The sequence below is a fragment of the Lytechinus variegatus genome, chromosome 1 (genome assembly GCF_018143015.1).
Source record: "Lytechinus variegatus isolate NC3 chromosome 1, Lvar_3.0, whole genome shotgun sequence".
Classification (NCBI taxonomy): Eukaryota; Metazoa; Echinodermata; class Echinoidea; order Temnopleuroida; family Toxopneustidae; genus Lytechinus; species Lytechinus variegatus.
In genome coordinates, this window is record NC_054740.1 from 45,789,440 (window position 1) to 45,899,988 (window position 110,549).

General features: G+C 35.0%; 2 protein-coding genes and 1 long non-coding RNA gene across 3 annotated transcripts; 1 reads left to right on the forward strand and 2 right to left on the reverse strand.

Moving 5' to 3' along the window:
* Positions 1-5,194: 5,194 nt before the first annotated feature.
* Positions 5,195-52,251, reverse strand: LOC121415128. The gene is made up of 5 exons (XR_005969956.1): positions 52,177-52,251; positions 32,795-32,846; positions 32,070-32,258; positions 7,526-7,637; positions 5,195-5,236 (listed from the first exon to the last, which is right to left on the reverse strand). It is a non-coding gene; the product is annotated as an uncharacterized LOC121415128 (long non-coding RNA).
* A 5,418-nt stretch (positions 52,252-57,669) lies between these two features.
* LOC121406450 lies at positions 57,670-62,597 on the forward strand. The gene is made up of 5 exons (XM_041597468.1): positions 57,670-57,718; positions 59,671-59,790; positions 60,696-60,843; positions 61,537-61,649; positions 62,257-62,597. Exons 1-5 carry the CDS (start codon positions 57,701-57,703, stop codon positions 62,533-62,535), a joined length of 678 nt encoding a protein of 225 aa, XP_041453402.1. The 5' UTR covers positions 57,670-57,700; the 3' UTR covers positions 62,536-62,597.
* Positions 62,598-64,232: 1,635 nt separating this feature from the next.
* Positions 64,233-68,785, reverse strand: LOC121430728 (putative nuclease HARBI1). The gene is made up of 4 exons (XM_041628103.1): positions 68,705-68,785; positions 65,775-66,041; positions 65,264-65,400; positions 64,233-64,718 (listed from the first exon to the last, which is right to left on the reverse strand). Exons 1-4 carry the CDS (start codon positions 68,783-68,785, stop codon positions 64,436-64,438), a joined length of 768 nt encoding a protein of 255 aa, XP_041484037.1. The 3' UTR covers positions 64,233-64,435.
* Between the last annotated feature and the right edge of the window lie 41,764 nt (positions 68,786-110,549).

Below are 110,549 nucleotides of genomic sequence, written 5' to 3' on the forward strand. Positions count from 1 at the left end.
TATTATTTTTGTTTCTTTGCAATGGATACAAATACTTATTTTTCATATATATGGTATACAATTTGTTTTTGTTTGATGGAAGTGAAATAAATAAAATTGAATTGAATTGAATTGAATTGAATGTGCATTCTAGGTACTTAGTTTTATTTTATTTGATATTCTGGTAAGAATTTGGGCATTTTGACACCATTATCACCAACCTGCGCCTTTCCATCTCAGAGATACAATTATACAGTACATATGAAAAGGTCATTGACCTTTGACCTTGAAAAAAAAGCACTTACCCCAACCCGTATTCCTCCTAACTTTTTTTTGGTAAATGTTGACACCCATACCTACTCAAATCAGTCAAAAAAACATTTCCAATAATTTTATTCCAGATTGGCTACTTTGGGGTCTAATTTAGGGATACTATATATTGCGATGATTTACAACTAAAGGTAGGTGTCTGACGTCCATAGAGATTTCTAGGGATACGATATTATGAGAGTAGAAATAATAATACCGTTTATTACTGACCAAATCGACTCGATATTCGACTGTAGCGCTCACATTTCCCCGCTGTGCAATTGCAGTGCGCATGTGTAAATGTGCGGCTCGTACAATAAATGGGTAGCATGAAGAAACCGGAGTTCTAAATTACATATTTTGCTAACTGCAGCGAATTTACTGCGGGAACAAGCCATTTCCTAATCAATGTATTTTTCTTCGTTTTTTCAATATATAAAAAATACCTCAGGGTTAACTGAATCAAAAGTTAAAAACTAAAGCACTTTTGGCCGTTCGGCCCACGGCCTACAAAATCAATGTCATATGAAAGATAAATAAATTTTCTACAAGTTGATATCATTCATGGGTGTTGAAAAAGTAATCCGGCTGAGATTTTAATAAGAAAAGTGCAATTTTGAGATTTTTTCAAAAAAAATGAAAATTTGCGAAATACATGATTTACCATAAATCTAAAGAAAATAAAAGGATTGCCTCGAAAATTTCTAGAAAACTTTCCTAATTTACAATTATTAAGTGGACGAAGTTCCAAATTGATATCATATTTAGTCACAAACTTATAATTTCTCAAACTCGAAAAATCAATTTTCAGAAATTTAGCTTTTTTACTGCATATCGGAGACTTGGATATACTTATAATGTCTCAAACTTGAAAATTCAATTTTCAGAAATTTAGCTTTTTTACTGCATATCGGAGGTTTGGATATGTTGTCACATTTCAACCCAGAAAATGGAAATAGGCCTTAATTTTATGCGAAATTATCTATTATTTTGTTGGTAGAATTTACTACAATCCCTTTATTCTTCAACTTAAAAGTTGGTTGTTATAGTTTTGAACTAATGAAGACTTTTGGCCAAAATTTGTATGTTTTTTGTAAAAAAAAATGTACATGCACTGTTAATGATCAGATTTATTATGAATATCAGTAATAAATGCACAATCTCAACATTCGATATGAAAGAGGATGTATCAACAAGAATATTGGCAGGCTTCATACCACCATTAGTATCTTCATTTGTTTCAGATGGAAGGAAATTATGCTGAATGTATTAAGCGATTTTGCGCAGAAAAAAGCAACCTCAGTGTGGCAGTCACACCCATGAAAACGATTGCAAAGTGATCAATGGTATGTCATTCAAATAATACAATAGCTTTGATTAGCCCTCGCATCGATTGTGTTGGTATGACTAACACAACGTAATGTACAGTATAGAATGTGCATGGTAATACATATATAGAAATGTATCTGATTCAGAATGACGTAAAGGCAAAAAAGATGTTTTTGTTACATCATAAACAAATTAATTAAATGAAGTTTCTTGGAGACAGTTATAAGATACACTAGCAGTGCACGTAATAGATATGAAGTTCTGACACATCAATAAACAACTGAAAGGAACATGTCAAAGCTACCCCCACCTTATATGTATTTTGAATCTATGCCCTGTATTCCAAAATCAGGTTTATTTTCTAACACGGTGTAACTCTTTTCTATAAATTTATGAAGAACCAAAATTTCATAACTTTACTTTCATAATGAAGGGGAAAAACCTCAATTATCATTCTCAGACAACTATGAACAATTTGGGGGTCAATGTTGATGGAATTGGCTCTCCACAGTAACAGGTCATTGAGTGTGATTCTGTCGTCAATCAAAAAATTATCATAGTCGAAAACCATATCGTAGTTCAGATGACTGAATATCTGACATGGTATCTGATGATCATTTACCAAAACAAAAGAAATCACGATCAAAATCAAAAGTCGAAAGAAATAACCGATCAGCAAAATGGACACAGCACACGATACTATCACAGGTCATGATCATCATTAGTCTAAAGGTAGTCTATCCAACTTTGCATAATTCGACACAATCAGTGGCGCGTTGCCCTCCCCCAATCGGCTTGCCAAAAAAGGGGGGGGGGGAGGAGAAAAGGAGAAAAAGACGGAGAAAGGAAGAGAAACACGTAGCGGGAAAGAAGAATTTATTGTTCATTATAGTTTTAATAATGTTATGTTATATTACATAGAAACATATTTCATAACTTTATGAAACATAATTTGCTCAGGGCCTATGTCTTCATTGTTTCTGGTGCTCGCATTGTCTGTTTAACGAGATATATAATCCTCTTGTACTAAAACCTCCCGTTTTAAAGTCGAATATATTTTCTCGCACTTCGAATTATTGTTGTTATATGTAGTGTCATATGCTTCTTTTTCGTGATTGCCCCATTCAAGGTCTTAATGTAAAACATTTCATGTCCGTTCTAACGTTTGCATTATTGGATTGGTGATTATGTCTGCTCTTCATGAATTCCTAAAATCAGTCCTTAAAATGTCCCTTTTCTAATCTGATTATCGAAAATTTTCAGCTTGCGCTTCGCGCTCTCATCATTCGGTTAGTGAAATACGTATGGTCTTAGTGAATTCCTACAAACTAGCCTTAGAATGCCCCTCTTCAGGTCTGAAGTTACTAAATTTTCAGCTCGCGCTTTGCTCTCGCAATATTTGATTTGTGAGATGCGTATAATGTTCATAATTACAATGACTACAATAAGTGGTTCGTGTGTTTAGATGCAATTCTAACAAAATCAGCAACTGCTTGGCACTCGCATTAGATGACTATGTTGAGATATGTATACTCTTAATGGATTCCTTAAAAAAAATAGACCTTAAAAAGTCCCTGTTTGGGGTCAATATATATGAAAATTTCAGTTCGCATTGTTTAACGAGACAGGTACGTATTATGATTACAATTATTTGCTTATAATGTCCCTTTTTAGGTCTGAATATCTAAAATTTTCAGCTCGCGCTTCGCGCTTGCATTATTTGATCAGTGACATACTTAGTAACTCAAACTTTTTCTGGTGCCCCCCCAATGCCGTGACCCACGGTACGCCACTGGACACAATACACACCAAATTGCCCACACATACATGTAGTTGTAAATTCAGAAGGTACAGTAGCATTTGCTGACATTGACATATGTCCACAGAGTAGGTCAACATAAGCTCTAGCAAAGAGTTGACTCGAGTGCAAGGACTAACACTATCATAGTGCGTACGCCAAGGAAATATAACATTCAAAGTGGGAATCATTAGTGAAACAAACACCAGTAAAACTTGAAGCTTATGGTGAGATTCCAATTAAATGTAAAGGTACACTAGACATAAAATGAGTAATGAGTACATTATGGTGTGTTAGTCATACCAACACAACCGATGCGAGAGGCTGATTGAAGCTATTATATTATTTGAATGACATACCATTGATCAATTTGCAATCGTTTTCGTGGGTGTGACTGCCACACTGAGTTTGCTTTTTGGCCCACTTTAGCGCAAAATTGTTTAATACTTTCAGCTTATTTTTCTTCTATCTGAAGCAAATGAAGATACTAATATTCTCGTTGATACATCCTCTTTCATATCGAATGTTGAGATTGTGCAATTATTACTGATATTCATAATAAATCCGATCAATAAAAGTGCAGGTGCAATTTTTTTTACAAAAAACATACAAATTCTTGCCTAAAGTCTTAATTCTTTCAAAAACTATATCATCCAACTTTAAATTGAAGAATAAATGTATTGTAGTAAATTATACCAACAAAATAAAATCCATTTTCTGGGTTGAAAATGTGACAACATACATTAATATATCCAAGTCTCCGATATGCAGTAAAAAAAGCTAAATTTCTCAAAAAATTGAATTTTCAAGTTTGAGAAATTATAAGTTTGTGACTAAATATGATATCGATTTGGAATTTCGTCCACAAAATAATTGTATATTAGGAAAGTTTTCTAGAAATTTTCGAGGCAATCCTTTTTATTTTCTTTAGATTTATGGTAAATCATGTATTTTGCAAATTTTCAGTTTTTTGGAAAAAAATCTCAAAATTGCACTTTTCTCATTAAAATCTCAGCCGAATTACTTTTTCATCACCCATGAATGATATCAACTTGTAAAAAAATTATTTTTCAAATGACACTAATTTTGTGGCAAATAAATGTTTGTGTCGGAATCTACGAAAATCCATATCCCATGAATATGGCGGCCATTTTGGACGCCATCCTGAATTTGAACCCCATGGGACAATATTTCGTTTTTGGAACATCAAAATTCATCCAGTAGATATCTTAAGGATTAAAAAATGTAGGTTAAAAATATATCAATAGCGTGCATGGGAACCCTATCTCTACTGGACTAACCCCCTATTTGAAGACAATTTATACGATCTAGAAGCGTTTTACCCTTAGAGCGGAAAATTGTGCACTTTGTGTTTTGAAGATTCAACATGTACCAGCTTGTTACAACAAAACCATGCATAGAGCTTCTTAATTTCTTGATTTGCAACTAGTAAGAAATTTTCCACTGACTTATCAGCTAGCGTCAGACTGGTGTCATCAGCAGAAAGGGGGTATGAGAATAATGTTGATGAGTGTATTTTATCATTTACATAGATCAGAAACAACACGGGGATCCAGAACAAAAACCTGAAGTACACCATACTTAATCGTAGCATGTTTGGATCTATCACATCTATCACAAAAATGTGTCCTGTCACACAAATAGCCTTGTAACCATGACAACCATAACATGCAGGTCCCCCAAGTCCATCTACCATCCAAGCTTGGTTGAAAAGTGACTTACGGTTGTGGAGTTATGTGTCAAAAGGTTTGTGACGGACGATGGACGGACGACATTTGGATCCCTAAGTCTCGCCTTCACCTGTGTTGGGCAAGACAAAAAGAGAACGATGAAAATAGTGAAAATTCATTGTAAACAGATATTCATTCTTTATAAAAATGACGAAACAGTGTTACACAGTGCATTTATTTGTAAATGTCGTTATTGTCGCTGACCTAGCTTACAGATCATTGTAACCATTAAAACCTTTAAGCATCAAGTTATATCATTGTTCTCATTTTTATGTTATCATTTATGTTATCATCATCATTACTATTTTACAGTCTTTATTTGAGAATGGAGATGTGCAGCGGGATGTGTGTGGGTGAGTGCACATCATGTTTGATATAACGCGTTTGTTTTAATGTTTACAAATACTGCCTTAAAGGACAATAGTTGCTTTAAATAAAAAGAGAAAAGTCCAACGAGCATAACACGGACAAATCCATTAAAATCGGATGTAAAAGTAAAAAAAAGTTATGACAGTTTAAGCTTAAAATTAACAAAACAGTTGGTATGCAAGTGAGATGATTGATGATGTAACCCAATCCCCCCTTTTTTTTTGGGGGGGGGGGTATTAAATGAATTATGAAATATTTCAATTTTCTCCTCATTGGCCTGTCAAACAAAGTTTTATTCCTCCCTGAACATGTGGTATTAACATCTTTTTAACATTTTATGACTCAGTCAAGTTGGTCCTTATTGTTAAAATCTGTTTAAAACAATTGCAATATTGTGTAATTCAAAAAAAGATATGAGTGAAGGACATCATTGACTCTCATTTGCATGTCACCGAGTTGCACAAAACAGTTTGCTAAAATAATTGAAGTTTAAAATGTCATAACTTTCGTATTTCACATTCAATCTTGATTTCAGCGTTATACTTGTTCGATTTTTCTCCATTTATTCAAGTAAATTTCTTTTTTCTAGGGTAAACTTGACCATGAAGACAACCTTTCAATAAACTCTTTGGAAGAAAGATGGAATACAAATTGTTTGCATTTGGTAATATGGGGTAAGTCGTTGCAAATGTGGAGATTGTGCTGTTGGATTGATGTCATTCGATCTTCACGAAGCCGCTAAATGGCCCTGTCTTTTGCCCTCTGTGGAATCCAACACACGGATTCGCATGATGGCCGTATATAATGTAGAATAAAACTTGTATAGTCCGAAACCACATTAGACGCCACGAAAATTCGTACATTTTTCCATCGTACGAAGATCCCGCGAAGATCGTAGCATATGACACTACGTACACCAAATATTCCACTTTATTTTAATAACGGTAAATAATTACACTAACTTCATTCACTGTCTTTTATGGAAGCTTAAAAGTGCCACCGAGATGTTGAGATAATTATCTCGGGAAGTCGACATCTTGATAGCAAAGGATAAGATGACGAGATCCCAGATCTCATCATGTCGACATCTTTAAGAAGAGATGATGAGATGACAAGATCCTGGATCTCATCATGTCAACATCTTTTAGAAGAGATGTTGAGATGACAAGATCCCGGATCTCATCATGTTGACATCTTTTAGAAGAGATGATGAGATGACAAGATCCTGGATCTCATCATGTTGACATCTTTTGGAAGAGATGATGAGATGACAAGATCCCGGATCTCATCATGTTGACATCTTGTAGAAGAGATGATGAGATGACAAGATCCTGGATCTCATCATGTTGACATCTTGTAGAAGAGATGATGAGATGACAAGATCCTGGATCTCATCATGTCAACATCTTAAGAAGAGATGTTGAGATGACAAGATCATCTCATCATCTCATCATCTTTTCTACAAGATGTCAACATGATGAGATCCGGGATCTTGTCATCTCAACATCTCTTCTAAAAGATGTTGACATGATGAGATCCGGGATCTTGTCATCTCATCATCTGTTCTAAAAGATGTTGACATGATGAGATCCAGGATCTTGTCATCTCATCATCTCTTCTAAAAGATGTCGACATGATGAGATCCAGGATCTCGTCATCTCATCATCTCTTCTAAAAGATGTCAACATGATGAGATCCAGGATCTCGTCATCTTATATTTTGCTATCAAGATGTCGACTTCCCGAGATAATTATCTCAACATCTCGGTGGCACTTTTAAGCTTCCATAGTCTTTTGTACAGGTGTTCTTGACAATGCTAACTTTCACCACATTGGTGTAATGGCAAGAACACGAAGTCAAGGGAATTCATTTAAGTAATCACCACTGGTTGAATTTGTCAGGTCTGTCTAGCAATAATTCTAGAGAGGAGTTCAGTTCAAATCAGGGAGAGTTTTCATCTCTTCTTGAGCAAAGGATTATGTTGACTAACCTCTCTCTCTTGATGTCAGATTTTTTGAGATCGTTGATTAAACAACTTTACTTGAGACAGAGCCATACTCCTTACCAGTCATCTCTTCTGTGTTTTCGATGGGACTGAGATTCTGCTTTAGACCAAACCCACCATAAAAAAATAAGAAAAGGTAAGAAAAAAGTTAGCAGAAAAGGATAAACAAGGTAATAGAGAATAATTATCGTTCCTAACACAAAAAAGGAAAACTGACAGCGATATACTACAGTGCGTTCCCCAAAACACGGAATCGAGAATTATCGACAAATTCCCAATTATAAAAAAATTTGAAGAAAGAATACCATAAGCATAGGCGGATCCAGGGGAGGTGGGGGGGGGGCGAGGGGCCCGCTTGAAGTGCATATATTTAGGCCTCAATGTTATTAAACATATTTTACTCACTCATTAGGCTTATAACATTAATAAAAATGATAATAAAATCATTCCTAATCACTGAATTGTCCCTTTTTCAGAAAGGAATATCGACAAGTTTCATATCGCGCTCACAGGAAGAGAAATAGGAAGATAGTCATCATTTTCATACGATGATAAAATGTCCTTAGGCCTAGAATCTCAAGGTCCTAGGTCAAAATAATAATGAAAATATCAGCGCGCGCTTCGCACTCGCATCATTTATTAAGTGCTATCCACATCCACTTCACGATTTCCCTACACAGTGCTTTAATTCACCCTTTTCATACCGGAATATCAAATATTTTCCGCTCGCGCTTTGCGGTCGCATCAATTATTTGGTTTTATACCTATACCGTTAATGATTACAAAAGTGCCTTGAATGTCAATTTTTTTAGGTCGGAATGTCAAAAAAATTCAGCTCGCACTTCGCGCTTTCATTATCTAATAGTTGAAATATGTATCGTCTCAGTGGCTAAAAGCAAAACATCCTTGACAAGTTCCTTTTTGATCAAGCCAGAACCCATATTAAAATTTCTGCTGGCGCTTCGCGCTAGCAGTAATTATATAGTCACATAATTATTCAGGTTCACAAACATTGCCTAGAATATTCAATTTTCAGGATAAAATTGATTGATTGATTGAGTGAACTCATTTTTCTCTTCATTTCAAAAAAATTGACAAAGGAAGTAGGAACAAAACAGAACATGAATAACAGAAATGAAAAAAGGGGAAAAAAATTAAACTCCGAAATTTTCAGCTCGCGCTTCGTGCTGCAGTATTTAAATAGGGCTTATGAGATTATTGCACATTTTTACGATGTTTGATAAGAATAAGGCTTAGAAATGACTGTTAGGACATCGGCGTTTTGCCCCCCCTAATTTTTCACGACCAAAAAAAAAAGAGAAAGGGAATAAGGGTGAAATATAGGCCTGTTATTTTCCAAAAATTTTATGTCAAAATCTATCAAAAACTTTGATTTTTGTAATAGAAATGTCAAAATTTTTGCAACTTCTTATTGATTTTTTTACGCGATACGCCGTATTGAGCCCTTCAAAATGTTTGGCTCATTACGCCACTGAGGCAACCCCCTCAAAGAAACAAACAAAAATCAACTTCGAGCTTCCGATCGGCCGGGGAAATTATGGGAGAAATTTTTTTCGCCACCCCCTAATTGGCGGGAGCTGGATCCGCCCCTGCATAAGTTCACTTGTCGGGGCGACTAAAAGTAGAATTTCTGCTCTTTAACTTGAAGCCTCAATCACAGAAAGTGCTCAAGAAATGCTTGAATTTTATGAAATGAAGACGTTTTAGCACACGAAAAGCAGATCTATAGGGCCTGTAACACAAAGCTACCCAATGGTTGTAGAACAGTTTTCTACGTTTGATTCTATTGATTATAATGTACAATCAATCATAAAAATCGATCTTAAAAAATCAATCTTTAAAATCCCATTGTGTTACGGGACCCTAATGTTTGCGTCCTCGAGATTGCGAATGTTCGTTATTTCTGCCAGTTGACACATTATTTGTACTTTCGACTTAAAGGCCCCCTCACACCTAACCGAATTGCCGGAAATATGTCTTGCGATGGCTAGCTAAATGCAATTTTAAACATCGTTTACAATGGTAACTGATAGTCAATCATATTTACCCTTCGTGTTTTGGTTCTTACATCTTCTGATCTTACGGCTCCGATTATTCAAATTCGCGCGGGAATTTTGAACATCTTTAAAATTTCCCAACAAATTTAAAAGTCGTTGTTCATCTATTTGAATTCGCATCTCATATTTAGTCTGCGGTAATCGTTCGTTTATCGTTCGTGTGTGTTTGTCGCGGATAGTCCCTCTTTGCACTTTTGCCAAAGTGGACCGATCTCGAAAGAACCCGTAACGAAGCAACACGATGTCACAACGAACAAGATTGCCTCATCTATTCCCTCGTATTCGTTTCTAATCGCACGTCATATCAAACCATTGCTCACTGTTCATTCGTCTTATTGTGTTGTATCAACCCTTCGCTCGCTTTCGGCCGCTTTTTTTTTCTCAAAGAGGTGAATCAAATAATCAATATCCTTTGCGTGTCATATTTATTTTTCGCTTACCATTTGTTGATTAATTTGACAATAGTTATTGATCGCATGATTTGACGGAAATTTTATTTGAATTCGTTTAATTCGCGTGCATTTCGTTCATTATTGTCATTCGTCACCCTTCGTCCGCCTACATTCGGTCAAGTGTGAGGGGGCTTAATGCGTAATCTCCCGAATAATTTTGAACACTTGCGGAGAGTTGCGGAAAATTACTGACGGTCGGGTGCGTATAGTTACGGATAAGCGCACGTGACTCAATTTCTCCTGTACTGGTTAAGCTCTATTGGTTGCCCGTTTTCATGCTCTGTGACAAAGCCCAGAATTGCCTCTCCCCACAATATCAGATCTCATAGAACCATATAAACCAAGACGTAAAACGTCTTGTTTTATATGGTTATATGGTCTTCTCACTGTTCCCTCCACAAATACATATGGTCAAAGAGCCCTTTCTAATTTGCCCCTGAACTCTGGGAATCTCTACTGTTAAATATAAGAACTGCACCATCCTTTCCAAATTTAAATCAATACCCGAAACTCACTTATTAAAAAAAAATATTTATAAGGTTCAATATATCATGTTGTTGAATATTGTAAGCTTTTATTTCATTAATTTATAACGTTTATGTATTGATTTAATTTGTTATAATTTGCATTATAAGTATTTTTTAGGTTTAATGTTTAGGTTTATTGTATAGTTTAGTAATTTAATATATTTTGTAAAGCGCGTAGAGGGTCTTTTGACTATTATGCGCTATATAAATTTCAATACTATTATTATTATCGTTATTATTATCATCATCATTATATTATCATTATTAATATTATTATTATTATTATAATCATTATTGTTATTATTTCTATTTTCATTGTTATTATTATCATTATCATTATTAATATTATTATCATAATTATTATTACAATTATCATTATTATTATTATCATTATTATTATTGTTATTATTATCATTACTTTTTTATTTCTTTACTTAATTTTTTTTTTGTGGGGGGGGGGCAGTTCCTAGTTTTTATATCTAGTTTTCGCCATTTTTGCCCGATCAGCCGCTAAAGCACTCAAGTTTTGGGTAATTATCTATTCTAACAAGCAAGATAAAGTATCTCATAAACATAACTTATCTTGGCAAGTCCCTCCGTTCATTTCTACATTCTTTTCATAGATAAATAATTGCTACTCATTTTTGTTTCGTTAGTTTGTCTTCAATATTTGTTATGAAATGTAATTGATCTGTCTGCATTATATTGAATATAAGTTGTTACTTTGATATATCTGAAAATTTTGTTGAAAGGAAATAAATAAATCTAAATCTAAATCAATAATGCAAGTGAATTTTCACGTGACATAAGTCACCCAACTTTTAAAGGGATGCTCCGGGCTGAGAATATCTATATCTACACTGTAAAAAAAATATTGGGTAAAATTTTAACCAGCACGAGGGTAATTATGTGTCCAACCAATTTTGGGCAGTAATTCACCCAGTGTGGGAAGCATATTGTCCAACTAAGTTAAAAAATAAGCAGCAATTACTTTAGAATTGGCAAAATTTTCATCACACTGGATAAATTAAAATGCCGAATATTGGTTGGACACATAATTATCATCACGGAGCATATTTAGAGTGCAAATAATTAGAGTAATATTCACAGAGCAAAATGCTGAAAATTTCATTAAAATCGGCTAACAAATAAAGAGGTTATTGAATTTTCAAGTTAAGCAATATTTTGTGAAAACAGATTTTTGAACGTCGTTATGAATATTCATTTGATGAGCTGATGCTGTCAAATCCCTACTTTCCTTTTCCTTATGCCATTACATGAAATCATAATTGTTAATTTGTTCATACATGTGCACATGATGTGTCTCCATTTCGATTAAATAAGTTGAAACAATAAAGAACTAATGCACTTAATCAGTTGTCAATCCCATTGTTTAGTTCTAACATTTTTTTAACCCTTACTTCATAGGATAAAATACAAAAGAACAAGTGGTGATATGACATCATCAGCCCACCTAATGGATGTTCATGAAGACATGCCTAGAACTGTTTCACCGGAAAATTAATGCATTTTAAAAAAAAATCAATAACTTTGTCATTTGTTATTAGATTCTTATGAAATTTAAATAATAATAATAAAAATTTTATATACCGCAAAATCGCAAAATTGCCTCTAAGCGGTTAAGAGAAAGGAAAATGAAGTTTAAAGGAAATTGAAATACTTTGCACAACAAAATGTATCAAAACTAATATTACAATTTACAACTTTCTCACCAGATCAAGAATACAGAAATATCATCAAATTGGCCAATAAACATATGATATGATCAATTTAAGATTTAAAAAGATGAGTTTTAAGCATAACTTTAAATGTATTAACACTGTTAGCATTGCAAATTTGTAGGAGGATATTATTCCAAAGAAATGAAGCTGCATTAGAGAAAGAACGCTGACCGTATTGTTTGTAAGAAGTATGAGATCGAAAAAGAAGAGATTGAGAAGCAGAACGTAGAACTCGAACTGACTGATATCGAGGAAGGAGTTCAGAAAGGTATGAAGGAGCTAGACCATGATATGACTTGAAAGCAAGAAGAATTTTGTAGGTGATACGAGAAGTAATAGGAAGCCAGTGGAGTTTGCGAAGCACAGGAGTAATGGGGAAAGAACGAGGGACACAGGAAACAAGACGAGCCGCGGTGTTTTGGATGCGCTGGAGCTTTGAGGTTATTTTTGTGGAAAGGCCAAAGAGAAGGGAATTACAATTATCTAAGCGTGATGTGACAAAAGCATGAATACGGCGATGGGATGTATTCTGATCAATAAAACCTATGGATTTTTTTACTTATTTTTTTTAAAGCTACAAAGGCAGTCTTACATATAACACAAACATTTTGAGACCTGGAAAGGGATGAATCCATGACAGCACCAAGATTCCGCACTAAATTTGAAGGCTTGATTAAAGACTGCCCGATCCTTACACTAATTTGCGGAACATCAGAACAATACTTAGAATGAAAGTGAACAAGTTCAGTCTTAGAATCATTTAAAGAAAGCTTATTCTGAAATGACTAAGTTCTAACATCCTTCAAACAATCTTCCATTTTTGGAAAGCACAAGACCGATCCCTAGCACTAAAAGTGGTGTATAATTGAACATCGTCAGCGTACATCATACATGAAATACCGTGTGCCCTTATAATATCCTGAAGATGGGGATATAAACATTGTAAAAGTCAACGGACCAGACAGAGAGCCCTGTGGAACTCCAGACCACAGGTTACGTCTGTCAGAACTCACAGATTTAACAGATACAGTCTGGAAACGATTAGATAAATAAGATACATACCACTTCAAAGCAGTACCACCAAAGCCAAACTGTGAGGATAACCTTTGCTTCAATAAACAAATATCGATTGTTTCAAAAGCGGACGAAAAGTCTCAAAGTACTGTCACGAAATGGGTTTTATTTCGTGTTAGGAAATTATCTTTGGTTGATTTATAATGTTTTTGTCGTAGCTGGCGATATTACATGCATGTTTCTACACTAAAAATGACGTAGATAGAACATGAAAGTTATGCATGTTTTGAACAGTTTTTGTGGAATAACAATTTCCTGGAGATGTTTGACTGATTATTATGGTTATCACTAGCTTGATCTAAATAAATGCTTCAATTTGATATGTCATTCATGCATATCCGGTTTTGGAGAGCAAGGTTATAGCTGTTCTAAGTTTGTAACAGAGGTTAACTATAACAGATATTGTATAATTAATGGATAAGTACAGTAAGTTGATGTACTCGTCAGGCTTTGCCTATAATCTGTAAAAATACGGCGCCCACGGGGTGCATTGCACGTACAGTATGCAGATCGATTTGGATTCGCTATCCAATAAATAAAGTTGGTGGATGCCATCGAAATGATTTGAATGATTGTTCGCATGTCTTTCCACGGGGAAACCTAGAATCCTAGGCGACGACTGTGGGGGTATTTTGCACGCCAGCAAGAGACTATACCAGGGCTTGCTCTTTTGGTAGTCTGGTTGGTCTGGAGGCGGACGGTCGGAGGTCCGGAGCAGACAACGGGGAAAACTACAAGTAGAGCAGAGCCAATGGGTATGGTCGTGGGAGCCTGACTGCAGAAGGACCCATACATATGGTCGAAGACGTAGTTTCCGGTACTGAACAGATGTCCGCGGACTTGAAAGTTAGTGGTAATGATTATGGTGATGCTGGTATTCATGAACATTATAGATCCGTTATGTGAGATAATTTACGCGATTTTGCACGCTAATCGCTACTCGATGATGGTGAAAGAAATCTTTTAAATAGCACAAAAGAAATCGGGACGGTAGTTACTGCATACACTATACCATTACAAAAGATTCCCCATTGGGCGGGCCAACGGTCTTTTGAAGTAGGTTCATCTATTGAAATTACGACAATAATCACGACAGCGGATATGGGGAATTAAAGTCTGTTAAAAAAAAAAAAAAAGGTTATCACAAAAAATTCAGGGGGGGGGGGGACCGTCCCCCACCTCAAATTTAGGGGGGGGGGGGGACACGTCCCCCCCGTCCCCCCGCTTCCGCCGCCTATGTCCCCGGTTGCAGTACGGTAACAGCACTAACGTGCAGTCGCCGCTGGCTAACGTCAGCTTAATGGACGACGCCATATTGCCAGATTCTGGCCAGATTTGGCCCGCGCCCTCACCGGCTAACGTGAGCACTATTCATCTATACACTAATTCCTATTGATTACCATTGATAAGAACCTCGTTCAAATCTTTTCCGGAATTCTTATGAATTAGCGATGGATGTTTTTCCGTTAATCAAATATCCGTTATTACACCCGTATTTTTGTGATATTTATAACATTTTTATTTTAATCACAATTTCAGTCCAAACGCGGGTCAGTTTTTGAGAACCCACGTTGTTTGTGCATGCCCACGTATGGCCTTACGCGTATTGAAAGGAATGATGTTGGGTCGAACAACAGATCTTTGTTGTGATTGTTTGTTCCGTGTTTGTTGGGGATGAAGCTATGATGGCGACCAATCACGTTTGACTGTACCGCTAAATCGTTAAGATTAATTAATTAAGGTCACGGTGAGATAAGAGAAATGAACAAGGCGCTTTATGGGGGGGGGGGGGAGGGGGGAGTTAAGAGAACCCAGTGGGGATACAGTTTCATCATGCAGTACAGGGCGTCGATGAACACCTTAATTTTTTTTCTTCAAAATATGGAAAGTTTGAAAATTTGAAATTTCAACACTTAGTAAGCACAACCTTTACCCTTTTTGTGCCAGCTGGATCTGAGGACATAACTGAATCTGAACAAAAGTTTATATCAGACATCTCCAGCATTTTTCACTAAGTTTTTATCATTTAAAGTTGGTATACATTTCATTTTCATTTAATACTTGTTTCTCCACACTTTTTCCAAGCATGGCAATGATTAACAAAATGAAAATCAAGCCTAAGCAATTTCATGTAAATCACAGCTCAGTGTAAAGCAAATATCGCCACGATGGACTCGATGTGTGGGGGAGTGGGATGGGGCGCAATGCTCTCTTCGAAGTGTTTTGGGCAAGGAAACAAGTTTAAAAAGGTAAAAGATATCTTCATATCAATTTTACTTGCTAATTTCCACGTGTTCTTCATGATTAAGGTCTACTTTTATTCGCATAACTATTTCAAAGTTCTGCGCAAATCAATTTTCACCAACTTTTCAAAACTAAGTGGTGCTCACTCAAGCAGAAATATTTTTCGACAGGTATATCGTCATTTGCTTAAATGGATCTGTACCAATGCTAAAATGTGGAAAAATCGTTAGGATATTACAAATATATAATTTTACAGGATTTTTTCTAAGTGTAAACTTTTTTTTGATACGCACTGTATCAAAGTCTTCATTCCAGACCCAGTTGTTTAAAAAATAATCATATGAGCCTAAAGTCTTTATACCAGACCCGATTGTTTCAAAAATAATAATGCAAGTCCAAAGTCTTTTTCCAGACCCTGTTGTTTCAAAAATCATGATATGAATCCAAAGTCTTTTTTCCAGACCTGGTTATTTCAAAAATTATAATTTTAGTCCCAAATGAGATACATTAATGATATTCCAAAGGAATAAAAATGAGAATCGAGCTTGGTCTTTTCTCCAGACGCTAATGGTAAATTGAAAATCAAGCATAATCTTTGCTCCAGACCCGGTAACTAAAAGCTGAAACTTTATAGTAATGTGTTTATATGGCACAAAAATGCGAAATCTTTTTTCCAGACCCGGTTAATTAAAAAATTATAATAATTATAAAAAAAACAAAGACCCACAATCCTATTTATGTTGAATAACATGGAAATGTAGCGTAGTCTTTCTGTCAGACCCAATTATAAAAGTCATTAAAAACACAACAACAACAAAATAAAGACCCTGCAACCATTAAAGGTCAAGTCCTCTTCAGAAAAATGTTGATTTGAATCAATAGAGAAATATCAGACAAGCACAATGCTGAAAATTTCATCAAAATCGGATGTAAAATAAGAAAGTTATGACATTTCAAAGTTTTATTTTTAACAAAATAGTTATATGAACGAGCCAGCTACATCCAAATGAGAGAGCCGATGATGTCACTCACTCACTCTTTCTTTTGGTTTTCATTGTTTGAATTATACATTATTTCAATTTTTACGAATTTGACGATTAGGACCTCCTTGCCTAAAGCACAAAATGTTAAAATAATAAATTTCCACGTGTTGCAGGGAGGAATGAAACTTCATTTCACATGACAATGACGAGAAAATAAAAATATTTCATATTTCATTTAAGAAAATACAAAAGAAATAGTGAGTGAGTGATGTCATAAGTCCCTCATTTGCATACCGACCGAGATGTGCATATAACTGTTTTGTGAAATGAAGCGAAACATTAAAATGCCATAACTTTCTTATTTTACATCCGATTTTGACGACATTTTCAGTGTTATGCTCGTTGAATTTTTCTCTTTTTATTCATAACAAGTTTTTGTTGGGGTGGACTTGTCCTTTAAAAAAATAATTTCTTGTATATTCCTTCCTTTTTTCTTTAAAAAACCTAAATAACAAAACATTAAAATACATATGAAAAAAACTGAGAAATAAGATATCAGTAAACAATAGGGGGATTACTTCCCGAAAACGATAAAGTTGTTGATTGACGATCTATGATATATTATATAAAAGAAAAACATTCTAACAAGAGGGGATAACCATTCCATTCCATGTTATTATTTGGCAATAAGTCATGATTGACTATTTTTGCCACCCACTGTATGAGAAGTAGGGTTCAATTTTATTTATTATTATTTTTATTACTTCTTTTTGTCTCACCTGCATAGCAGAGTGAGACTATAGGCGCTGCTTTTCCGACGGCGACGGCGGCGTCAACATCAAATCTTAACCTAAGGTTAAGTTTTTGAAATGACATCATAACTTAAAAAGTAAAGTATATAGATCTAGTTCATGAAACTTGGCCATAAGGTTAATCAAGTATTACTTAACATCCTATTAGAGTTTCACGTCACATGATCAACGTCAAAGGTCATTTAGGGTCAATGAACTTAGACCATGTTGGGGGAATCAACATCAAAATCTTAACCTGAGGTTAAGATTTTGAAATATCGTCATAACTTAAGAAATATATAGACCTAGTTCATTAAACTTGGACATAAGGTTAATCAAGTATCACCAAACATCCTGCATGAGTTTTACGTCACATGACCAAGGTCAAAGGTCATTTAGGGTCAATGAACTTTGGCCGATTTGGGGGTGTCTGATGAATTACAATCAAAACTTAAAAAGGTTTGGGATCTGATTGATGAAACTTGGACATAATAGTAATCAAGTATCACTGAACATCCTGGGAAAGTTTCAGGTCACATGGTCAAGGTCAAAGGTCATTTAGGGTCAATGAACTTTGGCCGAATTGGTTTTTTGTTGAATTACCATCATAACTTTGAAAGTATGTTGGTCTAGTTCATAAAACTTGACATAAGAGTAATCAAGTATCACTGAACATCCTGTGTGCATTTTAGGGCACATGACCAAGGTCAAAGGTAAATGAACTTTGGTCTCAATGGGGGTATCTGTTGAATTACCATCATAACTTTGAAAGTTTATTGATATGACTTTTGAAACTTGGACATAAGAGTAATAAAGTATCACTGAATATCCTGTGCAAGTTTCAGGTCATGTGAGGTCAATGAATTTTGGCCACATTGGGGGTATTTGTTGAATTACCATCCTATCTCTGTATTGGTCTAGTTCATAAAACGTGGAAATAAGAGTAACCAAGTATCACTTAACATCTTGTGCGAGTTATAGTAGTTTTCAAAGTCAGCACTGCTGCTATGTTGAATCGCGTGATGCAGGTGAGACGGTCACAGGCATTCCACTTGTTTATTGTTATTATTTCTTGTATATTCATTCATTTTTTTATGAAAAAAACACAAAACCTTTAAATACATATGAAACAAAAAACTGAGGAATAAGATATCAGCACACAATATGGGGATTACTTCCCGTAAACGATAAGGTTGTTGATCGACGATCTATGAGATATTATATAAAAGAAAATCATTCTAGCAAGAGGGGATAAAGTTTTAACAAGTTCTTCGGTACTTTAGATTTTCAGTGTACCAAGCACCATTTGTAATATTATATTCAGCATTTTTTTTAATTAGTTACAATTCCAATAATCTCAGTGGCCTGAGATATATTTTCTGGGGTTATATTGACCCGTTAAGTAAAGAGAGAGAGAGAGAGAGAGAGAGAGGATCTATGTGATCAAGAAGTGATAAGATAGGAAAAAACTGATTTGAAATGACTGAAAGTGGATTCAGGTCCATCAACATCTTGAGGTTTAATCTTTCCAGGGGGCAAACGTGTGTGGGTGTGTGTGTGTTTGAGTTTTGTCAGACGTGTCTCAATCAGATATGATTATTTACGTCTGGGACCGACCTTTAACGTCACCATCCGAAAGACGTGATCAGGGCTCGAACCTCGAACCTCTGCATCAATTTGTAACTTCCCCACATAGCTCTGATTACAGGCGCACGCCACAACGCCCAGTCTTTAAATATGGTGTAGGCTTTGCTCTAGACCCATGCAGTTATTTCAAAATAGGAAATTATTAGAAACGATAAAAACAGACAAACAATATTAACAAAGACGCCACAATATCATTGATGTAGAATAACGTTGTTGTTGTTGTTATTTTGGGTTTTTAAGGCGCGTACCATTCATATCTGAATATTTACACCTTTTATTAATTTGACGTTTTGTGGTATTCATTTCAATTCAATTCAATTTTGTTGATTTCACTTCCATCAAACAAAAACAAGTTGTATACCAACTTACGGTATGCCTTATCAAAGGGTTTTATAGTTTGGGAGATGCTGGTGTCTAAGTTTTTAGATTAATCTTTTGCTTAATTTGTATTTTAAGAGAACTGGATGTGGGGTAAAGACAACTCTCTAAACCCAAGCATTTTAACTGGGTTTAATTTTAAAGATTGGTCTTAGCTTTGATTTTTTTTCAATATTTGTTTATCTTATAAATAGCTGGGTCTAGACGAAGGTCTAAGCATAATAATAATGTTATTCAACAGGAATAAGAATACGACAAATTCTTATGTTTTTAAGATTGTTTGAATTAATTTGTAAATGACTGGGTCTGGAATAGAGACAACGCTCTAAACATGTGCTTTTGTACTTGGTCTTAATTTGGAGGATTGTTGGTTCTTAGATTCGTTGTTGGGGGTTGGGTTTTATTGTTTTTTTATTCTTGAAATAATTGTGTCTGGAGGAAAGTCTACAATCGATCTCCATGTTATTCCACAGTAGTTAGATTATTGGGTATTTCTTTTAGACAATTTTATTTTTAAATAATAACCAAGTCTGGAAAATTGACGTTTTCTTTGCAAATGCATAATTACAATGTTTTGTAGGGGTCTTAGTATTATTATACAAAAGAATCTTGGTGTGGGGTACAGACATATTTTTTACTGGGTATATATTTTAAAAATTGGTTTTAGATTTAATTTTCTTTTTTAATTCATTTCTTAGATAACCTGGTCTGGAGGAAAGAGTACGTTTTACAACTCATGTTATTCCAAGAGAATATGATAGGGTCTTATGTTAGAAGATTTTTTTTTGGAATTTTTGTAATGATTAGGTCTGGAATAAAGACAACATTTCTAAACCTCTTTTTAAAAACATGTTCTTAGGTTGAAGGATTGCTTGGTATTAGATTTGGAGTTATTTATATTTTTACTCTTAGCCTTATTTTGAAAAACAAATGACTGCGTCTGGCTGAAAGACTACGCTATATGTCCATGTTATCCAGCATTAATAAGATTATGGGGTCTTTATACGGTTTTGTTGTTGTTGTATTGTTATTTACAATTTTTGAATAACAAGGTTTGGAGAAAAGGCTAAGCTCGATTTTCTTTTTTTCCACTGGAATATCATTATGGTATCTTCGTTTGGACTTATATTATAATTTTTGAAATAACTGGGTCTGGAAAAAAGACTTTGGACTTACATTATAATTTTTGAAACTACTGCGTCTGGAAAAAGACTGGACTTTTGTGCTATATGAAGGCATTACTATAGGGTTTTAGTTTTTAGTTTTAAATAACCGGGTCTGGAGAAAAGACTATGCTTGATTCTCAATTTACTCATAGCGCTTATATTCACAATACGTTCAGTATAATTTAAAACAACAACAAAGACTTTGATTCCACCAGTTTTAATTAACTGGGTCTGGAGAGAAGACTAGGCTCAATTCTCATTTTTATTCCACCGGAACATTATTATCGTATATTATTTTGGACTTATATCATAATATTTGAAACAATCGGGTATGGAATAAAGACTTTAGGCTCATATGATTATTGTTTAAACAACCGGGTCTGGAAAAAGACTTTGGATTTATATTATAATTTTTAAACAACCGGGTCTGGTGAAAAGACTTTGTACTTATATTATAATTTTTGAAACAACCGGGTCTGGAATAAAGACTTTGGGCTCATATTATTATTTTTGAAACAACCGGGTCTGGAATAAAGACTTTGGATTTATATTATAATTTTTGAAACAACCGGGTCTGGAATAAAGATTTTGGATTTATATTATAATTTTTTAAACAACCGGGTCTGGAGAAAAGACTTTGGACTTTTATTATAATTTGTTAATTAACCGGGTCAGGAAATGAGACTTTGCACGTTTGTGCTAAATGAACGCATTACTATACAATTTTAGCTTAGAACGGATTTGCCAAAAATCCCTTCAAATTTATTACATTTGTGGGTAAAGTCATTATTACATTTGTGGGCAATCAAAAATTATTACATTTGTGGGTAAAGTGGATTATTACATTTGTGGGTGAAATTATTACATTTGTGGGTAAGTGTTATTACATTTGTGGGTAAAGTGTTATTACATTTGTGGGCGTTATTATAATTTTTGAAACAACCGGGTCTGGAATAAAGACTTTGGATTTATATTATAATTTTTGAAACAACCGGGTCTGGAATAAAGACTGGACTTTTGTGCTATATGAAGGCATTACTATAGGGTTTTAGTTTTTAGTTTTAAATAACCGGGTCTGGAGAAAAGACTATGCTTGATTCTCAATTTACTCATAGCGCTTATATTCACAATACGTTCAGTATAATTTAAAACAACAACAAAGACTTTGATTCCACCAGTTTTAATTAACTGGGTCTGGAGAGAAGACTAGGCTCAATTCTCATTTTTATTCCACCGGAACATTATTATCGTATATTATTTTGGACTTATATCATAATATTTGAAACAATCGGGTATGGAATAAAGACTTTAGGCTCATATGATTATTGTTTAAACAACCGGGTCTGGAAAAAGACTTTGGATTTATATTATAATTTTTAAACAACCGGGTCTGGTGAAAAGACTTTGTACTTATATTATAATTTTTGAAACAACCGGGTCTGGAATAAAGACTTTGGGCTCATATTATTATTTTTGAAACAACCGGGTCTGGAATAAAGACTTTGGATTTATATTATAATTTTTGAAACAACCGGGTCTGGAATAAAGATTTTGGATTTATATTATAATTTTTTAAACAACCGGGTCTGGAGAAAAGACTTTGGACTTTTATTATAATTTGTTAATTAACCGGGTCAGGAAATGAGACTTTGCACGTTTGTGCTAAATGAACGCATTACTATACAATTTTAGCTTAGAACGGATTTGCCAAAAATCCCTTCAAATTTATTACATTTGTGGGTAAAGTCATTATTACATTTGTGGGCAATCAAAAATTATTACATTTGTGGGTAAAGTGGATTATTACATTTGTGGGTGAAATTATTACATTTGTGGGTAAGTGTTATTACATTTGTGGGTAAAGTGTTATTACATTTGTGGGCGTTATTATAATTTTTGAAACAACCGGGTCTGGAATAAAGACTTTGGATTTATATTATAATTTTTGAAACAACCGGGTCTGGAATAAAGACTGGACTTTTGTGCTATATGAAGGCATTACTATAGGGTTTTAGTTTTTAGTTTTAAATAACCGGGTCTGGAGAAAAGACTATGCTTGATTCTCAATTTACTCATAGCGCTTATATTCACAATACGTTCAGTATAATTTAAAACAACAACAAAGACTTTGATTCCACCAGTTTTAATTAACTGGGTCTGGAGAGAAGACTAGGCTCGATTCTCATTTTCATTCCACCGGAACATCATTATCGTATCTTATTTTGGACTTATATCATAACATTTGAAACAATCGGGTATGGAATAAAGACTTTAGGCTCATATGATTATTGTTTAAACAAACGGGTCTGGAAAAAGACTTTGGATTTATATTATAATTTTTTAAACAACCGGGTCTGGTGAAAAGACTTTGTACTTATATTATAATTTTTGAAACAACCGGGTCTGGAATAAAGACTTTGGGCTCATATTATTATTTTTGAAACAACCGGGTCTGGAATAAAGACTTTTGGCTCATATTATTATTTTTGAAACAACCGGGTCTGGAATAAAGACTTTGGATTTATATTATAATTTTTGACACAACCGGGTCTGGAATAAAGACTTTGGATTTATATCATAATTTGTTAATTAACCGGTCAGGAAAAGAGACTTAGCACTTTTGTGCTATATGAACGCATTACTATACGATTTTAGTTCAGAACGGATTTGCCAAAAATCCCTTCAAATTTATTACATTTGTGGGTAAAGTCATTATAACATTTGTGGGCGATCAAAAATTATTACATTTGTGGGTAAAGTGCATTATTACATTTGTGGGTGAAATTATTACATTTGTGGGTAAAGTGTTATTACATTTGTGGGCGTTATTACATTTGTGGGTAAAGTGTTATTACATTTGTGGGTGCAGCAGGGGGGGGGGTGGGTCAATTCATTTTATATACATTTTTATTGTGTTTATATATGAGGGGTCTGCTACTGAGCATGTTTTTACAAGGGCTTAATATAACAGAAATGGCATGATTTAACACAATGAAATGTATCATGGAGGTTAATACTAAATTAATACATAAGTAATTATTTTAATTGAAAATGAAAATAATAAAGGCACCCATAGATCTTAAAAACATCTCATAAATACAGGCCTAAACCTGTATTTGAAGTTAAACAGGCATAAAGTATAAATGTTTAGCTATAGCTGATGCTTTGATCCCGCAACCACATAATGTGGGCATAAACTAGCTGTTATATCAGTGGCGTAACGAGCGAAAAAAAAATGAGGGTTATATACGATATGGCGTATCAGGCAAAATTTTAAAAAGTATTTAGTTGCAAGCGACATGAGCATAATTTTGATGTTTTTGTTACAAAAATCCAATTGAACAATTTAGCAAGATTCTCTTTCCTTTTCCTCTTTTTTTCTTGTTCGTGAATTGGGGGCATGCAAGGCCCCCCCATAATATAAAGCACCACTCTTTGTTATGCCACTGTCTAAAATTGGATTTAAACTTTTAGAATTTTAATTTCTTATCTAATTAATCTAAAGGGATAAGACAAAAAATAGTTGCAGATTACTTATTTCAAAGTATTTTTACCTAACTCCCCAAACTCTGCCTTTGCTGCACTGCACGTAACGGCCTTCCACCAAAGGGCCAGGCCGACTCGCCCCGTGAGCAAGTGACCGCGTTCGCGTAAGTTCACCCGAAGCCATGACTAAATTCTGACCATAAACATCACCTAACTAATCACTCTCTGACAATATTTCAAAGTGTATTTTATTACAATCGATCCTTTGGGCCATTAAACGATATTTCCAATGTTATCATGACAAATAATTTTAATGAGATAGTGGCATTGTAGAAAAAACAAATTTATAAGCACGAAATGGCACCAGATATATCATCAAACATACAGCGCAGCGTTCGGGACTGGTGAGTGGGACGGCTCGCTTGGAGTTTTCGCCCCGACGAATTCGGCGAAAACGTTACCATTGCGCCGTGCGAATGTTCAATCTGCGGCTCTCAATCAGAGACTTGAATGTCTCTTTTTGCATTATCGAAAATGAATCATAGACTTTGTTTGATTTATTTACAAGTAAGTTGCATATCCGTCGTGATAATTAAGAAAATCCATGATGTCTTCTTCTCATTCTGTAAAAATTACGTCTTCAAAATGCCTGTGTCAGAAAATTGCCGGAAATCATAAAAAACTTGCCTAAAATATCTCTTTTTGAAAGTTCATCCATGGTCTGGAAAAAAATGTTATAACTTTTGTAGACGTATACCGTAAACAAATACATCCTCGATCACTGAAATGAAGTGTTGCTAAGATTTTTTAATTCAGACCATGTTATCATGGCAACTTGGGAAAATCCTTATTTTTTCGAAAAAAAAAATTGGTTTGAATGGTCATTTCAGAGACATAAAACTAACCCAATTTTGAAGAATTGTGTTTAAATTTCACATAAAACTGAATTATCTACGTTTATACTTTCGTATATGAATATTCAGATTTCTTATAGAATCTTAGTTTTTGATTGGTCAATGTTTCAGTCATGGATAATGACTGAAACATTGACCGATCAATGTTTCAATGTTTCAGTCATCGATAATGACTGAGCGAAAAAAAAAATCTGAAAATGCGTATTTTATCGGCAGCCAACAAGCAAGATGGCGTAACACATTAAGTTGGCGCTTTGCACGTACGTGACAGACGAGGTTGCGGTACTGAACAGATGTGGTTGCAGTACGGAATCAGACGTACTTGGTGGCAGTACTGAACAGATATCACTGGTTGCAGTACGGACTCAGACTTGGTCGTAGTATTGAACAGACGTGGTTGCAGTACTGAACAGATGTCACTGGTTGCAGTACGGACTCAGACGTGGTCGTGGTACTGAAAAGACGTGGTTGCAGTGCTGAACAGACGTTGTTGCAGTACGGAATTCAGACGTTGTTGCAATACGGAGCAGACGTAGTAGCTGGTCGTAAGCAGACGACGGAGGAAGTTACCAGAGTCCATGGGTATGGTCGTGGGAGCTTGACTACGGTGAAACCCATACCTATGGTCGAGATAGCTTAACTACAGGAATCAGATGCATATGGTCGTGAGAGCCTAACTACAGGAATCAGACGCATATGGTCGAGAGAGCTTAATTACACAAACTAGATGCATATGGTCGGGTGAGCTGTTGGAGCTGACAACAAAGAGTGTAGCCGTCTAGAGGTTGCCTGGTGGTGGTACTGGCAGGAACGGGGCTTGTGCAAGTGTCAACTGCGGCAGTATATCTCTGCCAAACGGATCCACGACTAAAAGTTTGGAAATCGACGTGGCGAAACACCCGCCGGCGGCAGGCATCCTGACAAGAGCGAGCTGCCGGCGGACCGGACCAACCATCCCGCCGCTGATTCCGTCACAGTACCAAAATGGTTTCTTGCTTATTGTCAAGGCCACATAAGATATCATTTTGGACACGGACTAGGGCTGTCTTAGTGCTATGGAAAACTCTTTATGTAGACTGAGCAGAATTAGAGTTTGACTGACTACCACTCTTTCAATGAGCTTAGATACAAAAGATAGCCTAGAAACAGAACGATAATTACTCAAAACTTCTGGATCTAAATGTGGTTTCTTTAACAAGGGTCGAACTGAAGCTTTCTTAAATTGATAAGGAAAAACACCTGTTGACAATGATTGGTTTATGATAACTGTCAACACAGGAAGAAGTTCATCGATGCACAAAGTGAAAACAGAAGATGGCAAAGGATCAAAATCACAGGATGTCTTAGAAGAGTTCTTAATGATTTTCAAAACATTCGACAGTATTATCGTGTAAAGTTAGAATGGCAGGCCTCACGCAACCGAACAGAAAGTGGAGGTAGAGGTGTTGCATCAATTTTAGCTCTCAGCATTCTGATCTTTTGCTAAAAAAACCCCTGCAAATCCGTCTGCAATTTCCTTAGGATTCTCATGCTGCGGTAGCTTAAGAGTCTGGTTACCATGACAAAGTTTTTCGACGACACTAAAAAGGCTGCGTTCATCACACTGGGAGATCTCATTAATGTGATTGTCAAATTTGGCATTTGACAAGCGGTCGCGATAAATGCTACACTGTTTTAGATAAATGATTTTGTCAACAGTTAGACCAGACTTTCGCCACTTCTTTTCAAGGTGCCTTTTTTCTGCTTTTCTACACGAAGATAATCTGAAAACCAAGGGGAGTGAGGACGAACAACAATTTCTTTCTCTATTTTTGGTGCATGATGATCCAGTATACTCCGGAGTTCGCTGTTATACTGGGCCACTAAATAATCAAGGTCACTAGTAGGAGAGACTGTAAAAGAAGAGCGCACAATGTCAAATTTAAAAGACGATATATCCACGGAGCGTAACTTACGACAGCACAGAAATTTCCTCATTAGGGGAGGGTGGGCAATATCAATGAGGCACTTCACAGCTGCGTGGTCAGAAGGAAGCTCTTCAATAATAGAGACGGAAGAAACAAAATAATCATCACTATCAGTTATTAATATATCCGAGTATGACCAGCAATGTGGGTAGAAGCATTAGCATGTTGCATAAAACCAGGAGCAGTCACCATATCACAGAAAAGAATTGCTTCAGAATCTCCTGCCGAGTCCCAATGGACATTGAAATTTCCAGCCAGAAGAAATTTGCAAGGTTGTGACAAAAGTTATTCTATAAAGCTACCAAAATTCTCCAGAAAGATTGCGCTAGTAAGTTTATTCTTCTTATTAGGAGGGGGGGGGGGTGATAAATGACTACTAAACGGAATGAAGTTCTCATGGAACTAATGTTCATGTCAAAATGTTCAAAAAATTTAAAACTTTGACCAACATTGAGTTTCATCTTAACCCCATCACAAAGGAAAACACAAACACCACCAGCTCTCGAGTGACCGCATGGTAAGTGATGCAACGAATAATTAGGAAGTGTGTTCTTAATATCAGCTAGGGTGCGAGAATCACGATTATCACCAGTTAACCATGTCTCGGTCAAGACGAATATATCCAATCGATGACCAATAATAAAGTCACATAGAGCAGTAGACTTGTTTTTAGAATTTATAGAATGTGCAATCCACGAAACAAAACGAAGACGTTGATGATCAAGGATACCAGGCGGTGTGGAATTTGAAGGGATTTTTCTTCTCCGACAACCCCCTTTCCTGCCTCTATGAGCGATATGTCTCCTATAATTTTCAGCATTTTGCTCAGTGAGTTTTACTCTATTTACTGAAATAATGTCTTCAGCCTCGAGCACCCCTTTGAAAATCGTGCATTGTTTTCACAAGCCAAATGCTTCTTCAGGGATGCATTTTCCTAACCTGGAAAAGACTTGCTTCCCTTGTTTAGGGTGCTTTTCGAAACCCCATGGTCGTGCCTGGTATCCACTTATCAGTGGAAGTGGTCCCCGGGAATTTAAATCTAATCCCCTATTTCGGTGAAAAGTGAAACATAATGCCCATTACATTGTGTGCTATAGAGGCATATCGTTTGTGTAGAAGGAGCAAGGAAAAGAAAAAAAACCCCCGCAAAGTCGAATGGTTTTCAGACGGATAGCTGAGACTCCAACTCCCCCGCTCTCAGCGGGAGATCTCCCGCCGAAAGCCCATTTTCGCAAAATCTCCCGTTTTCCGCTCAAGATTTAATATCTCCAGCACAGACCCTGTGTATCACGCTTAACCCTAAATAGACTGGGCTATTTCAACGCCTAAGAAGACTGGGGGGGGGGGGCTGATTCAGCCCCCCCTTATGATCTCGGCCGTCGATCGCGCGATCGCCACGAAAATTGGCACACGCATTACCCATGGCATTATCTACAAAACTTTAACATCAAATTCTGCAAAAATCTCATTGCTCATTAATTATGCTAATTTATGCGTAAAATCATAAGTTTGCTCTAATTAAGTAAATAATGCCCCTGAAATGCTAATTTTTGTTTCACATACTCTAAATAGGCATCTGATCGACTTGATTTAAAAAAAAAATTCAAAATCACATTTATTTTCTTATGTATTCTATTGTTTTCTAAATTTCTTATGTATTTCTTTGTTTTTCGACTTTTTGTTTTTTATTGTTTTTTCAATGGAAATTGTCGGGGACTTTATTTTGACCATAAACAAGATAAAATTAATTGATTTTAAGCAGTAAAAGGAAAAATAATGATACATTTATGAATTTTGGCTAAGAACTCTATTTGCATTGGATTTGTACACAAATTCACGTTTTTTGAGTAATTTTGGGTCTGCATGCTCTTACGAAATGTTGCGTAATTTTAGAACCGCATACCGGGGGTCACAATTTTGGTCTCAAAAGTTGCGCGAGACTTGAAATTAAAAAGTCAGCAAGGGACGCGGTCAAAAAATTTCGCGCGGCGGATTTATCGCGAAAAATGTCGAGGGGGGGCTGAATCAGCCCCCCCAGTCTTTTTAGGGTTAAGATGCGTTATCTCCTTCTTGAAATTATCTTTCTCCCGCCCAATAAACCTTTTAAACGGTAAACCAGTTCGTCTAAAATCAAATTCGTCTAATTCCCACTTGGTCTAATATCCAATTAGTCTAATGAGCAGCTGGGCTAAAATCATTTAGTCTAATTTCCAGTTGGTCTAAAACAACTTGGTCTAATTTCCACTTCGGCTAATTTCCACTTGGTCTAATTATCATTTTGACTGATTTCCACTTAGTCTAATTTCAACTTGGTCTAATATCCAATTGGTCTAATGACCACTTGGTCTAATAACCAAATGGTCTAATGACTGCTTGGTCTAATTCACACTTGGTCTAATGTCCATTTCTTCTAATATAGTATTATTCATTATTATTCATTTTATCTAGAATTAGAAAATATGGTACGTAATGGATAAATACCATGCATCAGTTGATACATTTTGCCAGGACCCGGAGAGGTAGAGCCGGGGTAGGGCTGGTGGGCGCAAAAACCTCACCGTGAAGGACCATCGATGACGAGATAGTCGCTCATCAAATGAATTATTCTAATAAAATAATTCTCATGATTAGGTCTGTATATCGATTATAAGATAATGATGAAAATTATATCATACTCATAATCATTACATCACCGCATGCACATTTACAGAATAAGTTGGGGACCTTGTCGAATGGCAGGGTTTCATCAAATAAAATTGTTATGAAGAAAGAAACGAAAATATAATGTAATTGACTGTTTTGATACGTATCTGGTAAACATGTTTATGCCTGTTTTAAATCATTGTGATGCACTATTACGGACGATACTTGAACTTGATGGCCTAGTTATGCAGTTTGGGGGATTCCAAAACTTACAAAGCCATTAGACCATGCAATTTTGTTATGAGTATTTGTTAAGTTATTTTAATAGTTTGGAAGCAAATACCAGACCAGTTAGATATAGTTTGTTTACACTATACAGGTCTATTGGGTTAGCTGCGACAACATCACTGCGACTATCTTGGTAGCAGCCACATCATTCTGACGTATAATAACATAGTATAGTCTACGCTTGCAGACCTTTATCAGTTATCACCACAGTAGTCATTCACCTTATATACATGTATCTTCTCATTCTGTTTTTTTTGTTCTACTTCTTCGCCTCCTCCTTAAAATGGATTGACAAGGTTCCAACCCCATCAGGGATTTTAGTAAACTTTTTCCAGTCAGGGATTGCCCCAAATCCGGGGAAAATGCCTCAAATTAAGGAAATTTGATCGGCCCAAAAGTCGAAAGCATGATAGTCAGTCAGACTCTGTTATATTTTGTTGTATATTAAAACAACATTCATTAAATGACATGTTATGGTGTTGTTGTTTTTTAGTGTAGCCTCTTTTACTCCAATACAAGTATAGGCCTACTGGTACATTATACATGCATAACTAAAATAATAATAATACATGTAATTCACTGCAACAACTTAGAAAACATGAGAAACTGGGAATGGGTTGAAATAATTACCAAGAAATTTTTGAACTTTATCAGAGAAAAATCACGGATTTTTCTTGAAAAGTTGGAAACTATGATTGGGTTTAGCCAGCGTTAACTATCTACAGTAGATCGTATACATTGAGGTGTATAAATAAAATAATATTTTGTCACCTCTATATTAGCGTTATTTTACAGAAAATAGCAAATTTGATTGTTTTTCAACAAAACCTTCAAAAATTCCCTGAAACAGACAAAAATCCCCAATTTATTTAATCCCCAAATAATTTTTTTCGTCCCCACAGGCTTTCGAAAATCCCCATATTTTCAAAATTCAGTTTGGGACGAAATATACGTCACTCTAACTGTACTCCAATATCGAGGGGGCGCGTGTAAAGATTCGAAGCCGGCGCGCGGAAAGTAACTTTAAAAATTTCACCAGAAAATAGAAAACAAGTCACCATGCAGACTTTACAAATTAGACCAAATGGCATGTAGACGAAATGAATAATGGACCATGTTAGGATTAGACAAACTGGTATTAGACCAACCGACTGTTAAACGAACTGGAATTCGACCAAATGCAATTAGACCAAGTGAAAATAAGACCAAGTGACGATTAGCCCAAGTGGGCATTCGACCAAGTGGCTATTAGACCAAGTGGTCATTAGACCAATTGGCTATTAGACCAAGTTGCCATTAGACCAAGTGGCTATTAGACCAAGTGGTCATTAGACTAATTGACTCTTAGACCAAGTGGTCATTAGACCAAAAGAGAATTGGACAAAGTGGGTTTAGTCCGAATGTTGTTAGCCCATCTGATGATTAGACCAAGTGATAATAGACCATCCGTCAGTAAACCTTTTAAACTACCTTTTTTTTTGCATATCCAAGCCGATCTCGTACTCGTAAATTTAGCGGGCGCGAGCTAGCAAGCTAGCATCATCCCTCCTTAGACCCTCTTATGGCCTTCGTGTATGATGAATTGTTAATTACTTAGTACCATCCAAGACGTACACTACCCCTCCCCCCAAAAAAAATAATAATGATAATGATAAATAAATGAAATAATTATAATAAAGAACAAAAAACTAAATTAAATAACGACCAAATAAATAACACAATAGAAAGGGTGAAATATGATATAATATTTTTAATATGATGATTGTCAAAGTCTATAACGAAGTTAGATTTCTAAAATAAAAATTTCAAAATTTTTGCTTGCTCTCTTCGCTCTCGCAACTTTTTATCAATTTTACGCGATACGCCATATATCTAACCCCCTTAATCCCCTTAATCGTCCTAACTTTTGTGTTACCGGAGCGTAATGTTCAAGAAGTTCGCGAAAACTCGCTATTAACGGTTGCAACAAAGGTAAGATTGAAAATACCATTGGGAAATTATCACGCATAAAGAGGGGAAATTGCCTTCAATAAGGAACATATTTAGAAGCTCGGTCTATCATTTCCTTGGGACATGAGGGGATTAACATTGGAATATAATTACTTTGGAAACGAAAGAAGTATCATTTAGGAAACGAAAGAAGTATCACCTTGGTTGTATCAGCATGTAATCTGTTCTGTCTTGCTCGCCATAATCGCCAGACGAAGAAATTGATGAGACCAACGACGATGCCACTCCCTACTGATATGAGTAGTACAATGATTGCAAGCAATACATACTGAGGAATCTGAACGTAATTATGATATAGATCCGAATATTCCACCGGGATCGTCGCACTCTGTCAGAAATAAATAGTTAATAAATTATGATAGATCAAATGAGGTAAACTTGAACAAAATATGTTATTGAAAATACCATATATATCCAGAACTTCAACAAATTGGTAAGCCCATGATTCAATAATGACTTGCTCCTAGTTCATCAAGGGCAGGTTTAGTCATTAATAATAGAATACTGTATTGGGGATTGAAGAAAGCGTGGACTATGTTTGCAGTGACCAATTCCAAATTTAGCCTATGTATGCATAATAGTATAATTGTGCAAATTGATAATATAAATATTTCTGGGATACGTGTCAATGATTAGAGGTCACTGAGGTCATTATTTTAAATGTTTCAATTCCGGTTTGTATGCCCGATCTAGCAATGATATATGAGTGTAAATTGGGATTGCGTACAGAATAGTACTCCATATAGCGGAGGCTGTGGAACGGGCAGCTGTGAAAGTGTGTGACCTATATCTCAATATCTTTTAAGTCTCCAAACATCTGACCAATAACTTCTAAATAAGATGTTTTTAAACGCTTATTCTTACCTCATTCAGCCATACAAGTGGAAGATACATTTCTCTAATATTCTCTGCTTGCCTGCAAGTAGAAAATAATGAGGGAATTTAGCTCTCAATTTAATCAGTTTAGAACGTGTGATTATTCTTTAAGTACTACAAATCAATTCAATTTAGTTTATTCCATTTTCAAACAGAACAAACTAACGAGAACGTACATAATTAACTGACAATTGCAAATTGTAGTGCTCTTAGGGTACTCGAAATTTGTTCTTCGGGTGATACAAATAATATAAAGGAATAAAAAAGAAAGTGTATGGCAAGTGATCTCAGCTCTGTCACCTTGACAAAAGAAGGCAGTCAAGAAAGAATAAGAAGAATTGAATTAGTATAAAGAAATTAATAACTCATTGAATGTACTTCATATTTAGACACCAGGGTGGTATTCTGAAAATTGTCTTAACTTTTCTATTAACTTTCCTTGTAAGTCAGCAAGATAACAGCGCGCTAAAATTCTCTTAAATTGGTATTCTGAAAATTTTCTTATCTCTGTAAGGACGTCCCCTATTTATCTCTGACACGCCCAATATTCTGTCATCAACCAATTATTAAGCTTGTTATATGCTCAGGTCAACCAATAGAAGCATCTCTTCTGAAAAGTAATGAAGCGCATTTTGATGATACGAGGCGTAATTTCCTTGCGACCCCGACGCTTATGCTTGTGCGCTTCTGTGCTAAAAATACACGTGGCTCTTCTCAAAGATATATTTTTCTCTAAAAAGATTCATCGTCTCGAACACCAATTTTTAATTGCTCAAAAGTCTACCGATCCGTCATTGTAATGTCTTTGGAATGTCTGCTTTTGTAAAACCTTATGTTCTTGCGGGATGCAGCAAGAAATAATTATTGCAGACGGACAAATATCGCATGCAACAATCAGTTATAATAGCCCCCCCACCTCTTGTAAATTTTATTGTATTTTCCAAGGAAGTTAAGAGAACGTAAAGATAAGAGAATTTTCAGAATACCTTGTAACTCGATATTTTATCTTGCGCACAGACATAATATGCGCCGATTATATGTTTATGTATTATTATATCTCTGACGTCATACGCACTCAGTGAACGAAAAGTTACAAGAAAAGTTAAGACAATTTTCGGAATACGGATTTTAGTGTAACTCTAAAGATACAAGAATATTTCTCTTAAGACAATTTTCAGAATACGGCCCCCGGAACGGTGTTACAGAATGATGTCACAATGCAGGCTACGTGTCACCGTGCGCGCACCCCCTTTTCCACGCGATTTGTTTCTTTAACAGCGAATTTGATTGGATTAAATAGATGCAGAGTGGGAGGAGCTGGAGATAACACGATTTGGAGGTATGTTAGGGGCGTGTTAAATCAGAAAGATAACACGATATTTGACACCAGAATTAACACGATTTTTACAATACCGCCCAGGGTAGTTGGTGCTGTGCAAAAAAGGGTGTGGCACAGGTCAACGGCGTATCCAGGGGCAGTATTCTGAACACCGTGTTAGCTTTTGCGTTAAATATCGTGTTATCTCTCTCTATCCCTCTAGAAGGAGAGGACCTTAAGCCGTCGGTCCTCAGGTTGTTTACTTACAAGCATTCATGTTTTCTTAGCAATCGGGTAAAAGAAATTCCCACCAATCAAAGATTTAACACGCCCATAACGGTATTCTGAAAACCGTGTTATCTCATTTCGTGTTATCTTCAGCTCCTCCCACTCTGCATCTATTATATCCAATCAAATGCGCTGTTAAAGAAAAGATCGCGCAAAATTTTCAGGGGAAAAAACATTGTGCGCGCGATGACACGAAGCCTGCTGCATTGTGACATCATTTAGTAAGCGAATTTACAGTTAAATAAAAGTCAGCTATAGTAGGGGAGGGGTGATTGTGGCAATGAAGAATGGAATATTTTAGACTGTACGAAATTATAACAGGAGACAGAGGCTTCGATCGTCCCCAAATAATTTTGAAAACTTGAAAAATAGATGAGCAATCCAAATTATAAAAAGCATGCACTTTAAGAAACATTTAAACATAGAGGTATTATCAAATTGGTACGTAGAACGATCAGACAACAACAAAGAAATATTTGTTTCTCACTTTTGCCTCCCCCCTCCGAAATACATAGAATGACGTCCCATGGCGGGAGCATTTTTTTTTATTGCGGTACTGCTTTTTTTTAGACGTTTTCGATTTTATTTCCCTCCTTTTTGTCTTTAATTTTTAACGATGTGGCAAAAAGTAAACATATGATATATTTAATAATAATTTGTTTAATTCAAATTAGAGATGCATTTGAAGGCTACTCACACATGTATTTCAAGACAAATAAATTGACGTTTAATCATTGTTAGTGGAAAGAAAGGTAGAGAAAAATAAAGTTGGAATAAAAAAAATTTCTGGTAGTTCTGCCAGACGATTTTTATGCCGATCTATGTTGTTATCAACATTTCCGTCTGCTAGAAAAAGTGCAGCCATCGTCTTCCCCAACTTAACCTCTCCTATGTTGAATGTTCGTGTTATCTTTGAACTAAATTATTGCTAACATTATTTTCAGAACACCAAATTTTGTGTTGTCTTCCTCCCTAGCACCGCGTACACTGCAAAATATGTGGTGCTGATTTAACACTAGCCCGGAATCGATATATGTCCACACTAGAGAAGTGCTAAACAACACCAGTTTCGTTTTGGTCTAACACCAGATAAGTGTTTATACAACACTAATCAGTATTAAAACAGCATCGGTTTGATTCCAAACTGGTGTTGTTTCAATACTTCTCTGTTGTGGACATAAATAGATTCCGAGCTGGTGTTAAATCAACACCGGAGTTTTTGCAGTCCTTAAAATGTCCCTTTTTCTGTTCTGAATATCAAAACTTTTCTTTATTTGGTTAGTGAAATACGTACGGTCATAGTGAATTCCTACAAACAAGCATTAGAATGACCCACTTCAGGTCTGAATTATCTACATTTCAGCTCGCGCTTCGCGCTCGCAATAATTGATTAGTTAGGTGCGTATGATAATCATGATTTCAATGACTACAAAAAGTGCTTCATGTGTTCAGATGTAATTCTAAAAAAAAAAACAGCAAGCGCTTGGCACTCACATTAACATGACTATGGTGAGATATGTATATTCAATGGATTCCTACAATATAGTCCTTAAAATCTCCGTTTGGGATCAATACATACAAGTATTTCTGCTCGCGCTTCGCGCTTGCATAGTTTAGCGAGACAGGTAAGTTTCATGAATGATAATAAAAATGATATACAAAATTTATAAAGCGCTTTATTCGAAAGTTTCAAAGCGCTAAGAAAGAAGGGGGAAAGAGAATACAAGATATCTCAGTAAAAGAACAACAAAGGAACTAAAAGCGAAAACACCATTACGAAAAATCGATTATAAGTAAAAAGAGGGCGCCATGAGGAACGACGGCATCACGCAATTTGGAGGTGCTGAATAATTCGTTAAGATCCTACGAAACCCACGGAATGAACTGCAAATAATAACTGATTTTAACATGAAATGAGTGGAAACAAGGAAAAGAATAAAAGAGGGCCATATTTGTTACGATCTAACAAGTTTACGAGAGATTTGAACATGTCTAATACCCGGAGGGGGGGGGGCACTCGACCAAAAAAGTGGTGGGGGTGTGCCGCCGCTGGCGAGAAAAAAAACGGAGGCCTTGGAGCGGGCTAATTGTAAAAAGGAGGGTCCTCGGAACGGGCTTCGGAACTACAAATGTTTGTGAAAACGGGGGTCCTTGGAACGGATCACCAGCATGTGAGTGCGTATGCATCCCTATGGACCATCGCCTCTGCGCGAGCGCAGAGGCGATGGTCGGACAGTGCTCTGCGGCCGCTTTTCACCAAAATTGCAGCTCATTGTAGTGGATCAATGCGACCGGAACGGCGTAAACAAAAATATGCGAAGCTTTGGAGCAGATTTTTTTCTCGATAAGAAGAAAATGCTATGCCTTGGAGCGGCTTTCTTTGTTCTTTTTCTCAATAAGACAAAAATGTTATGCCTTGGAACGGAAATTTGAGTATAAAAATGGGGGTCCCCTCCGCGGGACCCACTATGCATTATATACTGAGTGCCCCCCCCCCGGGGTCTAATAATCAAGTCACCACGGAAGAGGACCATGCATTAGAAGCTGGGAAGACATCGGACATGGTAACACGTGCAGATTTTCAAAAATTGTCTAACCAGATTTTACAACGTTTGGATACATAGGGCTCTCAGATGACTGCTATCAAGAAGGATATTTCAGGAATGCATACAACACTTGCTGATCTACAGGTTGCAGCAGCAGATTCGGCTTCAAGAATAAGCGCAATTGAAAATCTGGAAATTCCGAAGCTAAGAAAGGAGAAAAATGCTTATGGAAGCACAAATTAAAGGAGAATGAAACCTTTGAAACAAGATAGCTTGTGTGAAAACAGAAAAATCAAAGAAACAGATCAACAAAAAATTGAGAAAAATCGGACAAATAATGAGAAAGTTATGAGCATTGAATATTGCGATCACTAATGCTATGGAGATAGCAAATTGGCAATGCGACAAAGATGTGTGATGTCACTTGTGAACAACTCTCCCCATTGCTTTAGTATATATTTCACTTGAATTGCCTCTTTTATCACATCTATCCATAGATCATGTGTTCTTTCTACATGATGGCATGTAATACATATTTTTTAAGAATACATCATGGATAAAGAGTTTGTATCATCATAAGAAAAAGCAAAAAGAGAAATTTTTAAGGGTATTTTATAGTCCACCAAAGGGAAAGTTGTTCATCAGTGACATCACACATCCTTGTCGCATTGCCAATGGGAGGATCTCCATAGCATTAGTGATTGCAATATTAAAATGCTCATAACTTTCTCATTATTTGTCCGATTTTTCTCAAACTTTCTTTATTCTTATTCTTTGATTTTTCTGTTTCTATACAAGCCTATTTGTTCCAAAGGTTTCATTCCCCTTTAAGGATTCAATCCTTGCTCTGGAGCTACACGATCGCAAACTCAACCTTCTGCTGTACGGAATAGAAAAGGAGGAAGATGAAAATATTGAAAGGAAAGTAAGAAGCAGCATACAAAAGTTAGGTTTTACCCAGGAGGAAACGAGTAAAATGAAGTTCGTAAACGCCCACAGGCTTCCAAGACGTCAGATTCAGGGGGAGCAACGCAGAGGTCCGGATTCAATCATCGTTCGATTTATGAGTATGTTCGATCGCGATGCAGTATTGAAAAAATATCAGCAAAGTCAGTTGAAGAAAAATCACCATGCTCAACCAAGTTCTGATAGTCCACGGCGTCGAGTTGTCACAGATCTTCCATTATAATTGAAAAAGTGACGGTTTGAGTTGGAAAATCACGCCTATCAATTGAGGAAAAATGAAAATAAATCAACAAGGATCCGTCTAAATGGAATCAAGCTAACCCTCGAGTGTCGAGTAAAGGGATCAACATCACCTTGGACAGCACTTGTAAACGCTTGGAAAGAAGTTGGTGAGCAAGCCTCTGTACAGCCACATATTTATCATGTTCATTAATTCAATGTAAAACATTCAACAAAATATTGTAAAAATGTGAGCACCTTTGAAAGAAAATATTGTATGATGAATATGTAATTTCACTGTGAAAGATTTTTTTCACAGTGAGTATGGATAAAAATTCCATTGGATTGTTCTGATATTCTGAAAATAATGAATATATGGAAATCAATACTATGATTGTCCGAATCCAGGATAGTTTCTCAAAGAAAATACAGAATTAATTCAAAACAGTATAAAGTAAAGAAAAATAATTAAAACATTTTTATCATGTTCATTGATTCAATGTAAAACATTCAACAAAATATTGTAAAAATATGAGCACCTTTGAAAGAAAATATTGTATAATGAATATGTAATTTCACTGTAAAAGATTTTTTTCACAGTGAGTATGGATGAAAATTCCATTGGATTGTTCTGATATTCTGAACATACTGAATATATGGAATAACAATACTATGATTGTCCGAATCCAGGATAGTTTCTTAAAGAAAATACAGAATTAATTCAAAACAGTATAAAGTAAAGAAAAATAAATAAAACAATTAAGTATTAATAACCTTCAAAAATGGCTATCACAGATGGGAAACAACTATGATAAATAAGTTTCCACTTTATGTTTGAAATAGCAGATATATAGATTCACTAAATAACAAAATGCCAAAGAAGGTATAGACTAAGATGAATAGTATTTGCTATAAATGTATATTGGTTATATGCTATGATTTTTTTTTATAAACACATTAAGTTGAAATGTGGAACAGCCAGTATTCATCTATGTATGCATATAATCTCATGTAAAAAGAAGAAAAAAGGTGACTTTTATTTCAGTACATTGATGTATTTATTGTATCATTCACTCAAACAGCACAGACCACAGATTATTTGTCACAGATATACGCATGGCATGTGGTGATACAATTCTTAAGACATGAAATTTTAATTGACAGATTGTCCGGGCAGATTGTACAATGAATAACACTCAAACATTAAAAAATCCAATATGTAGATAGTGAAGTAGACATAGGCTTGTGAAACTAGAAAAAAGTGGAATATAATGACTTCATAGCTTGTATAGAGAGAGTAGTCATTTTCAAGTTTGACAATTTTGAAATAGAATGATATAATTATATTAATACGAGAAAAAAAAGTTGTTATATTAAAAATGTCCTAATCAAACGTAAAGAATATTTCTTGAATTATATTCAGAACGAAATGGAAATAAAATACATGATTCCATTCATTCACTTCATACAATTCTTGCAGTCATCAAGCATAGTTTTAAGTGCTTGAGTGAATATGTCCGCATAATCATGATAATTGGACGAGCAATCGAGTGGATCAATTATAGTTTTTACAGAGAGTCAAAATATTTTCTATTTTTCACAAAGGAAGATTTTTTTTCCTTGTATATTTACTAGATAAATACTGTAAACATTTTCCGGAATATTAATATGAAAAGAGCATTCATATGACTGTCAAATGAGATCTATATTATTGTGTGTATTATGCGAGAACATAAGAAATAGGCATGTTTATCATGCAATTTACACTAAGTATTTTCAAGATGTATTTTACCTCGGTTATGTTTCTTTGAAAAACTAAAACGAGGAGATCTGTAACTCAATCGATGAAAGTAGCACCACTATTAGCAATTTTTTCAGCCTGATTTTCTTGGAAATGTTCATAAGTTGATGGAAGAATGATCAGGAAGTAAATTGAAGAAACTCTGATTTATGTTGTCATTTTAGATAATTTGGTTGAACACAGATATACAAATATTGAGAACTCAATAGGCCATAGTTGCTGTAAATAGCAAATATATATATATTATTAGCATTTACCGTACTTTTTTATTATTCATAATTGCATCTACTATGAAAAAAAAATTAGGGTTTCGAAGCTTTTACCCTTTTCATTTGGATAATTATAAACACATTCTACAGCACCGGAATCGCTGTTCGCCTATTCTCATTTCAATGATCTGTGTTCATCTTAATTTATTCTTACATTGCATTTACCTTTGTAATGTTAAACAGTTGTAAATTCCCGGTCACACACTAGATATCTTTTTAGGAACGAATGACGGGAAAGAACGCTCTTACATAAAATAAGGGCAAGGTTCAAGCTCTTTACAGATTTTACGTTCTTATGTAAGAAATGGATTTCGTAGGAGACCCCATGGGAAGCCCTATTTTCCTTTGTTATGTGTGGTATTTATGTAGGAAAACGCAGTGCGAGTCTCTTGTCTTGTTCAGGTGTTGTTTTGGTGTCGTCTTTTATGTTTAGAGTGCTTGTTAGATTACTCTTATTATTTTTTCCTTCTTTCATTGTCGGAGGAGAGGGTTTCGCCTATGATGGTCATGGTAGTTCCCACCTTGCCTCTTGCTCATAGCATGAAGCTTACTCTTCGGAGTTGCCCTGGGTTTTTTGGGGGGTCTGGGGTGGGAGGGGACGGGGGCCTCAAGTTTTGGGATGGCCTTTGGTGGGTGATTGGCTCCGGTGTCCGGCTATTTGTTTTATATCGTTTTTTTATGAGTCTCCAGATTAGTTGTAAATTGATCTCCCTCAATGTGAAAGGAATTAGAGATAGTGATAAAAGAGACCTTATTTTTTTTGGGTGTAAAGATAAAGGGGCCGATATTGTCTTTTTGCAAGAAACATTTAGTACTAGGGAATGTGAGGATAGATGGGATTCATCACGGTGGGACGGCACCAGTTATTTCAGTCATTGTTCATCAGCTCATAGCAAGGGTGTATTAGTTTTAATTGCGCCAACGGTAGATATAGAGATATTACAAGTCTTAAGAGACAATGAGAGTAGATTTATATTCATAGATTGTACGTTTCAATTGGTTAGGTTGATTTTAGGAAATGTATATTTTCCTACAAGAAATTTTGAAAATGAACAATTGCAATTTCAAAAAAAAAAAACGAAATACCCTTGCTAAGTTGAATAAAGCTAGATACCCTCTTATAATAGGTGGTGATTTTAACATGATTAGGGACAATAATTTAGATTATAACGGACAATCTCTAAATAGGATTTCAAATAGATTTAATCGAGACTTTGGAAAATTTATGGAAGACTTTCAATTTTTTGATGTTTGGAGAGTTAGACATCCCCTGAAAAGACAATTTACTTATATGCAAAAGAACCCCTTCTTGCAAAGCAGACGTGATTACTGGATAATTTCAGAAGGTTTAGAGGAAATGGTTATAAAGTGCGATATAATTCCATCTGTGGCCCCTGATCATCATTCAATTTTTGTACACTTATTCGACAAAACAAAAAATAAAGTTATTTTTGTAGGAAGAGGTCATATTGGAAGTTTAATAACAGTTTATGTGAAAATGACGATTATGTTAAAGAATTAAAGAAAGAAATTCATGAATTGAGAAAAGAATTGCAATCTGAAATTTAAGATGAAAGGTTGTTATGGGATTTTCTAAAAATGAAAATTCGAAGGTTTACACAAAAATTCTCGAAAAAATTGGCTGATAAAAGAAGGATAATGAAAACGGATTTAGAAAGAGAAATACAGTTTATGAAGAACAATTGAAAGATCGTACTGATGCAAATACCTTAGAAAAACCAGAAAATACAAAAGAGAAATTAAGGGAAATCTATAGTTATGTTAATGAAGGTCTTAAGGTTCGAACCCGTGCCTCCTGGTATGAATGTGGTGAAAGAGACTCGCGTTATTTCAACCAGTTGATGCAAAGTAATAAAAGAAAAACCACAATTAAAAAATTAAAACCACAGATGGATACATCTGCTGTGATGAAAAAAAAATAAGTGAAGGAATCAGGAAATATTACAGTACGTTGTATGATAAAGTAATGTGCATGTGTTCGGATAACCTCTTTGATGAATTTTTTCAAGGATTACCTAAATTGGCGGAGACATCTTGAGAACTTTGTGAAGGAGTAATAACTAACAAAGAATGTCTAGAAATTTTAAAAGAATTGAAACATAACAAATCACCTGGAAATGACGGTCTTTCTTCGGAGTTCTACTATACTTTTTGACCGGATATTGGAGAATTAGTTAAAGATGCTTTGAATGAGGCATATTGGTCCGGGGAATTGGCTTCGTCGCAAAAACAAGTATTTATTACGTTAATCGCTAAAGATGGGAAAATCCTCTTTTATTGAAAAATTATAGACCCATATCCCTTCTTAACGTAGATTATAAAATTTTAACAAAAATTTCGGCTACGCGAATCAAGAAAATACTTGAAATCGTTGTGGGGGGTCAGGTGGGTTACATACAAGTTAGTGGTGAGGATTAAAGATGTTAAACTTCCCTGTACAGGTAAAGGCACAGCGAATAATGTGGATTAAAAGATTTTTAAATAAAGATGAAGATATGAAATGGAAACAGTACTTTAATTTTGCCACTAGACATTTGGGTGGAGATTTGTTATTTTCATGTGACTATATACCAGGTTTATTGAAAGTTTTACATGTACTTATTAGAAGAGTGGGTAAATATAAGACATATTAGAAGTACAGAGTTTGGGAAAGTGGTGATTTTTAATAATAAGCTTATTTGATATAAAGGGAGTTGTATATTTGATAAGATTCTATACGATAAAGAGATTTATAGACTGCATCATATTTTGAATAAATGAATTTTGAATTTAGATGCAAATGATGTTGAAAAGATTAAGCATATTCATGCCTGTTTACTCGTTAGTTGAAAGAATAATATTGAAATAAATGCAAAGCATAACTCTGGAATCGATTTCAATTTGGGTAAGAAAAATACTAATTTAATGTTTTTAAAATCAAAAGAAATATACGAACAGCTGTTGTATAAAAAGGAAATCAAACCTTCTATTTTTGACAGAATTAGAACGAATTATGATCTTACCAATAAGAAAATAGAAAGTATATTTTTAAGACTAAGATATTGCACAATGTATAGTCGATTAAGGGAGTTCCAGTATAAACTCTTGCATAATATTATATACACTAACCACCACCTTTTCCGTTTTGGTCTTATTTCGACCAATTTATGCTCATTTTGTGAAAAAGAAGAAAGAACGTATTTTATACTTCTGAATTTTCAAAATCACTTTGGGATCTATGTGAAAGTAGTTTAAATTTTGAAATAAATAAATTTAGTTGGCAGGAAATTCTTTTCGGAAAGCAGGAGAAAAGTAAAGGTAAATATCAATTAATTAATCATGTCTCGATTTTAGTAAAATATGTTATTTACAAAAACCGAGAATTAAAAAAACCCTCCTTCATTGATTGAAATAAACAATAGTATTAGTGGGGATCAAAGAGAAGAGAAGAAAAGAAATTAGCAACAAAGAGGGGGACTCTTACAATCCATTTCTCTAAATGGGAAAACTTAAATATTAGACCATGTATTGGAGCCCAGAGCCAGTTCTCCACAGGATAGGGGATGGGGGTGTTTAAGGGAGGGTCGGGGGGGGGGGGTGTGTGTTACACCCACAAATGTAATAATCGCCCACAAATGTAATAACGCCCACAAATGTAATAACACTTTACCCACAAATGTCATAACGCCCACAAATGTAATAACACTTTACCCACAATTGTAATAATGCACTTTACCCACAAATGTAATAATGCACTTTACCCACAAATGTAATAATTTTTGATCGCCCACAAATGTAATAATGACTTTACCCACAAATGTAATAAATTTGAATGGATTTTTGGCAAATCCGTTCTGAACTAAAATCGTATAGTAATGCGTTCATATAGCACAAAAGTGCAAAGTCTCTTTTCCTGACCCGGTTAATTAACAAATTATACTATAAATCCAAAGTCTTTATTCCAGACCCGGTTGTTTAAAAAATAATAATATGAGCCCAAAGTCTTTATTCCAGACCCGGTTGTTTCAAAAACTTAATATGAGCCCAAAGTCTTTATTCCAGACCCGGTTGTTTCAAAAATAATATGAGCCCAAAGTCTTTATTCCAGACCCGGTTGTTTAAAAAATTATAATATAAATCCAAAGTCTTTTTCCAGACCATGTTGTTTCAAAAATTATAATATAAATCAAGTCTTTATTCCAGACCCGGTTGTTTAGAAAATAATAATGCAAGTCCAAAGTCTTTTTCCAGACCCTGTTGTTTAAAAAATCATGATATGAATCCAAAATCTTTTTTCCAGACCCGGGTCTTTAAAAAAATCATGATACAAATCCAAAGTCTTTTTTCCAGACCCGGTTATTTCAAAAATTATAATTTTAGTCCCAAATGAGATACATTAATGATATTCCAGTGGAATAGAAATGAGAATCGAGCTTAGTCTTTTCTCCAGACGCTAATGGTAAATTGAAAATCGAGCATAGTCTTTGCTCCAGACCCGGTAACTAAAAGCTGAAACTTTATAGTAATGTGTTTATATAGCACAAAAATGCGAAATCTTTTTTCCAGACCCGGTTAATTAAAAAATTATAATATAAGTCCAAAGTCTTTTTTCCAGACCCATTTATTTCAAAAATTATAATAATTGTAAAAAAACAAAGACCCACGATCCTATTTATGTTGAATAACATGGAAAAGTAGCGTAGTCTTTCTGTCAGACCCAGCTATAAAAGTCATTAAAAACACAACAACAACAAAACAAAGACCCTGCAACCATTAAAGGTCAAGTCCTCTTCAGAAAAATGTTGATTTGAATCAATAGAGAAAAATCAGACAAGCACAATGCTGAAAATTTCATCGAAATCGGATGTAAAATAAGAAAGTTATGACATTTCAAAGTTTTGTTTATTTTTAACAAAATAGTTATATGAACGAGCCAGCTACATCCAAATGAGAGAGTCCATGATGTCACTCACTCACTCTTTCTTTTGGTTTTCATTGTTTGAATTATACATTATTTCAATTTTTACGAATTTGACGATTAGGACCTCCTTGCCTAAAGCACAAAATGTTAAAATAATAAATTTCCACGTGTTGCAGGGAGGAATGAAACTCCATGTCACATGACAATGACGAGAAAATAAAAATATTTCATATTTCATTTAAGAAAATACAAAAAAAATAGTGAGTGAGTGATGTCATCAGTTCCTCATTTGCATACCGACCGAGATGTGCATATAACTGTTTTGTGAAATGAAGCGAAACATTAAAATGCCATAACTTTCTTATTTTACATCCGATTTTGATGAAATTTTCAGTGTTATGCTTGTTAAATTTTTCTCTTTTTATTCAAATCAAGTTTTTGTTGGGGTGGACTTGTCCTTAAAAAAAATGATTTCTTGTATATTCCTTCCTTTTTTCTCTGAAAAAACCTAAATAACAAAACATTGAAATACATATGAAAAAAACTGAGAAATAAGATATCAGTAAACAATAGGGGGATTACTTCCCGAAAACGATAAAGTTGTTGATTGACGATCTATGATATATTATATAAAAGAAAAACATTCTAACAAGAGGGGATAACCATTCCATTCCATGTTTTTATTTGGCAATAAGTCACGATTGACTATTTTTGCCACCCACTGTATGAGAAGTAGGGTAACAATTTTATTTAGTATTATTTTTATTACTTCTTTTTGTCTCACCTGCATAGCAGAGTGAGACTATAGGCGCCGCTTTTCCGACGGCGGTGGCGTCAACATCAAATCTTAACCTAAGGTTACGTTTTTGAAATGACATCATAACTAAGAAAGTATATGAGCCTAGTTCATGAAACTTGGCCATAAGGTTAATAAAGTATTACTTAACATCCTCTTAGAGTTTCATGTCACATGACCAAGGTCAAAGGTCATTTAGGGTCAATGAACTTAGAACATGTTGGGGGAATCAACATCAAAATCTTAACCTGAGGTTAAGATTTAGAAATATCATCATAACTTAGAAAATGTATAGACCTGGTTCATTAAACTTGGACATAAGGTTAATCAAGTATCACCAAACATCCTGCACGAGTTTTACGTCACATGACTAAGGTCAAAGGTCATTTAGGGTCAATTAACTTTGACCAAATTGTTCTTTTTTTGTGTGAATTACCATCATAACTTTGAAAGTATGTTGGTGTAGTTCATAAAACTTGGACATAAGAGTAATCAAGTATCACTGAACATCCTGTGTGCATTTTAGGTCACATGACCAAGGTCAAAGGTCAATGAACTTTGGCCATAATGGGGGTATCTGTTGAATTACCATCATAACTTTGCAAGTTTATTGATCTGACTTTTGAAACTTGGGCATAAGAGTAATAAAGTATCACTGAATATACTGTGCAAGTTTCAGGTCACATGATCAAGGTCATGTGAGGTCAATGAATTTTGGCCACATTGGGGGTATTTGTTGAATTACCATCCTATCTCTGTAAGTGTATTGGTCTAGTTCATAAAACGTGGAAATAAGAGTAACCAAGTATCACTTCACATCTTGTGCGAGTTATAGTAGTTTTCAAAGTCAGCACTGCTGCTCTTTTGAATCGCGTGATGCAGGTGAGACGGTCAGAGGCATTCCACTTGTTTATTATTATTATTTCTTGTATATTCATTCCTTTTTTATGAAAAAAAACACAAAACCTTTAAATATATATAAAACAAAAAACTGAGGAATAAGATATCAGCACACAATATGGGGATTACTTCCCGTAAACGATAAGGTTGTTGATCGACGATCTATGAGATATTATATAAAAGAAAATCATTCTAGCAAGAGGGGATAAAGTTTTAACAAGTTCTTCGGTATTTTAAATTTTCAGTCTACCAAGCACCATTTGTAATATATTCAGCATTTCTTTTTATTAGTTACAATTCAATATTCTCAGTGGCCTAAGATATTTTTTCTGGGGTTATATTGACCCGTTAAGTAAGTAAAGAGAAAGAGAGAGAATTTATGTGATCAAGAAGTGATAAGATAGGAAAAAAACTGATTTAAAATAACTGAAAGAGAGACAGGCAAAGAAAGAAGGGCCCCCTCCCACACCCGTACCAGAGTTACGGAGTTAGGCTGTCCCGTCGGTGGACTCAGGTCCATCAACATCTTGAGGTTTAATCTTTCCAGGGGGCAAACGTGTGTGTGTGTTTGAGTTTTGTCAGACGTGTCTAAATCAGATATGATTACGTCTGGGACCGACCTTTAACGTCACCATCCGAAAGACGTGACCAGGGCTCGAACCTCGACCCTCTGCATCAATTTGTAACTTCCCCACAGCTTGGATTACAGGCGCACGCCACAACGCCCAGTCTTTAAATATTGTGTAGTCTTTGCTCTAGACCCATGCAGTTATTTCAAAATAGGAAATTATTAGAAACGATAAAAATAGACAAACAATATTAACCAAGACGTCACAATATCATTGATGTTTTATCGTTGTTGTTGTTGTTATTTTGGGTTTTTAAGGCGCGTACCATTCAGATCTGAATATTTACGCCTTTTATTAATTTGACGTTTTTGTGGTATTCAATTCAATTCAATTCAATTTTATTTATTTCACTTCCATCAAACAAAAACAAGTTGTATACCAACTTACGGTATGCCTTATCACAGGGTTTTATAGTTTGGGAGATGCTGGTGTCTAAGTTTTTAGATTAATCTTTTGCTTAATTTGTAGTTTAAGAGAACTCGATGTGGGGTAAAGACAACTCTCTAAACCCAAGCATTTAACTGGGTTTAATTTTAAAGATTGGTCTTAGCTTTGATTTTTTTTCAATATTTGTTTATCTTATAAATAGCTGGGTCTAGACGAAGGTCTAAGCATAATAATAATGTTATTCAACAGGAATAAGAATATGACAAAGTCTTATGTTTTTAAGATTGTTTGAATTAATTTGTAAATGACTGGGTCTGGAATAGAGACAACGCTCTAAACATGTGCTTTTGTACTTGGTCTTAATTTGGAGGATTGTTGGTTCTTAGATTCGTTGTTGGGGGTTGGATTTTATTGTTTTTTTATTCTTGAAATAATTGTGTCTGGAGGAAAGTCTACAATCGATCTCCATGTTATTCCACAGTAGTTAGATTATTGGGTATTTGTTGTAGACAATTTTATTTTTAAATAATAACCAAGTCTGGAAAATTGACGTTTTCTTTGCAAATGCATAATTACAATGTTTTGTAGGGGTCTTAGTATTATTATACAAAATAATCTGGGTGTGGGGTACAGACATATTTTTTACTGGGTGTAACTTTTGAAAACTGGTTTTAGATTTTATTTTCTTTTTTAATTCATTTCTTAGATAACCTGGTCTCGAGGAAAGAGTACGTTTTACAATTCATGTTATTACAAGAGAATATGATAGGGTCTTATGTTAGATTTTTTTTCGTAATTTTTGTAATAATTAGGTCTGGAATAAAGACAACATTCTAAACCTCTTTTTAAAAACATGTTCTTAGGTTCAAGGATTGCTTGGTATTAGATTTGGAGTTATTTATATTTTTACTCTTAGCCTTATTTTGAAAAACAAATGACTGGGTCTGGCTGAAAGACTACGCTATATGTCCATGTTATCCAGCATTAATAAGATTATGGGGTCTTTATACGGTTTTTGTTGTTGTTGTATTGTTATTTACAATTTTTGAATAACAGGGTTTGGAGAAAAGGCTAAGCTCGATTTTCTTTTTTTCCACTGGAATATCATTATGGTATCTTAGTTTGGACTTATATTATAATTTTTGAAATAACTGGGTCTGGAAAAAAGACTTTGGACTTACATTATAATTTTTGAATCTACTGCGTCTGGAAAAAGACTTTGGGCTTTTGTGCTATATGAAGGCATTACTATAGGGTTTTAGTTTTTAGTTTTAAATAACCGGGTCTGGAGAAAAGACTATGCTTGATTCTCAATTTACTCATAGCGCGTATATTCACAATACGTTCAGCATAATTTAAAACAACGACAAAGACTTTGATTCCACCAGTTTTAATTAACTGGGACTGGAGAGAAGACTAGGCTCGATTCTCATTTTTATTCCACCGGAACATCATTATCGTATCTTAGTTTGGACTTATATCATAATATTTGAACAACAGGGTCTGGAATAAAGACTTTGGATTCATATTATAATTTTTGAAACAACAAGGTCTGGAAAAAGACTTTGGATTTATATTATAATTTTTGAAACAACCGGGTCTGGTGAACAGACTTTAGACTTATATTATCATTTTTGAAACAATCGGGTCTGGAATAAAGACTTTAGGCTCATATGCTTATTTTTTAAACAACCGGGTCTGGAATAAAGACTTTGTACTTATATTATAATTTTTGAAACAACCAGTTCTGGAATAAAGACTTTGGGTTCATATTATTTTTGAAACAACCGGGTCTGGAATAAGGACTTTGGATTTATATTATAATTTTTGAAACAACCGGGTCTGGAAAAAGACTTTGGATTTATATTATAATTTTTGAAACAACGGGGTCTGGAGAAAAGACTTTGGACTTATATTATCATTTTTGAAACAATCGGGTCTGGAATAAAGACTTTGGACTTATATTATTATTTTTTTAAACAACCGGGACTGGAGTAAAGACTTTGGATTCATATTATAATTTTTGAAACAACAGGGTCTGGAGAAACGACTTTGGACTTATATTATCATTTTTGAAACAATCGGGTCTGGAATAAAGACTTTAGGCTCATATGATTATTTCTTAAACAACCGGGTCTGGAATAAAGACTTTGTACTTATATTATAATTTTTGAAACAACCGGGTCTGGAATAAAGACTTTGGGCTCATATTATTATTTTTGAAACAACCGGGTCTGGAATAAAGACTTTGGATTTATATTATAATTTTTGAAACAACCGGGTCTGGAAAAAGACTTTGGATTTATATCATAATTTTGGAAACAACGGGGTCTGGAGAAAAGACTTTGGACTTATATTATCACTTTTGAAACAATCGGGTCTGGAATAAAGACTTTGGACTTATATTATTATTTTTAAACAACCGGGTCTGGAATAAAGACTTTGGATTTATATTATAATTTTTGAAACAACAGGGTCTGGAAAAAGACTTTGGATTTATATTATAATTTTTTAAACAACCAGGTCTGGAGAAACGACTTTGGACTTATACTATTATTTTTGAAACAATCGGTTCTGGAATAAAGACTTTAGGCTCATATGATTATTTCTTAAACAACCGGGTCTGTAATAAAGACTTTGTACTTATATTATAATTTTTGAAACAACCGGGTCTGGAATAAAGACTTTGGGCTCATATTATTATTTTTGAAACAACCGGGTCTGGAATAAAGACTTTGGATTTATAGTATAATTTGTTAATTAACCGGGTCAGGAAAAGAGACTTTGCACTTTTGTGCTATATGAACGCATTACTATACGATTTTAGTTCAGAACGGATTTGCCAAAAATCCCTTCAAATTTATCACATTTGTGGGTAAAGTCATTATTACATTTGTGGGCGATCAAAAATTATTACATTTGTGGGTAAAGTGCATTATTACATTTGTGGGTAAAGTGCATTATTACATTTGTGGGTAAAGTGTTATTACATTTGTGGGCGTTATTACATTTGTGGGTAAAGTGTTATTACATTTGTGGGTGCAACAGGGTGGACCAGGGCTGAGTTTGTGTTTGAGTTTGAATTTATTTGGGTGAAGAGGCCGAGGTGATGTGTTAAAAAATATATATGGTGATGGCTTCAATTCGTTTAGGTTTTACTAATGATTTATTTATTCATTTATCTTTGTATCTGGAAAATCTCTATGTTTTTTATTTGACACTGAAAAAAAATCAATATGTTGGAATTTTCTGTAGAAGTTTCTTCTTGATGCATATAATTATCATCAATGTTATTCATAATTATGTATTGGAAGATGTCTGACATTGTGTTTTAATGTAACATTCATGAAAAAAATCATGTTAAATTTATGAGTTGTCTAGGTATCTGTAAAGACATCAAAGTTCTATTTGTTATATATATTTTATTTTGTATATGAATTGAAGTTGTCAATAAAAACTACTAAAAAAAAGTAAACAAATATTCGGCGAATATACAACTTAAATGTAACGGGTCGATAATTATGTATGTAAATTCAAATAATCCTAATGAATAAGAACACAATCCGACTTAAACAAATCTGAACACAATTATGATAATGCAAATTAACTGAGGGGAATAATTTTATACAAACATAATAGAAGCGAAGTATAGTAAAAGATGAGAGTTTTAAGGAGGGACTTAAACAGTTCTAACGATGGTGCCTCAAGATTACAAAAAAAAATAAATTATGATGTCCTTTTTAAGGTCTGAATATTACAATTATTAGCTCGCACTTCGCGCTCGCATTATTTGATCAGTGAGATACAAATTCTTTTAATGGCATTGTCCTTAGAATATCTCTATTAGGTCAGGATACCTGGCAACTGAGCGCGCTTCTTGCGCCCACTCAATGTGACTCAATTTTTGCTGGTGCCCCCCCTCCCGTGCCGTGACCCACGGTACGCCACTGATCTAGAACATATCCTGTAATCAAGGAGCTTTTATGCTCTTATCATCTCATCTCAGATTTTGTAATATCCTATCATAGCATTATGGCATTTTTATTAACTTCGTTTTGGACCATATCATGCAATTATCTCTGGCATACTTATCAATAATGAATTTATAACAAACTAATAATATTTGTGTAATGAGATAATGAAGTGAATCATTATCTGATAAAAGAAAAAACTTTATTTCAAAACCATAGATTGATGGCCAGAACACTTACTTATTTCATCACCAATTGGCCTTTCATTAGCTTCTATAAACTTTTTTAAAACTATATATATATTTACAATAATGAGAATTAATGAGAAGATCGTAAAACAACAGAACGTTCTTACTCACGGAATAAAATCGTACGGTCCAATCTTTAAATTCACCTGTGCTCGAAGATTACCACGGAATGTAACGCCAGATAACTAAAAAAAAAAATAAAAATAATATTTAAGATTCGTAAAACTTTGGGTGGATGTCATTACTATGTAGGCCTACTTTCTTATCGCATTGAACATACATGACTTGTATTGATTTGATTGCCTGTCCAGTCGAACGATATCATTATTCATTACGCTCCAGTCCAGCAGACAGTCCCATAGGCCATGTACATAACCTGTGAAAGTACAAGTTATACTGTTAATTCGTGTTCTAGATGGAATTCGGAGTAAATTTAGTACCTCCGGTAATTTTTTTTAATTATTATTATTCAATTCAATTCAAATCTATTTCCACAATTAAAAATATGCACATATACAAATCATTGACATTAAGAGATATATTACACGTGGAGGGGTCAAAGAAAGCACAACTGTTTGTATAAATTGGCCCCAACGTAAGAATAAATCATACTAATACATGTAAAAAAACAATAACAATATAATCATAATCAAAACATAATTCCAAAATAAGTCTAAGAGAAAGGAGGGAGGTGAAAACAAATCATTACAATAAATGGAAAGCCGTGTTTAGAAGTGTTTTGTTTTGAATACATACACGCATAAATTGATTTAAAGTTTTTGATAATTTAATAGAATTAGGTAATGAGTTCCAAAAGAGTGGTAAAAAAACCCCAGATCGTCTAATTAAAGCTATGCGTGGCAAAGGAGGGTGGACCTGTTACGATTTCTAGTTTGATATGAGTGATACAAATTATTCATTTTAAAATAATCTTGAAGAGACTTATAGGTAACATATGGTTGTGGCATTAGTACATGAATAAAGAGGTGGATGTTTCATTAAGCTGTTAAGTTAAGAGCGACTTTAAGAACGACTGGTGATCCTTTTTTGTGGTAAATGGTATATTCATAGGAGATGATACCGTATAATAGCGCGTGACAAAGGATCACCAGTCGTTCTTAAAGTCGCTCTTAACTTACGAACAGCTTTATGAAACGGCCCCCTGGTCTGTAATGATATGATATTCTGAATCGGGAAGACATTGTTTTGTTGGAAAAGAGCTGCACTTTCAGAGAGAGGTAATCGGAATTAGTTATAAGACGGATTGCTCGTTTTTGTAAAAAAAAAAATCTGTATATTTCTTTTTTAAATCCCCATGCAATCACTCCTAGTTAATGGTAGATGTGATAAAAGCATGATACAGCATTTTTAGAACTGAACTTGGCAAAAAAAATAAGTTTCGCTATCACCCCAATCTTTTTGGCAATTTTATTACAGACCTGTTTAATATGAAAGTTCCAAGATAAATTGTCTTCCAAATAAATACCTAAAAATTTTACATTGTGAAGTTGAGTAATTTCAAAGTTATTATAGTATACTTTTTTTTTATAATACTATCTTATGGCTGCATGTACTAAACAACATATAATTGGTTCTTGAAGTATTGACAATTAAATCATTGACCGACATCAACTCATTGATCTTTTTAAGCTGTGAATAAACTGTGAATTCATATCTCTAGGCAGAAAATCCAATATTACTACCAGACATACAGACACACGTGTCATCAGCAAAAACACAAAATTTAGCATATTTGAACATTGGGGTAAATCATTTAAAACAGAAAAAAGGAGTGGGCCGAGGACTGAACCCTGGGGGCACTCCATATCTCACTGTCCTGGAGATTCACTCACATTTGTTAAATATAGTAATTTGTTCTCGATCGGTTAAATAATCTGTGATCCATTTGAGTGGCAAGTCACAGAGACAGAAGTAGAAATTAGAGGGCGCTGCACCGCGGGGACCACGAGCTTTTTGTTTTCTTCGTCTTTTTCAGTTTATTTTCACTATTTTTTTCGTCTTCTTCGGTTTATTCAGCACTATTATTTTAATTCAGCACATTGTATATGTCTATTAGCGATATAACCATGATGGAGAGTAACTGTTTTATCCCATACTGGAAAATCCTGGTTTTAAACCCATATCTGTCATTGTGGATGATTTTATGACTAGGATTAATATCATAATGCACGACAAATCACATCCACTTCATGATGAAGTTATTCTAAATAGGTCTGGTAGAATTAGATTGCCAAAGGTGAAGACTGAGAGATACAGGCGGTCCTTTTTTATCACAGCAAGTCCTGGTTTTATAATAAATAGTAAATATATATATTATAGTAAATAATTACGTAGTGTAGTAATTCGAATTACTACACGACGCAATTCCGAATTACTGCCCAACGATTTAATGTCATGACGTTAAATGAATTAGTGTCGCTACATCAAATAATTAAGGTCGTGTAGTAATTCGAATTACTACACGACGTAAATCATTACGTAGTGTAGTAATTCCAATTACTACACTACCTAAATAATTACGTCGTGTAGTAAATAATTACTACACGACGTAATTCCGAATTACTGCTCAACGATTTAACGTCATGACGTTTAATTAATTAGTGTAGTGACGTTAAATCAACCAATGAGACCGTTCGTTATATGAGCGCAATGCGAAGAGCTGAGACTACAGAGTATTGTACAGGAACGTACCGGCAGGAAGTTAGTTGGATGTTCGACATTTGATATTCAAACTGTGAAGTTGGTTCGATATTCAGGTTCGATATTCAAACGCCTGTGAAGCTGGACCAACATTCGATATTCAAATATATTCAGGGGTTTTGAAAGCTAAGGGGTTTTACAGGTGCAGCACGTCTCGGGCAACCATAACAACACTGGCGTGCCCAAGTACGAGGACATTTAGGGGACAAACATCAGTGAATAAAAGGGCAAGAAATTTTATTTTTCTTGAGGGGCCCCCAGAGATACCCCGACGGCCTAGCCGGGATAACACGTATCCTAACTTGTAGAACTCGACTCGGGCAACCATATAAACACTAGTTTGACCCGGTGCATGCACATTTAGGGGGCTCAAATTAACAAAATTAAAAGAATAAAGGGCTATTTATTGCATTTTGTTTATTTTTTTTCCAAGGGGCCCCCAGGAATATCCCGACGGCCTATCCGGGGTAACCACCTACCCTAACTTGTAGAACTTGACTCGGTTACCCGGCCCATGCACATTAACGGGGGGCTAAAATTAACAAAACGTAATATTTCAAGCATGGGGGAACCACGTTCCTGACTAATCTCTTGGTGCCGCCAGTGGATAGAGTAAAAAAAAACAAGGAAAGAGAGAATACATAATAGGAGAGAGAGAAGCGAAAGGGGGAGATTGGAAAGAAAAGGAGGGGGAACGGGAGAGAAAGAGAAGGGAGAACGGAGGGGTCATATCGTTGTATGAACAGGATGTTTTATGATTGTGCCCAGAGCATTAGGGCGAAGCTCAATGCGTGATAAGAACAAAAAGAGGGGGCACACAATGGCGCATGCAGCAAAAATTTGCTTCGTAATAAGTCTCGAGCCAGCGAGGAAAAAAAACACCTTTAACTTTGAGATTGATTTTGACATGGTATGCATAAAATAACGTATCTTTCATCTTTCTTTCCTTTCTTTCCTTTTATTATTTCCTATTGTTCTCGGTTGTAGAACATTTTTTTTTTTTTTGGGGGGGGGGGCAGTACTATGCGGATCGGGTCCGTGGCAATGACGGACTCCAATATTGGTCCAGCTTCACAGGCGTTTGAATATCGAACCAACTTCACAGTTTGAATATCAAATGTCGAACATCCAACTAACTTCCTGCCGGTACGTTCCTGTACAATACTTTGTAGTCTCAGCTCTTCGCATTGCGCTCATATAACGAACGGTCCCTCACCCTCTGCCTGAGGGGGGGGGGGAGGTCACCTATATCAAGACCCCCTAAAATCAGGAGTATTAGCAATTTTGCGCCCGGTTAAAAAATGAATTGTTTTTATGGTATCTTATCATCAATAGAAAGCTAGAATGCTTATCTGAAGACTTCAAGTTAGACGAGCATCCTACCAACCATATCCCCTACTCCCCCCACTGACTGGCATACAACTTTCACCATTCGGCCACTCGTTCTAGAGTACAAGTCACGATTAAAGGACTTCTATTCGAATTGTCAATTATATACTTCTCGGCTAATTTCCAATTACTGATAGAAAGAAACACATAAAGTATATTTTTATACCCCCCACACACACGCACACACACATGCACATAATCATTATTGAAATAATACGGGATGTCTTATTAATTGACTTTTAGAGAACTTGCGAACTTACAAACATGCATTGTGTCTCAATTTCTAAGGTAGGGCCTATAGACCATTCAACGTACGACCAAAATACACTTACTCGGATAAATTGCAACATTTGTTTTTCAACAGTTTTTAGTACTAATTGACTTCAGGAATAATATGCAAAAAATCTACCAAAATCCGCATCAGGGAAAGTGGTTCTTTTCAAGATAGTATCCAAGATGGCCACCATTCACTTAAAAGTAATGAATACGACTCACTCATTATCCACCCGAGAATCCTAATTGGTTTCATATTCCATGGTCTAGGAGTTAAAATAATTTGTTGACACGGGGTATTATAAGGACCCCAGGATACCTGAAAAATACAAGATGGCATCAAAAATGGCTGCCGTGTGCTAAAAATCTACAATTTGCTTTCGATTCAATGATTTTAAGGGTGAAGTAGTAAATTGGAAAAAGTTACAAGGACAGTGGGTGGTCTGGTGGGTCCAAAGATCCATGATGGCTTCAAAAAATTTATTCTGAAATGGCTGCTAAACTTAAAACAGACATAGCTGATTTCATATTGTCCAGGGAAATGTGATTTCGATGTTTAATTTTAAACCACTGGTTTGGGTCAAGTAGTATGTAAGGATAAGTTACAAGGACAGTCAGTGGTCTGGTATGTCCATGCATCAAAGATGAATTCCAAAAATTGATCTTAACATGGCTGCTGATACTTAAGCGGACATAGTTCATTTCATATCGGCATGGGACATTAGGACAAGTTAATAGGGGCAGTCAGTGGTCTGGTGTGTCAAAAAATACGATATGGCATCCAAAATGCAGGGTCTAAATTGACTGTGGTTCTTAAAAGTAGACATAGTTCATTAGAAATGCACATTGTGGATTTGATTTTGGTGTCTACACTAGATTTTAAAGGATCAAGTATTATTTCAAGTTGAAAGAACAGTCGGATGTCAAGTTTGTCAAAAATCCAAGATTGCTTAAATGACTGTTGTTACTTAAAAGTAGATATAGAACATTAAACATACACCTGGGGCCCGTTGCATAAAACTTTTTTTCTAACCTGAGATTTCTAAGGTTGAAAACTCGGGTACCGTAGATTTCTCAGGTTGGCTACCTGAGATTGAAAAATCGATTGCATAAAGACTTTGGAAAACTCAGGTTGGTAACCAGAGTTTTATTAACCACGAATATTCGTGAACGAGGATGCGCACTGAAATTTGGGTAAAAAATAATTGCGCCCGTGGTAAACTTGCGATTGTCTGCTAGCAACGTCAACGAAATGGCTTCACCAAATGAGGTAATTTATTTTTAAAAATACGTTATTTTTGTTCATTGTATCATGAAATACAGTTTTTGAAATAATAACTATTAGATTCATCCATTCTGCTGAAAATATGTATCATTTTATCCCGGCTAATCATCACGGCGCGGTGGTTTTCGCCCAAACAAATCCAATTGTAGCTGATGCTCACACCGTAGTTTAGCGGAGTAATGGTGCCCCTCTCCGCCGGAGCTCAGGCGTAGAGGTGGCCGTGTATGGAAGGGATGCAGTTTGTTAGTAGTAGTAGACGTTCGATGTCGTAACGGCCGAATTTTTAACTTAGGTCTTTATCTGTTTATGGTTTTATAAATTCTTGATGATACTATGATTTCAGATACTGTTTATTTATAATATCGATATTCTATGTCTGACCAATTCATGCTCAGCAGAGTGAGTCAGAGTCAGAGTAGACTTGAGCCTGAGGAATGAGGTCGATCACGAAATAAGACATGATTCATTTTCAGTTCAAAATGTCAATTTCATCATGTATCGAAACCAAATTGAATTTGTGTTGTAATCATCCAATGTAGACTCCACATTGCTATAACATTGTCCTTAGACTTGTTGCCAATGGTTGGCTTATTATTTTTTTTTAATCTTTGGGGGATAAATGCTCACTTGTGTTTACACTCAACTAAGATAATAACACTGTCATTTGTATTCTAATGTATTTATTCATCATATGACTAGGCTTTAATTAGTCTAAAATAGGTTGTATTCTTTTAATTATATTTTTTGAATTAGGAAGAGTCTGTGGAACACCAGATCTGGGTCAATATCATATTTTACCGATGGTTGGCCTCACAAAAATTAGACCAAAAGCATCAGTCTCTGTATTTTGGTTGTTCCGCTGAAGTAGCTGCGTTGGCTCACTCACCAATAGGGCCTACATATTATTATACAAATTAAAATCTGGACAAAACCCATCCTCCGAATTGCCGACGAGATTACACATGCAGGCTCGCACTAACACACTACTACTACGGTACTAAAGACTTCCCCAACAGTTTGCTCATTTAAGAAATCTCAACCATGTATTAACCTCCAGATTATTATTATTATTATTTTCAACCTCCATAATTTTATTTTCAATTCTAGCTGGGGGTGGGGGTGCATATGGAAGTTAACATCTTATAATCAAAACCTCCCCCTCTCCTTGACATATATAGACCGAAAATTACAAAGTAATTGATCAGTTACATAATTAATTACATTTTTATAATATTTTTGTTGATGTAGACTTAGATCTACTTGTAATTGAAATTTTTAAAGGAGAAGTAGATCTACTAGGCCGGGGGGGGGGGGGGGACTTTCATTGACAAGTAGATTTAAGGAAAAATCATTCTTAAAGGGGAAGTTCACCCTGACAAAAAGTTTATTGTAAAAATAGCAGAAAAAATAAAAAATATTCCCAAAGGTTTGAGAAAAAATCATCAAGTGATTAAAAAGTTATTAGAATTTCAATAATTTGATTTGTGACGTCATATGCGAGCAGCATTCCTACATAGCAAATGGTAAAAAATCAATGAAAAGTTATTTTCTCAGAAAATTGTTTTCACTCTACCTTTTGTATATCAATAGGCAAATCATTTCACACCCGATCATGAATAGAAAACAAAATTAAGGCATCAGGAACCATACAAAATTTGAATTTCATGTATTTTATATTACATAACACATGGGGCAGCTGCTCGTTTATGACGTCACAAATCCAAAACTTTGAACTCTAATAACTTTTTTTACTCTTTAACAGATTTTCCTCAAACCTTCACCAATATATTTTACTATTTTTTCTGCTATTTTTACAACAAAGTTTTCTTCTGGGTGAACTTCCCCTTTAATGTTTTTGTGATTTAATTTCATGGTCATATTTCAGTGTTACTTTTGTTTTGGGGGTTTCTTAAAATAAAATTTCTTCTTCATTGCAGAAAACGCCAACCAAACGAAAGCGTGAAAATATGACAGAGCAGCATATCCAAATTCTGTGCGCATATGTCAGGGAAAAGAGGTCTGTGCTCTTCGGAAAGCCTTTGTCTCCCACTGATAGGGTAAGGTATTTACCTTTTTCTTCTAGAAATATGAAGCAGGCACAGATCTAGCCAGAATTAAACACAATACTATTTGTGGCCATATTTTTATCACAATCTGCACTCTTCAAAACTTACATAAAAGGTAATCAAGTATGAATTGTTGTTTTGGACAGCCCTCAAGGGACAAAATTATACTCACTATTTTCTCTAGAATATCGAGAGACATTAAAAGTCAATATTCAATGACTATTTTTGCAACATAACAATATTTACCATGAACTAATTATGCAAAGCCTCAATATTCTGATATTTTGAGGTTGTTGACCTTAAGGTAGTTTACCTCTAGAGGTCAGCAGAGGTGAAATCTGACTGACATCATTTTAAAATGACGCTTATAGCAAGATAAAACACTAGCATGGGCGGCGGAAGCAGGGGGACGTGTCCCCCCCCCTTAAATTTGAGGTGTGGGATGGCCCCCACAAAATATTTTGTTGATAACCTTTCTTTTTTGCTTGTCAATTTTGTTTCCTGCGTTCCCCCATAAATTCACACAGGCCCCCCTGAAATGTTTGTGGTCCCCCCTAACATTTAAGTTGATGACCTTATTCAGTTGATCCACTTCTAAAATTTAGGTTGATAACTTTTTTTTTTGGGGGGGGGGCTTGTCAAATTTTTACTTTTATCCATCCCAAAATTTCAAGTGGACCTCCCCTAATTTTTGTTTTTATTTGTATTTATGCGTTAGTCATAATTTGTAACAGTTTTATGACCGAATTGAGTAATGCAGGTGAGACTGCAAGAGGCATTCCACTTGTTTTTTTTTTATTGTACAAGTGTATGGTGTGTTGTTTCCTGCAATGCCAATGTAATAAATTTCAAATGCTTGAAAATGACAATACATTTTCCTCCTTTGTTAAATGCAGGTCTCTGATCAGCGCAAACAAGCTTGGGAAAATATTGCTAAGCAGCTTTCAGCGACCGGATGCCCCAGGAGTGGGGATGACGTGCGTAAGGCATGGTCCGACCTAAAGAAAAGGGCCAAAAAATATGAGGATGATAAGAAGAAGACTGGTAAGCCTACCTTTCTCGTAACAAATGGAAGAAGACATTTTTACTCCAATCGTTAAAGGGTGTAATGAGTCTTGTCGGTCCAAGGGGGGGATGGGATAGGATGGTGTTGTTATGGTCCCCTTAGATCTTGACTGTGGATCACAACAAAAAATTACATATTATTTAGAATTTGTGTGCTTATTAAATGTAATTAAATCATGTTGCTCTAATTACTAGAAGTTCATATAATTTTAATTATGGTGGTTAATATTTTTTGTAACATTCCTGAACAATTTTACTTGAAAAAAATTCTAGTATGAAATTGATTTTTCTTTTTATGACCACAGATCTTGAACTCATCCTGCAAAAGGTGGTTTTGTGGCATTTCCACCAAAGATTATGGAAAATATACTTTTCAACTCTTAAAACCTTGATATAAGTTTGCTAGACTGTAGACAGGCTAGAGATCCAATTTGGTCTCATTTTAAGGCTTAATTCCGCTTAATAAGCGGAATATTCCAGCACTCTAAACAATGTATTTTGAATTTAATAGTCGTAATTAATGATAACTATTTTTGAAAAACTTGAATTTCCTTGTATAATTAACACTAAAAATTATTGCAGAGGAACTGTTTACTCATATATTTTATTTTGTTGGGTAGGGAGGGGTGTATTAGGCATGATATTGATAAATGCATACCTTTTTTCGTACAGGCGGAGGCTCCTACAGGTTCAAGCCTATGTTGGAAGAGGTACTACTCACCATATCGGACAAAGCCTTACATGGCATAAAAGGGCAAAATAGTGAGACTGGGGCAACTCAACCAGTAAGTATTAATTATTTATGGGTAGTTGGAAAGTTAGTTGCAAAGTGGAAGTAAAATGTTCAACCTATGTTAGCTTAGCTTTTTGTTATCAACGTTGATTTCTAAAACAAGGTTAAGTTATGAAATGATGTAACTTTTAAAGTAAATTGATCTATTTCATGCAACATGGACATGAGGGTTATCAAGGCGTTCCACTTTTGGGAGGAAAGATATCCTGTGCGTTGTTCTTATCAAGTCTACCTCCAAAAATATGAATGCATAATTGCTGAGAAATGAGCAAAATAATCACAGAATTCCATGAAATGTCGCCATTTTTTCGAAGCAATATTAATACAGTGTCCCACATAATGCTTTTCTGTGTTAATGATCACCAGAATTGTCAATTACGAGCTAAGATTTAAAGATTTTACAAGGATAAGTGTACATTAATGTACCAGATCTAGATCTAAGATAATATTGTGACAATTAACCTTGATTTCAGAGTCTTTCTCATGAAATAATTGTTTGCTGCAACTACTGACTTTTACCTTTAAACATCTCACCATAGTATGATTATGTAGTTTTACATTGTTTTAATATTCATTTCTAATTTATCGTATCCATATAGTGCTCACAAAACACAGAGGCATGCAACCTTCTGCACCAGATGGGACAGGTGGAAGACGACGATGTGGAGACATTGGGAGATGGAGAGGAAGATCTGGATCAAGATCAAGATCAAGAAAATCCCCCCCCAAAAAAAAGAAATTTGGTATCACAAGGAAATTTGTATCAAGAGATGCTTCTGAGGAATCAAGAAGCAATGCTGGAGACCCAACAAGGCATTCTAGCGACCCTCAATGCCATGTTGGGGGTCCTTCAAGAATATGTGAGCAAACATGATTGATTTTTTTTTCTAAAAGGGATGACTGTTTTCACAAAATATTGCTAAAATTGAAACTTCATTAACTTTGTTATTTCTTATTCGATTTCCATGAAATTTTTGGCACTTTGCTCTGTGAATTCTACTCTATGTATTTATATAAATATTTTCAGCCCGGACCATCCTTTCAACTAGATAACAAAAGATTTTTTTTTCTTCTTGGTAGAATTGCTTCTTGGTTCTTCATTAGCATCTCTTGGTACACATTTATCCTGCAAAAAAATCCACTCATGCTGCTATAGACTACTGAAGTAATGACATTACATTTATTTTTGCATTTCATTGTCTTTTATACAATATTTTGGTAGAGCATGATGGAAACTCACAAAAACCCAAATTTTGTTGGAATCGGTCCATGGGGGCCCTAATATGAACTCAAAAATATGTAACTAGCCCCATTGAAGTCAATGTATTATTTATTTGTCTGTTTCCTAACATTTAGAAGTAGGTCAATAATAATTTGACTTCAATAGGATTAATTGTGTATTATGTCATACCTTGAGGCCCGCATGGACAGATTCTCACCAAATTTGGGCTGTGGGGGGTTACCATCATGCTCTACCAAATTATTGTATCAACAAGTGGAATGCCTCTGGCAGTCTCACCTGCATCACGCGATTCAATATAGCAGCAGTGCTGACCTGACCTTGAAAACTACTATAAAATAATTATTCACAAAAACACCATTCATGTAATGATACAATACTATGTTCAATGGCATTTGACTTTTGTCATGTGACCTGCAACTCGCATGAGATGTTTAGTGATACTTGGTTACTCTTTTTTACTAAGTTTCATGAATCAGATCCATAAACATTCAAAGTTATGGTAATTCAACAGATTCCCTCAATTTTGCCAAAGTTCATTGACCCTAAATGACCTTTGATCTTGGTCATGTGAACTGAAACTAAGGCAGGATGTTCAGTAATGCTTGATTAATCTTATGGCAAACCTTCGGTTAAGATTTGGTGTTGACGCTGCCGCCGTCAGAAAAGCGGCGCCTATAAAAAAAAACAGAAAAACAATGAAATGCTACAAGGGAATTTTTATGATGTCATAGGGTTACTCTGTAATGCTAGTACTGTATGATTCATCTCGTATTCTGATCCATCTCATACTCTGATCCATCTCAAAAGCATTTTTTAGATGATAAGCAATACAGAACCACCATTCAGATGAATGAACTTTTTATTGATAGAAGAAAAAAGTGCTTCGCATCTGATCATTGATGACATGCCATAGTCCATACTGACACCACTAATAACCATTTCGGCAACACAACTGAGGAAACAAGCAAAATTAGTCATGTTGGTTGGATCAGTCAATTACTGTTCCTGATGGGAAATTAATATATTCATTACTACCATTTTTCCTTCCTCGAACTTTTGGGACAAATTAAAAGACTCCACATTTATCCAGTCATGAGGACATTTTAGATCAAATTGTGTTTTATATTGCATATGAAAGTTCCCAGCATTAAAAAAAATAATTTCAAATATACCAAAAAAAATATTTGAAGTTCAGTATAATGCCAATAATACTAAATTCATTATACTGCAAAATGGTCAGTGTAAAGTCAAAATAATTGCAGCCAACAATGTCATTCTCTTTTTTAATGCATTTGCTTCTAGAGGGAGGCTCAAGATTGGCTGAAATTTCTATTCTAAATTTCCATCACTGTTGCAAACTTTGATCTGTAAAATTTTGTAGGTTTGGATGTTTATTTCAATTGCTATTCCAAATCTTTGAAAATTGGATTATAAAGGATCTAATATATTGCACTCAGCATAAAGGGTAAATATTGGTATTCTAATATGAATATATGCAATAGTGACACCTCAATTCCAGAATAGAAAAGTGAACTCTAGGTGAAATAAGTATCGATAATGTCTCTCCTAGTAGCTGCTCCTTCTCCTACAGGATCATAAGCTTGGTCAATGGGTGGTAATTCAACATCTTCTTCCCCTCCTTCATGGTAATTTGGCTCCCTGAGATCCTTGCTTACATTGTGCAGAACGCAACATGCAACTATTACATCACATGCTCTTTCAGGGGATAGTTGGAGGCCAGACGCAATGAGGCATCTTAGTTTATTCTTTAACTGGCCGTTGACCATCTCGATGACGACCCGGGTTCGGCAATGAGCTCTGAAACCATTGGATATAAGATATGTGATAAGATTTGTTTGAGATTTTATTGGGGAAACTAAACTCAATAAACCCAAGCCAAGTTTATCCATCAAATGTCAGACCTTGCCTAATAACTTGTATTCATATTAATATATTTCAAGTGTATTTATACAAAATATATTATTTATTACCATGCAATCAACTACATGCATCATACATTCATATTACTTTTTGATTAACTGACCCAAGGCTTTAAATGTCAGACCTTGCCATAGAACTTTTTATTGATATTGATATATTCAAATGTATTTATGCAACATATTATTACCATGCAATTGACTAGGGGGAAGTATATCTTTCTCAGGGAATTGAACATTATATTATTCCCAATGACAAGCAATAGTTTTTTTCAAGTACTGTTGCAAATACATTTGGAGCAAATGTATTTATTATTGTGTATATACTTTGAAATTAATTTTTGGTGTATGCTGTTTCTATTATTGAATGAGCACCGAATTTGGTTGTAAAAAATACTTAAATAAAATATTTATTTGACATTTCACCTGTTGTATCTCCTTTCAGCTTCTGTGTGTGGATCTCTCACAGGTGTCATGAGCCATCTTTCCAAACGATAACCTGAATCCCCCAACAAGATTCCCTGAAGTTCACCATTAGCGAATCGCTGTCCAATTGCACTGTTCTGTAGTATTTTCATGAAATGGAAAAAAGAGGGGGCAACAAATTAATGTTTGTGATTGACTTGGTTATACGTAGTGAAAATGAAATGATAAAAACAATATATAATTAGATGAAGAAAAAAATTGATACTGAGAAATGTGTACGAAATGTTATTAATTACTATAAAAGATATTTGTATATCTTAATGTACAATTATCTATTAGGAATCAATTTAAGATATATATGTATGTTAATTGTAGAAATTATGAAAAGTTTTAAAACAGATTGCATGACAGCAATCCAGGAATTTTAAAGGGTTTTAAATTGAAATGATGAACAGCATCGTTACAGGAATTTGCATACAATTCAACAGTGTAACACTCAAATGTAACATACCCTCAATATCCTACTGTCATGGGTGCTACCAGGCCACCTGGCGACAACATTCGTGATCTTGTATTGGGTATTGCAAATCAACTGAACATTTATTGAATGCCTTCCTTTTCTATTGACATAGATGTACTCCTCTTCTCCTAGAGGTGCTCCGTGGAGATTAACATGAGTTCCATCGATCGCCCCAACAATATTCGGAAATCCTGCAACCTCAAAAAAGGAAACTTGGGTGTCTCTCACTTTCTCCAGAGTTTCAGGGAACTTGATAACCTGTCATAAAAAATAAAAAATTTCTTGCATAAAAACACTGTCATCTCATGAATAAATATAAAATGTGATTAATAATAGGAACATGGAGAGGCAGAGCTTCTTGTCTGAGGTCATTTACGCCCCACCCCCCCAAGAAAAAAAGAAAATGAGGTAGAGAGGAAATTACAGAAAGGAAGGGGGCATAAAATGAACTGAGAAATAGAGATAAAAAGTGAAGGAACGTTCAAAAGGAAATGGGGAAAGGGGAGAGAAATAATTGAAGGTAATGAACAAAATCAAAAGAGAGGAGAAGGGAAATGGGTAGAAAATAAGGGCAGAAAGAGATCTAAATATAGAAGGGATTAAAAAGGATAATTAAAGGAATTCGGAAGGAGGCATGAAGAGAATGGAAGGGGGTAAGTAAGAAAACAAAGTGTGAAAAAATAAAAATATAGGAGAAAGAAAGTGATGGGGCATATATACAGGCAGGGCGCGCAAAGCAAAATTGAAAATTTGGCGGGGGGCACAGGGGAAAAACAGAACACCTATTAAGAAAATAGCACATCTACCATTTATGTTGTAGTAGGGTATTGAGCAAACAAATGATAAATAGGGGGGAAGACATGGCATATGAGCAAAAAATCTTTAAAGCTAGAAGCAAACAAGCAAATTTTGACAGTTGTTTTAAAAAAATCTAATTTCTGATAGAGTTTGACATAATATTTTGAGAACAATATCATATTTAACTGCTTTTCTTTGCTTTCTTCTTTCGTTTCCTTGGTCTTGAACATTATTTTGGTGGTCCATGGAGGTATTTTTTTGTTGGGGCGGGGTGAAGAAAAGAAAGGATGCTAACTGCAAATACGTTACATTAAAACACTGGAAATTTGAACAAATTAAAAAAGAAGGTGCATTTAAGCAAAAGTAAATAAGGGTATATTCAAATGGGGCATTTGATCAAGGTGCATAGGGGCCAATATTAATACATGCTACTAGAACTTCACTACAAAAAAGGGCAACTAAAACGGGCTTAAGAAGAGTTTAAAAAGATTTTTTATATTTAAAAATACACTTAGAAGGGATAAGAACGATAATTGAGGAAAATTATGGGCGCTAAAAGAGCAAGAAAGGAAACGAGAATTTATAAGGCAAGAAAGGGACGCTCTTTAATACATAAAACGAATGCATTTGGAAGGGGTCATTTTTCTTGGGCAAAAAGGGGCCAATTTTTAGTGCTTCAAAAAGCGTGTGTGTGTGTGGGTGGGGGACACTGAACCCCCCCCCCCCCCGGAAGGCCGGGGCGCAATATCAAATGAAAGGGAAATTAAAGGGAAAATGTAATAAGTGAGGTTGGGAAGAGAAACAAATTGCAAGAAAAGAGAACAGTTGAAGAAAAGGGAAGCAGGGGGGGGGGGGCACTACCTCTGAGTCACAATTCATGCAGGTGACGTCCCCCCAACCCCCATTTGAGAAGCAAAGTGAATAATTTTTAATGTAAAAATGTAGTGAAAACAGACATATTTCCAGCTCTTTTGAACCTGAAGACCCTTTTTTTCTATTCTCATTTTTTTTCTGGCCGGTAAGAATTAAATCCTCGAGTTGGGGGTTGAAGACCTTTTTTTTCTTGGTTGTGAATTTTTTTGCAGATGAGATCTCCATCCAAATATTTGCCCCCCTTTTGGAAAATCCTAGGTACGCCAGGGGTTGGGAGTCAAGGGACTGCTTTTGCTCATGGGCGAGAGCGTGGGTTTCATTAAAAAAAACCAGGGTTTAAAAAATCATATTTTCCTCACAATTTTCTGAGAAACGAATACATGGGAATTAAAAGAATGGAAAAAGTAACGCACAATATATTTTACCCTTTTATTAGGAAGGAATGGAAATTGTGTGTTCATTAATTGTTTTGATCGACCATTTATAAATAGATCGATTATTTTGTAATATATTTTTTATGATCTTAATGGTAAGTCAAATTTTATCAAATTCAGCATTCCATAGAAAACAAACTCGCAAACAACAACAAAACGAGATATACATCGATATCGGTTGTACGCTTCGCATGTATGTGTGAGTGGTCATCGATCAGTCATAGAAGTGTTTTCGGAGTAGGTTGTCTGCGTACGTACGGTATGGCATTATAAATGAAAATAGTAAGTAAATTTAGAAGTATATTGACATAAATTGACCGGTGTTACCTGGTCTTTTAACGTCTATGGGGTGGCTGCTCTGATACAATACTGTAGTGTAGTCGATCGACTGACTGAATGACAGTGCGTATCGTCTCGTAATATTTGTAATGCCCAACGCGCATTTGCACGTGCGGGACTGGGTTTGGGATAATTGATAACGATAATCAACGCACAAGCATTTATTTCTCGTTCAGCCCGTCTTAAGAACCCCCAAATCTCTTCAAAAACTTCGTAAGTCACAAACAACATATCCCTACATGTTGAAATAGATTGTTTTTTTATTCCTCCTTCTTAACTGGTTCTAGAAAATAAGGGTTTAGTAGTCTAGAACTGAGGTATAACTTTGTTTTGACAGACAGTTTTGACTGTAAATGAGTACGGTACCGGTACCGGTAGGTAAGCAATTAAGATTCATGATACATGGGCAATGCAATGGTAATACGTTGAATGTATTGAATTAAAAAAAGGATTGTTATTACTCTATTGATTACTTACCTCATCTTTCAGTTCACATAGGGCTAGGGTTACTCTCCGAATGGTTCGCGATGCTGTACTCAGGTAGCGATGCCACATCATTTTTAAATATCTACTGTATACATATGTTGTGACCATTCATTTTGAAGCTTGTGACCTGCTCTTCACAATAAGACTACGGTTTTTTCTTAATATATGCAAATTAGGCAAATATCTAATTAAATATGCACGCATATCATTAAAAATGTCTGCCGCTCATGCGGAATGTGTATTTGCCTTTGTAGTTTCACCCATGCTAGTGATTTTGAGATAATTAACCACCAAAATATGTCAATTGGCCCATTCTTTGATTAAACCAATATATAATATTAAAAAAAGAGTGTTTCATATAATTAAATATGCAAATTTAAAATACCATATATCTTTATGTAAATGAGGTTATGATGCAAAGCCAATGATACGCATATTGTAAACATGTATGTTAAAAATATTTCTTTTCAAACTACATGTATGAGGAAATTAACCACCAACAATATGTCAAGTGGCCTATTCCTTGATTAAACCATCGCGGACTATAATATATTAAAATTCAAACAGAATACATGTATTTAAATATGCATATGCAAATGAGATTATGATGCAATATAGTACAATATATGTTACAATGATGTTTGTTCTTGTGTATGGCATTTCATTACAAATAAATTGGATAATAGTATCATCATCAGTGATATGATGTTCAATTGCAAAAGAACAAATTCATAGAATATTATCTTCTACATGTACAAAAAGTGGTAAATATGCAAATGAGACGATTATGTAATGAACAATTCAAGTGCAGAAGTACTTGTCCAGCTGCATTCATTACCAAATTTATGCTTCTTCATGCTTTGTATACTGTATATTTGTATAATACAACTTGATATTATTTTTTATTAAGTACTAAAATGCAGTTTACATTTTCTTTTGTTTACATGTAAAAGCTCTGTACAATTCAGTTTATGCTTCTAACATTCTTGAAATGAAATACCATTATACTGATTATTATCATTATGCATGAAACTTGCCTGATCCTGATCAATGAATTGGTCAGTGGTAAAGTATTCCACACACGTATCATCTGCATTTCAAAGATGATCGAATGTTCACTTGTGAAAAGATGTATTCTGTTATACTATTTTTCCCCAAAACAAGTATATTCAACATCGAGAATATTACAAGATCGCCTTTCTGGCCTTCCAAAGTGATTTGGTAAGGTTGGACAAGTAGAGAAGGCTAAAAAAAAAAAAAAATTGGGTCGGGGGCCACGGGCCGGAATGGGGGGAGGGGGGCCAGGGGCCGGTAAGGTTGGACAAGTTAAAGAAAGCTCTCCAAAAAAAAATTGGGTCAGGGGCCATGGACCGGTATGGGGGCCAGGGACCAGTAAGGTTGGACAAGTTAAAGAAAGCTAAAAAAAAAAATTAGGTCGGGCCACTGGCCGGGATGGGGGAGGGGGGCCAGGGACCAGTAAGGTTGGACAAGTTAAAGAAAAATAAATAAAAAAAAAAAAAAATTGGGTCAGGGGCCACGGGCCATGATGGGGGGAGGGGGACCAGTAAGATTGGACAAGTTAAAGAAAGCTAAAAAAAAAAAAAAAAAAAAAAAAAAAAAAAAAATGGGTCAGGGGCCCTGGGCCGGGATGGGGCCAGGGACCAGTAAGGTTGGACAAGTTCAAGAAAACTAAAAAAAAAAAAAAAAAAAATATTTGGTCAGGGGCCACGGGCCGTGATGGGGGAGGGGGGCCAGGGGCCGGTAAGGTCGGACATATTAAAGAAAGCTAAAAATAAAAAAGAAATAAAAAATTGGGTCGGGGCCAAGGGGCCGGGATGGGGTGCCAGGGGCCGGTAAGGTTGGACAAGTTAAAGAAAGCTAAAAAAAAATTGGGCTGGTGGGGGGGGGCAGGGGCCGGGATGGGGGGAGGCCAGTAACATTTGACGGCTTAAAGGTAGCTAAAAAAATGGGTCGGGATAGGTAGGGGCCGCCGGGCCGGTGACGTTGGACAAGTACCGATAATGGGTAGCCCTCCCCCCCAAAAAATGGGGTCAGGGGGCAAGGGCCAATAAAGTTTGGGGTCCGTGTTACAGGCCCCCCCCCCCAAAAAAAAAGAAATAGGGTTGGGACGAGTAATAATGGCAATTATGGGTGAGGGGCGGGTTGCATACATATAGGCCACGCAGGGGTCTGGGGCAAATTATGGAAGGGGTAAACATAGATCTAGACATAATAAATCAGGCAAAAAAAAAATGGGGCCTTGGACCATAATCAGGGTTTAAAAGGGCAAGAAAGGTACATCACCATCTGTTACATAATCACCAAAAACCAAACAACCCTACTCAACAGACTATACAGTCTCTGTATTGACCCTGAATTTTCCAGATTGGGGACAGTGCAAGCCCTTATCTTTCCCGCTGGCGGTAATTCGCGGTTTGCTAATTGGTAACAAGTTTGGTATCATTACAAAGCTTAGAATTCAAAGAATCTCATGATGCTGGGAGTTTTTTGTTTTTTTTATGTGTAGGGGTACGATAAAGGGGTCAAATCATTCATGTCATCATCAAATCACCATATCAACAAAATCTCAACAAATCATGATATCAAAATGCAAAAAAAATCGGATTTCTTAGACATAATTTCAGAGCAAAAGTACTAAACTAACGATTCAAATTGCCACAAACACTGGTGGAAGTCAAAATCTTGTGTGTCACATGATTATGACATGAGCAGTACTTTCCACTTTTGGCTTCTGAGATTCAAAATGGCCGCGCGCATCGTACGATCAGGCAGGTTTCAAGACACATTTCAAGTGCAAAATATCTGGCGATTCTAACCTCAAATCAGAATGTAAAGTGAAAATTTCCTATTTTAATTTAATAATCTTCGGATTTTTGTGGGTCAGAGTGTTACTGAATTAATATTTAAAGACTGGAAAAGAGTTTTCTGAGACCATGTTTTACACAGGGGCAGAGCATACCGATGCGAACGCGCGGCTGGTTTGGCATCGCTAACTCAGGTGCACCCCATGGATGCACCGTGTGTCATCCATGACACTACCTGTCGCGTAATATCGTAGACTTAAAAAAACTTGCAGGGATGGGGAAAGTGCACGATTCCTCCTCGTTCTGTGCTCCAGCCTATCACTTATCATATCTATGATGTGCAGACACCCCTGCCTTGTAAATCTATACAACTTGAACATTTGCTGATCATCGTAAACGTCGAGCGGATGGTGCCGATCGCGGAAAACCCTTTCCCGTCTGAGTGCAGCGATTTGCAGAGCATGCAGTACAGCAGCCATCTTTAAATCTGTGCTCATAAATTCTCTGGTTAACTAAACACCAACTTCAGAGCTAAGGTAAAATTAACCGGAGTTTCTATGGAAATGAACCGGAGGTAACCGGAAAAAAATCCGGTTATTCTTTATGCAACAGACAAACTACGGTTAATTATTTTTTACCGGAGTTTTCACTCTAACCGGAGATTTTTACCGGAGAAAACTCCGGTTAGAGTTTTATGCAACGGGGTCCTGGGGATATTATTTTGGTGTCTACATTAGTATTTCAAGAGTTAAAAATACTTATTAAGGACTGGCTACAATGATTATGCAGTTATCCATTTTGCCTTAAAATCCAAGTTGGCTTTAAAAGATTGGTTCCAAAAATGACTATTGTTACTTAAAGGTGGATACATCATTCATACAATATCAACCTGTGAGAAATATTTTGGTGCCTACACTTAAATGTATGGGAAAGTTCTCATATTGATTCATGAGTTTGTAATAGCACCCATTTGATGAAATTTGATGAAAACTAAATATCCGTGTTATTTGTCGAATGTATTATCTGACCCTTTATACTACCATGTAGACACCAAAAAATAATTCCTCACAGATTAATATTGTATAAACTCTGACCATTATTAATGAGTGTTTGTAATCATTTTAGATGCCATTGTAAAAGCTTTCTCGGATTTTTAGGCAAAATGGACAAGTGCATATCTTTGTAACCAGTCGGAGGTATAATTTTAATCATGAAACCATTGAGTGGACACCAAAATCATATGTCCTTGGTGAATTTCAAATGAACTATGTCCATTTTTAAGTAACATCAGTCACTTTAGACTCAGATTTCTTGACGCCATCTTGGATTTTTCGACATAGACCAATCATTGTCCTTGTTATAATATGATAATATTAATAATATAGGTATATTTACCTAGGGAAGCTACTTCAGTTCTAAAAACTGTTCTCCCAGCGGGCCCTGCTAGCATTCAATGAATTTCTTCCTACCGGGTACCCATTTACCTCACCTGGGTTGAGTGCAGCACAATGTGGATAAATTTCTTGCAGAATGAAACTATGCCATGGCTGGGATTCGAACCCACGACCCCTTCAAAGTCAAAAGACTAATCCACTGGGCCACAACGCTCGAACACTTGTAACTAATTTTCTGACTTTAAAAATCATTGTTTAGACATCAAAACCATTTTTGATGGATATTAAAGGTCCATTTGTAAATAACAGTGGCTATTTTATACTCCATTGTTCTCCTTGTAACTTATTCTAATGTATTATTTGACCAACTTTTCCATTGATTTATGTATGAATTTATGTTTACGAAAAATGTAATGACATGGAAGAAAATATATGTTTTATTTGAATTGAATTGAATGGTACACACACAAATTCATATTCCCGGATATTGAACAAACTATAACGGTTTTTCAAGCAGCAACAGCAATTTCAAACTCCATTTTTGGAAGCCATCTTGGATTTTTCAACGTACCGGACCACTGACTGTCCCGGTATGTTGACAAATCCAAGATGGCTTCCCAAAATTAAGTAAATAAAAAATGGAACAGTATTCCTGTCCCAATTTCGATCATTGAAACCATGGTCTAGACACCGATTCCATCTATCTCAGGTTGAGATAAAATGTGCTATTTCCATTTAAATTATCAACAGCCATTTTAAACTCCATTTTGGGAAGCCATCTTGGATTTCTGGGCACAAGACCACTTGCTGTCCTTGTAACTTTTCCAGATATACTTCTTCACCCTGAAAAGCCTTTGAATAGAAACCAAATTAAGGCCACTTAAGTAAGGAAAAAATGAATCCAGGATTTTTAGCCTAAGGCAGCCATTATGCCCCCCCCCTCGGAGGGGGGGGGGTAGAATCAAAACAAATTAAATGCCCATACTATGAATTGGCATTGGTAATAATTGCTCTTGAAATGTGTAAGTTTTCAAATTTATTGATAAAATTACAGTGCCTAGAATTCGATTTTTTTTAAGGGAAGTGCTTATCATAAGTTATGGCGCCCTCTAGTGTTTTAGTAACGTTTTCACTGCATAAAATCCTGAAATGAGGATGATTTTTACATCAAAAATAATGATATAAATTACATGTGATATATTCCTCTGTTATTGGATTGAAAAACAAGACATATTTCATTTTGTAATCCTTTTGTCCTAATTCTAGTGCCAAAAAAGGGAAAAATAATATTTTTGGGGTAATATTTTACAATTTGGGGGGATTTCTCTTAAAGTCCGCCCCCATTTGTTAAAATTTAAAACACATTGACATCACAACATCATCAAACATTCATTCTCATACACCTCAGACAACTTAAAAATAAAATTGGTGAAGAAAAGTGAGAAATAAGGTTGAAATGATGATCCTATTGGGCTTTGTATAGGACCCCCACAAAGGGAAGGAGGCGTCTAAAATTTGAACCCCATCGTTTTTGGTCTGAGGGGACTGTTGCACCCACAAATGTAATAACACTTTACCCACAAATGTAATAACGCCCACAAATGTAATAACACTTTACCCACAAATGTAATAATTTCACCCACAAATGTAATAATGCACTTTACCCACAAATGTAATAATTTTTGATCGCCCACAAATGTAATAATGACTTTACCCACAAATGTAATAGATTTGAAGGGATTTTTGGCGAATCTGTTCTAAACTAAAATCCTATAGTAATGCTTTCATATAGCACAAAGTGCAAAGTCTTTGTTGGAGATAAGTCCAAAGTCTTTTTCCAGACCCGGTTGTTTAAAAAACTATTATATAAGTCCAAAGTCTTTTTTCCAGACCCGGTTGTTAAAAAAATTATTATATAAGTCCAAATTCTTTTTTCCAGACCCGGTTATTTAAAAAAATTACAATATAAGTCAAAAATTAGATACAATAATGATATTCCAGTGGAATAAAAATGAGAATCGAGCTTAGTCTTTCCTCCAGACCCAGTTAATTAAGACTGGTGGAATTATTGTCTTTGTTGTTGTTTCAACTTATATGGCTTATATTGTGAATATATGCGCTAAGAGTAAATTGAGAATCAAGTGTAGTCTTTTCTCCAGACCCAGTTACTTGAAACTAAAAACTAAACCCTATAGTAATGCGTTCATATAGCACAAAAGTTCATTCTTTTTTTCAGACCCGGTTAATTAAAAAAAATACAATATAAGTCCAAACTAAGATACGATAACGATATTCCAGTGGAATAAAAATGAGAATCGAGCTTAGTCTTTCCTCCAGACCCAGATAATTAAGACTAGGGGAATTATTGTCTTTGTATTGTTTAAACTTATACGGCTTATATTGTGGATATAATTTATGCGCTAAGAGTAAATTGAGAATCAAGCGTAGTCTTTTCTCCAGACCAGGTTATTTAAAACTAAACCCTATACCGTAGTAATGCGTTCATATAGCACAAAAGTTCAGTCTTTTTTCCAGACCCAGTTGTTAAACAAATTATAAGATATGTCCAAAGTATTTTTTCAGACCCGGTTGTTTAAAGAATTATAATATTAGTCCAAGTTAAGATACAATAATGACATTCCAGTGGAATAAAAATGAGAATCAAGCTTAGTCTTTTCTCCAGACCTGGTTACTTAAAACTAAAACTAAACCCTAAAGTAATGCGTTCATATACCACAAAAGTGCAAAGTTTTTTTTTCCAGACCCAGTTAATTCAAAAATTGAAATATAACTCCAAAGTCTATTTTCCAGACCCAGTTGTTAAATAAATTATGCAATATGTCCAAAGTCTTTTTTCAGACCCGGTTAGTTCAAAAATTATTATATAAGTCCAAACTAAGACACAATAATGATATTCCAGTGGAACAAAAATGAGAATCGAGGTTAGCCTTTTCTCCAGACCCAGTTAATGAAAACTGGTGGAATTAATGTCTGTAGTTGTTTCAACTTATTTGGTGCATTATTGTGAATATATGTGCTAAGAGTAAATTGAGAATCAAGCGTAGTCTTTTCTCCACACCTGGTTACTTAAAACTAAAAAATAAACCCTATGGTAATGCGTTCATGTAGCACACAAATGCAAAGTCTTTTTTCTCGACCCGGTTACTTAAAACTAAAAACTAAACCCTATATTAATGCATTCATATAGCGCAAAGACATTTCTCGGGTTATTTAAAACATTCATCAAATCTTTTAACAAAGACCACACAATCTATTAATGTTGAATAACATGAAAATATAGTGTAGACATTCATCAAGACCAGATTATTTAAAAATAATAAATGATTGAAAAAAAAATCATACACTTTCCATGAAATTAAGCATAGTCTTTCCTCCAAACCAAGTTATTCAAAATTATGAATTACAGTGAAACCTGTCTATAGTGACCACCCAAAGAAAACACAAAATGTGGCCTTTATAGACAGGTGGTTGCTATAGACAGGTTCTTATACACACAATCTGCCTCCATGGGAAGCGGTTTTAGTGGTCACTATAGGCAGTTGACAACTATAGACAGGTGGCCACAACACAGCTTTGACTGTAAATTTTAAAAACAGGATAAAGACCCCATAATCTTATTAATGCTGGATAACATGGACATATACATGTAGCGTAGTCTTTCAGCCCGACCCAGTTTTATTTTTCAAAAAACGCTAATTCTAATAATAAAAAAATCAAAATCTAAGACCAAACAATCTTCAACCTAAGAACCTGTTTTAAAAAGAGGTTTAGAGCGTTGTCTTTAGTCCAGACCTTATCATTAAAACAAATACGAAAAATAATTATTCTAACATAAGACCCTATCATATTCTTATTCTTGTGGAATAAGGCGAGTTTTAAAACGTACTCTTTTCTCCAGACCCGGCTATTTAAAAAATGAATTTAAAAAACTTCAAATCTAAGACCAATCTTCCAAAGTTACACCCAGTTAAAAAATATGTCTTTACCCCACACCCAGTTTTTTTAATAATACTAAGACCCCTACAAAACATTGCAATAATGCATGGGTAAAGCAAACATCCTTCCTCCAGACTTGGTTATTATTTGAAAAAATGAAATAGTTTTTACAAATATTCTAAAACGAAGACCCAATAATCTTATTACTGTGGAATAACACGAAGACCGATTGTCGAAGATCGACTTTCCTCCAGACACAATTATTTCAAGAATAAAAAATCAATAAAACCCAACCCCCAACAACTAATCTAAGAACCAACAATCCTCCAAAGTAAGACCATGCATGCAGAAAAGCACATGTTTAGAGCGTTGTCTTTATTCCAGACCCAGTCATTTAAAAATAATTTAAACAATCTTAAAAACATAAGACTTTGTAATATTCTTATTCTTGTGGAATAAGACGAGTATTATGCTTAGTCTTTCTTCTAGACCCGGTTATTTAAAAGATAAACAAATATTGAAAAAAAAATCACAGCTAAGACCAATCTTCAAAATTAAACCCAGTATAAATGCTTGGGCTTAGAGTAATGTCTTTACCCCTCACCCAGTTCTCTTAAAAAAATAATTAAGCGAAACATTAATTTTAAAACTTAGACCCCAACATCATCCAAACTATAAAACCCTTCGGATAACGCATACTTAATTTGACCAGTCCAGCTTATTAAAAAAAAAGAACAAAATAAATATTTAAAATTAAAACCCTCTTATACCCTAAGATCCTGTAATAAATAATGTATTTAAACATTCACTTATTCTTCCAGGCAAAGAAATTTATAATTAAAAAAAACATCAAAACTTAGAGCCCGGGGAGCATTTCATGAAAGGAGTTGTCTGACGTTTAATCTGACAAGTCCCATTTTATCCGACACTTACCATTGAAGCACTGCATCTTAGCCAATCAACATCAAGGACAGTTGTCAGATGTGACAACTTGTCGGACATAAATCATCTTATTCATGTTGAACAGGCACGAGAATAAGAATGAGTCTTAGTTATGAAGATTTCATTTATCTTATATTTGAAAATGACAAGGTATGGAATAAAGAAAACTATCTAAACTTTTATTTATTGAAGGTTGTTAGTTTGAAGGATAATTGGGTCTTAGATTCTGTTGTTCTTTTTTATTATTATTAACTTTTGCTATTTTGAAATAATTGGGTCTGGAGAAAGACTACACAATATTTCCATGCTATTCAATGTTGATAAGATTACAGGTTCTTTGTTTTGTTGTTGGCTGTTGTTGTGTTTTTTACGATTTTTATAACTGGGTCTGGAGGAAAGACCACGCTATATTTCCATGTTATTCAACATAAATAGGAGAGTTGGGTTACTTTTTGACTGATTCCACCAGTTTTAAACAACTGGGTCTGGAGAAAAGACTATGCTCGATTCTCATTTCTATTCCACTAGAATATCATTATTGTATGTTAGTTTGGACCTATATTATAATTTTTGAAATAAACGGGTCTGGAAAAAAGACTTTGGACTTATATCATAATTTTTTAAACAAGTGGGTCTGGAAAAAAATACCTTGGACTGATATCGTAATTTCTTAATTAACCGGGTCTGGAAAAAAGACTTTAAACTTACATAATAATTTTTGAAACAACCAGGTCTGGAAAAAACACTTTGGACTGATATTATAATTTTTGAATTAACTGGGCCTGGAAAAAAGACTTTGGACTTATATAATAATTTTTTAACAACCGGGTCTGGAAAAAAGACTTTGGACTTATCCCCAAGAAAGACTTTGCACTTTATGCTTTATGAACGCATTACTATAGGATTTTAGTTTAGAACGGATTCGCCAAAAATCCCTTCAAATTTATTACATTTGTGGGTAAAGTCATTATTGCATTTGTGGGCGATTAAAAATTATTACATTTGTGGGTAAAGTGTTATTACATTTGTGGGTAAAGTGTTATTACATTTGTGGGCGTTATTACATTTGTGGGCGATTATTACATTTGTGGGTGTAACAGGGGCACTCGACCAAAAAAGTGGTAGGGGTGTGCCGCGGGCGAGACAAAAAACGGGGGCCTTGGAGCGGGCTTATCGTAAAAAGGAGGGTCCTCGGAACGGGCTTCTGAACTACAATTTTGTGAAAACGGGGGTCCTTGGAACGGATCGCCAGCGTGTGAGTACGTGCGTATGCACCCCTATGGAACGGGTATGCATGCATGATGCAGCTAGCGCGGCCTCCGCCGGATGCGCTCGCGCAGAGACGATGGTCGGACAGTGCTCGGCGGCCGCTTTTCACCAAAATTGCAGCAGATAAATGCGACCGGAACGGCATAACCAAAAATATGCGAAGCTTTGGGGCGGATTTCTTTCTTCTTTTTTTCTCGATTTATAAGAACAAAATGCGATACCTTGGAGCGGCTTTCTTTGTTTTTTTTCTCAATAAGACAAAATTGCTATGCCTTGGAACGGAAATTTGGGTGTAAAAATGGGGGTCCCCTCCACGGCACATACCCACTATGCATTATATACTGAGTGCCCCCCCGGGGGGTCTTCATCCACGGAGTATACATTCTTCCCTTCTCTCTCCTTCACTGCGGTCTTCAGCAACACCATGCCGTCAACACGTCAAAGTTCTTCTGCTGGAAGTAGTCTTGCACTTTTGTGCTATATGAACGCATTACTATAGGATTTTAGTTTAGAACGGATTTCGCCAAAAATCCCTTCAAATTTATTACATTTGTGGGTAAAGTGTTATTACATTTGTGGGTAAAGTGTTATTACATTTGTGGGTAAAGTGTTATTACATTTGTGGGCGATTATTACATTTGTCGGTGTAACAGCCCCCCCCCCCCGGGATGAAGACAAATAGGTGGAATAATTGAAAGTGAAAGTACACTTTGTCACATGTTACTCACATATAGTATTATATGTGGGACCACAATTTCCACACATACAGGTCAAAGACAATTTCAAGAGAAGGTGAAAATTCAATGATTTGGCAAGATCCTTCACATAAAATTAAATCCACATGTCTCCCAGAGGTTTATATGTAATGTTCAACTCAACTACATGGTATTCAGAGTATCAGATCAAGTCCAATTAAGACAAAAGTTAACACACTCGCAGGGACGAGACTGGTAGACTAACAAGGAAATCAGCAAAGCAAAATACTTCGACCGTTACCAGAATCGTTACAAGGGTGTGCTGCGACATCTAACATTGGTGTGTTAATCCTTTAAATTGAACTTCTCACAAAGTATTTTGACCTTATATGTAATTAATTCCATCAGTTTTTACCTATGAGGGTCATTTGTAGTCCAGGATCGGCCCCATAGAAACTTGACCAAACCTTGTTTTTTGTTATATATACAATATTTTTTTATGGTTTCTTGTCAATTCGAGGGTGCTGATTTACGAATCTGGATGATGCCACTCGTGTAACCTTGAGCATTTTCCGCAAATTGGCAAAATCCAATATGGCCGCCAAAATATGCAAATTACCCATGAAAATCCTAAAATTGTCCGCACATTGGCTATGGAATGCATGAAAGCGTGTGGCAGGAGTAAAATACACTCTAAAAAAATAATCTTTAACAAAATATTTATTTTCCTCATATTCAAAATGGCCGCCATAGTCCATTGTATACTCTATTATGTACAATATGAATAGGGAAAACTAATTTTCACAAAAATTAGCACTAACCCGCAAAAAAATCGCGATGTTTGAACGAAGTAATATATGCAAATCATCATTACTAACGAGATATATCATTTATTATGTCATAAATGGGAACATTTCTGTATTTTGATATCTAAAATGGCCGCCACTGGCCCAAACAGTATTGCGTACAATAGCAATGGGGGCCAAAAAAATTCACAGGAGTGATCACTGAAATGCATATTATTAAGATTAAACGAGTGGAACACTGACTAAAAACATAATTGTTAACGAAATATATTATCAGTATGCCATGTATGTGATGAATGTTGTATTTTGATATTCAAAATGGTTGCCAAAGGCAGTGTTGTAGTGCCTTGATGCTCGGCCTTGGCCTTAAGGCGCCTTAAGGCCTACTTTTTCAAAGCCTTGGCCTTGAACATTCAAGCCTTGGCCTTGAGAGGGCCTTGGCCTTGAGGATTTTGAGCCTTGAAATTTCAAGTCATTTTCAAGGCATTTTCAAGGCTTTTTCAAGGCATTTTGTATTTTGTACTTTTATTTGCTTTTATAAGTAAGTATAAATGTTTTAATTCTTCTGTATATCTAATGACACAAATGGTCAATATTACCAGTCAGCAGTAGTAGCAGCTGTAGTAGTAATATACTAGCAGAGCCATCAATTGTGATTATCACCATTATCAAGAATTATCATCACATAATTATATAACAAAGAGAAGTGATGAAAATAACATTATTTATTGGTAATATCATGACTAATGATGATAATGACAATATCAATAATAATGATAATGATTATGATAAAGATTATAGTGATTTTGTGACAGGAATAACTGTAACAGATCCAACTGCAATTTCGACAACAATTTTCAGACTTTAAAAATAGCTAACTCTAAAGAATGATAACAAGGTTGATTTCTATTCCATTAGGATTTTCCTTGTATTATTTTCTTTGACCAACAAGAATGTTTCAAGTCTTAATGATTATCTGAAAAGATTTGGTAAACTTGAACACAATCTTCAATTTTGTCATTTCCAAATAGGATATGTCAATGGCATGATGAGCCAAAAATTTTGAGGGGCTAAGCATGGCATCTAGAGCAAAATTTCTGCCCCCCCAAAAGTTGAAGGCGATTGAAGCGAGCACAATTTTTCACCCTTATGCTATTAGAAAAGCTAATTTTGTGATATATTGTGACAATATGTTCAGAAAATGATATCAATTTCCTTTGATATGTTTATTCTTGGTGGTGGAACTTCTTGTCTCGCTCTTTTTTTTCTGGGGGGTCCTATTATTTATTAAACAGGCGAAAAAGAGGAATGGGAAGAGAGATAGAGAGGAGAAGGGGGGGGGGGCTTGTTTGGCAGAAAATACTGCAAAATCAGTTAATATGTTGATTGGCAGTACATCTAATTGAATTGTTTATATTTTGTTTTGGGTCTAGTGTCTCAGATTGACTAAACAAAATAATAAAGAAAAGCTTCTTATTTATAATCATATGGTTTGACAGTGAATTTCATTTCACTAGTTTCAAGGAAATAAACAAAACTGACAAGATTCCTAAAATGACTCATTTTCAGGTCAGCATTTGAACATTTCAACTTGCGCTTTGTGCTCTCTTGCCCCCCCCCCCTGAAAAATTCTCTGTAGGAAAAAAAAATGCCTGTTTTCCAAAATCAAATATACCTTTTTTCCAAAATTAAATATGCCCTTTTTAAAAAAGAAATATATTTTTTTATAGTAAAACATGATACAATTTAGGTTACAAAATCACCAAATTTTTGGATCGCGCTCGGACTCATAAATTATTGTTAAGTAAGGTTCTCTTTCTGTTCCCGTTCACACACAAAAAACGCTAAGAATGTCCAGTTTTCAGGTTGGAATTATCAAATTTGTAAATTTTGGAGCTCGCGCTTAGCGCTCGCATAATTTGATTGGTGAAATAAGTATCCTATTTATGAGTCACTGAATGTAGTCAAGAACAGCCTCCTTTCTGGTCAGTAAAAATTTCAGCTCACGCTCAATTCTTTAGTAAGATGCACATCTTTTTCATTATTACAATAACAGCTCAGAATATTTCATTTCTTATTACACGAAATGTCCAGAAGTTTCAGCTTGTGATTTGTGCTGGCAACATCTCGCAAGGCTGCCCTGTTAACAGTGATTATCGCAATAATTGACCAAAAATTGAATTTTACAACTTTAGAATTGATTTTTTTTCAAAACCGCTTGCTCGCTATGCTTTCTTGCAGAAAAGTAAAGCCTAAGTCAAAATATCTGTCCTATCAATTAGAAATCACCTAAAAAGGCTTTGCTGAAGTGAAATTCTACAAAACACACAACTTCTTCATGCAGTTGTTAATCTCATTTGAAAATATCTGTTTGCACTAAATGTTTTTTTTTAGCTTTGACCCCTCCCCTAAACAAAAATATGTTCTGCCTCCCCTGTCTCAGGGAGTAGAGAAAGACATATGTTGAGATTGGTCATGCCAGGATCGGATCACCTTGGTAATGATAATCATTGCAATGTAAATCGCCTCGAAAAATAATGTATTAAATGAACAAAGGCAACTATATAATTATTTTAATAACATAATTATGTCTAAATCTATCATGAAATTATTTTCATTTATGTACAAGGGTAAAAATTTTCACTCGCTCACACCTTTTACACACTTTGTCTTGTGCATCATGTCTGCCGCCTAAGAATTGTTGTCTCATTGTTAAATATATTGAAAGTTTGAAAATGCCTTGGCCTTGGCCTTAGTCTTGAGGTTTTCAGGCCTTGGCCTTTGGTTTCCATGCCTTGGCCTCAGCCTTGGTTATTGAAGCCTTGGTCTTGGGTAGTAAAGCCTTGGCCTTGGCCTTGGAGGTTTGAGCCTTAACTACAACACTGGCCAAAGGCCCTAAAAATATCAAATATCATCCACAATAAGAAAGTGGGGCAAAGAAATCACAAGAGTGATCACCAAAATGCATATATATGTGATAAATTAATGGGATACTGTTTAAAAACATATTTTCTAACGAAATATATCATTCAGGTTTAAAGTTTGTGTTAAATACTGTATTTTACTTTCAAAATGGCCGCCAGAGACATCAATATTATGCTCAATGGAAAGTGGGAAACCAATATTCACAGGAGTGAGCACCATAAATGCAGGTATTCGTGATCTATGAGTAAAATATTGTCTGAAAGCATAATTTCTATTAAGAGAAATCATTTAATCTGCCAGTTAGGTGATAAATACTGTTACTGGAAAGTCAAAATGGCCGCTACAGGCCCTTATGATATTATGCACAATGTGAATGGGAACAAATTATTTTAGCAGAATTTGGCTTTGCTTAGCCAAATGGTGATGTATGAGTGTAATATCGTCTGAAAACATGATTTATAACAAAATATATCATATCATATGCAATTTAGGTGATAAATACTTATTTCAACATTCAAAAAGGCCACCAGTAGCATAAAGAGTATTAATATGTACAATGGCAATGGCCGGGGCAAAAAAAGTGACCAGAGTGAGCACTAAAAATGCATATTATTAACATAAACGAGTGGAATACTGATTAAAGAAATCATTGTTAATATGCCATTTATGTAATAAATGCTGTATTTTGACATTCAAAATGGCCGCCATAATCCCTGTATTTATCATGTACAATGCGCAATGGAGAAACTAATTTTCACAAGAGTGAGAATCATTTAATGCATATGACTGTGATATACGAGTAAAAATATTGTCTTAAACATGATTTCTAGCTAAATACATCACACATTGGTTGTGGAGGTAATAAATGCTGTACTTTGAAGTCCAAAATGGCTGCCATAGGTCCTAAAAGTATTATGTACATTGCAACATTGGACATATAATTTTGACATAATTTGGCTTTGTTTGACTCTAAATATTGACTACAATTGTGAATTCTGATGCAAGGGTGAAATATTGTCTAAAACCATGGTTTCTTACGTATTTAAGGTGATAAACGCTGTATTTTGTAATTGAAAATAGCCACCATAAGCCCTTATCGTATAATATACAATTTGAGCGTAGACAAATAATGTTCACAAAAAGGGCATATGGCAGCCATTTTGAATGTTGAAATACAGTATTTATCATCTAGATTACATAAGAGATGATATATTTTGTATAAATCATGTTTCCAGACGATATTACACTCATACATCACCATTTGTAAAGTCAAATTCTGTTGAAATAATTTGTTCCCATTCACATTGTGCATAATATCGAAAGGGCATGTAGCGGCCATTTTGACTTTCCAATAACAGTATTTATCACCTAACTGGCAGATTAAATGATTTCTCTTAATAGAAATTATGCTTTCAGACAACATTTTTTACTCATAGATCACTAATACTTGCATTTATGGTAATCATATTGGTTTCCCACTTTGCATTGTGCATAATACTGTTAATTCTCTGGCGGCCATTTTGAAAGTAAAAATACAGCATTTAACACAAACTTTAAACGTGGATGATATATTTCGTTAGAAAATATGTTTTAAAACAGTATTTCATTAATTTATGACATATATATGCATTTTAGTGATCACTCTTGTGATTTCTTTGCCCCTCTTTCCCATTGTGCATAATACTTTAAGGGCCTTTGGCAGCCATTTTTAATATCAAAATACAACAATCATTACATACATGGCATATTAATAATATATTTCGTTAACAATTATGTTTTTAGTCAGTATTCCACTCGTTTAATCTTAATAATATGCATTTTTAAAGTGATCACTCTTGTGAATTTTTTTGCCCCCCATTGCCATTGTACGCAATACTGTTTGGGCCAGTCGCGGCCATTTTAGATATCAAAATACAGTAATCTTCCCATTTATGATATATCTCGTTAGTAATAATGATTTCCATATATAACTTCGTTCATACATCGCGATTTTGTTTGCATTTTAGTGCTCACTTTTGTAAAAGCTAGTTTCCCCTATGGCGGCCATTTTTAATATGAAGAAAATAAATATTTTGTCAAAATTATTTTTTCAGAGAGTATCTCACTCTTGCCACACAATTCATGCATTTCGTAGCTAATGTGCGGACAATTTTAGGATTTTTATGGGTAATTTGCATATTTTGGCGGCCATATTGGATTTTGCCAATTTGCGGAAAATGCTCAAGGTTACACGAGTGGCATCATTCAGATTCGTAATCAGCACCCTCGAACTGACAAGAAACCATAAAAAAATATTGCATATATAAAAAACAAGGTTTGGTCAAGTTTCTATGGGGCCTATCCTGGACTACAACTGACCCTCATAGGTAAAAACTGATGGAATTAATTACATATAAGGTCAAAATACTTTGTGAGAAGTTCAATTTAAAGGATTAACACACCAATGTTAGGTGTCGCAGCACACCCTTGTAACGATTCTGGTAACGGTCGAAGTATTTTGCTTTGCTGATTTCCTTGTTAGTCTACCAGTCTCGTCCCTGCGAGTGTGTTAACTTTTGTCTTAATTGGACTTGATCTGATACTCTGAATACCATGTAGTTGAGTTGAACATTACATATAAACCTCTGGGAGACATGTGGATTTAATTTTATGTGAAAGATCTTGCCAAATCATTGAATTTTCACCTTCTCTTGAATGAGCAAAGTGTCTTTGACCTGTATGTGTGGAAATTGTGGTCCCACATATAATACTATATGTGAGTAACATGTGACAAAGTGTACTTTTACTTTCAATTATTCCACCTCTTTGTCTTCATCCGGCGGGGGGGGGGCACTCGACCAAAAAAGTGGTAGGGACTATTTGGGGGTACTTTATAAATAACTGACCATTCACACAGTTTTGCATAAGTGCGCATATACATGTATATGTAGGCAGGAATTTGAGGTCTTAAGCATGTTATATTTATATATAAAATGCGAATGCATTCAAAGGTCCATTTTGTGTAGAATTTTATGCTGATTCCAAATATATGTCTTAATGACCGTATTTAATAGCTTATGGTCATTTTGGCCACTTATGGCCCTTAAAATTACCAATGAAATCAGTTAATTTTACCCCCAAATACTTCGAACGTTACCAGAACCGTCGAAAAGGTATGCTGCGACATGTAACATTGGTGTATTAATCCTTTATAATGAACATTTCAAAAGTATTTTTACCTCATGTTATTTATATCCGCATACATTCGTAATTCCGAAGGTTCGTATTTCCGAAGGTTCGTAATTCCGAAGGTTCGTAATTCCGAAGGTTCGTAATTCCGAAGGTTCGTCAATCCGAAAACGAAATTAGTTTCGTAATTCCGAAGGTTCGTCAATCCGAAAACGAAATAAGGTTCGTAATTCCAAAGGTTCGTTAATCCGAAAACGAAATAAGGTTCGTAATTCCGAAGGTTCGTTAATCCGAAAACAAATTGAGGTTCGTAATTCCGAAGGTTCGTTAATCCGAAAACGAAATAAGGTTCGTAATTCCGAAGGTTCGTTAATCCGAAAACAAAATGAGGTTCGTAATTCCGAAGGTTCGTCAATCCGAAAACAAAATAAGGTTCGTTAATCCGAAAGCAAAATAAGGTTCGTTAATCCGAAAGCGAAATAAGGTTCGTTAATCCGAAAACGAAATAAGGTTCGTTAATCCGAAAATTAAATAAGGTTCGTATTTCCGAAAATGAAAGTTATTCATTTTGGTAACAAAAAACCGTGTTGTCATTACAAGATTACACGACATTATGCAATGATAGTAATAACGATCGATGATACATGCTTGTGTTGTGACCAAAAGCATGTATTTCATTAAGAATAGGCGCCCTGATCAAGCATAGGCTAATTTCGATTTTACCTGAGCAATTGCTGCATAAGCAAATCGTTTAAAGATGCAGGGGATCAAGTGTGTTGGTCGCGTGCATGTAACCTCTAGATAATAGGATTTGTATTGGAGGGGATGTCATTTTTAATATCAGCTTCTGCTGGTAATAAAAATAAAAATAATACTAATAATGATCCTTGTGAGATGTTGAAAGCGCTCACAACATCTCACAAGGATGCCCTTTTAACAGTAATTGACCAAAAAGGCGAATTTTACATCTTCAGATTTTATTTCTTTCCCCTAAACCGCTTGCTCGCTACGCTCGCAGAAATGAAACATAGATATATAATTTTTCAATCAGTGATCACCTAAAATTTTTTGCTCAATTCAATTACTACAAAACACACAACCTCTTTACACAGATGATAATCTCATGGTGAAAATATATGTTTGCACCAAATTGCCCCTATTAGCCCCTTTTTTGGCTTTGCCCCCCCCAAGGAAAATATGTTCCGCCGCCACTGGTTGAAACAAGCATCGTCTTCATGGCTAACTGCAAAAAGTTCTTAAAATGTCCCCTTTAGATCAGGTCAGGGCTTATATATTTAAAATTTTTGTTTGCGCTTCTTGTTCGCAGTTATTATCTAAATTTATTGATCATGTTTATAGGCATCTCGTTTTAAAGATCACAAACATAATTGCCCATCGTATTAAAAAAATATAGCTCGCGCTCGCATTATTTAAAAAGGGTTTATCATATTATTACATATTTAATTTATTTTGTAAGTATAAAGCTAATTATTGACTGTTAGGACTACCCTTTCAAAGAAACAAACAAAAATCAACTTTAAGCTGCTGATCGAGGAAAATATGGCTGAAAAAAATTGCCCCCCCCCTATTTGACGAAAGTTGGATCCGCCGGGAGAGAGGTAGGAGGCACTCGCACCCCAAAAGTGAAATAAAAAACAGGGAATTGAATATTTTCTAAAATGGGAAAGTTCCTTTTTCTAAAACAAATATGCCGTTTGTCGTATTTTTTCGAAATAAAATACTCTTTTTAAAGTATACAAGTTAAGTTCTCATGAAGGCTGGAATATTGCAAATTTTCCGCTTGCGCTTCGCACTCTCATTCGATTGGTGAAATATGCATCCTAAAGAGGTCACTAAATGCTTTCTTTAACAGGTTCCTTTTCTGGTCAGTATGTTTAAGCTCGCGTTTTGCGCTCGTGTTATTTTTTTAGTTAGATGCACATCTTTTTAATGACAGCAGAAATCTGCTCGGATTTTTAAAAACTTATTTTCATTTTTTATTGAAATATCCTAAAGTTTTAGCTTGTGATTCACGCTCGCAACACCTCGCAATAATGCAATTTAAAGAATAATTGACCCCAAAAAACGTTTTACAACTTCACCTTTGAATTTGTTTTACCAAGCCGCTCGCTCATATACTCTCTCCCGAAAAATAAATCCTAAATATACGTTTTGCCATAATAAGAAATCACTTCAAAAAAGGTTTTTCTCTACTTAATCACTATCAAACACACAATGAGTTCAAGCAGATGATAATCTTAAGGTGAAAATATCACCAAAGTGTCAATTTTGACTATGAGTTTCATTTTTTTGGCTTTACCCCCCAGACGAAAATTCGGTCGGCCGCCCTTGCCTTCCCATCCTCATAACAATTGAACGGCAACAGTGTCCCCCGCCCCTCCCCCTTGCCTCTGCCTCTGCTTTCCCGGTTTTCATTTTTCGGATTAACGAACCTTATTTTGTTTTCGGAATAGCGAACCTTATTTCGTTTTCGGATTAACGAACCTTATTTCGTTTTCGGATTAACGAACCTTCGGAAAAACGAACCTTATTTCGTTTTCGGATTAACGAACCTTCGGAACAACGAACCTTATTTCGTTTTCGGATTAACGAACCTTCGGAACAACGAACCCGATTTCGTTTTCGGATTATCGAACCTCCGGAAAAACGAACCTTATTTCGTTTTCGGATTAACGAACCTTCGGAACAACGAACCGTCGGAATAACGCCACAAATGCTCGGATTAACGAACCCTTTTTCGTTTTCGGATTAACGAATATCGAGGTATAGGCAATTTACGTGTTTCGGAATTACGAACCTTCGGAATAAAGAACCTTCGGAATTACGAAGCTTCGGAATTACGAAGTGTAACCATTTATATCATTAGTTTTGACTTTTGAACTATGAGGGTCATTTTGGGTAACTTACCATTCGTACAATTTTGCATAAAAACTGTGCAAATCGGCAGGAATTTGAGGTCTTCAGTGTGCTTTATCTTCCCCTAAAAAATCCGCAATATTTCTTGTCTCACCACTTTCAAAAGTTCTCTGAAAACCTGGTTATTGACACAAGCTTTTAGCTAATTGTTATTCGCTCCCTCCTTTTAGTAGGTTTCCTATCTTCCTTCCTTTCTTTTTCTTTTTCGTTTTCCTTTTCTTTTTTCTTTATTGCGCCATGTACATCTTTTTATGATGGATACCGGCGCATTACAAATGTTCATATTATTATTATTTACAAAATGGGAATGCTGCATAGGTCGTTCTTATGCAGAATTTCATGCTGATTCCCAATATGTCAGTCTGAATGACCTCATTTAACAGATTATGGTCATATTGGCCACTTTTTGCCCCCCCCCCACATTGACCAATACCATCTGTTCAATACTTCAATAATCCAAAAATACTTTGAATGTTACTATAATCGTTACAAGGGTGTGCTGTGAGACCTAACACTGGTGTATTAATCATTTAAATTGAGTGTCCCAAAAATATTTTGACCACCTTGGTCATTTAGGCCACATTGTCCCCTGCCCAATGTGTATACTAAATCAGCCTATAGCGAACATGGTGAGGAGATTCAGGATTGTGTTATTATTAGCATCAATTATTGTTAAATGGGAAAAGTTTGAAAAAGTTTAGGTGAAAATCAATGCAATTATTCCATGAAAACCAGTGTTATTGGCCGAACTATTGGACCTTGTGATCATTTTGATCACTTTTCCTCAATAATATCCAGTGATCACACATTATTTGATATAAAAAGGGCTCAAATGTTGCTCAATATCATTTTCAATTTCAATTTTCAATTTTATTTATTTCACTTCCATCAAACAAAAACAAATTGTATACCATATATAAACATAAGTATTTGTATCCGTTGCAAAGAAACAAAAATAATAATACATATGTTGTGAAAAACGCTTACACAGTCTGGGCAACACATTGGGGGTTTCAAATAAGTATACTATTTTTCAATAGAAAATTAAGATGGAAATAGAGGGACCCACTAGAAAGCAATGCTTGTACAATGTGGGCCCCTCAAAAAATAGATAAGACAAGCAATAACCAAGTACAAATACAGACATATGTAATCAAATGAGAAAAAATAAATAAATGAGAGAGAAATAATACTCACAAAATAAATACGAAGTTATAGAAAAATATAGTTTGTATAGGACAAAACAACCCGTCCTAAAATATATCAACCCTTCCCCACCCCCCCGAAAAAGAAAAGAAAAAGGGGAGAATGCCCTGAGAAGATGGATGGGTACTGCTGAACGTAGGTAGAACACATGCCATCGTGGACTCAAGCAAACTGGATTCAATGATGTGTATAAAAAGGAGAAAAAATATATAAAATGACCTGGAAAGAATATAATGCGCGAAAAATGTGATTGATGCCGTAAATAAATAAGCGGTAGGAAGGTGGATAATCGGACAGGAGAGACAGAGAAAATGGAGGAGAGGATAGACACAAATAATGTATGAGGTTCAAAACCGAGCACAACTGAGAAGGACTTGTGTTAGATTTTTTTTTCAATTAAAAAAAAGATGATTAATTTATGGTTTAATTATAGTCTTTATAGTAATAATTTTCAGCGTGAGCTACTACACCAATAATCAAGAGATTAATGAATGTGATAAAAACCTTAAAATCAAGTATACATAAGGTTGTTTGACCAAGCACTTTGGTCAATTTGATGATTTTAGGCACATTGACCATTTTGTAATTATTCATGGAAATGAATTCAAGAATGAGATATTATTAGCATCATATAATGTTAGATAGGACATATTACAAAAACTCTCTGAACCAGATTAATACAATGATTTCAAATATATCAGTCTTAATGGCTATTTAGTGGTCATTTTGGTCACTTTTGGTCCCTACAATTAGCAATGACAATTGCATGTATCAAAAGTATTCCAATGCTGTATTTTTGTAAGATTTGTTGTATCAACCATAGTCAGTGACAAATTATTTAATTCAATATGATATTACTTATAGTATATAATCAAAATGTGACCATTTTCGCTACTTTGACCCTTTATCCAATATGTGAATTTTGAAATAAACATGACTTAGCAGCAATTCTAGGTCTATGAACATGATGAAATGCGTTCAATCCCTTTTGATGGGAAATATTAAAGGCTCACCTTGAGTCACGATTGTGCCAAAACATCTTGTGACTGTCTACTGTGGCCCCTTTGGTCACTGTATGGTCCTAAATAGCATTATTTTCCTTCTTTAAAGTCAAATTATACTTAGAATCATTACAAAGCAAAATAGGTCACAATGAAGTTCACCAAGAGTTTTGACTTTCATTTATTTTTATTTATTTCTATTCGATCCGACATTAGTTTTAAACGTCGATACGATCTTGATGTCAATAATGATTTCACTGAAAGTATTTTTATTGAAATTTGTAATAATAAATCTTCTGTATTGCTTGGTGTTATTTATAGGCCTCCTGGTTACCAAACAGATGATTTTTTTAATTTCTCATAAATTTGTTTGAAATTGTAAATAGAGAAATAAATATCATATATATATAATTGGTGACTTTAACATAAATTTGCTGAATGTTGGTAAAGTACAGAGTGTAACTGACTTTATTGATTTACTCATGCTTCACTCTATGATTCCTCTTATAAAATATCCAACTCGTGTCACTCCGCATTTTGTTTCTGTAATAGACAACATTATAACTAACGACACTTGCTCTTTACTTTCAGGAACACTTATTTCTGATATTTCTGACCATTTTCCAATTTATTGCATTTCTGATTCTGACCTTCTATGTACAGAATCTGATATTACATATGTTAAAAGGTTGATAAATGAAAATAGTATGTTTGAATTCGTTAATCTATTGCAGTCAAAACAATGGTCATATGATTGTGATGATGATGTTAATAAAAACTACAAGTTTTTTAAGGATTTCTCTGATGTTTATGATATTTGTTTCCCAATTGAATGTAGTTATAGCAAATCTAATAGGAGTGTTAAACCGTGGTTTACTAATGAATTACGAAAGATGTCTAAGAAAAAATGTCGTATGTATAAAATGTTTATTAAAAATCCTACACAATAAAGGAAAGATGTTAATAAGAGACACCGTAATAAAGTTACTAATGCAGTCATTCTTGCCAAAAAACAATATTATGAAAAACGGTTACATGACTCTGATTGTGATATAAAGAAAACATGGGATGTTCTAAACCATACCCTTGGGAAAAAATATTAACAAAATCCTTCTGTAAAAATAATGTATAACAATGAGATACTTACAGATAAAAAACTAATTTGTGAAAAAATAAATGAATACTTTGTAAGTATTGGATATGACGTGAATCGTTCATTTGACAATTGTAGAGATGACTACCATTATACATATATACATAGGAATAGTGAAACTGCATATTTTAAACCTATCACTAGGAAAGAAATTATAGAAATTGTTGATAAACTTAAATCTAACACAAGTGCCGGTTTTGATGGATTTAATGTTAAAGTTGTGAAGCGTGTAATACATTTTATTGTTAACCCATTATGTGCAATATTTAATCAGTGTTTTCAACAGGGAATTTTTCCTGATCAAATGAAATTAGCGAGAGTTACTCCGGTTTTCAAAAATGGTACACCTGAATTGGTGACTATTTATCGTCCAATATCTGTTTTAACAATATTTTCAAAAATACTTGAGAGGTGTATTTATAATCGTCTTTATAATTTCATATCTATGTGCAATATTATTAGAAGTAACCGATATGGTATTAGAGCAGGTCATTCTACTTTGTCTGCACTGGTTAATTTTATCCATAAGGTTGTAAATTCAATAGATAATGGAGAGATAATGATTAGTCCAGTAGACGGTCTCATAGGCCATGTACAAGAACTGGAAAAGTTGTTAAGTACAAGGTTTTTTTGTTGATTCGTGTTCTAGATGGGTATTGAAGTAAATTCAGCTTGGTTGCCACCTTGGCAACCTTGAGCAATTTTTTTTATTTAGCCTAATTAGCATATGTACGATATGCAATATACTACTTCTCTTGAACCAGAAAGACTAAAAACATAATATCATTTTTCTAAGAGGTCCTGTGACATTGAATCCATGCATAACAATGTTTTAAATATGTAAGTTATGCAATTATCGTAATCAGCCTAATTAGCATAATTTCATGAGCTAATTAGCATAAGTGTAATACACTGTATATATGTATTTGTGGATTCTATCCAGAAAATTCCTATAACGTAAATAATGCAACCCTATTATGGTTTTCTATAGCGAGGAATTCATTTATGACATTATTATTAGCATAATATACATAATCTACCTAATGCACTAATTAACATATATATAGATCTATTTGTCAAAGTACTACAACAGCCTGAAAACATAACAAATACAGCTATCCTATGCTATTATTATATGAGGAATTCTTTTGTGAAATTATTTTTCCCGTTTAACAAATGTTATAGTTTTTATTAGCGTAATTAGCATAATTCGCTTATTAACCTATGAGCAATATTTTACATATGAATATATGTATTCTTTTGTCATTTTATATCAAGAATGCAAAAAAAACATGAATAGTACAGCTATCCGATGATTTACTATGACTATGAATTCACTTATGACATTATTTTTACCTTACCAATGTAATTTTCGTAATTAGCATAATGCGCTAATGTGCAATATATATATATATATATACATATATATATATATATATATATATATATATATATATATATATATATATATATATATATATATATAATTATATATATATTCCTTTGTCATTTAATATTGAGAAAGCCTGAAAACATAAACAATTACAGCTATCCTATGGTTTTCTATGATGAAGAATTCTTTTGTGACATTATTTTCCCCGTTTAACAAATGTTATTGTGTCATTAGCGCTATCAGTATACTGCGCTAATTAACATAATTAACAATATAATTACATACATGTATATATATATATATATATATATATATATACATGTATATTATTATTATTATTTATTTGGCCATAAAAACATACAAAAATTGTACAATGAAATTACATAAATACAATTTGAAATTGAATAATTAAATATAGATAAAGTAGAAATGAAAAAGAAAAGAGTAAGAAAACGGTTTTCCGTAGGCCAGGGCTCGCAAAAGTAAAATTCAGTACTACTGCCCAGAGGCATGCGACCCCTCATGGAAAAACCGTTGAGAGAATATTGCACATTCAATATATAAAATTGCACATTATTAAAATTCAAATAAAACACATTGACAGACATTATTCTAAAAAGTATGTAACGCCAGGCAAGATACAGTAAAAGAAATAAAGACGGGTATTGGAAAGAATTTGAATACCCATGCCGGACTGATTAAGGAATGTTTGTAATGCTTAACATAATATAGCACAAAAATAACTTAGATTTGTGTGAGGTACTAGAGCCCGAAAAGCAACAATGAAATGAAATAAGGAGGAATGCCCTAGACAACAGCAAGAGCATGCCTCCACATTCCTATTAATGGCATGTGTACTCGCCAGGCTCCAGCATAATACATAACACTCATAGAGACAACAAATAGTAAAATTACAGGAAACTCGCCTCCTTGGATAAAGAAAAAGAAGATAAATTAAGAACTGCATAGTAATAATAATTTTAAAAATATAGTAATGGTATTGATATTCTTAGAGTTTTATGTGCCCCCAACAGTTTTGCTAAAGAGGAATAAAAAAAAAAATAAAAATCTAATGTACCAAATGGATATAACAGATCATACAGCCTGTACTACTTGAGCATTATTCTGAAATATTAATTGAAGAAAAAAGATTTAATTATACATTAAATCCTTACTGACAGATAATTGAATCAAATCACAATAAAGGAAACACAATTGTTGGATGCACATCATAGAATTAAATATGCAAAGTACATGTAATTATTTAGGTAATATGGCAGCAAATCAAGTCAAAGGAAAAGTGTAATGGCAAAAATCAATTTACTATAACTGTTCTGGAGGTAATAAAGGTCCAACTAAATAGAGGAGAAAAGAGGGGGAAGAGATATATGCACTGATATTGCAGCAGACAAATATAATTCTTAAAAAATGTCGTTGTTGGAATCATAGCACAAAAGCAATTAAAAAAATGGAAAGAAAATGGAGGTATTTATGAGTTGGACAAGAGTGATCCCTTTAAAGAAGAAAGAAATGAAGAGAGGGAAGTTGAAACAGCATTATCTCTTACACTTAGAGGAAGAGTGTCCCAAAGTCTTGGAAGGCGCCTAGAGGGTGAGTAGAAAAAAAACTGAGTTCTGGAAAGCAGATGACGGAAAGAAAGTGTTTCAGGATGGCGGGGGTTGATATAGATATTTGCACTGAGCTGTTCACAGTTACAAATTCCACGAAGACAAAGGAACATATTCGTCGGGAGGCAAGTGAAGACCAGTCGAGAAGTTTGCGCCTTCGTAGGACATCTCACCACGTCGCTGTTTTAGGGCAAATCTAGTGGCTGTCCTCTGAACACGCTCAAGCTTATCCACCTGTTTTGAGGTTGTGGGATGCCATGCAGGCACACCATACTCTAAGATTGGCAATACTATTGACTTGTATAAGCAGAATATAGAGGATGCAGAAGCACCACGTGCCACCAGTCTTATGAATCCCAACAAACGATTATTAGCACGTGAAACAACAGAGTCAATGTGGGTTTTCCAGGAGAGATCGGAAGAGAGGATCAGTCCCAGGTATCTGATGGAAGAATCAGAACTTAGAGCAGTATTGTTTAAGTAATAGGTAGGTGGGTTTTTTCTACTTCTTGTGATATGCATCACCTTTGTCTTCGAGGTGTTAAAAGTCATTCCATTTATTGCACACCAAGAATTCAAAGCAACAAGATCTGATTGAAGTTGATGTTCATCTGCAGATGAATAGATGTTCCTAAAAATAAGAACATTATCTGCAAACAGAACACAAGGAGATAGAGCATTATAGGAGATATCATTGACAAACAAGTTAAAAAGTGTGGGGCACAGGACACTCCCTTGGGGAACGCCGCTTGGGACATCAATCCAGTCCGATGAAGAGCCTAAAAACAAAACTCGCTGAGATCTGTTTGAGAGAAAGGAGTGAATCCAGTTCCATAAACTACCTTGAATGTTAAATGATTTGGCAAGTTTATACAAAAGCTGTGTGTGTGGCATTCTGTCGAATGCCTTCGGCATATCCAAGAAGACTGCATCAATCCTGGGTGCACGGGTTTTGTCTAAGGTACAACTCCACTGGTGATAAACATTTGTCGATTGTGTTACACAGCTCTTACCAGAGACAAAACCATGCTGCCCAGGGTTAAGAAGTCCATTTGCATAAATATGTTCCTGGATGTTCTTAACGATGAAACACTCAAGGAGTTTACGAAGAACCGAGGTTAGAGCAACAGGACAATAGCTCGTGACAAGTGATTTGTCCCCACCCTTGAAAACGGGTGTAATATGTGGCCGTTTCCAGGACAATGGAACTTTGTCACAACCTAAGGATGTATTGAAAAGAATAGAAATAGGAAGTGAAATTTCTTCTGCAACTTCAAGAAGTATACTGGGAAGAATGCCGTCAGGTCCAGGAGACTTATTTCTCTGCAGACGAAGAAAAGCCAAGTGAACCTGTGAAGAAGATACAGAGAATTGTGAAAGAACAGGAATGTGCAAACTACAAGTAGGGGGATCATCAGGTAGAGTACATTGATGACTGAATACAGAACTAAAATAAGAACTGAAAGCATCTGCAATATCTCCAGGATTTGAAATATCTACATCATTAAACCTAAACTTACGAGGAGGAGGCGAGTTTTTGCGAGTTCTTATAAAAGCCCAAAACCTACGTCTATTGTCATCACAGGCAAACAATGTATTAACATATGTCCAATACGCTTTTCTACAGTCCTTCTTCACATTATTTCTGACAGCTTTATAATTTGACCAGTCTACATGATTATGAGTTCTCCTAGCAAGTCTAAACAGAGAATGTTTTTCATTAATCAGAGACCTGATTTCGGGTGTGATCCAAGGAGAGGCGATTCTTCCCTTTGTGCACCTGTGGGATAGTTTCCTTAATGGCGGCATCAAGAAAGTCTGTGAAGATTTCGTTGCACTCATCCACATCAGTTCCAGATAAAATAGCTCGCCATGGGATCAGATGAATGAGGTATCGAAGTCTCGCAAAATCTCCACGACGAACCTGTAGAAAGGACCTCAAAGTGGCTCGTTGGGGCGAAGGTCTGGGCGAAGGTCTCGGAGAACGGATACGGATGTTAACAGCATGATGATCAGATGTCACTGGGTTACTTGCAGTATCAACGTGGATCAAGGAATAAGGCCGATTCGTATAAACAAGATCGATAATGGAACCTGAAGCGACATCTCCATTGTCATGGATGTAGTGTCATGCTTGGGCGTCTGACGCCCAAGCATGACACTACATCCATGACATCCTTGCCCTCACTCACAGATATGTTGACACCTATACATGTATACATTTATAACACCTAAACTACAGACGCCCAAGCATGACACTACATCCATGACATCCTTGCCCTCGCTCTCAGTCCTGAGGAAGATCATGCATTGATCGGGAGCTTGATTAAATGGAGAAGCAAGGAGCAACGACCACTTCGTAGTCATTTTTTCCTCTATATATAATATATATATATATATATATATATATATGTATATATACATGTATATATACATGTATATATATATATATATATATATATGTATATATATATATATATATATATATATATATATATATATATATATATATATATGTATATATACATGTATATATATATATATATATATATATATATATATATATGTATATATATATATTCCTTTGTCATTTTATATTTAAAAAATTTTAAAAAACATGAATAATACAACTATTTCATATTTTTCTATGACGAGGAATTCATTTATGATATCGTATTTCACTTTAAACAATGTTAATTTTGTAATTAGCTTAATTGGCGTAATGAGCTAATCAAAGTGGAACGCCTCTGGCAGTCTCGCCTGCATTACGCGATTTGATGTAGCAGCAGTTTTGACTTTGAAAACAGCTATTGCATAAAATATTCACGTAAGAACAATTCATATGATGTCCATTGATCCAAAATGGCCTTAGATCATGATCAAGTGACCTAACATGTGTGCAAAACAATCCTTCATCCTTGATTACCCATATGTTTCATGTTTCATGAACTAGATCCATAAACTTTCTAAGATATGATGCCAAGTTAAAAAATACCCCTAATATGGCCAAAGTTCATTGACCTTACATTATCTTTGATCTTGGTCATTTGACCTGACATACACACAGGATATACAGGGATAGGCCTACATGGTTGCATTTATATCCAAGTTTCATTAACTACATGTGGATCCACTAACTTTTAAAGTAATGACAATTCCACAAATACCCCCAAAATGGCCAAAGTTCGTTGACACTAAGTGACCTTTGACCTAGGTCATGAGACCTGAAACTCAAACAGAATATTCAGTATTACTGGATTACCCTTGTGTTTAAGTTTCGTGAACTAGGTCCATTCACTTTTTCTAGGTTATGACGACATTTCAAAAACTTATCCTTGGTTAAGATTTCGATATGCATTCCCCAACAAGATCTTCGTTCATTGGCCGTAAATGACCAATGACCTTAGTCATGCGACCTGAAACTAAGGCAAGATGTTCAGTAATTACTTTTATGTCCCAGTTTCATGAACTAGGTTCATATATTTTCTAAGTTATGATGACATTGACATTGCTTGGTTTATATGATATCAATGTTGACGATGCTGTCATCGCCGCCGCCTTCGATCGGAAAGGCGGCGCCTATAGTCTCGCTCTGCAATGCAGGCGAGATAATAACTACAGTGACGAGATATATGTATTGCACCTGTATTTTAATTACCACTAACCATAGGATATTTTTCATGTTTTCAGGCACACTCGATATGTAAACTAACAGAAAAAATGAAAAAAAAAAGAAAATCCATAATTTATTGTACGAAATAGACATGAAATGAAAAACTCCGAAAATTTGCTTTGCCCAATTGATCGTGGGTCCGGCAGCCGTTGTTCAGGGCCAGATCGGTGAGGCTCTATCCCTTTAATCGTTGAACGTCAAAAAAGGGTAGCAGCAACTCCCATCTTTTAACTATCTTTTGGTCTGACGCGGCCGGGGTTTGAACCCCCGACCTCCCGGTTGTGAGACGGACGCTCTACCAACTAAGCCAACACACCGGTCATACGACTATATGCTTGATATATTGCACATAGATGTTAATTAGTGCATTGGGCCAGTAATTCTATTTCAGGCATTGACATTGGTTAAAATGGAAAATTACTGTCATAAATGAATTCATCAACATAGAAAACATTAGAAGAGCTGTATTATATATGTTTTCAGGCCGATGTAGACAGTACTTTGACACAGAAATCTATTTATTGCAAATATATGTTAGTTATAGTCCGGCAGCCCAGGAGGTTTATTCAACCGAAAGCCGGACAAGCAAATGACCCCATAGCTGGATGGCATGGACCTTGAAGTTTACAAAAATGCATTGCTGCCGGGTTCTATGCGTGGTCTTCCCTCCGAAACGTAATATATGACGTCACTACAAAATGGCACTATTTCACCATTTTTCAGACATTGTACACATAGCATGAAGTCAAGGGAGAATATCTCAGCCAAATCATGCTTGTTTTGTATGAAACTTTCACAATGTATTGTTCGAGTAGTGCACAAGAGATATGCAAAATTTCACGAACAGAAATTATTGTTTACATATGCAAATTACGTAATGAAATTTGCATATCATTAGTTTTGGAGATTTCTCGCATAAAAAATTGTCAAAAATCGATTTAGAAATTTATTTTCTTTTGTAGTGTACTTTATTTGATATTTTTTCTCTCAAGCATAATATTATTGTCTTTATCTATATCTCTACTTTAAGAAAATATATAACAGTAATTGAAAAAGACATTATAGACTGTGATTTCAGCCCCCTTTCCAATATGGTGCGCACGTAGAAATCGTGCGTTTTTGGCCTATTTTCACCATATGGCTGACGTGTGCGAACGATATGCCTACTTTATTGATGTTTCCTGCATTTTGCATGATATTAAATCTTCCAAACAACATATTTTCTTCTTCATTATGTCTCTGGTGATCAATCAATGATTTCAGCAAAAATTGATTGCCCACTGGGCAGTCTATAGGCTACGTTTTCAGCCTAGTTTTCAACAACGAACCTATACAATGTAAGACTGCATCGTTGTAGTCGAGTCGGATAAGAGGTTCCTGTGTACCATCAAAATACTTTTCACTCAATTTTTCAATCAACGTTTTGGTATTTGTCTAAACTGTCTCGTTAATGAATCTTGATGTTCCCTTCCCAAAATCGTGTCCAACGGGGTTCAAAATTGATATCTTTGGCGGCCCTCTTGGACTTTTTAAAAATGAAAATCAATTATTTTCATATTTTATTGCACAGAGTCTGACAATGGGACAATCTTTTAATCAATACGCATTTCTCTATGATTGGGATAGTAGAAATCGATTTAATTCGTTTTCTGATGATATATTTTGAAATAAAATTTATCCCGAAATGGGCATGATTTTGGTCAAAAATTTGCATGTGCATTGATATCTATCTGTTCAATCATTAACATCAACAACTATTTCAAAATATCAGCATTCGACACGAAAGAGGATATAATATACCGATAATACTGTAACGCTTCATGACAATATGTATGTCTTTATTTGCTTAGTTAAAGGGCAAATACCATTATTACCCATTTATTGGAAAATATGCCACTTTGGAGCCCATATTAAGGCAAAAAACGTTTCTGATATGGAATAAAGCCACTTTCATTCTTTTTAAACTACATGGCGATAAGAAGGGTAGAGTTTCCTCTATCTACTACTAGCATACTGAAGCATACCCCTTCAGGAAGCGTCGAAATCACCCACCCTTTTTCATATTTTACCTATTTGTGGGAAAATATGCTTTTCAAGCCCCCATTGAGGCAAAAAGTGTTGCTGCTATGTAGTAAAACTACTTTTATTGCTTTTAAACTATATGGAGACGAAAGAGTAGAGTTTCCTCTATCTGCTGCATATAAAGAGGTGTTGGCATATTGGAACATACCCCCCTTATGGGGTCGCCGAAATCACCTACCCTTTTCCATATTTACCTATTTATGGGAAAATATGCTATTTTCGAGCCCCCATTGAGGCAAAAGGTGTTTCTGCTATGTAGTAAAACTACTCTTAGTGCTTTTAAACTATATGGAGACGAGAGAGTAGAGTTTCCTCTATCTGCTACATATAAAGAAGTGCTGGTACCATAAAGCCTACCCCCTTTAGGAACTGCCAAAGTTACCCGCCCCCTTTTACGTAATTTGCAAAATCATGGGAAAATATGCTATTTTCGAGCCCCCATTGAGGCAAAAAACGTTTCTGATATGGAATAAAGCCACTTTCTTTCTTTTTAAACTACATGGAGATAAGAAGGGTAGAGTTTCCTCTATCTGCTACTAGCATACTGAAGCATACCCTTTCAGGGAGCGTCGAAATCACCCACCCTTTTTCATATTTTACCTATTTGTGGGAAAATATGCTTTTTCAAGCCCCCATTGAGGCAAAAAGTGTTGCTGCTATGTAATACGGCCACTTTCATTGTTTTTAAACTATGTGAAGACAAGAGTAGAGTTTTCTCTATCTGCTACAAAAAAAGGTGTGCTGTTACAGCAAAGCCTACCCCCTCTGAGGACTGCTAAAGTTACCCGATAATTATACGTATTTTGCACATTAATGGGAAAATATGCTATTTTCGAGCCCCCATTTGGGCAAAACGTGCTTCTGCTATTTAGTAAAACCACGTTTATTATTTTCAAACTATATGGAGACGAAAGAGTAGAGTTTCCTCTATCTGCTACATATAAAGAGGTGTTGGCATATTGGAACATACCCCCTTAGGGGGTCTCCGAAATCACCTACCCTTTTTCCATATTTTACCTATTTATGGGAAAATATGCTATTTTCGAGCCCCCATTGAGGCAAAATGTGTTTCTGCTATGTAGTAAAACTACTTTTATTGCTTTAAACTATATGGAGACAAAAGAATAGAGTTTCCTCTATCTGCTACATATAAAGAAGTGCTGGTACCATAAAGCCTACCCCCTTTGGGAACTGCCAAAGTTACCCGCCCCTTTTACGTAATTTGCAAAATCATGGGAAAATATGCTATTTTCGAGCCCCCATTAAGGCAAAAGGTGTTTCTGCTATGCGGTAAAACTACTCTTATTTCTTTTAAACTATATGGAGACAAAAGAGTAGACTTTCCTCTATCTGCTACATATAAAGAGGTGTTGGCATATTGGAACATACCCCCCTTGGGTGGTCGCCAAATTCAACTACCCTATTTCCTATTTTAACTATTTAGGGGAAAAATATGCTATTTTCGAGCCCCCGTTGAGGCAAAAGGTGTTTTTGCTATGTGGTAAAACTACTCTTATTGCTTTTTAGCTATATGGAGACAAAAGAGTAGAGTTTCCTCTATCTGCTACATATAAAGAAGTGTTGACATATTGGAACATACTCCCCTTGGGGGGTCGCCAAATTCACCTAACCTTTTTCCATATTTACCTATTTATGGGAAAATATGCTATTTTCGAGCCCCCATTGAGGCAAAAGTTGTTTCTGCTATGTGGTAAAACTACTCTTATTGCTTTTAAACTATATGGAGACGAAAGAGTAGAGTTTCCTCTATCTGCTACATATAAAGAGGTGTTGGCATATTGGAACATGCCTCCCTTGGGGGGTCGCCAAATTCAACTACCCTATTTCATATTTTAATTATTTATGGGAAAATATGCTATTTTCGAGCCCCCGTTGAGGCAAAAGGGGTTTCTGCTATGTAGTAAAACTACTCTTATTGCTTTTAAACTATATTGAGACGAAAGAGTAGAGTTTCCTCTATCTGCTACATATAAAGAGGTGCTGGTACCATAAAGCCTACTCCCTTTTGGAACTGCTAAAGTTACCCGCCCCTTTTACGTAATTTGCAAAATCATGGGAAAATGTGCTATTTTCGAGCCCCCATTGAGGCAAAATGTGTTCCTGCTATGTAGTAAAACTACTCTTATTGCTTTTAAACTACATGGAGGCGAAACAGTAGAGTTTCCTCTATCTACTACATATAAGAGGTGTTAGCATATTGGAACATACCCCCTTAGTGGGTCACCAAAATCACCTACCCTATTTCATAATTTGACTATTTTGGGGGAGAATATGCTATTTTCGAGCCCCCATTGAGGCAAAAGGTGTTTCTGCTATATAGTAAAACTACTCTTATTGCTTTTAAACTATATGGAGACGAAAGAGTAGAGTTTCCTCTATCTGCTGCATATAAAGAGGTGTTGGCATATTGGAACATACCCCCTTATGGGGTCGCCGAAATCACCTACCCTTTTTCCATACTTTACCTGTTTATGGGAAAATGTGCTATTTTCGAGCCCCCATTCAGGCAAAAAGCGTTTCTGCTATATGGTGAAGCCAGTTTCATTCTTTTGAAACTACATGGAATTAAAGGAGTAGACTTTTTTCAATCTGCTGCTAATAAATGGTTGCACAGCAAAGTCTATCCCCTCCGGGGGTTCCGAAAGTCACCCACCCCTTTTCCATATTTTTTCCAATATGGGGAAAATCTGCCAATCTTGGAGCCTCTGAAGAAGGTAGCAGTCGATGTACCGCACTTTTTTTTACATGTAGCTGATAGAAAAAAATGCCTCTTCTTTTATTTCAAAGTGGTTTCCAAAATCAAAGCTAGCTTTACTATATAGCAGAAATGCCCTTTTGTCTGATTGGGGGCTCAAACATTGCATTTTTTACAATAAAGAATGAAAATAGACATATGTAACTGATAAAGAAGATCCTACTTTGTCATCTTTATGTGGTTACAAAACAAAAACAAGGGCTTTACCGCAAGGCAGAAACACTGTTTGCCTCAAAATGACTAATTTTCCGAGAAACTGGCAAGATACGAAAAAAAGATTGGGTGACTTTGGCAGCCCCCTGAGGGTTAGGCTTTGCTATGCCCCAATTTCTTTATATGTAGCTGATAGAGAAAAGTGATTTAAAGGAAAAAATTACATACTCAAAACAAAATTTTACCACATTGGGGGCTCCGAAAAGCACGATATCATAACAGTCAAGCTATGGATAATGGTATGGTACTGTATGTAACATTTTACTGGTTCTTGTGGGACTATGCTTTAAGGTGCCCGAGAGTAATTGCATGCAAAATGAAAATGCAGAGCAATGCCTCGAACTTCTATCTTTTTCAAGAGATTTAATCATCATAAAAATTGCTTTGTGTAGAAAATGCCTTTTACCCTCATACACATGATACAAGTAATACATACCTTTCTATCGATCGCTAAGTACGTTATTTTCTGCATGTTAGGCACATCAACAAAGGCGATCGGATGCAAGATGAAACAGATAGATGTCAATGCACTTGAACATTTTGGTTCAAAATTTTTGATGAATTCTTTTTTTAATATATTAACCGGACTATTCAGAAAACAATTTCAACCGATTTCTACTATCCAAATCCTAGTGAAATGCGTATTGATTTAAAATTTCCCATTGTCAGACTTTGTGCAATAAAATATGAAAATAATTGATTTTCATTAAAAATGTCCAAGAGGGCCGCCAAAGATATCAATTTTGAACTCCGTTGGACACGATTTTGGGAAGGGAACATCAAGTTTTATTAACTAGACACTTTAGGCAAATACCAAAACATTGAGTGAAAAATGGTTTGATGGTACATAGAAACCCTCTTATCCGACTCGACTACAACGATGCAGTCATACATGGTATAGGTTCGTTGTTGAAAACTAGGCTGAAAACGTAGCCTATAGACTGCCCAGTGGGCAATCAAATTTTGCTGAAATCATTGATTGATCACCAGAGACATAATGAAGAAGAAAATATGTTGTTTGGAAGATTTAATATCATGCAAAATGCAGGAAACATCAATAAAGTAGGCATATCGTTCGCACACGTCAGCCATATGGTGAAAATAGGCCAAAAACGCACGATTTCTACGTGCGCAACATATTGGAAAGGGGGCTGAAATCACAGTCTATAATGTCTTTTTCAATTACTGTTATATATTTTCTTAAAGTAGAGATATAGATAAAGACAATAATATTATGCTTGAGAGAAAAAATATCAAATAAAGTACACTACAAAAGAAAATAAATTTCTAAATCGATTTTTGACAATTTTTTATGCGAGAAATCTCCAAAACTAATGATATGCAAATTTCATTACGTAATTTGCATATGTAAACAATAATTTCTGTTCGTGAAATTTTGCATATCTCTTGTGCACTACTCGAACAATACATTGTGAAAGTTTCATACAAAACAAGCATGATTTGGCTGAGATATTCTCCCTTGACTTCATGCTATGTGTACAATGTCTGAAAAATGGTGAAATAGGGCCATTTTGTAGTGACGTCATATATTACGTCATTTCGGAGGGAAGACCACGCATAGAACCCGGCAGCAATGCATTTTTGTAAACTTCAAGGTCCATGCCATCCAGCTATGGGGTCATTTGCTTGTCCGGCTTTCGGTTGAATAAACCTCCTGGGCTGCCGGACCATTAGCGCATTAAGCTAATTAAGCAATAATTACAACAATAACATTGCTTTAAGGAAAAAGATACTGTCACAAAAGAATTCCTTATCATCGAAAAACTATAGGATAGCTGTATTATTCATTTTTTGGGGGAATTCTCACTCAGTATAAATTGACAAAGGAATATATATATTGCATGTATATGTTAATTAGCGCATTATGCTTATTATACTAATTACGACAATTACATTGGTAAAAAGGGGAAAAAAATAATGTTAGAAATTAATTCCTCGTCATAGAAAACCATGGGATAGCTGTTTTATTTATGTATTCGGCATTTTCGATATAAAATGACAAAGGAATGTATATATTGCACATATATGGTAATTAGCGCATTATGCTATTTATAATTACGACAATTACATTGGTAAGAAGGGAAATATATATATATATATATATTATATATATATATATATATACTCATAAATGAGTTCCTCGCTATAGAAAACCCTAAAAGGGATGCATTATCTACGTATTGGGATTTTTTGGATAGACATCCGCAAATACGTATGTATTACACTTATGCTAATTATCTCATTATGCTAATTAGGCTGATAACGATAATTGCATAACTTAAATGTTTAAATTATTGCTATAAATCCATTCCTCGTCACAGGACCTTTTAGTAAAATGACATTATTTATGTTTTTAATCTTTCTGGTTTAAGAGAAGTAGCATATTAGATGATTATGCTAATTAGGCTAATTAAAAAAATTTCTCAAGGTTGCCAAGGTGGCAACCAAGCTGAATTTACTTCAATACCCATCTAGAACACAAATCAACAACAAAAAAACCTTGTACTTTTCCAGGTATGAAAAAATTCTACTGGACTAGATTGGGTTATTTTTGGACTTATCAAAGGCTATTGATACTTTTAATCATCGCATATTGTTAAATAAACTGAATGTATATGGGATAAGGGGAATAACACTAAAACTTTTTGAAAGCTATCTTTCAAATCGGAAGCAAATGATAACAATTAACAATGAACAGTCTTGTTTTCAACACATCAGATGTGGTGTACCGCAAGGTTCCATATTGGGCCCGCTTTTATTTCTATTATATATTAATATTTCAAATGTTTCTAATTCTTTACAATGTATACTTTTTGCTAATGATACCAGTATTTTTCTTTCAAACAAAGACCTACAGACGCTTCAGTCAAGATTCAACAAAGAAATAAATGTAATTCTCAATGGTTATATGAAAATAAGTTAACAATTAATAGTAAAAAAACTAGTTTTATAGTCTTTTTAAATAAAAAGTGTAATACTGACGATATCGTTATAAACCTTTGTAAATCTCAAATCAACCAGGTGTTTTCTTTAAAATTTCTTGGTGTAATAATTGATAATAAATTGAAATGGACTGATTACGTTAACCTTATTTGTAATACTCTAAAAATAATAATCTAAAAATATCGGTGTCATGTATAAACTTAAAAACTTTCCTAAGACCATCTTAAAGATGATATATCATTCAATTATACTTCCATATTTATATTATAATATCATTGTATGGGGCATTTCATCTGCTGCCTCCATAGATAGGATTATTAAATTACAAAAACGTCCAGTCAGAATTATCGACCATGCCACATTTCTTGCCCATGCTCCATTTTTATTTTCTTCACTCAAAATAATGCGATTCAATGATTTGTATGTGTATCAGATTGGAATTTTAATGTATCTATGTCATAAAAAAATTCTCCCTGACTCATTATTTACATATTTTGATTGAAATTGTGATATTCATAAACATAGTACTAGGAGTGCTTCTGATTTTCATCCTCCTCTCATACGTACATCTTTTTCTAAAAAATCTGTCATTTATCAAGGACCAGTCATTTGGAATTCTCTACCATCTCCACTCAAGGAGGTTCAATCTTTTAATTTATTTAAGAAGAGATCCAAAGAAATCATTCTTGCTAATTATCATGTGCTGTGAGTTATTTTTTTTTAAATTTGTTTCATTTAGCTTTTACTCCCTGTTGCACCCACAAATGTAATAACGCCCACAAATGTAATAACGCCCACAAATGTAATAACACTTTACCCACAAATGTAATAACGCCCACAAATGTAATAACACTTTACCCACAAATGTAATAATTTTTGATCGCCCACAAATGTAATAATGACTTTACCCACAAATGTAATAAATTTGAAGGGATTTTTGGCGAATCCGTTCTAAACTAAAATCCTATAGTAATGCGTTCATATAGCACAAAAGTGCAGTCTTTTTTTCAGACCGGGTTAATAAAACATCAAAGTACAAGTCCAAAGTCTTTCTTCCAGACCCGGTTGTTTCAAAAATTATAATATAAATCCAAAGTCTTTTTTCCAGACCCGGATGTTTTAAAAAATATAATAAAAGTCCAAAGTCTTTCTTCCAGACCCAGTTATTCAAAATATATAATATAAGTCCAAACTAAGATACGATAATGATATTCCTGTGGAAAAAAGGGGTATAGAGCTTAGTCTTTTCTCCAGACCCAGTTAATTAAAACTGGTGGAATTAATGTCTTTGTTCTTGTTTCAACTTATACGGTGTATATTGTGAATGTATGCACTAAGAGTAAATTGAGAATCAAGCGTAGTCTTTTCTCCAGACCCGGTTACCTGTTATTTAAACATTATGAATAACAGTTTAAAAACAGTATAAAGACCCCATAATCTTATTAATGCTGGATATAGCGTAGTCTTTCAGCCCGACCATTTTTTCTTTAAAAAAAAACGCTAATAGTAAGAATTAAAAAAAAATCAAAGTCTAAGACCAAACAAGCCTTCAACCTAAGAACCTGTTTTAAAAGAGGTTTAGAGTGTTGTCTTTATTCCAGACCTAAAACAGTTACGAAAAAAAAACTTCTAACATAAGACCTTATATTCTTATTCTCGTGGAATAACACGAGTTTTAAAACGTACTCTTTCCTCCAGACCCGGCTATTAAAAAAAAGTAACTGAAAAACTTCGAATCTAAGACCAAATTTCCAAAGTTTCACCCAGTAAAAATATGTTTTTTTTTTAAATAATACTACTACCCCTACAAAACATTGTAATAACGCGTAGGTAAAGCAGACATCCTCTCTCCAGACTTGGTTACTATTTGAAAAATAAAATAGTTTTCACAAATATTCTAAAACGAATACCCAATAATCTAATTACTGTGGAACAATATGAAGACCGATTGTCGAAGATCGACTTTCCTCCAGACACAATTATTTCAGGAATAAAAAATCAATAAAACTCAACCCCTAACAACGAATCTAAGAACCAACAATCCTCCAAATTAAGACCATGCATGTAGAAAAGCACATGTTTAGAGCGTTGTCTTTATTCCAGACCCGGTGATTTAAAAATTATTTAAACAATCCTAAAAACAAAAGACTCATATTCTTATTCTTGTGGAATAACACGAGTATTATGCTTAGTCTTTCGTCTGGACCCGGTTATCTAAAAGATAAAAAAATATTGAAAAAAAATGACAGCTGAGACCAATCTTCAAAATTAAACCCACTTAAAATGCATGGGCTTAGAGTGTTGTCTTTACCCCTCACCGACGTATATTATAACTTTTGAAACGACCGGGTCTGAAAAAAAGACTTTGGACTTGCATTATAATTTTTGAATTAACCGGGTCTGGAAAAAAGACTTTGGACTTATATTATAATTTTGAAACAACCGGGTCTGGTAAAAAGACTTTGGACGTATATTATAATTTTGAAAAACAGGGTCTGGAAAAAGACTTGGACTTGTACTGTAATATTTCATTAACCGGGTCTGGAAAAAAGACTTTGAACTTTTGTGCTATATGAACGCATTACTATAGGATATTAGTTTAGAACGAATTCGCCAAAAATCACTTCAAATTTATTACATTTGTAGGTAAAGTCACTATTACATTTGTGGGTAAAGTGCATTATTACATTTGTGGGTAAAGTGTTATTACATTTGTGGGCGTTATTACATTTGTGGGTAAAGTGTTATTACATTTGTGGGCGATCAAAAATTATTACATTTGTGGGTAAAGTGTTATTACATTTGTGGGCGTTATTACTTTTGTGGGTA

Bases quoted from the DNA above. Each gene is read 5' to 3' on its own strand.
- LOC121406450 (XM_041597468.1), top strand. The intron at 60,844-61,536 runs GTAAGCCTACCT...TTTTTCGTACAG, and splicing joins GGATGATAAGAAGAAGACTG to GCGGAGGCTCCTACAGGTTC. The intron at 61,650-62,256 runs GTAAGTATTAAT...GTATCCATATAG, and splicing joins AGACTGGGGCAACTCAACCA to TGCTCACAAAACACAGAGGC.
- LOC121430728 (XM_041628103.1), bottom strand. From the start codon at position 68,785: ATGATGTGGCATCGCTACCTGAGTACAGCATCGCGAACCATTCGGAGA. The intron at 65,401-65,774 runs GTATGTTACATT...AAAATACTACAG, and splicing joins ATGACAGTAGGATATTGAGG to AACAGTGCAATTGGACAGCG. The intron at 64,719-65,263 runs GTGAAATGTCAA...CAATGGTTTCAG, and splicing joins GCTGAAAGGAGATACAACAG to AGCTCATTGCCGAACCCGGG.